General features: G+C 41.9%; 1 protein-coding gene across 1 annotated transcript; it reads right to left on the bottom strand.

Annotated features, from left to right (window-relative positions):
- Window positions 1-23,983: 23,983 nt before the first annotated feature.
- Window positions 23,984-69,780, bottom strand: TRPA1 (transient receptor potential cation channel subfamily A member 1; the record flags this gene model as incomplete). The annotated part of the gene is made up of 27 exons (XM_081111764.1): window positions 69,628-69,780; window positions 63,695-63,854; window positions 61,303-61,478; window positions 56,900-57,007; window positions 53,311-53,419; window positions 52,025-52,170; window positions 51,426-51,562; window positions 49,097-49,145; window positions 47,978-48,077; window positions 47,266-47,366; window positions 46,127-46,296; window positions 45,877-46,041; window positions 43,831-43,948; window positions 42,685-42,851; window positions 40,238-40,331; window positions 38,991-39,050; window positions 38,426-38,518; window positions 37,044-37,114; window positions 36,340-36,502; window positions 35,464-35,553; window positions 33,864-34,033; window positions 31,284-31,413; window positions 30,683-30,865; window positions 27,877-27,945; window positions 27,314-27,427; window positions 24,783-24,880; window positions 23,984-24,188 (listed from the first exon to the last, which is right to left on the bottom strand). The coding sequence occupies exons 1-27, from the start codon at window positions 69,736-69,738 to the stop codon at window positions 23,984-23,986; spliced, it is 3,357 nt and encodes a 1,118-aa protein (XP_080967890.1). The 5' UTR covers window positions 69,739-69,780.
- Window positions 69,781-144,179: the final 74,399 nt, after the last annotated feature.

A 144,179-nucleotide genomic window follows, 5' to 3' on the forward strand; every position in this document is an offset into this window, starting at 1 on the left:
GCAGACCTGTTGGGCTGCCCTGTGTCTCCCTGCCTCCAGGACCCCCATTTTGCCCAGGGGGACTTCATTCAGACGCGCTGTGTTTGTTTCAAAGGACAGCGCACACAGGAAGGGCCATCTCTGGAGTGAGTGGACACGGACCACCCTTTCGCTTTTGCCAGTGAACAAAAGGACAAGCTTTCTGGTGCTAACGGTTTGGGCTAATACAGTGTGAACAACTAAATATAGAATACTTTTGTTAAAATCAGATTAGACTAATTCTATATGAAGTGCTTTAATGAAAAATGTTTAATGGTGGAAATACTATACCACTGGCGTTAAAGTGCAGGTGCAAGAATGATATTCTATACTCCCCGGAGAACCAACGAGAACACACTGTGAAATAGCAATTAAAGTTTATAGTTGCCTGCGTTGGCTAAATGTCTTTTTCATGGGAAATTTTCATTGTCTTATGCAATGATCATTTTGGGTTAAAATATGTGCTGAATTATGTGGGCATTCCAAGTTATTAAGAAATGGATTTACTTTACAAGCAAACTGTAAGCATTCTTTGCTGTTTTTATGAGGTCATCGCCATGACTTCTAAATGGGGCTGTAGGCCAACTCTGATTCTCACATCAGTTCATTAATTCACACAGCTGTCTCTGAAAACTACAAGCATAATATATACTGCAGACAGAGGGCCAGGGAGGGGGTGGGGTGAGATTTCAAGGCCGTATTTCAGTCCGGAGATCCTGCTGACATCATAAACTATGAGAAGACAGCTTAAGCTGTTTGGGGAACCGCAGTAGCCCCCCTGAAGGAAATATGGCCAGTTTAATTGATTCTTTTGCGTTTCAGAATATACAGAGTAGGGACACCCAGTCGTTTTTATTCTGAGCAAAGTCAGAACATGAAAGGCGGGCACCGCGGGAATGCATTAGCAGGGAAACCCAAGCAGCAGCCCAAGGTGCGGGGACGGATTTGATTGTGCTGATGATATATGAGCAGCCGCGCTGACATGTGAAGGGCATTGGCAGGGTTTACTGCACAGTGATCGTGTTTTATAGGTGATTGTGAACTCACCCTCCCAATGAAGACTTTTCCAAATGCGATGTGACAGGGATGATAGGACTGTGGTGTGTGTGAGGGGCCGGGAGAACTCTAAAGACGGTTCCCCGCCGCCTCTCCACTTCCTGATTGTAACAAACATGGACTGTGAAGGGCTGAAACCTGTGGCGGGACCTCTGACAGCTTTTCCCGCTTGGTCGGGAAGAGGCACTGCTAATGTCTGTATTAAAAATGCACTCTGCTGTGTGTGAGCCCACAGACTGAATTTGGAGGCAGCTTAGGCAAACCTAATGTTTATGAGAATGTCCCGGTTCCCAATGCCTCCCTCCATGTCCATATGATCTTTTTAAAGAGGATATCGGCAGTTTCATATCCTTTAAATTCCAAGTTTGTTTTGGTTGCCATGGGAAGGTGAGCTAAGTCTCTCTGAGAGTAATTTCAGTTTTACAAATAAAACCAGCCACACTTTTACGGTTTTGGATGGAGGAAAGTTTCGTGAAATGTGACATTTTAAGTGTGCTCTTCAGTGACTCTCCATTAAAACACTGACACCTGTGTCCATGTGGGTGTTGAGATTTGCTTACCCTTATCTCATTTGTATACACAAATGTCCTTTTGTACATGTGACCTGAAGTTTTGCATGAGAAACAGATGTGTCCTTAAGGACTATGCGTAAGACTGTTAACCCAGAAGACACAGTGAGAAAAGTCAAATTCACTTAAGAGTTTGGGGCTGACTCTCCTCTAGGCTCTCCCTACATGCTTTTCATCCCCCTCCTATGCTTAATTATTCCCTGGATAAATGCTATGGACTTTTCTCTTAGAATCATGAAAAGATGTAAAACTTGGCATGTTGAACAGGATTGTCTTAGTCTGGTCGGGCTGCTATAACAAAATCCCGGGGACTAGGCGGCTTAAAAACAACAGGCATTTATTTCTCACTGTCCTGAAGACTGGGATCATGATTCCCAGAGGTTCTGTGCCTGCTGACAGACCACTTCCTCATACAAGGCCTTCTTGCTGTAACATCACAAGGGGCGAGGGATCTCTCTGGGGTCCCTTTTATAAGGGCACTAACTGTATTCGTGAGAGCTCCACCCTCAGGACCTAGTCACCCCCAACAGCTCCTCTGCTGATACCATCGCCTTGGAGATAAGGATTTCAACATATGAATTTGAGGGAGACACAAACATTCGATCTATAGATGAAGCCTGGACTAACAGGTGGCAGTCCCAAGCATTATCTGAGAGATTTCCCATCTCTGAGTCACACCAGCTTGGCCATATTATTTCTTATTATATAAAAAAGTGACACTTGCCCTGACCGGTTTGGCTCACTGGATAGAGCATCGGCCTGTGGACTCAGGGGTCCCGGGTTCGATTCCGGTCAAGGGCATGTACCTTGGTTGCAGGCACATTCCCAGTGGGGAGTGTGCAGGAGGCAGCTGATCCATGTTCCTCTCTCATCGGTGTGTCTAACTCTCTATCCCTCTCCCTTCCTCTCTGTAAAAAATCAATAAAATATATATATAAAAAAAGTGACACTAAAAATATGTGATTTGTGATTTGTTATGACATTTACCAAATTAAATTAGGATGATAAGTTTTTACTTTTCGTTAGTACACTAACATATTTTCCAGGTTAACCTTAAAACCTTTACTAACATGTCTCTGTGAAACTGTATTGTCAGAAATTGTTCAGTAAGTCCAGGAAATATGTATTTCAGCATTAGAGTCTAACCCAGCCGTGGGCAAACTATGGCCTGCCGGCCGAATCCGGCCCGGTTTGAAATGAATAAAACTAAAAAAAGAAAAGACCGTACCCTTTTATGTAATGATGTTTACTTTGAATTTATATTAGTTCACACAAACACTCCATCCATGCTTTTGTTCCGGCCCTCCGGTCAAGTTTAAGAACCCATTGTGGCCCTCGAGTCAAAAAGTTTGCCCACCCCTGGTCTAACCAGTGGTTCTCAACCTTCCTAATGCCGCGACCCTTTAATACAGTTCCTCATGTTGTGGTGACCCCCAACCATAAAATTATTTTCGTTGCTACTTCATAACTGTAATTTTGCTACTGTTATGAACCATAATGTAAATATCTGTTATGCAGGATGTATTTTCATTGTTCGTGACCCACAGGTTAAGAACTGATACAGAAACCACGGGACCTCTTTTTCTGGAAGGCTTCAAATCACAATGATTCAGAGTCCTTCCAAATATATTTCTTTCCTAGAATTATTTGTTCTGTCTACTTTTACCTAAATTCTATGAGTAACATTTCAAAACTTCTGATGGGTATATGGAAAGTTTTCATTTTATTTGCATTCTGTGCTGGGCACTCAATTCTTCTTCCTCTTCATTTACAAAAAGGTAAACTACAAGTAAAGCCTATAGTAATGAAATTTAACTTTTATTGAGACATGCCGATTGATTTCCTAAAAACTAAAGTCGAGTTTCCAACCTTCTTCATTGTGTTGGGCTGGAACTTTGCTAGTGTTACACTTTCCCTTTCAATTTGTTATACTTACAAAAGGACGACACAAAACTGGGAACTGGGGGCAAAATTTCAAATCTATTTCCACATGTCCACATGTTCTGACTTTAGCCTAGCAGGTTGTGATTAAATATTAATCTTATTCTTAATATTTAGTTACTGCCTAACACCATTAGTTTTTATTAATGACTACATAAAACATAGTATGATGAAATGCATTACATTTCTTTCACAATAGAAGAGATTTTTTTATCTCATTATTATGAGGAATTGATAATTTTTATAATATTCAAGTTGATTTTTTTAAAAATGCCAATGTATGAAAATATTTTTATATGGTTATTTTCACAACTAGAATGTTTTCTAACTGGGATTATTTATAGCATAGCACACACAAATAAATGAATTTGAATTAGTTTATATAAACACTCATTAAGTTAGTTTCAGTTCATTTATGGTTCTATGTAGTGCTGTTACTTTTCTCCTCACTTTTTAAAATGAAATACTTACAGTAAAAATGTTATTATGATATAACAAAGAAGAATCCAAATGAAAGTCACTTTATATGAAATTTGCCCCTCGCCTTATAAAATTAGTGACTATAAATTTTATGGTGCTGACGGTATACGAGGTGTTGGCTGTGGAAATGGCTGGGTGTTTTCACAGGTAGACGAATGTATGTATAGAATGAGTGTAATTTGATCTAGATGGAATTTCACACTGAAAGAAGTAATTTATTGCATATTTGGCCCTTTAGATCTGATAGAGGAAAAGTATTCCAGAAAAAAAAAGTAGTACCTCCTATGAAGAATTTCTTAGATGAATGTTCTGTGCTATTTTGACTTTGAACACACTGTTTTTTCTTAGGTCCTTGTGAAATAAACTAATTCTCCGTCTGACTAAAGTGAAATGGCATATTTTAAAGTTTAACTGAAGATGAACTTACTTTGATCAAAGATGGAAGCTTATTTTGGAATGTACATGCAAGTTATATACTTGAATGTGAACAATGGTGTCTATGATCAAAATTCTCTTTCAAAATTAACTCAGATTGTGGAGTTTGACACAAATCCTCCTCCATATTGTTGGATTGACTTCTTGAATTGGCTCAGTTGTCATTCATTTGAAAGGAAACTTTAAAGGGTCTCAGGGAAAACTGTCTGCCAAATCCGTCTCCCATTCTAGCTGCCACAGCAATGGGGTCTGTCATGATAGGTCTTTCTCGTTACTTTAGGTGATGCCTTAGTGCAGTGGTTCTCAACCTTGGCTGCACATTAGAATCACCTGGGAATCTTTTCAAAATCCTGATTTCTGGGCCTCATTCCGGAGGATTTTAAAAAGATTCCCAGGTGATTCTAATGTGTTGCCAAGGTTGAGAACCACTACCTTAGTGAAACGGGCGACTTCCTTTCTAGCCTCCCTCGCTAGAAATTTCTATAGCTTCCTCTCCTCTCTCTTCCTTACCCTCTTCACACTCACCTGATCACAAATACCTTTCCCAAAGTCTGTCCTTCTCTACTCTTCTGGCCCTTTTCTGGGGCCTCTGAGAATCACATCTCCACCCCAGGCTCTCCTTCACCTCCTTTGTCACTGGTTACATGTCTTTTGCTTCAGGCACACTCAGTTTTTACTTTTCCTGGAACACCTCTGGCCCTTTTACAACCCAAGACACCCTCTTTCTGTCTGTGCTTTTATTTTACTTTGCCTAGATAAAAATAAACAAACAAGCAAAAAAAAAAATGACTCACCAGTCAGTGTTCAGCTCAAATGCCACCACCTCTGTGAAGCCTTCCCTGGCTGGCCCTTCTGTGTCCCGGCAGCATATTTCTTAGAGCATGTAGCATGTTGTACTACAATATATTATTAACGACACCCTCCGTCCACTAGGCCAAGCTGCCTGCGAGCATTGATGATGGGTCACTGACGAGCTGCATTATGCGTCCCTGTGCCTTAGCACACATGTACCTCGCGTGCAGTAGGTGCTCAAGACATGTTTGCCAAATAAATGGTAGAACCAAAACTTCAACATTTGGGAGTAAAACATCAAGCCACTATCTCCTGTGTTTACCAGGTCCATTTCTCTAGCCCTAAATAGCAAGCGAACATGGGGAATTTGGGGACCCTGAAGGGGCTGAGGAGGCCATCAGCCACACTTCACCTGGCTCACAGTGGGGCCAAGGCCAGCCTGGCCAATGAGATCAATACCAGGAGCTTCAAATAGTGGAAAATGGCCAAAGGAAAGGGGAAGGGAAAAGGAAGGGAAGGATGGCCATTGCTGGATACTCCGATCACTTAGATGACTACTCTGTGGAGAAATACATTTTAAAACAATCATCTGTTGAGATGAAATTCACATAATATAAAGCAACCGTTTTAAAGTGAAAAATCCCAGGCATTTAGTGCATTCACAGTGTTGCACAGCCAGGAGTGATGGAGATGTTCGAGAACTAGATAAGTACCTAGTTTTAATCCATCACCCTGGCCACCATTTCACAGTGTCCGGCAGTTAATGAAGACATGCATGGCTATCCTCACTCTCAATCTTGAAGCAAATGTGCAACCCCAGTGTGAGAAACACATCCAACGCCTGCATGATTTGAATTCCACCTGGACTCATCCTGGTGTCATTGTGTGATGCAGAGAGAGGAGTGGGAAATGCAGACCACAAGGCAACACTAGACCCAGACCGAGGCCCACACTTCTGCTGTGAAGTTGGGACAAGAAAGACATTTATTGAGGCTCTTCTCTGGTTTCAGTTAAGATGACGCACAAGGAAATTCCCTTATTTAAGTGAGCACACAGCATAGGAATAGTGTAACATTGTGCCAGGTTAACCTCCGCCTGCCCTAGGCAAGCGAGTGTGTGTGTGTGTGTGTGTGTGTGTGTGTGTGTGTGTGTCAATGTATAGCAATGTGCCCCCTTCAGAAGGCTGGCAGATGTTGGTAAGTCTAGATATTTGTAAACATGTAGTTATGATTCTTCCTCCTCCATGTTTTCTAATTGTTCAAATACCCCATATAGTGCCATGATGAGTAACATTAGCTAGGGCGAATATAAACATACACAATTACAGTCTAGAAATCGAACTGCTGAAATGTGATCAGCACAATTGAAGACTATGTTTCTCTACAAACTATTGAGACCACGTGACTGTGGGTCTGTATGTTGGTGAGTTATGAGTGCAGTGAATGGTGTAATAGGAGGCATGTCAAATCTGCATAGTACAACTGGCTGCCTGTGCCAATGCATCTTATTATTTGGGATTTCTTAGCTTTAGTTTTAGATTATACTTCTCCTACAGGAAATTTCTTTCTTGGCCATTGTGCATTCTGACACATGGAAATAGCTCTCAAACTACTACGACCATCCTGTCACCAAGCTAAGACTGTCCTCCCATTGCTCACAAATGCTTGGCTCAGAATAATTTCAAGTGACAACAGGGAATAGGCTGCAGTCACCCTCGTAGACAGCGCTCTGCTGCGATGCAACTAATGGGCTGTGGGGAGATTTATCCTGATCCCCAATATGTGGTTTCCTTCCAGTAATACCGTTTGGCACTTGCCCATTCAGAGGCCTGACTTCAACGATGCCGAGAAACCGAACCACACACTCCAGCTCCTGGAAGAATTCAGTGCCTCTGAGTATTAGCTTTGTTTTCACAGTGGCATCAGTTTGCTCGAACATTCCCATCAGGGATTCTGTTGTGCGAGGAGACGTAAATTAGGCCTTACCTTATTTATTCTGAGTTTCTCATGAGCAGAATTTTGATGATAATCACCTTTGAAAATCCAAAAGGCCCTATGCACCATGGTGGCACAATCCAGCTTCTCCCTCACTATCCCATCTGACATCCTTCTGAAAAAAATTAAAAAGGAAAGGCTATTTTAGGCAGGAGACAAAAAAAGGGAAAGAAGGGGTGTGGGGGTGAAATTGGGGACAGATGAGAACCCCAGAGCTGCGGGGAACTGGATCTGCTCGCTCGCTCGGTGCGCGGACCGAATCTCAGTCTTCGGTTTCCTCCGCTTTTCCACCCCATTTGCCTCCCCCTCCAGCAAGGTCAGCTGCTCCAAGGAGCCATTTATAAACTTGCAGTTCATATTGTGGTTGCAGTTCCCGGACTGACATGAAATTAAATCAGTCTTGAGTGCTATAGGATGCACACGCTACCTTCCGAGCTTACTAGGCCTCCGGGCTCCTCATAAATCTTGGGGAGGTAGCATTCCACCAGCGACGGCCCGTTTCTCCCCTCACGAAAGGACCTCGACGTGGAAAAAGGACGTTTTCTTCAAGGCCACGTTTCATCCCTGGGAGAGACGTGCAGGGGAGGCACATTTTTAAGCCCCTTTTCCAGCTCTGGGGCAGGCGCTTGTGAGACTGTGTTAAAGGAGCCAGAACTGACTCCTCCTCCATCCCAGGCCTGGCCATGTGGCGTGAAGACACCCAGAGAAGTTGACTGCACCCCAAAGTGTTTCTATTGTTTTTAAGAGTCTAGAAACTTCCCTTTGCTCCCAGTGACCCAGAGGCTTATTGGTGGAGGCTTCCCAGTGTGGCTGAGAAGGAATCGGAAGGCGTTGCCGACAGATGTTTAACCCCGAATTAAACCCGATGGTGGCTCATGTTTTCTGCTGTTTCACAATTTAATCTTAAATCTTTAGTCGAATCTGTGTAAAACCTTGGGACACAAAGCCAGTGATGCGGTCCTGTGCAAAGTGTTTCATGGGCATGAACATCTAATGTTCCCCGAACCCCTCCGAGCCAGGCATCACGATGGTCCCCGTGATGGTTCATGTCCTGTGTCAGTTCAGTTAGGGCCTCGCGAGCCACATGCGGCTCTTTGGCCCCTTCAGTGTGGCTCTTCCACAAAATACCACCTGTGGGCGTGCACATACAGTGCGATTGAAACTTCATGGCCCATGCGCAGAAGTCACTATTTTGTGGAAGAGCCTAACTGAAGGGGCCAAAGAGCCGCATGTGGCTCGCAAGCTGTGGTTTGCCGAGCCGCAGTTTGCCGACTACTGGGTTAGGCCATGGTATTCAGGGGACCCAGTTTCGGCCAAACACCACTCTAGACGTTGCTGGGAAGGTATGTTTTCGATGGGATGAAACTTTAAATCAGTTGACTTTTGAGTAAAGCAGCTTACCTTCCACAATGGGGCGGGCCTCACCCCATCAGCTGAGGCCTTAATAAATAATTTTTGAGGAAGAAGGAATGCTGACTCCAGACTGCTTTTGGCCTTGGGGCTCCAGCATCAGCTCTTCACCTGGGTCTCCACCCTCAGGGCTGTTCTGCCGATTTCAGACTGGCTGGCCCCCCTGATCACACCTAACAACTCCTGAAAATCAGTCGCTCTCTCCCCACCGACCCTCAAGATTTCCCCAGACAAGCCTGACTAGTACCTCTCCATTTTATGGCTGGCGAAGCAGTCTCGGAGAGAGAAGATAACCGGCCACAGGCCAGGCAGCTAGTTAGTGGCAGGGCAGGTTGCAGGCTGCTCTTCCCCGCAGCGCCATCCCCTTCCAGTCAAAGTCGCGTCCCTGTTCCTTCCCAGCCTGTGGCCAGCAACCACACGAGGGGCACGTGAGGAGTGGGTCGAGTTTAATCCTGTCATCGGTTTATTGCAAAGCTTTGCACTGCAGCCCGCGTGAAGGAAACCGATTTGCTGGGACGAATGTGGCCACCAATGTGTTATTTCCCTTCATCTAAACAGAGCCTCAGGCACACTTCATTGATCATGCCTCTGAGCTGAAAGGTTGCCTTAGTGCTGGCCAGCAAATATTATGTTTCTCAGGCAGCCCTGTGCTGTCAGCCACGTTTCCTGATGTACTCTGATTAGATATATAAACAGCTTCAGTCAAACAGAGCCGCGCTTTGCTGTTAGAAATATAAGATAAGGCCTCCATAAAGATTCATCAACAGCAGTGATGCTGTCCAAGTTAGGCCTGCGCCCTCGGAGCTTACAGCCTTTTTTTTTTTTTTTTTTTTTTTTTTTTTGATGTGTAAGAAGGGTCAGTAAGCAAAGAACCATGATTTATAATCATGTTTTAATAGTGGCTGGTGCGTGGCTAGGGGACACCTTGGGGAGAAGAAGGGGTTAAGAGGATTGAGCAGAGTCACAAGGCGGCCTTGCATGAAGAACCCAGCATGTGGTGGCATAAAAGTAACAGTTTGTATCTGCTATCAAGTGCCACCTGTCCCAGCTGAGAACAGGGAAGTGGGCTGCTGCCTGCCAGGTGCAGAGGCTTAGGAAGGTAGAACCCAGACTCCCCTGAAATGCAAATGAGTGAGTCAGTGAGAAAAATGAAGCCATCCAAAGCAAACATGTTATACCTGCATACCTTCATACCTTCCATGTGCCTGTTTCCCATACATCTTGTACTATAAACAAGTACAAGGTGGGAAAAGTTTAGGAATTTTATTTTAGCCCTGTGTTTAATTGGCATACATTTCAAAATACTCCTCTAACATTTGTGCCAAGGATGGACTAAGTGACCTAAAGGATTTTCCCAGCTCCAGGTTTCTTTGAACAAGAACATATGCCTTTTTTTTCTTTTTCTTTTTTTAATATATTTTTATTGATTTCAGAGAGGAAGGGAGAGAGATAGAAACATCAATGATGAGAGAGAATCATTAATCAGCTGCATCCTACAGGCCCCACTGGGGATCTAGCCCACAACCCAAGCATGTGCCCTGACAGGGAATCAAACCCTGATCTCCTGGTTCATAGGTCAATGCTCAACCACTGAGCCACACAGGCCAGGCAGCCTTTTCTAGATAATTTTAGGTATTTTTTCTCAGAAAGATAAAAAGGGTTGTCAACATCAGTGTTAAGGAAGGAAAAATGAGGTGAGTAAGAGGACTATCCACAGTTGCCTGGTGGGGAAATGTAAGAAGTTAACATCCTGGATGAAGTTTTAATGTGCTTTGCTATGTAAACACTGAGTGGCCAGATTTTTATGACCACCTGACATTTGTAGGCAAATTAGCCATACATTGCATCGTATGAAATATGGAAGCCGAAGGCCTGTTCGAACACCTTTGCTGTCTGCAGTTATCAAGATAAAACGTCTCCAATTCGCACAGGAACACAAGGATTGGACAGTTGAGCATTGGAAAAAAGTCATGTGATCCGATGAGTCACGTTTCCAGTTGCATCATGCAGATGGCAGAGTGAGAATTTGGCGGAAACAGCATGAAAGCATGCACCCCACATGAATGAGTGCAGCCCTTCAAGTTGGTGGGGGCAGTGTTATGGTTTGGGGCATGTTTTCCTGGCATGATTTGGGCCCTTTAATTCGTGTGGAACAATGTCTGAATAGCACAACATACCTAAGTATCACTGCTGATCAAGTTCATACTATCATGTTGATGGCGTATCCCAATGGAGACGCCTTCTTCCAACAAGACAATGTGCCATGCCACGGTGCTCGTATTGTGCAGGAGTGGTTTCAAGAACATGAGGGAGACTTTACCTTGCTTAGGTGGCCCCCACAATCACCAGATCTCAATCCAATTGAGCATTTGTGGGACGAAGTTAAAAGAGCCATCAGGCAGCTGGTTCCACAACCATCAAATCTCACAGAACTGGACAGTGCTACTCATCAGGCATGGTGTCAGATTCCTCGCATCACCTTTCAACATCTCGTGGAGTCAATGCCAAGAAGAATCATCACAGTATTGAAGGCAAAAGGTGGCCCAACGAAGTACTGATGGAATGGTCATAATAATCTGGCCACTCCGTGTGTGTGTGTGTGTGTGTGTGTGTGTGTGTGTATTTCCCATGTTCAAAGGCTGTTAAATCGCGTTGTTTACCCATATCTTCAGAAAAAATCACTTCTACTGTCATGGTAAACAACCTGCTTCCCTATTTATAATGGTCTGGCCCTCTAGCAACTTCAGCACGAAATTATAGCTAATTTGCCTACAAACGTCAGGTGGTCATAATAATCTGGCCATTCAGTGTATGTAATTTCTAAAGGATATTTTGCTTGCATACAGAGTGGATTACTCCCACTTTAATGATCATTTATGAATTTCCTAAATTAACCAATACAATTTCTACTCAATACTAAAAGTAATCGCTAACATTTGTTGAGCATTTACTGTGTACCCAGCACTGTTCCAAGCACTTTATAAAAATTAGCTAAGAACACTTTTTTCAGCAACCAAAGAGCTTGCTGCTCCCCCCGCCACCCCGCCTTAATCTTAGCCCATAGAATTATACATGCTAAATGCAAACCTTTCTTGAATTAAAATAATATTCTCCCAGGTTAACACCTGGTTTGGATTAACATTAAATATAAATATCTTTTATTCTTCAGAGATGATAGCTTTATTTTCTTGGAATTATTGTAACTAGTGGTTTCTATGTCTCTGAGCATGAAAATCAGGTGAAGAACTTTCCCAAACTGCCAGTTCCTGGACCAGACACCCCACTGCTGATTCTCTGAGGGTGGGACTAGGAGTCTGTGTTCTAACAAGGAAGATGCTATTTTTAATCCCCATCTCAGAAGTAACTGAGTCACAGTTAAGTAACAGCCTGAAGTTGCACTAGCAGTAAGTGATATTTCTGAATGCGAACACTGGATGATTGTAGGTTTTTAAAAAATTGTTCTTTAGTTGGTCTTTGTGCCATTTGTACTTCTATTACAAGCAGCATCTTTTCTTTGTACAAGGAACTCATACTAAAAGTGAAAGTGATATGAGGCTGCACTGAAGATACATTGGGGAGCATGGGCCACCTCTCAGGCTTCCAGAGAAATGCATGCCTATGGACTGTCTTCCGTTCTTTCCTTCAGATCAAATACCCTTAGGCTTGGTTTACACATGCAAATGGGTTTCTATGATTGGAATGACTGAGAGAGCCCCTCAGACTGAGGTGGGTCCATGTGGGTCTAGGACAGGGGTGGACAAACTTTTTGACTCGAGGGCCACAATGGGTTCTTAAACTGGACTGGAGGGCCGGAACAAAGGCATGGATGGAGTGTTTGTGTGAACTAATATAAATTCAAAGTAAACATCATTACATAAAAGGGTACGGTCTTTTTTTTTTTTAGTTTTATTCATTTCAAACGGGCCGTAGTTTGCCCAGGGCTGGTCTAGGAACTCGGCTGTAGACTGTAGAGAGGTCTGGGACCAATCGTGTTAGGGGAGGAAAGACAAGCCCGAAGCTAGAATCAGAAGCCCAGGGTGCCAGTCCTGTCCCAGTCATGGGTCGCTTCCTATCTGCACAGCCCTGAGCAAATCTCAAGGCCTCTCTGATATGACTTCTAGCTGTTGCCTTTGACATTTCAGGACCCCCCCCCCCCACCACCACCTCCTCCCACCCCCCTACCCCCACCTCCCCCTGTGAAGGACAGTGCCCTGGGCCTTGTCTGATGAGGTCCACAGCTTCCCCAAATGAAGGCTCTGAGCAGAGGTTTGGGGCAAGGATTTCATGAGCCCATTTGGGAATAAATGCTAATTTGTCAAGAGGGACAAAAAGTGAGTCTCTGATAAAAACCCAGGAATGGAGAGCCTTGGAAAAGGCTCATCTTCCGTTCCAATCAGCTTGTTTGACATGGCACTACCGCTCCGAGCCGCGGGTGTTAGGGAAGGACAGTGCACTGCAGAACCAACACTTGGTTCTGCGTGTCATTTTTAAAGTTCCAACAACATAGTTTCCCACATTTTCTCAGGAAAGGAATTTCATTTTATAAACATTATGCTCAAGGCCTTTACTGTAACAGTAAGTCATTTCCTTAATTTTGTCTTAATTCCCAAGTACACAATGCAGCGATAAACAGGTCTGACCTTTAACCATTTGAAGCTCTGAAGTATTTCTGTACAAATCCAGGAACACTGCAGGCAGAGTGCACAGGGCAAAAGAGATCAGGCTCCTGCCTGTTACAGCATGTTCTTCGGTGGCAATCTCCTGTTTATTCAAGGTAAAGAAGGGTCTTGCTACCACAGACTGGAATCAGACATAGCCGCTTGCACCCACAAGAGCTGAAGTTAAAGGACCATCTCTGTTTTTCAAACAAGCTGTGTTTACTCTGACCTCTCCAGGGTCTAGCCCAGCCCATTTCCTCGTCATGTTTATGCAGCATTCTCTGTTTACATATTTCTTCCCAAACCCTGATGGCAGCTCCACATATGGTGACTTTTCACCTCCATGAGGTAGCACCTTTCCCTTGTATGTCACATGGCACATTGATGAAAGAGCATAGTAATTGCCAAATGCATTCTCTTCTGCTGCTCACTGTCCGTTGATTACCTAGTACCATCTGAAATAGAAGTGAAATAGGCAACAGTTTCATTCATAACGAAATAGGACAATTTTTTTGCATCCCCACCTTTACAAAATTTAATTCATCCCACACTCCTGGTTAGGTTTAGGCCAGCGGTTCTCAACCTGTGGGTCGCGACTCCTTTGGTGGTCGAACAACCCTTTCACAGGGGTCGCCTAAGACCATCCTGCATATCAGATATTTACATGATGATTCATAACAGTAGCAACATTACAGTTATGAAGTAGCAACGAAAATAATTTTATGGTTGGGTCACAACATGAGGAACTGTATTTAAAGGGCCAGAAGGTTGAGAACCACTGGTATAGGCCTTTGCGCCCCACTTCTTACTATGATGTCTTTCAAAATGCAACTGCAACTGGTGAGTAAGCCTTTTGCCCTCAAATCAAGTACCTAGGAAATGCTCATTTTTGGTTTCTGACTCATCTTCCTATTTTCAGATGCAGTGCTAGGTGGACTTACAGAAATGCAAAGTAAGGAGGTAGTTCAAGAATTAGCACAAGTTCCTTAATGAGAAAATTGATCTAGGCTTGAGGGACATCCATGGGGGTAGCTCGAACACATTTTGTGAGGGTATCTTATAATTTTGTGACTAGACCTGTGAATGAGCCCATGCACAGTAACAGGAGATAAGTAGACCAGGTCTTCTGGAAATTCTAGAGAACAGTTAAGCAATGACCATTTTCGGTTTCTGTTTCTCTTCTGATGCAGTTTTAATTCCTGTAGAGTCTTATAGACTTTTATATAGCCCTGAATATTGCTCCTCTTCTCCAGGCTTATCAACCTTGGGCTATGACATCGGGGGAACAATTCTTTGTGGTGGGAGCTGTCCTGTACATCGTAGGATGTTGAGCACTATACTCATCAGATGTAAATAGCATTTCACCACCAAAATGTCCCTGTCCCCCATTCTCTGCCCTCCACTTTAATCTTACACTTCTCAAGTCCTGGGGTGCAGAGTAGGGAGCAGGCTGCATCTCCACCAAATGGGTAAAGGTAGGTACTTCCTATTGGCCACATGTGGACCTTAGAGAAGGAATTCAGTCACTACCCATTTTGTAGAGAACCCCTTCCTGGAGAATGAGGCACCTCGGCCAGAAATAGCTGGATATAGAACTTTGCATATAGAAAGTAAGGGGTGAGAGACAGCAGCCAGCCGGAGAGGAGACATAATCCACACCAGGGAACTTCAGTGAGAGGTCCCCAGTAGATGTTCAGGAACTCACAGTAGCATTCCATGGAAGCGTCCACTTTGGATGTCTACCATACCCACAGGAAACAGATGTTTGTGCTGCACTAATCAGTGAAAACTTTCCCCCTCCCCTCCCTGCAGGAGCCAGAGGCAGCAGACTGAACGTGGGAGGAGAGGTTGATGATAAAAGAGAGGAGGGGCCGAGGATGACACATCCTCTCCACACTGCAGGCTTCTCAGGCCAGCCCGGCTAGGCCAGGGCAATCAGGTTAAATTAGGTGAGAGCCTTTGGTTTTCAGAGTGAACTTTTTATTAGCTAACAGTGACTGGATGGAGGCAAAAGAAATGAGTCCTCAGTGTGCATTTGTGGGGTCAGACTTAGAGTGAATTACCTGCAGTTTGTAATTTGCCTGGTCTTCAGCACTGTCACAGGCATATTCCCAACTCTGAGATCCTCAAAGTACGTGGAAACAACGCACATCCTGCATTAAATTGTCATTATGAGGTGGAGCAGACATTCAATAGGAAAATAAAATGCCCTAAAGAAGAAAAATATTGGCTTCTGTTCACAGGTGGCCTGAAGGTTGTCCCGGCCCCACCCTTTTTGGTTTCTTCTCCTGTAAACCATTGACTTTCCCAGGTATGTTCTTGCTCCTTACAGTTCCTTTAATGTCTCCATCCTGTAGCCTATGGTGATGAGACACATCACTGTCCAGTGTTCTTTTTAGACTCGGTGGGAAGGGAACAGCCACAAAGCTACTGTATCACCACCACCATCATCATCATCATTATCATCATCATCATCCCCCTGGTGTAACGAGGTAATTTTAAGTGGTTTTCAGATAAGACATTAAGTAATGTCAAACCACCCACTGATGAAGTTATTTCCTTTTCATTTGATGGCCTCCTGGATGTTGCCGGGTGGCACCGGTCATACCTGTTGACATTTCATCTGTGAGCAGATCTCAAGCTCAGAGGTGGCATTCAATAGCATTGTTCTGTTTTCATTGCATTATTTTTATGATCGCTTTCTATTTATTACAAACAATATTGCCTTTATTAATGGTAGCATTTAAAGTAGCCTTTAGAGCAGCGGTTCTCAACCTGTGGGTCGCAACCCCTTTGGGGGTCAAACGACCCTTTCACAGGGGTCACCTAAGACCATCGGAAAACACATATATAATTACATATTGTTTTTGTGATTAATCACTATGCTTTAATTATGTTCAATTTGTAACAATGAAAATACATCCTGCATATCAGATATTTACATTATGATTCATAAGCCCTAACCGGTTTGGCTCAGTGGATAGAGTGTCGGCCTTCGGACTCAAGGGTCCCAGGTTCGATTCCAGTCAAGGGCATGTACCTTGGTTGCGGGCACATACCCAGTAGGGAGTGTGCAGGAGGCAAACCTCAATAAGCCAAATGTTTCTAACCTCAATAAGCTCCAGAAGAATGCTCTGCCGCCTGTGGGACCCCACGACCACTGGCTGGCAACCTGATTGGCACAGGTGGCCAGGCAAGTAATCCTTCCCACATCGGATGGAGAGGAGGAAGTGACACCCACTGGTGCGTCCACTACCCTGGTATCAAATGCCCTGGCTCCCTCCCTGGCCTCACAGCCCAGCTAGTCATTGGCTATACCCATTGCATCCTGCTCAGCAACCAGGAGGGGCGCCTCCATGGGACATGCTGGTCTCCAGTGGTGCAGTGGCTAACAGCAGGGGCTCTTGTCAATGGCCTAACACTCCCACCATGGCTGATTTTGAAATGGCAGTGTCTGAAACGGGGCTGGCACATTCCTGAGGATGGGGCACTTACTCCTGGAGCCAGTAGCAGCAGGCTCCAGCACCCTCTGCAAGTCATCCCCACTGCAAGAATGTTACTAGCCCTTCCCTAGTCTGTTTTCTTCTAAATTTTAAGCTCCAGAGAGAAGAAACCACATCTGTTTTATTCACCACTAGGGGCCCAGTGTATGAATTTGTGCACCTTGAAAGGAACTGTGGGTCCTGAGACTGCAGTGGGCACAGGGGCAGGTCTTGGCCCATCCTCCAAGCCCCCACCCAGCCCCTCCCGCCATGACCCCAGGTCCCCTGTCTGCCAGCAGCCCCACTCTCACTGCCGCCACTCCCAGGTGCTGATGGTGTCGGCCCCACTCTCACCCACTGAAGGTGTGGAGAGATTGGGGCTGGTGCCAGCAGCAGGTGCAAGCAGGGCCAGCGTCATCAGTGGGTGCAAGCAGCAGCTGCTACCACAATTGCCCCTCAGGAGCAGAGGGAGGTGGAGAAGCCCTGAGGGGCAATCGGGGCCAGCAGCCGCTGCTCGCACCTGCTGATGGCACCAAGCAATTGGGGCCAGAGCTGGGCACCGGTGGGAGCAAAGAATTTTCAGTAACCACTAGAGGCTCACCCCGATAACAGCAACCAGCACTCTGCCTTAGTCTGGTGCCCTCGCTCACCTGCTCCGCCATCCCGCCGCGGCTGACGCCGGCCATGTTCCACACTCTGCCATCTGCTGTGGATGCCGGCCATGTTCCACCCGTGCCCCATGGTGGTCAGTGCACATCATAGCGACCGGTTGTTTGGTTGTTCCACCATTCGGTCTATTTGCATAGTAGCTTTTTATTATATAGGATGGTAACACCTAGCTGATGCCCCACAGAGTTATTGGCTACTATGTATTGGTGAGGATCTGAGGTTAAAAGGAATCTCCTCAAGGGCCCCAGTTCTTCAGATTTTAAAGACTTGGAAAAAAAAAAATTTATATATATATATATATATCTCCAGTTGCAGGCTCCATCTGTTGCAGAAGACCAAAGAAATACCAAGCATGCTTCCTAGAGTAAGGGAGGGACCCCGTTTATTAACACTAGTGGACTCCGGGAATAATTTCCAAACCAGAGTGAGTAACACGCAGAGGCTTCGCTTTTTATAACCTTCAGGGGTCTTTATCTTGCAGATGTGGTTCTGCCCCCTTTCGTGGGCTTACAGGAAGGCCCCCAGGTGTTGGGGTCCCCAGGCCATATCCGATTATCTGTCCTAAGGCAAGCGATAATGACCTCCCCGCCCTGCCCCCAGGGCAGTGCATTGTTCAGTTTTTATGGCCTGACACACCTTGCAAGACCAGTTTCCTCCTCACATCCCCAGTGTGGGGTGTGCAGGAGGCAGCCAATCCATGATTATCACTTGCTCACTCCCACCTGTGTACTCCCTGTCTCTCTAAATTTGTCTCTCTCTCCAGTCCCTCACGTGGGGTTGAACAAGCCTCTCTGACATGAGCTGCAGTTTCATGGTCTAGCACAGAGGGAGACCAATAGACAGAGAGGAAGTCAGGCCTTCAATTCAGTCCCGACATCGCCTTGCGTGAGCTCAGATCCTGACAGATGTTGCCTCAGCTGAGACCACAGCCCATGTCCTGAGAGACAATGTCCTGGCAGAAGCACCCAGCTGAGGCGGGCTGGATTCCTCACAGCCAGAAAGTGGGAGAAAGTGTGTGCTTGTTGGTTAAACCACTGACATTGGGGTAATGTTGTCACGTAGCCGTAGATCACTAATGCAGTTGTCTCCACACCGGGCCTTGAGCCTGACCTCTCCTTCCGTATCTCTTCTTACAAAACCTTTGTGGATATTTGTCCATTTCAGAGACCAGATCGAACAAAGCTGTCTCTGCCGTGAGGCTAAGACTTACCCTCAGTAGCTACAACTGGAGATGAACAAGACATTGAATCTTTTATGAAAATTTGGTTTAGCTACCTTAGGGGTTGGCACCTGACTTAAAGCACCGTCAAGTCTCACAAGTTCATTTATTACAGGTCTTATCCGAGCCTTTACTAAGCCGGTGTGCATTGTGAGCCAGGAGTGGGGGTGTTAGAGTAGGTAGCATTTCCATATTTGACCAGAGGTTTTTTTATTATTTATTTATTTCTTTAAATATATTTTTTATTGATTTCAGAGATTAAGGGAGAATGAGAGAGAGATAGAAACATCAATGAGAGAATCATTGATTGGCTGCACACCCCACCATAGGGGTCAAGTCCACAATCTGGGCATGTGCCCTGACCGGAATCAAACAATGACCTCCTGGTTCATAGGTCAGTGCTCAACCACTGAGCTATGCCGGCCAGGCAGACTAGAGGTTAAGTTATGGATCCAGTGGTAACAGTGTGAAGTCTTCACAAGAGCAGTGTGCTCAGCCTGTGATGTGCATGGAAACCACCAGGCCATCTGGGTCGCATCAGGTACTGCTTTTCTGAGATTCTGCATTTCTAACAAGCCCTGGGGATGCTCGTGCTGCTGGCCCACTATGCAGAGTAAGGCACTAGGACATACTAGGGTCGAGAAGAAATATTCGCCACCCAGCAAGAGGGCAAATGACTCCACTGAAGCACATCTCACTCCCGGTGAGGACCACTGTTTAAACAGGGAGGCTGCCCAGAGGGGACAGGAGAATGTGGGGCAAACCCACACGAAGAGCAAGCTCTGGAGGGAGCAAAGGGCAAGAGGAAATGTGAAGGACGAGCTTATGCAGGGCAGGTCTCATTCAGCTGACGTTCAGGTGGTGAGTTTGTTGGGGAAGGGACATGGGGTGGTCAAATAGCCCCTCTATTGGCATATGGACTAAGGTGACTTCATTTTTTGTCATTAAAACCTAGGTAAGGGGGAAAGAAAGCCAGACCCAGTACTGGTTCAGATCTAGTTACTCTTGTCTCTCTTTACCCACAAACTCAAGTTGCATGGGTTACTCTTTAATTTATTGTTCAGAACGGGATATTAATGTCAGACATTGGAAGGGGAAAAGCTGGCAGACATAAAAATAGGTTAAGCTGGGTCAGGTAAGGAGCTCACACCAGGCAACAATCAGGGAGTTAAAGGTTCATAAACTCTTCCCTCTCCTGCAGACATACCCTCTTTCTGACCAGGCTCTATTCTTGCCTGGGAACCTCGGCTTGGCACCCGTGTTGCTGCAGCTGCAGCGGCTGCTGCTCTCTGCTGGCTGCCTTGCCTAGGAGGCTCTCCTCTCCGGTCCCTTGGCAACTGCGTTTTAATAAACTGTGGGTCACACGATTCATAAATGTAGAGCTAGGATTAGCCTAATGGAGGTGTGTTAAGGTTCTCCCACAGCGTCTACCAATGATTCATTTCTACCAGTTATAGCTTGACATATTTTGATAACTTATTTGAAACAAAAACTTTAGTAACTCACAACTTCCTAACAGATCAAAACCTCAATCTGGGTAAAGCACTATTTTTGCCTATGTTTCATTTTCCTTGAGTTATTTCTATTAAGTTCATTTTGTCACTCCTGTTTTTACATTTTATATTTTTCTTTGCTCATCTTTCTGTAATGCTAATTTAGATTATTCTCTAGGAATTAAAATTTTTTTTTAAAATATATTTTATTGATTTTTTACAGAGAGGAAGGGAGAGAGATAGAGAGCTAGAAACATCGATGAGAGAGAAACATCGATCAGCTGCCTCCTGCACATCTCCCACTGGGGATATGCCCGCAACCCAGGTACATGCCCTTGACCGGAATCGAACCTGGGACCTTTCAGTCCGCAGGCCGACGCTCTATCCACTGAGCCAAACCGGTTTCTGCTAGGAATTAAAATTTTAAACCCAAATGGAGAGTATTTTGCCTTCAGTGATTTTTATGTTTGTGATCAGGATTTATAGGTTTTATTTGTATAGTCTTGTTTATGCTTTTGGATTTTTGTGGGTCTTGATGCTTTTCCTTTTTTAAAGCTTTTTTTATATCATTTGTTTATTTTCTTCTTTTAGTGTACTGATAGATAGTTATTCTATTTAAATTGTGTTTATGGTTACAATTTTTAAAAGGAATTATCCAACCTAGGCTTCAAATGTCAGGTATGAAACAGTGTCTTTAACTTTGATTTGAATAGAATGGACTCCTTGCTGAGAATGGGTGATTTAGAATGTTTACCATCCCCTGCTCACTCCCTCCCCCCCCCCAACACACACACCTCCCACCTTTGAAATGCAAACACTTGGTTTTTGTAGTTGTAAGAGCCTTTGTTGCTCAATGCTGAAGGCATACTCTGCAGTTACACAGAGCTTGGTCTTTGAAATGTGCGGGTTAGTCATCTCCCCATAAACGTGTGTGCTGTGTCATGCATATCACGCCAGTGTTCCACCTCTGGGAACTTTTGTTAATTAGTGAGAATTCATAGGGGTCTCTTCTTCCAAAGGTTAGGCTCAGGTATGATCAGTTAAAAATAAGTTTTAAAATATCACAAAACAGCCATCCAATGCCCAGCATTGGAGGGAAACATTCTTTCACATTTCTGCCCTGCGTTTTATTGCTCTTGTCTTATCTGGTGGAATTGTCACATGTCAAATGGTGCTCCTCATTATGGTGAAAAATGAAATGAAAGGTGCTTTCCCCCCATTACCTTCTGTCCTGAAGCAGCCAAAATATACACACAGGGCAGCAGCAGGACAGTTTGCCTTTCTCGAACTTGTTTGAAAAGCACAGCGCAGGCAGGCTCAGTCCAGCTGGGAATTCCCTGAGTCCCCGGTGTCATTAGCAGTGCAGGGCCGAGGCCACCCCGAGCTGACTTTTTGGAATATTTACATGGTAAGGTTAAGTTGGAGGTGTATTTTTGTTCGTGTTGCCTTAAGTCTTCTCCTTTTAAGGTTATGATAGCTGCTTCGAGACTAAGTGGTTGTTTTTCTTTATCAGTGACACATTTTTTCTTTCATTCGAAAGCATCTGATACTTCTTGCCTTTAATCAAAAATTGTAATTACACATATAAAACTATGTATATTAATATAACTGTTAGTGGAGAATTGCGTGGATTTCCCTTCTCCTTTGCTAGTGGAGTGGGGTTTGGGGTTGCCGCTAGAGTAAGAATTTCCGGAGGCCCCCAAGGGAGGATGAGATGTAGTAGAAAGCTTTGTTTACATAGAATTACATCCCTGGGTTGCAGAAGTCCCATTTCCCTTAAACCAGTCCTGGAAAACATGCAGCCGGTGATCCAGCAGAGCTTAAAAGCAAAGCCAGTGTCCAGTGTTTCCGTTCCAGGGTGGAGTTGAATCCGGCACAGCATCAGGCTAGTAGTCCATCAGTCCATGGGGTCCACATGATTGTGGGCCATGTGGGCAAGTGTGAGCACTGCACAAGCCAAGAGTCAGCAAAAGCAGTGAGAGAGCAAGAGAGAGAGAGAGCCAAGAGAAGGGAAGGGACTCCTTTGTTCAGGAGCGTGTGTGTGGTGCACACAATGATAGTGAGCAGTTGTTGGAAGCCCTGTACTAGATGGACAGAAGGTGACATGGTCATATCTTGTAGACAGAATGCCCATTGTAAAGAGGTAAGATAGAGAGCAAGAACCAGCATGATAGCACCTCTATAAATAAAAGCACACCCCAAACAACACTGTTCAGCATAACACAAGGATACATACATGGCCAAAGAGATTCACCAAAGTGGGTGTCTCCTGGGGAATAAAAAAGAGAATTGGTGCAAAGAGGAAAATAAATTAGGAGCAGTACCTTGAGTGGGATGAATGCAGTTACACCACTTCCAGCCCCTTATTCATGGATCAGAGTTCTATCTGCCTTTTGTGTAAAATCAGTTTCATATATTTTGTCCAATAGTTTTTGGATGGGGAGGGAAGTTAGTCCAAAGTCCATTATTTATCATAGCTAGAGAAAGAAATGCCTCTTAACCTTTTAAAATTACTTTAGTACGTTTGCATTTCTATTTTCTTCTTCTCTTTCTATTGCAATGTTTTAGTTGTATCATTTCTACACATGGCTTATAAATGGCAGACAAGGGTCATGATCACAGACAATGGTAAATACCTTTTTCAAATAATTTATATCTTATTTGTCATTTACTGCAGCCTGGATGTTTGTGTTCCCCCAAATTCATATGTTAAAATCCTAACCCCCGAAGGTGATTGTATTGAGAGGAGGGGTGTTTGGGAGGTAATTAGGTCAGGAAGGCAGAGCCCTCCCGGGTGAGATTAATGCTCTTATCCAAGAGGTTCCAGAGAGATCCTTCCTTCTTTTCATCATTTGAGAATAAAACAAGTCTGTGACCCTGATGAGGGCCCTCACCCAACCATGCTGACACCCTCATCTAGGACTCCTAGCCTCCAGAACAGTTGTTTATTTTAATTTTTTTTTAAAAAAGAGAGAAGCACCTTGAAAAGATGAATGAAGAGGCATGTGACTGACACTGGACATCAAAAGAGAAAAGGGCGTATGCGATGGAGGCATTTTTACAAATCTCAAAAAAACTAAATGCAAAGAACGTCTCTCAATAATCACTGAGGTGGCTATATAGGTTTTACATTTATTATGATCACTAAGAAACAAAAAATACAGAAATAACACATGCTATCTGTAGTAAAGTCATGCATATCACAAGGCCTGTGGATTTGAGCCTCAGAGTGGCATCAGGTGTGCTGGGAGCAGAAGGGTGGGGTCATTTATTACCGTCAGAACAGAGCACACAGGGTTCCACCCACAGGATCTTCCAACACAAAAGAGTATGCCAGATGGAAGCAGCTGAGGCGACTCTGCACTGTCCAATGCATTACACGTTATATAATTATCATCATTATCCAGCAAGACTCTAGTATTGACATTTGCATTCTAGCTCACCCGTTACATTTATTACTCCTTATCATCAAAAATGTATGTGCTAGCAAATCACTTTCCACCCATTCAAATAGTGAGGTAAAGTCCAACTTGAACATATCAGCAAGGATATTCCCAATGCAGAGTGACTGGCAGAAAATGTGATTAGAAAGAGATAGTTTACTTCTACACGGGATTTGGCTTCAGAGGGAGGGAAACAGAATCAGCTTACTGCCTTTTCCTCACTCTCTCCACACTGGCGATCAGACCCCAAGTATATATTGTGCATGTGTGTTAATATGCAGGAGATGCACGCGCAGGAAGCCCACTGCTAAAGGGTGACTCCTGCTAAGGGTTCTGCGTTTGGGCCCTTACTGCTTTCAGCACGGAATTCCACTTGCTATTCCTTTGCTCCTGCTGCTCTCTCTTATAGCGGTCTTGGAAAGAACTATGGTTATCTTCGTCCTCTGTCTCCGAGATGATTTCCATCTTCTGAATGATGAGTTTAATAAGCTCATGCTGTTTTTCCAGAAGAGAAGTCACGTCCTTCAGCCTAAAGGGACATACAGGTTTCATGAGTTTATTTCAGCCCTCCACGTGCACAAGGCCTGGGGACCAGGAGTGCTAACAGGTATCGGGTTACCTGTGCTCAGGTTACAGCCTCCGGACAGTCAGAATCCTGGTCAGGAACACATATTTTCAAAGTATAAGCGATTTTCCTACGGTTATACTATTGGTTCACAGCTGGTTTATTTAGGTTTCCATTTTAAAGATTAAAATACCGTTGCACAGAAAGGTTAAGTGCCTTGAACTCAGGTAAATGAACCCTAAAGCCCTTGCATTTAACCACTGTACACTATGCATCTGCTCCTGGGATCCTCACAATCTTTCAGAGCTTTGATGTATGACTGGAGATGGCTCATGAGGGATGCAAGCAGCTCAGGATAGTGTTGGGTGAGTAGCAGCAAATAAGTTGTTGGAGGTTCTAGAAACTCTCTCATGATTCCCAAGCCCCTGGCAGCATCATTGAGTTAAAGCATGCCTTAATACAGAAGATAAACACAAATATACAGTGTAACCCTTTACTATGCATCATTATTTAAGACTTTTGAGTTTCTCAAATATGGATAAAAGAAGAAATACATACCGGTATTTCTGCTTCAATATTTCTACTTCTAAAGCTGTATCCGCATTTGGTATTTCTTGTCTTACTTCTTGGGTGCAAAATAATTGGTGAAATATGCACTGTGGGATAAAAGATTAATAGTTACTCACATTAAACTCAGTTCGGAAACTATTTCCTGAACACGTGCCATAACTCAGCTTCTGAACCAGGGCGTGCTAGCACAGGTATCTAACGAGAGCCATGCCCTCAAGGAGCTCACAGTCTGTTGAGAGAAATAGACATGCAAAGAGCTGTATAACAAAATTATACACATAACAGAGCAAAGTACAGGATATATAAATAATACAAACGGAGGGGTAAACTGGAGTGGAGGACTGTTTAGGAAAAGGTTTAAGTGAATCATTTTCATGAGGAAATTCTCATGAAAAATATCCATCGTAAGTGGCGGTATTTCATCCTGACCTGTGTTGCTCAGTGATTGGAGCGCTGTGTGCACTGAAGGGTATTGGGTTCAATTCCAGGTCGAGGGCACAGCCTGGGTTGCAGGTTACATCAGAGCTACCAGGGTATGTGCAGGAGGCTACAGGGCTATTTATGTGTCTCTCTCAAATTGGTGTTTCTCTCTCTCTCTTTCTCTCTACCTCCCTCCCACTCCCTCTGAAAAGCAATGGAGAAAGTATCCTCAGGTGAGATTAACAACAAAATAAGTGGTGGTATTTCACACAATATAAGCTATTTCTCTCAAACTGCTCAGCATCGTATGCAACACAACTGAATTTCACATGGGGACATTTCTGAAATGCTATTTTAATATTTTTAAAATTTAGGATCTTTAAATGATTGGTGAACTAGAGAGGATCGAAGGCAGATGTGAAATGACCAGGAGTGAGGTAATTCTAGGAGTCTAGGCAAGAGGAGATCACCCAGCAAGTCTGATGGCTTAAACCTGTGATTGACTGACGCGAGAGGATAAGAAGAGGGAGGGGCAATGTCAAGGCTGCCATCTGCACAGGCAAATGGTGTGGATGTCGATTGACATAAGCAACTTTGGAGAAGGATGAGCTTTTCCACCCTTTCTCTGTAGGGGATGTTGGGAGGGAGTGATTTGTGGGAAGAGTGAAAGGCATGAGCTTGTTTTGCAAGAGTTTGTTTTAAACATTCTGAATTTCAGGGACCTCAGACACACCAGGGAAGATGTCAAGTCAACAGCTGGATACAGGGGCCAGAATGCACAGAAGAGCTGTAGGCCAGAGACATTAATCGCTGAGCTCCTGTGTTAGGTGGTAATTGCAACCATGGATGTTAGTGAAATCAGATAGGGCGATAGTGTAAAGTCAGAGTAAAGCATAGGCTAACACTTAGGTTCCCTTTATCATGTTATGACTACACAATGGAAACTTATCCTACAAAGAACTCAGAAAAAATATTCATAGAGAGGGGGCCCAGGCATGGTTAAGATTAGCATCCAGTACTTCTGACTCTTAGTATTCTTTCCCATTATAATACAGCTAGAGGCCCGGTGCACGAAATTCGAGCACAGGGGTGGGGGAGGATCCCTCACCCCTGCCTGCACCCTCTCCAATCTAGGACCCCTCGGGGGATGTCCGACTGCCGGTTTAAACCAACAGTCAGACATCCCTCTCGCAATCTGGGACTGCTGGCTCCTAACTGCTCATCTGCCTGCCAGCCTGATCGCCCCTAACCACCTCTGCCTGCTGGCCTGATTGCCCCCTAATTGCTCCACTGCCTGCCTGATCGCCCCTAATTGCCTCTGCCTCAGCCTCTGCCACTATGGCTTTGTACAGAAGGATGTCTGAAATGATGATTGAAAGGTCTTTTGGTCTAATTAGCATATTACCCTTTTATTAGTATAGATGGCCTGGCTTAATCTCTGTGTATTTTCTATATGTATTCTCCATGGGTGTGTATCTGTGAATATGTACACATGTGTTCTATATAGGCACACAGACACAGACATACATACATCTGCACATATAAGTAAGTGATATGTGATTAGGAAAAACAGCACACCTGCAATGTAAAAAAGATACTTAAATGGTACACCCACCAAGTGTTCTCACAGGGACGTGGCACATGTTTAACACTGAAGCTGTAGCTGAGCCACATGGAGAAAGGCCACTGCACTGCCCATCACTTTCTCATCCTGCACTGTTTTTTTTTTCAAACAAGCTTATTTGTTTCCCACAAGCAGAGTGACTCAGGGTGTGTAGAAAGGCACCCGTTGGGCCTGGCTAATATGGTTCAGTGGTTGAGTGTAGACCTATGAACCAGGTCACGGTTTGATTCCCAGCCAGGGCACATGCCCAGGTTGTGGGCTCAGTCTCCAGTAGAGGGTGTGCAGGAGGCAGCCGATGGATGATTCTCTCTCATCATTGACATTTCTCTTTCTCCCTCCCTCTCCCTTCCTCTCTGAAATAAGTAAAAAATATATTAAAACAAGTAAATAAATAAATAAAAATGAAAAGGCACCTTTGGGGTACACAATGAAGCAGTGTCGCACTGTCTATGCCATGTCTGTTCCATGTACTTACTAGTAACCCTCGGCTGTATCTGGCTCTGTTGGGATAGACGATGATGGATTTCTGATCCACTTTGCGTAGGAACCAGAGCGGCAGCTTCTTCTCTAAGTTGGTATGGAGTTCCACCTAAAGCGCGTATTGGGTTTATTGATAAGGATCATTCATTAGTAGCTGGAATTCTCACACTGCACAGACGAAAGCGTTAGCACAGCAACTGAACACTGACTGCTGTGTCACTGACGGCTGGGCAGCCCGTTTCCTGGGCCCCTGGCAGCCGATCACCTGCCCCTGCCTTTCACCACATCCACCAGCGCCACAGCGGCTAGCTGCTTGGTTGGCCCCATGTTGACCTCGAAAGAGGCTTAGGCAGTGTCTCAATTCCTCTGCCAACATTGTTGTAGGATTTTTTTTTTTTCATTTTTGATTCTCTGACGACCACAGGTGCACCAGAGAACATGCATTGCAGGCACGGTGGCGAGAACATGCCCAGGCTCAGCAGCTTGTTCTCAGGACTCAGCCACGCCCGCATTCGAACGGTTCAGGTGGTGCTGATTCGAAACAAACACGACACTCACCTGCATGGCGATCCTCTTCAGCAGGGCGTGCTTCTGGACTTCGGCAATGTCCCCAACGGCCAAACCGATCTGAAGCACAACACGGCATTGCATCACGACCAGTGTAACAGCTCACGCCAAAATGCACTTACGGTCTCCCCACAGCCCATGGGGAGCTGCAAAGCCTGTATAACTCCTAACAGCGGTGGCCCTGGCGGTGGGTCCAGTAATGGCAAGTGTTATCATGAAAAGTTAAGACATAAAAATAAATCTGAAATTCATTTTAAGTTCAAGTAAAAATATATTCTTTTGGGGGAGGACGGGAGTGATGTGATAACAAATGCTGTTGGCAATAGCCATGCACCATGCCTGGAAACTGCAGGAGTTTAGCATCTAAGGTGGACAACATGGAAAAGTTAAAACATTAAAATGAGGGAATGAAGAGATTTATATATTATGTATGTTTGGCTGTAAATGGTACACTTTAGGGGTGGGTTAGGCTCTGGTAATACAAATCCTCCAGAAATCCATGGCTGGGCAGAATTAGGTGAGGGGAAGCTGTCAGCTCAGTTCTACTGAGTCCAGATTAACTCACTCTTCCACTGGGAGACAGTCAGGGTCTGTGTCTGCTGACCCCAACCCCTGCTTGCTGAGGCCCGAGAGGCTCACAGTCAAGTGAACTCCAGCTCTGTAAACAAGGGCTCTGTCAGCCCCTCCAGGTTACCACCACATGCCCAGTGCTTAGAGTAGTGCGGGACACATAGCAGGCACACAGAAAAGCTGCTGAATGAATGAGCAGGAAAGCCTATTCCAGGGTGTACAAATATAGTCGGCAAGTGGCTTTTATCTGGCAGGATAATGTTTTCTGTTATTAATTTGCAAGTCCCGCGATGGGCAGCCTCTCTGGTTTAGATCTTACATCAGAGGTGCTTGCCTGGCTCTGAAGACATTTGAGTCTGCTGAGCTGTGCGTCCCATAATTTATTAATACAAGTTATAAGCTTGTAAGCCTTGTCATTTACTAATTAAAATAAGCAATACATTAATATTAAATGTTAATCAAATACTATTAATATTTAATAGTAGCTAACATTTGAATGCATATATGTTTTAAATTCTTCATATTAGCTCATTTCATCCTCACAATAACTTAGGAAGTAGGTTTTATTATTGTCTTTCTCTGATTTGTGTCCTCAAAACTATGATAACAGACTCCGGAGATTGGGGTGGGGTAGAAAGTCTGCCCAGCAGAGATGATGCCTGGCCTGAATGTTGAAAGCTGAGAAAGAGTTAACCAAGGTGGGGGGTTCCAGGAAATGGAGAGCAGAGCCCAGGAGGCAGGAGGAAAGCCTGGCACACCCAGTGACCGCGTGTGCTGCTGCGTGTCTGGGTAAAAGCTGCGGACAGTGGGGAGTTGGATGAAATCTGGGTCGGATCCGGATCATGAGGACCCTGTGTGCAGTGCTCAAGCACTGAAGCTTTAGAAGAGTCACAGAAAAACCTTTGAAAGAGACACTGGCCCATTTTTCATGATCAGGGCATCACTGTGGTGATAATTTGTAGGAAGGATTAGACAGAGAAATGAGATGAGATGGAGGAACTCTTCAGCCTTCTGCAGCAGTGGGGATGAGGCACCACGAGGTGCGAGCTAAGAGGAAGTAGGTGGAGAGGCAAATGTTTATTGGCAGAAATGAGGAAAAGGGGGCCGGGTGGGTGGAGAATATCGAGTCCGTCTGAGGAAGGAGAACAGTGTCAGTCTTGGCCCTGGTGGGTCTGATTTTGCTCTGGGACAAGCAGGTGGTGAAGCTCACTGGGTGCTGGCCGTACAGATCTGCGGGTGGCACTGACCTGTACTACTGCTAACCCAGGTTCTCCTCTGGAGAATGGGCTTCCAAATGCAAGTGAGTCTCAGAGACGAATGTGGGCTTCATGTCATTCTTTATTATTCTTAGTTGCCATCTTTTACTTTTCTATGTCACCAAAATAAAACTGGAGTTGTATCAAGTCAGTGAATCAAAACATTGCATAGTCTGTACTATTACTTTTTCTTTCTGGAAACACTGCCCAGCACGGTCCCTGGTGCATAGTCAGGCTCCAAAAAAGTGTGTGGACTATGTGCACATTCGAGTAAATGAATAAGGAAAAAATGTGCCCTGTAATGCCAGCTAGGACTCTCCATGGACTTGGGATGCATTCCTGCCTGCATCAGCCAGGATGCTCAGGGCTGGACAGGTTCTCCGTGGAAGGGCAAGGACATGTCCATATCTGCTGAGGGTAGCCAGCCTCTAACTTTTTAGAGGGGGCATCTGAATGCCACAAATACCTCTCACCCTCGCTCCCCACTTAAATCTCTGGTCCATGAGAGATTCAAGAGATGAGTTCTTCCTCCTTCACTCCATGAAGGTCTCTGCCTAATCTTTGCCTTCCCCTGCTCCCGGAAACCCTAACTTAGCACACACCATTCATCTTTATATCCTTATAGCATTTACCACCCCCACGACATCATGCTGCATACTTATCTGTTTACTGCTTAACTTCATGACTAGTTTATAATCATGTAGGGATTGGGTATTGATCTGTCTGTGTCCCGGCATCTGGGTCAGTTTCTGGGTCACTTAGGAGATTCTTGATAAGCATTTGCCAAGTGAATGCATCTTTGCATCCCCTGGGCCCCACGTTGTGCCTGGCACACTCAGGCCTCAGTGAAAGAATGGATTTCACAGGTGTCCCTTTTCCCTTCTTGGAGGGAGATAGGGGAGGCTCTGAATAATGATTGTGAAATGCCTCAAATGATCAGCAAATGGGAAATACAAGGATAAATTACTTACAAGTAAATTCATGAGGACGATTGGGACAAACATTGTGAAGGTAATGAGTTGTATAAAGGACAGAAGTGGATATGCCAGTTCATTTCTCAGAAACGGCTCTAGGAAGGCATCGCGATAATTAATGTCTCCTAGCATCATGCTGAAGGTCTGGACTATGGAAAGCAATGGAGTGCTGAAAGCATCCTGAGGAGAGACGGGAAGGGAACCATGAAATGCAGAATGCATATAATGAAAAATGGTTCCTGGAGAGTAAAATGATAAAAATCGTATTTAAAATATTTTTAAAGTCATAGGACTACAGCTACTAAAATACAGGGATAAAAACTACCAATAAACTGGTGGTAAAGTCATCAAAATAATCTTTTCTGCACACAAATCATCGTGCATTATACATAAACATTTTGACAATGGAAAAAAATCATGTAATAAGGCTATATTTCTCCTGCAGTGAATATCATTTGAATGCCAACATATCAGATAAAATGAAAGTATCCAAATATTGTTGTGTTATTATTGATATTATACACCATTGAGACTTCAGTATAAATATATATTCCCAATATTTACAGCAAGGAAATGAACCACAGGCACAACTCCTCACCTGTATACTCAGGAGGACGTAAAAGCTGAGTCCAAAGGCCAAAAGAAGGAAGACAAACACGACTGTGGACCTCAACAAAGTCTTCATAATTACCTCCAACATAACGATGAAAATCCCACAGTTCTCAAATCTAGGAAGATTTGAAAAATTAAAATATTTATTCACTTTATTTTTTTTCAAATGGGACTCGCATTTGACCCAATAATCCCACTTCTAGGAATATATCCCAAGAAATCAGAAACATCAATCAGAAGGATATATGCACCCCTATGTTCATAGCAGTACAATTTATAATAGCTAAGATTTGGAAACAGACTAAATGCCCATCAGCAGATGAGTGGATTAAAAAACTGTGGTATATCTACACAATGGAATACTATGCTGCTGTAAAAAAGAAGGAACTCCTACCATTCCCAACAGTCTGGATGGACCTGGAGAGCATTATGCTAAGCAAAATAAGCCAGTCAGAGAAAGATAAATATTGCATTATCTCACTCATTTGTGGAATATAATGAACAACATAAACTGATGAACAAAAACAGATCCAGAGACAGAGAAGCATCGATCAGACTGTCAAACCTCAGAGGGAAGGCGGGGAGGGTTGGGGGAGGGGTAGAGGTCAACCAAAGGACTTATATGCATGCATATAAGCATAACCAATGGACAGAGACACAAGAGGGTGAGGGCATGTGCTGGGGGGGGGGGCGGTAATGGGGTATTGCACAGACATATTAATACCTTTATCAATAAAGAAAAAATAAAACTAAAAAACCTTGCAGGAAAATAATGCATTTATTCAGTTTTCTGGCCCAGTGTATTTCATTCAGGGTCAGTATTTACCATGCACTAGGCACTAGTTTCCACAGATGAGATAACTGAGGCCAGTTACTTTCCAAAATGAGACATGAGAATTCATGAAGCATCAAGTCTTATTTTCAATCCACTCACACTATCTGCCTTTCTCCTTTTCCTTTTCTCTTCTTCTTAATGTTTATCTTTCATTGTGTTACCACTTGACCAAAGTAGGAGAGAGAAATCATAGCTTCCCAGTATCCAAGATGCTGCTACCAGAGGATGAGGGGATGAGAGAGACGAGTTGTGTGGTGCCTTGGTGGGGAGTGACGAAATGAGCTCATGCTCCTGGGGCATCTGTCGCAGGCACATACCCATGCTTCACTCCCCCATCCTTACAGCTCCCTCCACTTTCCTGTGTCTCCCCAGCAACCTACACTGTGAAATGTCTGGGTAGATGATGGGTGTCTTCTGACCACTAACTTGTATTTTCCCTTTGACAAGATGCCCTGTTAAAAGGGGAGTCATAAGATTTTAAAGCTGAAAGAGACATCAGAGGACTTAGAAGCTCAGTTCCCAGAGACATCCAGGACCTTGCTCAGGTCACTAATAGTGACAAAGCCAACAGAGTGGCACTGCCTGGACCTATCTTGATGCCTCTTGCCTTCCAGGTCAGAGCTCTTCCCACCAGATCCTGTCCTTTTGGGGGTCGGGAATCAGCCCCCCTGCACTGTGCTCAGGACAGCAATGCAGACCTACGGTGGGGAAAGCGCTCTCCCAGGGTTGGACCGACTTTGGTAAAATGCCAACATCTGACTTACCAGCTGAGATCTTGGTCTAGTTACTAACTCAGTGCCTCAGCTTCTTCTTTTATAGACTGTGAGTAATAACATTTACCTCTTGTTATTGTAAAGATTGTGTGAAATAACATTTTTAAAAATCCTCACCTGAGGATATGTTTAGAGAGAGAGAGACAGAGACAGAAAGAAAGAGAGAGATAAACATTGATGTGAGAGAGAAACATATATGGGATCAAACCAGAAACGTAGGCATGTGCCCTGTCTGGGAATCAAACCAGCAACCTTTTGGGGTACAAGACGATGCTACAAAGAACTGAGCCACCGGCCAGGGCTGAAATAACACATGTAACTCACCAGCAGCAAGTGTGGGAGGCAGGGGAACCTGGTCCTCCTTTCCTCTCTAGAATTAGAGTTTGGGGGTTGACATTTTTCCCTCCTATCACTATTACTCACCATACCTAACACTTCCTTTTAATTGTTTTAATCTAAAGTAAGTAATTATCAAATAATACCAGGCAAAACAAGAATAGCCAATACTTTTATGCCCATTTACTCCCACATTTAATCTAGATTTGACTAGACTGGTGGGTCTGGATTTGAGGTGATTTTTCCACCCAGAGAATAACTGGCAATTATCTAGGGAAATTTTTTATTGTCACACGGGTGGGGGAAGGTTACTACTGGTATCTAGCGGAGAGGCCAGGGATGCTACTAAACATCCTACAGTGCACAGGACAGAGCCCCACAAGAAAAATTATCGGGTCCCAAATTTCAGTAGTGCCAAGGTTGAGAGAAACCTGGTCTACACTCTGAACTCCAAACCTCCCTCCCCTTTTCCTTAATAATATAAAAGATATCCTCACAGTTTACAACATTGGAAAAGGAAGAAGCCAGTTACATATTTATGGGATTTAAAATAGCTCTTTTTTATATTAAACATGCCTAAAGGATGTTTAAAGGATATAGAGATCATTGAAGCCAGTTTTACCTCTGAAGATACATTAAGAAGTTCATCCAATAGAAGTAAATGGCAATTGCTCCACATTGCCACTGCACGTGAGCTGGTATACTGATGAACAAGGGGGACACGAAAATGATGCTCGTTGTGTAGATAACCCATTCAGTTCCATTGCTCTGATCCAATAAGTAATTCCTTTTCTGGGGTTAAAAAAAATGAAGAATTACCCCATGTAGAGATCAAGACCTGACATCTTATGGATGAATATATATTTGTAATGAGTCACAAGAGTTTTTCGTTGTTGCAGCTGGGGATTTAGGACCAAGGAGCCAGCTCCTGCCATCCTGGACTGAACTGCGCTCTTGGTTCATATCACTGTTGGAGGTAGCCCAGCCTCTTCTATTGACCTGGCACCTAGGCAGTCTGATGCCTCTACAAGTTTCTGGGCTTTCCCCATAGAGTCCACTTCATCTTAAGGAAAAATCTGGGGATGGAGGACTGCAGGTTGGCTTCGTAATTCCTTTCTGCCTGTATATAGACATGCATGTGGAATTCCCAGGATACAAAGCAACTCATTCTGCTTCTAAGGAGGTTTGAGACCTGTGCTAAGACTAAATTACCATACCGATTTGGTGTATTTTCTATTCTTAAAGGTGTCATGTAGAATAGGCCATTATCAATAAGAAAATGTGGAGACCAAATCCATAGTTCTCATGTTTGAAAATGACAAGAGATATTATATAATATGCCCTAAATCATTTAACATAACATACAATAGAACAATACAATCTAACTCTCAGAAATGTGACAGTTTACTGAAACTATGTACATATAAAAGTACTTGGCAATGTATATGTAAAACAAATGTAAAGCACTATTATCATCATGCAAATACCCATGTGCTCATATGATGTAGAGAGGTACATTTCCATAGAAAATGAGGTATTGTGTAAAAGATATAAAACATAAGACAGTAACATGCACAAAAAGTATACTCCAAAAGTGAATAATAAAAGACTGATGCCATTTATCAACCCAAGCAAGGACCTACAGGCAATTTACATAATCCTGTGTCTGATCTGAACTTGGTTCATCCATTTTAAGAAGTAAAGTAGAAAGTAAAAAGTAGGATAAAAAGTTCCCCAATTTTATTATAACTTGACATTTTATGCAATAAATAAAGTATTCCTTTTAGAAGAGGAATAAAAAAAAAACACACATTTGCAATGGAGTCTTGGCCCAAGTAAGTTCTTTATAAACAGTTACATTCAAAATTAGAAAATTCAAAATCTAACTTTTATGTCAGCAAAATATTAAGTCGCTATCAGAGAAAACACAGAAAAAGTCATGTGTAGCCAGACAGACCCACATGGACTTGTCATTCTGGACCAACTTGGCTTCAGGTGTGTCAATAGGCACCGTCCAGGGCAGAGAGTGTATCTAACATCCCATGATTTCTACAGCTGGAGAAGTTTATGCTTGGTATTTCCAATCTATACATTTTTCCAGGTATGTGATTTTATTCTGAAATTAAAATATTTATTCTGCATATTAAAATATTTGCTAAATTAATTTGCATTCTGCATATTAAAATATTTCCAATTTTAGAGATACAAAATGTATTGTTTACCTGTTGGAAAATCTGGACCAGTTCTTTGCAATATCCAAGTAAGCTTGATAAAAAAACTAAAATCATACAAACTTTTATAGAATATGAATCCTGAAACAAAAAAATAATGTAAGCACTTACAAAGGTATACATTAAAACAACACAAATTTCTTAATTTCCACTATTACATATTTATTTTGTTATTCTTTTGCTTCATTTCTATGTACTGTCCATATTTGCTTTAAACAGAAAATTACTGTGATGCCAATATAAAGAAGACACATATTCATTTTATAATGTCCTAAGACAGGTTCAGAAATTGCCAATGGAATTCCAAAGGAATATGAACCTATGCAAAAAATTATTTTACTCTGGTAAAATGTGCATAATATAAAATTTATCATTTTGAGAGTTTTACATTTTATCTGTACATTTACATTTTAAAATGTACACTTCTGTGGCATTCAGTACATTCACAGTGTTACACACCATCATCACCATCTAGTTCCATAACTTTCTCATCACCCCAAAGGGAAACCCTGTACCCACTAAGCATCACTCCCCTCTCCCTACAATCCCTGGCAGCCACAAACTTGCTTTCTTGGACACCAATTTTAAAGTTTTCTATTTCAGCATTCAAGCTAGCATCTCATACATGTCAATTTCTTTATATTAATTACGAACTCATTTACTGACCCATTTATTTAAATTCCCTCTCACTTCACAAAGGACTTTAGGAGAAATTGTTAGCATATATGAATCCTATAGGCTATTTATAATAATAAAAGTCCTGGTATTTCAAACTTATGATAGGGCTAATATTATTAGGGAAAAAACACACTTTTTAATAACCTTTTCTTTTAAAAGGTTGAAATATGAAAATAAGTGGAAAAATACCTTGGTGTCTAATATTTCTAAACGATCACTAGTTTCATTGATGATTCCAGTTGAGTTGAAAGCCATACCTGGCTTTATATTGACAACAAGAAAGGTCATAGGCAGGAGACCAAGGCAATAAGATCCTAGGTTCATAATATGGGCTCTAAACCCATAAGCCAACCTACAAAAGAAAATAAGTAAACCATAATTGAGGAATTTCAACAAAAATATTTCCTTGAGATACCGTGGAAAAAGTAGTTATGATCTCTCTCAGAAATCTATTTGGTAAATCAACTGAACTTTAGAACCAAGAAGACCTTCGAATTCATTTTTTTTCATTTTCAAAAAAGGAATCACAACTTCCCAGTAAGTCACGAGTTACTTAAAAATCTCTCACCAATTAATGGAAGAGCCGAGACATTAGCTCATATCTACTAATTCCATGTTGGCTCTTCCCAGGAACACACCTCTCACTTCATTCATGTTCACTAAACTTCAGGGCCCAGGAGTGCCTCTCATTGTCTTATGTAGTGACTTCCCCTCACCCCAAAATATGTCATTTAATGTAAAAAATAAACATCATCATCATTTTAATACCAAAATATGCCTTCAACACATTTCTTTTTCAAACATGAAAATACCATTTAAACATAATTATTTAGAAGACTTTTAATAAAATTAATGGAGATATTATTAAAAAAGAAATACTACCTAATACCCACCATTTCATAAGTAAATATTCTTTGCACACAGGATGGTTGAGAAGCTCTATGCGGTTATGGTGTACCATTGTCTGAGAAATAAAAATAGATCCATAAAAATACAACCATATGAAGCAATCAAGTATAAATTAAGCTTCTTGTTTGCTGGTTTTATAAATTTATCTGATATTACAAAAGTAACAACTGTTTGTTTTAGAAAATTTGAGAAACCAAAGTTCTATCAAGAATATATTTAAAACACACACACACACACACACACACACACACACACACACACACGAGCTAGAGAGAACCATTTTATACAGGTGCAAGTATTTGATTCAGTTTCATTTTCTATTTCATTGTCTATTTCATTTTCTCACTAGTTAAAGAAATCAGCTTTTCAATCTTATACAAATTACAACTGGAAAGGACATTTAAGATAAATAAGCAAAAGCTACACCCTTGGTCTTTCCTTGAAGAAACCCAGGCTTATCTCTCTGGAAGCATTTTAAATAGTAAAGTACACATAACGGTGGTTAAATTAGCCTGTATTTTATAAGTTGTCATGAGTTATTGGAGCTACTAATATCTATCTCAAAATTAATTTTTAATTGTTCAATAAATTCATAGAGGAAGTGATGTTAGCAAGATGATGGACGAGGAAGCCCCACAGCCTCCTTCATCCACTGAGACAACAGTGAGTAGCCATGTCCTTTCACACCAGGAGCTCATCACATACCTGTCACCTGCTTCCTGTGCAGTACTTATCTTAGTCTGAAACCCTGGTTTAGACAGAAGTAGATCAGCCTCATGGCTTTTATTGCCTCATCTGCTAGGAATGTGCAAGAACTCTTTGGACTAAGAACTGGTTTAGAACAAGTCTCTTGGGAAATTTGGGTCCATACTGAGCATGTAGGGCTTGCTCTCTGATTGCATTTACTCTTCCAGAAGGATCTAAGAGCTTCTGAAAGTCAGAGTTTACCGTGGGGCCAGTGGTCAGCTGAACTTGGAAGCTATGACTGTTAAATATCAAGCCCCGCATTTTCCTCTGATTTACACTGGAGCAAACTCTTAAATATGTGTGTCTGTATTTAGATGGACAGTCCATGTTGTCCCTGGTGTATTGGATTCTGGGTTGGGACAGGTTTAACATGACCATGAGGACGAAAATGATCAAGAATCAAGAGTGTGGAACTTTAAGGAGACCAAATTATAGCAATTGTGGAAAATTATTGCTTTTTTTTTTTTTTTTTTACTAAAAATAAAGGTTGGGGCCACATGACAGACAGACATAAAACTATAAATCTGGAATTCTCTCCAGGTCCCTTCCTGAACTGTAATACCAAAACACTGCAGAGCCCATGTAGAAATTACCTGGATAATGAAAACACTAGACTTACATTGATGGTTGTGAGAGGCTCATATGTAACATCCTGTGCATTTTTTTTCGTGAATTCTAATGGACATTGAAGATATCTGAAATTATACTCGATCTATAGGAGATATAATTTTTAAAGTCTTAGTTTGTATAGACCCACAACTGTCCTTGACAAATCACAAACACAAGCCTACAATTCTGTTGAAAATTAAATGATTCAAATAAAAGTTGAGTCATCTCATCTGAACTAAAGTAAATTAACTTATTGCATATTACTTAAAAAAAATAAATATCCTAGGAAGCTGTTATTCGATTGATTTTTAACTCATAATCATTGATTTTTAACTCATAGTCATAGTCACTTACACCCAATTTAATTCTTCAGGCAATACTATACAAAACAATTATTAGGAGGAAACTGAGGATCTAAGAAGTAAATTATCTCATAAGTAGGAAATAGAGTAATCTTACAAATGAAGAGAATATTTACCACCTTTTGAGACTGGGGAACTCTACTAATACCTTTAATATACTTTAAAGAATTATAATAAAATAAACTTCAAATTGTTATGGTAAAATAAGCTTACATGGTAGTCTCGGCAGGACTTGTCTTCCGTGGAGGGTGTCATGCAGCAATCTAAAAGCACCTTTAGGAGGAAAAGTGGCTATTGGACAGGAGAGTGGAGAGGAGACAGGATTTGATCCCATCTCTAAAACAATACCTGAGACATCCCTTCCCTTCTTTTGCTTCTTGCACCTCCAAGGTAAACTATAACCCATGTCATTCAGGAACGAAGTTTAAAAAATAAAATATTAACCACTGCACACAGAAATAAATGTGATTCCGTAAAATACCATCCACTTTGAGAAACAAAGTACATTTGCTAAAATGTAAGAAATCTTCCACTGGTTTTGCCCAAGATTTGGCATCTTTCTGGGCTTCTAGAGAATATGTAGATACTTAAGGATTCCTTTGCCCAGCGCCTTGTAGTGATCATTTCTTGTCCCTAATCCGCTTCCAGGGGAGCCCTGGGGTCTTTGGCCTAGTTCCTATCTGCATTTCTCGAACCTGATACTGTGTTTGCTTCTGTACCTCGCTTGCTGAGCACTGGGACTGACACCGTCTTCATCTAGAGCAGCATGGCCAAGGCAGCGGGGGATAATGTTACAAGGAGAAATTCTGCAGGCCCTCCAAATGCTTCTTCTTAATCTTCACAGTTTGGATACAGGCATATATAGAGAAACATCACTCTACTACCAGGGGAGCAATTGCACAAGGAGGACAATACATGGCAACTAACACTGGGCATTAGAGCTGAATGTACAAAAGGAGGAGGCAGGAGAGGTGGGAGGGTGCCCCACCCAAAGGAGCAGCTGCTACACTGGCGCAGCGATCCTGCCTTGTGTGCAGGGAGGCCCAGTCACCAGATCTTCTGATTTTTACAGGAAGCCAGATAGATATCTAGATCTTTAAGGGGGGGCCTCCTACTTTTAAATGTTAGCTACTAATGCAAATTTGAAACAATAACATGCATTCCATTAAAAACAACTAGAGGATTTGTTCAGCCAGCAATTGCCATTAGTAATCTCTGCTCTAGACTTGGATTATTTGAATAAAAAAAAAATTGGTTGCCCATATTTTCTGTATTCCACATAACAATTGGATTCTTTAATTCAAATAGGTCCTTCCTAAATATTTGTTGGCTTGTGGGAAACTAGAAACTTTTTAAAGATGGAAATTGCTACTATTTAGGTTGTGATTACAACAGTAAATCCTCACATTATATTATATACCAAGCATATACCCAGAAGGAGTTTTGTTTGGAGAGCTTACTTTCATGCATTCGGGGAGGTATTCTACCATTTCCATGACTGGACATTTGTTGCTTGGAGAATTATGACTAAAAGCCTTAAAACATTCTTCCCATCTGTAAAACAAAATAATTTTTAAAAAAACCATGAGTCTTAATTCTTTTGTTCGGCACAACCACAAAGCTACCAACTGATACTCAAGATTGTATCTTTATGAGAAACCTGAATTGATTACAATGGAACCAATATTTGAACCAAGATGAATCCATGAATAAGGGTCCTTGTCCATTAATGGGAATTAGAAATGTGGGCAAATTCCAGGATGGTTGTTATCATCGCCTTTCTCTTTCTCTAAATGCCTTCTAGAAAAGGTAGGCTTTTGCCTTCTTTTTTTTCCTGAGATTGTAAATTGGTCATGTTGGGTAGATATTCACACATTCACATACATGGGATAGCAACAAGAATACAGGATATTTTGCATCTAATCCATTTATTCATCATGTATTGAATTAAACTACAAAGTAGCATGGGTCAAGTATGTTAACAAGCACGGGTCCTGCCAGAACATTGCAGAGTCTGCCCCTTTCTTCATTTCCATCCAGGAAGACGGGATAAGATACTTACGATACCATAAAGGAAATAGATCTACAACAGGAAGTAAAGAAGAGCCCATATGTTACCCCCCAGAGCCAATCTATGTCATAGGAGACTAGTTCTAAAAACTACTCAGACAGATTTTCTGTTAACCCTATCAGCAACTCCATCTAGAGCAGCGGTTCTCAACCTGTGGGTCGCGACCCCTTTGGGGGTTGAACGACCCTTTCACAGGGGTTGCCTAAGACCATCGGAAAACACATATTGAATATATAATTACATATTGTTTTTGTGATTAATTACTATGCTTTAATTATGTTCAATTTGTAACAATGAAAATACATCCTGCATCTCAGATATTTACATTATGATTCATAACAGTAGCAACATTACAGTTATGAAGTAGCAACGAAAATAATTTTATGGTTGGGGGTCACCACAACATGAGGAACTGTATTAAAGGGTCGCGGCATTAGGAAGGTTGAGAACCACTGATCTAGAGCAGTGGTCATCAAACTGCGGCTTGGCAAACTGCAGCTCGCGAGCCACATGCGGCTCTTTGGCCCCTTGAGTGTGGCTCTTCCACAAAATACCGGCTATTCCACAAAATACTGACTTCTGAGCATGGGCCACGAAGTTTCAATTGCACTGTACTTGTGTGCCCGCACGTGGCATTTTGTGGAAGAGCCACGCTCAAGGGGCCAAGGAGCTGCATGTAGCTCGCGAGCTGCGGTTTGCCGACCATGTATTTAGAGTATCTGCACAGTCAGTAGAAAACTTACGGTTGCACACTTGCATTGATGGGTGCTTCAAAAGAATGATCAGCCAGGGATCCTGAGATGTCCCATGTTCATGAACACAGGCCTTATCTGCCTGGAACATGAGATGGTTCACTTCTGTGTGCACTACTGGGTGACACTGGGCCCTTGTGATTATATAGAAAAACTTCGGCACCAGAAGTGGAAAAACCACCCTCCAACTTCATCATAAAAACTCCTGGGAATCTGGTTCAAAAACCCACCGCCACAAAAGACCATGAGTTAAGGAAGATTCCATTAGATGGCACTAATCACAATAACTTGGAGAATATTTTCAGCAACATCCAGTTTTGGGGGTTCTGTTGGCAGGAGAATGTCGGGGAAGCTCAGATAGGGCAGGGCACAGCCTGCTTGACAATGACCATGGTGCCAGACCCAACAATGCCCGAACCCCCGAGTCTCCCAAGTCAGCCACGAAGGCGGTCCAAGCTCCCATGATGTAGAAATTGAAACTGAAGATCAGAGTTCAAACAAAATGTCTGCTGTCACCCAAAGAGTTCATTAAACATTTTCTGTAAGTGGGTGGTATTCTCAGTGGTTAGAGCAGAGGGTCTGCAGGGCATATAAGGCCCACAAAATCATTTTGTCTGGCCCTGCCAAGATATTAGCAGTGAGTTAATTAATTGTTGGATAATTTTGTATGGCCTGAGAATGATATGATAAATATCCAAATGACCATTAGCAGAGAAAAGGTTCCCCACCCCTGAGTTAGAGCGTCAGCCCAAGCACCAAAGAGTTATGGGTTCAATTTCTGATCAAGGGCACGTACCTGGATTGCAAGTTTGATACCCCCAGGCTGGTCAGGACTCTCATGCGGGAGGCAACCAATCAACGTATCTCTCTCACATCTATGTTTCTTTCTCTCTTCTCCCCTTCCCTCCCTCCCTTCCACTCTCTCTAAAAATCAATGGGAAAATATCCTCAGGTAAGGATTAACAACAACAACAACAAAATGTTGACTAACAGCTGAAACTTATTCTCTTTCTGTTTCCTCTCAGGCTGTGAACTATCCCTCATGCCCGGGATACTCAAGGCCATGGACAGGAAGACAGCGCACCTTCTGTTCCTGATGGTCATAAGAACCACCTCCTTCCTCTTGTTGTGAATGGCCAGGTGCAGAAAGGAGGCCTGCTGCCGGTTCAGGAGGATGTCAGCGTCGTAGCTCAGGAGGAGGGCGGCAGCCTTGGCGTGGCCTTCCCTTGCAGCCAAGTGCAGCGCTGTGTTCTTTTAGAGGAAAAAGAAAGGAAATGCAATGACAATGGCTCATCGTCCCTTGGCTATTTTACTGCCATGTTTCAATGTTGAACAGTTTAAAAGAAATGAGTAATAAAACTAACCATTCAATACCAAAAATACATACAATTTAAAACTGGTGGTCAGAATCCAGCTTCAAAATAATGAGTTTATAGTTCAAGCATGGTGTGTGTGTGGGGAGACGGGGGGGGGGGGCGGGGGAGGGCTGCGGGGGGGGGGGCGGGAGTCGAATGTGTGTATGTGAATTCCAACTGGTTGTTTTGCCTTGTTTTTTTGCAGTGGAATGACTCCAGGAGGACAAAGGACAAGCTATCCGGGTAAGGATACTGCAATGAACACAGAAGAAAATGCTTCTGGGAGATTTATCATTTCGTAGAGCAGCGGTTCCCAGATTTTGGGCTTTCACAGGCTTGTAATTTTTTTTTTTTAAGTCAGATCTTCTATAAGGCTACCAATCTTTTGTTTTGCTACATAAAGGCATTTTTAGAAAGCAATGACAATTTTCTATCATTTCATGAAAGAGTTTAGATCCAATACTTGCCCCCACAAAAAGGAGGAAGAACATCATAGTAGAATAAAGTATAGTCCTTCAAGTCAAATACACTTGGTTTTAGGAAGACTTACCCCTCACCTCTTCATTTTTATGAGTTCACCAGAGTGGTGGAAATTTTATCATCAGTCCACACAGACCCTGAGCCAGTTTCTGCGAGACTGAAGAGGTGTCCTCAACGCACACCCCCCCCTTAGCATTCTCCATACTCTGTTCCCTTTCACACGTTCCTCTCTAAGGGTCAGCATAGTAAGAGCCCAATAAAAGGCTATGAACAGGGCAAGGAAAGGAACAGGGTGGCTAAGCAGACTTATAAGATAAGTTTCTTATATGATAAGTTAACTTATAAGTTTCTTATATGCCAAGATTTGGGGTGGGAATGAAGAACACAATACGTACCCCATCTTCATCAACCTGATCGGTTGTGCACCTCAAATTAGTGTCAAGAATGACCTTCATGGTCTGAGTGTACCCACCCAAGGAAGCGTGATGCAAAGCAGTCCAGCCACTGTGGTCACTGTTAAAGAGATAAGAAAAGACGCGTGCATTCCCCTTACAGCTGAAACGTGGGACGGCACGCCGCCCATTTGAAAGGTAGGTCTTATCAGACCAAAAAAAAAAGCAATCTAAGTTCTAGGAACTAAATATTTATTACATATAACAAATGAGTTCACTTCAAGCCTAATGAATGGTCTTAAATGATCTACCTATAATGTGATTCACATATTTTTTAATTTAGCCAATTAAAATATAAAAGTATATAAATATAATATCAGAAACTTGGGGGGGGGGCGGTTTGAAACTAAAGTTAGCATGTCTTTATCAGACATATTTTTCCCAAGGCTGTAATGTACTTATACACATGATTTTAAATCTTGTTTCTTCTTTCATTGAGCATTATATCAAAAATCTCCAGGATGGCCCTAACCGGTTTGGCTCAGTGGATTGAGCGTCGGCCTGCGGACTCAAGGGTCCCAGGTTCGATTCCAGTCAAGGGCATGTTGCGGGCACATCCCCAGTGGGGAGTGTGCAGGAGGCAGCTGATCGATGTTTCTCTCTCATCGATGTTTCTAACTCTCTATCCCTCTCCTTTCCTCTCTGTAAAAAATCAATAAAATATATTTAAAAAAATAAATCTCCATGATGGTGGTATTAGTCTTCATGACCACTAGATATTACTACTACTAATGATAATAATAATAGTATCATCTTGTAATACATGACTGTAAGATAACCTAGTGCCACTTAGTTTACTAAGCGTTCAGGTTCAAAGGTATGTTTCCTCTGTGCTCTTAAAGATGCTTACTTAATCCCTTTGTTGTTTTTTATGTGTGTGTGTTTTTAAATTTATTTTTATTGATTACAGAGAGAGGAATGAAGAGGGAAAGACAGACCTCCTGGTTCATAGGTCAACGCTCAACCATTGAGCCACGCTGCCCGGGCCTTATTTAATCCCTTTAGAAAATGTTTGTCTTTTCTCACAGAAATTTAGTATTAACTACAATGAAGGCTTGACATTTTTCCAAATTATATATAGAAAAAAGTGTGAGATCCTGACACAATTTAATTTCAATGCCAGTGAACAACTGTGTGAGGGTGCGAGAGCCACTTCGCTATCTCAGTGATGATGTCATTAAGTAACCACTCTCTGGCCTGGCCCACTGGGGTCCCCTCTGCAGGTCGCTGCCTGGTGTTCCCATGGAAGCAGGTAGGAACGAGCAGAGCATGCAGTTCCCAGCTGCATCATGATGTTGCTGGGACTGACAGTCTGATAAAGAAATGGGGTTTTGAACATTAGCTTAATGAGCTCTTTGCTCATTCACCTGGGTGACATTAGCAGCTAGCTCATCATACGTCTATAAAACTTTTCTGGGGTTTTATTTTCCTTTTACAAAGATGTCATTTAATTATGCTACTTTTTATTATGCGTAATTATTTTAATTTGGTTTTGCACCTTGTGTGAGAGTTAAGTATAATGAAATTCAGGGGTATTTTATATCTCATGTTGTGGTTTAAAGGCCACTTTTTATGTGTACCATTCATCAGATGGAATGAAAAGTAGTCTTTGCATTTGTATGGGGTGTGCATACATGTACACACACAGTTTTATACCTGCATTAAAAGACGGTAGCGTGATGATGAAATAAAATATGAGGAACTGTATTTCAAAGCTCCTGGGAGCTACTATGCACAAAGCCATTTATTCTGTGACCCTGAACTTCAACTCTGTAAATCTCAGTATCTTCATTCATCAGTTAGCAATAACATTGACTTCTCTTTCAATATTTCAGAGGTCACAAATGTTTCAAGGAGTAAATTAGATAAAAGTACATAGGAAGATAGAAAGTTAGGTACCATAATTAAAAATAAAATAGAAAAATAGCCTGGAAATGGCTAACTAGTTAAAAAGAATACTATGTAAATATTCTAATCATATATCCTCACCTGAGAAATAAGGCACCTTTTTTCAAAAGAAGTTGGACAACTTTATCATGACCATTTTTTGCAGCCAGGTGGAGAGGAGTCATTCCATGAAGGTCACCTTCATTCAAAAGCCTTGTATCACTCATGTCTCGCAGGAGCCTCTGACAGGTATTGATACGCCCATAACTTGAAAAAATTAGGTTTCATATGTTCAAAGTAAATATCAAACAGAAAGATGACAGGCTCATATGTCACATCAACTGACCCTTACCTGGCTGCAAAATGTAGGGGTGATTGTTTATCTTTGCTTTTGGAATGAATGGACACATTAAAGCCAAGTAGGTTATTTACAGAGACAGGGACCCCCTGTCTACAAGCGTAATGTAGAGGAGTACACCCATCGTTGTCTTCATCCATTACCAGCTCTTTAATGTGTTGCATCTATGGGAAAAAATTAATATCCTAAACATAACTCTGCTATCATGCTAATTCCAGTGTTTTCCAAACTATTCTATAGCATAGTATTTTCCAACAAGGGCCAATATGTATCCCTTGAGGACCAAAAAGATTAATAACCTGAAGGGTGACAGAGTAAGATAAATGTGGATGACGGTGCATGCTGTCTCCCCCCAGTGCTCATTACTGTGATGTACAAAGGCCCTGGAAATCCTCAGAGTGAGAAATGTACTCAACAGTTTCAACCTAACATTTTCCAAACATATCAGACCACAGACCATCCTCCACACCCTTCCCTTGCCTCTCTCTCACCCCCAAATAACAATTTGAGAACTTAATATTAAAGTGCTCTTTTAGGAGAAAGGGATGAAATATTAAAATGAGGTTTACTTTATCTTTTGTATGAATGTTAAATTTAAAACCAATCAATAACAAACATTTTTATTTAGAATATTCAAATACATTTTTATTCATCATTAAAGATATTGGCAATACTGAAAAATATAATGTACTTCAGATACACCTAATAGTCACTCAATAAATATTAGTCAGTAAATATAAATGTGGAGATAATGTTTTCACCATGCCATCAAGTCAAGTATGATGAGCAATTTTTCTGAATTGATGATAGAGTACTGCTAACCCACACATGAACTTGGCCTTTTTATGATACCCAATTCATAATGGTCAAAAAATGAAGGAAAGCTGACTCAATATAGATAGGTGGGAACCCTCTGTAATTTGAAAAATTCAGTCCCAGTGTAATTTATTATCATCATCATAATAATCACCACTATGTTGTAAATAAATATTAAATACAGAATTTTTATTTTAAAGTAATTTTAAAATTCCAGAATCAGCCTTCATAATAATAAAAATCATAATAAGCAAAATCAGTTTACTCTCTGCCAAACACAACTATTTCTGGGAATCCACACATAAAAGATATATTACCTGCATAAAGTTAGGTTGCAAATTGCTTAATCCATAAGGTTGCTGTACAGTCAAATGCAAAAAATTACGTCCAAGATGATCTTTTATGTCTACTTGGGCACCTGAAAAAGCACAATATAAATATAACTTCTGTTCATTTATTTAAATCATGGTCTATGGTGTTTAAATTGAACAAAAAAATTTTTTTATTTAAATCTCTTCCAACCTTGAACTTAAACTAAATATAGTTAAAAATGGGTTTACCTGACTGTGCGTACTGTGTGTAAAGGGGGGAGAGAATATATGATTTATTACATTAATTAATATATGAGGTCTTACCTTTGAAAGCATAAACTACAACGATGGAGAGATTAAAGATCAAGAAAGACCAGGGGACGATACCTGTTCTTTGTTATCATCACATCAGATTAGTATTTAAAATGGGGACAGTTACAGTACTTCAATTGCATAAAACTTAACCATTGAGAGAATGTAGATAAAATGTTCAGCAAAATGCCTGGGACATGATAATTGCTGTATAACTATTATCTATGAGTGTTCTGAAATAATCTTTTTAAGTACTGATCCCTGACTGCACTGAATATTATTCTAGACATGGGAAATATTCTATTTATCTTTGTATTCAAGCATCTGGCCCAATGCCTGGCCCACAGTAAACATTTAACCAAAGTGTGTGGCAGTTCTAAAGGTTTGGCTGGGTCCCTCGTGGTACCTTTCGAGAGGAGCAGATTTACAATATTCCAAGATGCAGAAGCCGTGGCTAGTAACAGGGGAGAGCGTCCTTCAGAATCAGTGCTATTAATATCTGCTCCCTAAAATAAGACAAGTCATTCAACAAAAAGCTTATGCACAGACAAGTCAGCTTACATTACAACCTGTAAGTAATACTCATTCATCAGGTTAGAGTGTCCACAATATGGCCAGCACCCAAGCATGTACCTGACTACAAAACTGTTTGAAATTTCCCTATAATTCATATGGTGTAACATCAGAAATCAAGGCATTCTTTTATCGTTTCAGCAACAAAAATTACCCTCACATGTTAATCTATTAACTGATGTCTGTGTTAGATCTATGTTACTACCTACACCGCAAAAATAAAATCCTTTGACCTTTAGCAATAGTTGAGTTCTCACTTTAAGATTTTTAAATGTCCTCAACAAAAACATCTTCCGCATTTAGTGCATACTTGATTTAAAAACACTCACAAGAAAGTGTTCACTTTTTAAAAAGTCTCCTTCATCTGAAATAGATGTAACTATCACCATATCTAGAGTTGCTATTGACAACAAATACATGTTAAATACTACAAAGGAAACTATATTCGTTGCTGATATGGTAGGACTTAAGTAAATACATCATATATTCATCGGTTAAAATTTAACCCACAGTTAATTCCCCAGTTTTTCATTACCTGAAAGGCAGCACTGAGGCAGCTGGGGTGGAAGCTTACAGCGAGTGGTGAAGTGGCCAGTGCTGCCCCCCTCCCCGCAACCCCCCAAAGCCTCCCAACCTGGAGAAGGGTCAGCGAAGTGCCCAAGCCTGGCACTCAGGAGCTTTTCTTGCCATGTACCCACCCACTCCCCACACCAAACACACTGACACTGGCATCAGAACACCCTTGGGTTCTTCTGACTTCATGGTAGTGACATCTGGCTGTTATGTATTCATGCATAATACACTCTAACTGCACATGTGTCAATCATCTTTTTGTAAACTTTTTTGCTGATAAGCAAGAAATTAACATTTGGTTTATTTTTTAAAATTCATACTATGTACTTATATGATTTTCAACTGTAAATAGTAATACAAACATCAACTGAGTACTTACCACTGAAATTAAGTACTCTGCTAGTTCATGGTGATCAAATAATGAGGCCCTGCAAAAGGAGAATTATAAGCTTATCACACTACTAGTGATACAAAATAAAGCTACTATATCCAGAAAGTTATTGTAAATGATAATTTTATACATGGTAAAATGCTAGAAAGTTGAAGAAACTTTCAAAATCTATAATTCTGATTAGGATAATATTTTCAACGTAATAGTAATAGAGGCACATCAAATACATCACAAGATTTTCTTCCTCATCTTTTCATAAACCCGTGTTCTCCATGTAAAATCATGAAGGTGTTCTGGAGTGAGTGGTAATATCTGTCCTAAGAGCTTAAAGTAAAAGAACTGGTTGTTACCACTGTTGACCCTGGAGAATAACAAGAGTTCATGCACCTAAAATTCATCTGCAGGATTCAAAATGCCCCCTCTTCGGCAAAAGTTAACAAGGCAGGGTTAGCTGTCCTGAGGTTTTATGAAGCCAAAATAATTACGGCGAGAACTGAAATCATTTTGGTATTGTAAGGATAATATTAATAAGGCAAATAAAAATTTTCAATCTATATCAAAGCATCAGAACAAATGTTAATGACTTAAAACTTTGTTTCCTATGGCAAAGCTTATTTCCTTGTCCCTGTTCAAGATTGCCTTAGCAATACTTAGCCCGTTGTATATAAATATCAGAATCTGCTTGCTAATTTTAACCCAAAATTTACAAGAGGTTGTATTATATCTAAATTATATTAAATGCATTTAGTAATTTTTATAAATAATTAATGACATCAAAGCCCCATTTTGCAGCATTGCTATTCAAAGTGTGGGCTGCAGACCAGCAATATTGGGTGCACCTGGAGTCCATTAGAAATGAAAATTCTCACTAGATCTGGATGCTGAGGCTTGAAGAGGTCAAACGACTTGCCAAAAGTTACATAGCCAGGTGGGCTAGAACCCCATTCCCCTGACTCCAACGCTCTCTGTTTCAGCCAGAGCAATGCGCTGTCTGCGCACCATAGAAGTAATAAAATGCTAAAAAAAAATTTAAGAATCTTTCAAAATCTATAATTGGTTCTGATTAGGGCATTTTCTGTTTTAATCTATTTATTTTGACATAACTGATTATTCCTTCCTTTAAATTTCTGAAAGTATTAAATAACATTATCTTCAGATTGCCATATAATTTCTATTTCCTTGGAAGTAGTCTTTTGTTGCCTTTTATAAGTTTCCTTTTATGCTGTGGAATTTTAGTTAACAAACTCATCCTAAGTGAGAGTTCCTTGGAGTTCCTTTCTATCCAGACCGACCCCACTGTGCCTATGTTTTGCTAATGTACATTCATCCCCCTGCCCAGTGTAGAACCAAATCTTACATTGGTAGGTAAGGTTTCTATTTCCCTGAGAGGTATTGTAGATTTACAATATGTATAGCTCAGCTTTCTTCTGCCATTCCGGGCTTCCAGCATATTCACACTTGTGTGTGTGTGTGTGTGTGTGTGTGTGTGTGAGAGAGAGAGAGAGAGAGAGAGAGAGAGAGAGAGGCAGAGAGAGACACAGAGACAGACAAGGCTCATCTCAACCACCGCTTGCACTCACTAGGAAGCATTAAGTCCTTGTCTTCCTGAAGGAATTGAACTCCAGCCTACACAGCCTGTTCCCTGTCCTAACATCTAGTACACCTATAGCTTTAGATGCGTTTCTCTGATGTGTATTTCTATTTAAACTCTACAGAAATATTTATCTTGTTTGCAGCTTGGCTATCATTTCCTAAGATGATGTTTTGAAAACTATCATTTTGGGTGTGGGAGAAAAGGGGAACAGGGAGGAAAAATGGAACACCTATATGTACCTGCTCCATTATTTTCACTAAAAATGAGGATAAGACATTGGTGGAGCCAGAATGGATTATAAAGTATGTGCAAAGCCACAGATGTTGACCTTCTGAGCATATAGAAAATTAGTCTTGAATTTATATCCACTAGATTAAGAAGTGATTCAGAATATGCCACTGGTGATTTTTATTCTTCCAAAATCTATTTAAGGTTCTACTTTGATTCCAGAGGAGTGTGTAGTTTCCAGTTGAAGCCCAGGATTTTTTTTTTTTTTTTAATATGGAACGCTTCACAAATTTGCGTGTCATCTTTGTGCAGGGGCCATACTAATCTTCTCTGTATCGTTCCAATTTTAGTATATGTCCTGCAGAAGCGAGCACGAAGCCGAGGATTTTTGAACTATGGACTCTCCGATGTGTGAGTGCTTACTTCTCCCTGCAGGGTATAACTTCGCACCTGAAGACTGGGAGTCTGTACACAGAATGTGAGTAGGAAACTTGCCTGTGCAGCAGCGTCTCCTGGTTTCCATCCACTGCGTTGACAATATCGCTGCTACCAGAGTAGGAGTTTATCATCAGTTTTACAATCTCAGTGGCCCCCTGGGTGGCAGCAAAATGAAGGGCTGTGCACTTCCCGTTCTGTAAGGAGTTGTGACATCAGAATCAATGTCTAAGTCCCAGTTGAAGGATATAACCTAAATTCAGCCGGGAGGTTGTTCATTTTTTCTTCCCAGGTCAACAAAATCATGGAATTTGGAATTTAAGAGGATGAGTAGTAATCAGTTTCATCTGTTGAAAAGTATAGTATAAAAATCATAGCTATCAATTTTGCTTCCTTGCAACCTGACAACTCGAACAATACTTCTATCAACAGTATCATTATCGTTACTGGATCTGTATTTGTGTTTGCAGTTGTTTTGGGTAGCTCTCAAAATTCATTACATAGGTTGAAATTTGGGAGATTCTCTTGTGCTGCTTCTACACAAACAGCAGGAAATACCTGTAACAATCTAGTCAACTGTCCAAGAGCTAGGAAGCATTTTGGAAAATAACGTATGACAGTTCTAAAAGAAGAGTCTCATGTAGAATATGAACAGTTACCTCCATCAGCTCTACTTGGGCACCGTTGTCTAGGCACATTTTAATCATGCCCAAGTCACCACTCTGAACGGCCATGTGGAGAGGGCTGGCTTTCCCGTTATTCACAAAGTTAATATGGAACTGTCTGTCATATCCATTTTCTTCGCCTTTAGAAGAAAATAAAATTCAAGATAACAAATCCTATATAATAAAAGGGTAATATGCAAATCAACCGAACAGTCGAATGACCAGTTGCTATGATGCACATTGACCACCAAGGGGCAGACACTCAATGCAGGAGCTGTCCCCTGGTGGTCAGAGCACTCCCACAGTGGGAGCGCTGCTCAGCCAGAAGCTGGGCTCATGGCTGGCGAGTTCAGCGGCGATGGCAGGAGCCTCTCCTGCCTCCACAGCAGCGCTAAGGATGTCCAACCCTGAGGGCTCCTGGGCTGCAAGAAGGCAGGGACTGGGTTGAGGCCCCCCCCCCAAGTGCACTAATCTCATGCACTGGGCCTCTAGTACTATAAATAAACTAGTGGCCTGGTGCACGGATTCGTGCACATTGAAAGGAAATTAATTAGAAGAAATACTTTAATATCGCTATTCGCCCTTTCTCTATAATAGAAGTGTCAACCAAATTCATGATTGACAATGACAGATCAAAACACACACATGTGATTGGCACCAGCAGGACAGTGCATGTCATATGTATTGGCCAGTCAGCCAGTCGGCCGGACAGATGGTTACTCACTTAGCCTTTTATATATATAGATTAGAGGCCCAGTGCACGAGATTCATGCACTTGGGGGGATCCCTCAGCCCGGCCTGCGCCATCTCAAAGTCCAGGACCCCTTGAGGGGATGTCAGCCTGCTGGCTTAGGCCCGATTCCCCCGCTAAGCCAGCAGTCAGACATCCCTCTTGCATTCTGCGACCCCTCGCTCCTTACTGCCCACCTGCAGAGGAGGCAGGAGAGGCTCCTGCCACTGCCACTGCGCTCACCAGCCATGAGCCTGGCTTCTGGCTGAGCAGCGCTCCCCCTGTGGGAGTGCACTGACTACCAGGGAGCAGCTCCTGCGTTGAGCATCTGCCCCCTGGTGGTCAGTGCGTGCCATAGTGACCGGTCATTCCGCCATTTGGTCAATTTGCATATTAAGCTTTTATTATATAGGATAAAAGCAATTTTTAAAAAGACATTAAGTACTTAAAAGCCCATGTGTAGATTCTATTAAATATTTTTCAAGTTATTAGCATCCACCAATATAGGCTTCTTTGTAATAGTATATAATGTAGGAAAGCCTCTACTCACCAAACTTTAAAATTATTTCCATGCATTTTTTGGCTCCTGAAAAGGCAGCCTGGTGAATAGGAAAACATCCCCATTTGTTTGATTTACATGGTTTAGCTCCATGTCTTAACTGGAGGAAAAGAAAGAATAACAGCAAAAAAGTCAAAGACACAACTTAGACCCCACATGGCAAGGATGAATAAGGAGTTACATCACTTTCCAAAACTATTTCATTATTCTGTAACTATGTAAAACTATACAGAAGAGCTTCAAATGATATGAAATCTAGATAGGAAGGTAACTTTGGAACTAGGCTAAGATTCTGAAATAGAGACACTACATTTTCCAAAGATGAGGTGACAATGTAGACACAAACCATCAATCTCAATAGCCCAGAAAACTAAAGTGAACACATTTTTCAATTGGATTATTGAGATATTTTTAAACATTAACATGACTCTTCCTACACCCTTCTCAATTCCTTATACAAATAGAGTGATATATTTTCCAGATTCTTCCCCTTTGTTATTTATGTAAAATTAAATAATTAGACCAGCATTCTTGTTAACTATAAAAATCAGGTATTTTCACTAATGGAAATTCTTCCCTAAAAAATATATCAGAAGTAGTGAATCATATATTACCTTGACATTAGAGTCAATAATTTTCAGTGGTAATTTTCTATAGATCATTGGACTTTGGTTGCATTGTAAGTACCTTTTATTTTCATAAAAGAAAAGATTTTGAAAAAGCAGTAAAGTGTGACAAAGCAAATATTTATCTGTAATCTCATCTTCTAGGGACAGCATTGGGTTATATTTTAGAGACAATATACTTTTTTGTCTTATTTGCAAAGGTAATTTTTATATATATACTTTGTAGTTATACTGTTCAGAAAAGATTTGCTTACTAATATTATTTAAAAATTAAATTCTATTTTGGGGCACACAAAACTTTATACAATGAGTCCTATTAATTGAACTTCGATTTTTTTCAGTTTTCTCCATCTGATATGCACTGAGTGGCCAGATTATTATGACCACCTGACATTTGTAGGCAAAATAGCTATAATTTCACACTGAAGTTGCTAGAGGGCCAGATCATTACAAACATCTGAATAGCACAACATACCTAAGTATCATTGCTGATCAGGTTCATCCTATCATGTTGATGGCGTATCCCAATGGAGATGGCTTCTTCCAACGAGACAATGCGTCATGCCATGGTGCTCGTATTGTGCAGGAGTGCTTTCAAGAACATGAGGGAGACTTTACCTTGCTTAGGTGGCCCCCCCAATCACCAGATCTCAATCCAATTGAGCATTTGTGGGACGAAGTTAAAAGAGCCATCAGGCAGCTGGTTCCACAACCATCAAATCTCACAGAACTGGACAGCGCTATTCATCGGGCATGGTGTCAGATGCCTTGCATCACCTTTCAACATCTGGTAGAGTCAGTGCCAAGAAGAATCACCACAGTATTGAAGGCAAAAGGTGGCCCAATGAAGTATTGATGAGGTCGTCATAATAATCTGGCCACTCAGTGTATGTAACACTGATGTTAACATCAGTGATAGCTTTAATTATCTCTGGGATGTATTCCCAGAATTGAAACGGGCGAGTCAAAAAGTATTCACACCCACAGTGAATGTAATTCCCCAACTCATGAAAATTTCTCTAGCTCTGTATATCAACAAAGTTTTTTTCATCTTTGATTATTAGAGAAATTAATTAAACTTTATGTGACCCTTGCCAGTTTCCCATGGAGTGTTGCTTTTTTCCTTATGGATTTGTAAGAATACTTTATAGGTTAATATATGTCCATTTAAAATTAAACATATAGATATAATCATATGCTTTGTCTGCTCAGGGCAATTGATGTGTTATAATCCAGCACTGAACTATCCATACATGCTCTGCCTAAGGCCAACATGTATTTCCTGTTACTCTTAAATATTCTGATGAATTCATTGCTAGTACTTTTAAGATTTTACATCTACATTTACTTTTATGGTGCAATTCATAAAAGCCTTATCTGGGATTGGCCTACTAGAGGACTTTTCTCTTGCAGCAAGACTATGATAAAACTAAAATGTACTTCAAATTAAGTTGTTTAAAAAGAATTTATTAAAACAAGCTGTTTCCTAAATACCTTGATTCTTTTTAAAAAGCACACAACCTCCTACCAGAGTCTCCTGTTAATAGAATGTGTGCTGACGTGTCAGCAAATGAATTAAGCTTACTAAATTATTGCCCAAAGCAAATGAAACAGATTTTAATTCATAAGAACATATAGAGAAATTACTGATGGATGAAGGAAAAAGAGACCACAAGCTTCACTTGATGGACTTAGGCACTTCCCTAGCAAATGGTAGAGCAAATGGTAATAGCTCGCTCCAGAGCTTATATTGTAATGCACTTTTTAAAAATGGTTTATAGGTCCCTACAGGTCTTTACTTTTTTAGTTAATGTTGAAATATTAATTATTTTCAGCTATTAATCCATTAAAAGGGGATTATAAATTTTTTTTAGAATTATGCATACTGATCTTTTGTCATTTAAAAATTACTATCGGATCCAGGTAAAATCCTTTCTTATTTCTAATTTTATGTATTTATTTGTGCTTTATCTTCTCCTGTTTAAGTTAGACTCGTCAATCTCTCTCTATTTGATTATCTTTTTCAAAGAAATGACTCTTGATTTATCAAATAATTTCAAAATCATTATTGTGTTCAAATTTACTATTTAGTCCAATTTTCTTTTGGTTTTTTGAGGCTCTTTTCTAAAGCCTTGGTTTGAGTGTTATGTAATTTATTTTTTATTGTCTTTTTGTCCTAATCATGACAGCTTAAAAGAATATGAATTTTTCTCCAAGACATACAGTAAATATGTTACAGCATATTTACGGAATTAAATATTAGAAAGATATTTTTAAATTATTTTTTAAATAACGATTAAGGAATCTTGGGAAGAAAGCTCTTTGCTGGAATTGTAGCGCCACACTGGAAGGGGCACTGGCAGAAGCAAGAGTCTGTCAGATGGGGCCCAGTTTCCATGGGCCCCAGAGGGAAGGCGGCTCCCTTCAGGGCTGTGGCCGAGGGTTAGCCGTTGCTGTCACACAGGGCTCCCTTTGTGAGAACCCACGGCAGCAATTTTTCTCGTCTTGGTAACATGAAGGGCTATGTCTCTCTTGGCTTTTATTTCATGGGCCCAACAATAAGTCTGCAATGACTATATTTACCTTTCCTTTGACTGTTCAGAAGTTCAGAATCAACAGTAGGAGCCACTTTAATTAACACACAGGCTATTATACTTTGTGTTTCATATTCTAGCCTGACCACCAGCTTCCTCTTAATTTTTCCTGTCTCTACTTTCCTTCACTTTGATCGTCTCACGTTTCCTTTAATGCTTTCCTGTTCGTCTTTGGAATCCATTTGAGATCTAAGGTGGGTGTTCATACATAAAAACCCACAGAACTATTTTTATGACATATTTTCTGTACTTCATATTTTGCCTAAAAAGAGAAACTGGGAGCTGTTGTAAATAACAATAATTCATATTGTACTAATGAAAAGGGAAAGATAACAGAAAAAATAAGGTCAAAATACAAACCAAAATCTGCAGAGCCTCACTGTTATCTCTGGAGCATGCGATGATCACAGCCGTGTTTCCATTTTCTCCTTCCAAATTAATATTCGTACCACTGTGCTCGATCAAGACCTGTGTAAGAGAGGGAACAACTGTCAAGATTTAGCCTGCAGTTTCCAAACAGGGTATTAGAGTATAAACTCTGATGCCTGGGACCATGTCCTTGTTCAGTTTTTCATCCCTCTCCCACACAATCGGGCACAAAACCTTGCACATAGTGGGTGCTATATAGATTTTTTTAAAAAAAAAATTTTTAAAGATATTTTTATTGATTTCAGAGAGGAAGGGAGAGAGATAGAAACATCAATGATGAGAGAGAATCATTGATTGGCTATCTCCTTCACGCCCTCTACTCGGGACTGAACCCGCAACCCAGGTATGTGCCCTTGACCGGAATCAAACCCAGGACCCTTCAGTCTGCAGGCTGTCGCTCTATCCATGGAACCAAATCATGTAGGGCTTAAATTTAATTTTTCCATCAACATATATCCCCTCTATGCCCTCTTCCACCTCCACCCATCCCTCCCTGGCCCCGCAGTCACCATACCGTGGTCCATGTCTGAGTTCTCTCATTTCCTTTTTTGCTCAATTCCTTCACCCTCCCACCCCCACCCCCACCCAGAGCTGTCTGCCTATTCTCTATCTGTGAGTCTGTCTCTATTTTGCTTCCTATTCAGTTTGTTCATTAGCTACATAGATTTCTCAATCAGATGAATGGTGGCAATCTCTACATCATATCCATTGAAGCAATTGTGAAACTGGACATACAGTAAGAATTGTAGTTATTCGTTAACACAGTTCACTTCATATTTCTCACTTGTATTAAGTGAACTATGTTAACTAAAGTCTTCAAGAAAGTAAACGTATGGATTGGAATGTATGGATTGGGGAGGAGGAAAAGAAAGATGCAGGAGGGATGGCAGGAGAGGGAAGGAGAAGAAATGTGTGTTTTTTCCCTCTAGTCGTATTTCTTTTACAGAGATTGCAAGTCTTTTGGGAAATGTCAGTTAAAACTCCATTGTCTTCAATAGGGAAAAGAAAGTTTCATATAACGCTCTATAGCTTAACTCAATTAATTCAGAGTTAGCCTGGAATAGAAACTTTCTCTATGATGTAAGAAATTAGCATTCCTGACAAAATGGTTAAGCAGTTTTTCTAATGGAATTTGTCTGAAGAGCTGTTACCCCCTCACCTGGTTGGCTTCCAGCTGATCATAACCAGTCTTTATATTATATTAAACCTAACAATACTTATCTCACATAAATGGGTCTCCCAAGAGAGAAGTCTGGGATTGGCCTACTAGAGGACGTTTCTCTTGTGGCGAGACTGTAAAACTATAATGTACTTCAAATTAAATTGTTCAAAAAGGATTTATTAAAACAAGCTGTTTCCTAAATACCTTGACTCTTTTTTAAAAGCACACACAGCCCCCTGTTAGTAGAATGTGTGCTGCCAAATGAATTAAGCTTACTAAATTGTTCCCCAAAGCAAATGAAACAGATCTTAGTTCATAAAAACATATAGAGAAATTACTGATGGATGAAGGAAAATGAGAACACAAGCTACATTTAGGTATTTTCCTAGTAAATGGTAAAGTCACATGCAAACCTACCCAAGTCTCTAAGAGGAGATTTCCCCCTCTACCGTCTTAGACCCATTGGTCATTGACTTGCGGCATATATTAGGGTGTTCTTGTATTGCCATAAGCACAATCTTTCATAAAGCTGGGTCTAATTATATATGCAGGGGCCCAGGGAGAGCAACTAAACTGTGCACCCACTTCAGATTCACTCATGTCCAGGCACGTCTGGAGGTTCTCAGGTGAGGCCTCCAGGTGTCCGGCCCTTTGATGAGAAAACAAGAAGCCTCGTGGGAGCGTCAAGCCACTGGATACTTTGAAGTTAAGCCCCAAGGACAAAGGCCTGCAAGCAACTGAGAAACAAGGCCCCCAGGCACACTATGCACTGGGCCAGTGTGCCCAGGGAAGCACTATGCATGCCAACAGAGTCTGCATGAACTAGAGGTGACCGTGGGTAACAATTTTTCAGTTAACAACCATATGGGCCATGGTGGCAGGTTTGGGGAAAGGCTGGCAGACCAGACAGTGGAAGAGCATTCTAAACTGGCCAGAACCGGTGTGGCCCAGGCCTGCCCCTGGGAGTAACGGGGAGAAAAAGGGTGAAGACCATTTGCCAACACGAGACACTTTAAAATTCCTCCTCCTTCTTTTATTCTCTTCATCTTAGGTGAAACACAGGGGTTTGAAGGTAGTATTTAGAGGAAATTATGGCTGGCAAAGGCAAGTAAAGGAGAGTTGATGTCTTTCTCTTATAACCCCACTTCTCTTCTTGTCCTGGTGTATCCCAGGAAAATTTGTTATAGCCGCCATTCTAATTTATAAATCACTTATGGGCTTATTTCTAAACTTTCTTTTCCATTTCTGTGTGATATCCACTTTCTGTATTTGTTGGCCAGAAGAGTTCTGATTTCTATTTGTCAATAGCCTTTCAACTGTTACTGCCTTTGAATTCCCAATTCACACTTTGAGCCCAGACTAATTAAGTCAATGGGCATTTGTTTCTGACAAGAGCCTTCAGAGGAAGCCCAGGAGTTCCTTGGGGAAACACTAAGAGACAACTCTGGGGGTGGCAGGTGGGGTTCCTACAGTCACTAGCAGCTCAATTCAGATGGTTCATGAATGATGCAGACATTTAAAGAACAAACAGGCCACTGGCAGAGGCCTTTCCAATAACTTCCTCAAGGGACCGCCCTGACTCCCCTTCTTAGGTGCAGATACCTAAATTCTCCCCTTTTTTCCTTCAGCCAGAACCCCGATTTACTCATTCATCCATCCATGCATTCATTTAAGAGTCATCCTTATCAGCAGTGCCAGTGCTGAGGACTATTAAGATGAGTCACACACAGCCCCTCCTTCGAGAATAACCAGCCAGAGGCGGGGAGAAAGCCATAAACCTGTGATTACAATACCCTGCGCTAGGAATCAGGACAGACAACGGGAAAGTGGAAAGGGGGCTCCCCTCATGCCCTCTCTGCCTGGAGTACAGGGATCCGGGACTCAGGGGGCCGAGAGGACAGTGTTAGGGCTAAAGGGAGCATAGAGCTCATAGACACCCATGTTTTCTGTCTTAACTGAGTTGTGTTTGGTGATTTATAGACAAAGTAAGTTGTGGGGTGGTGTGATGGGCCAAATGTTTTTGTTCCTCAAAACTGAAATCCCATTTCCCAACGTGATAGTCTTAGGAGGTGGGGCCTTTGGTAGCTGATTAAGTCCTGGGAGCAGAGCTCTCATGAAGGGGATTCGTGTCCCTGTAAAGAGACCCAGAGAGCTCCCTTGCCCCCTCTAATATGTGAGGACACAGCAAGACAACAGCCATCTATGAACCAGGAAGGGATCCTCACAGGATATAGAATCAGTCTGACCCTGGCTCTTGGGACTTGCAGCCTCAGGAACTGTAAGAGATGACTGTTTGCTGTGTAAGCCACCCAGCCCATGGTACTGTGTCACAGCAGCTCAGCACTGACCAAACTGGCTTAGCACAATAGCCAAGTCACTTGAAATATTGTTTCTACAGGAAAATGTATTATAAGTTCCAAATTGCCTACCTTAAAAACAAAGTTCTGAAATATGTTCCACTTGTAAATTGCATTCCTCTTTAAGTAAGCATGTGAGTTTCCCAGCATATCTGTGAGACTCAGATGTGTTTGAAAGCCAGGGCCCAAACCTTATCCTTTAGGCACTTACCAGGGTTTCCTCCATTTGACCTAACTTACTTTCAAAAAAGAGAGAAAACCTTGAAAACTATTAATTTCCCTATAGTATCGAATGTCTTCTGCTAAGATGATCACATGCCATCCACTTGGACCAAATTAGTAAATGATCTTATGTTTTCTGTCTTCACTGAGGCACTTGTCACCTTCTGCCTTCGTATCATTAAATCAGTCAGGAAAAAGCGGTAAAGAATCAACTTGCCAACATGAAGATCAGAAGAGAATTCCTAATTCTTGCTTTCACCAGTTATCTGACATTAGGCAAGTGATTTAATTCTCCTTGCCTCAGTCTCCCCAGCTATGAAATGGGAGTAAGTCTTACTTCATAGTTTGTTAAAATGAGGATTTAAAGAACTGAAACACATAAAGTCCTTAGAAAAATGCTTGGTAAATGCTTTATTTGATAAAGACCGTGTCATCATCATCTTCTTCTTTACCGTCATCATCACCACTAGCAAGGTCATTAGTAGGTCAGAAGTAAAGCCAGCCGTATAATAGGTACATTTGCCCTGGCAGCTGAGGTGGGCCATTCTGGCCCAGGCAGAGACAGCTGGCCAAGGGTCCCGGCCCAGGCTTACCTGCACCACCTCGTTGTGCATGCCCTGCACAGCCAGGTGGAGGGGTGCCATCATGCTGTTGTTTTGGAGGTTTGGGTTAGCTCCTTTGCTGAGAAGAAATCTAACACTTTCCACCTGGTTTTTTTCTGCAGCCCAGTGCAGAGGGGTGTTTCCATCATTGTCCATCACACTCAGCACTAGGAAAAGAAACCAATATATGGGTTAGGTTTTGCTTGGACGGGATTGAATGCCTACTGCATCCCTATTCACTTCAAAGCTCAGTGCCAGGTGCCACTGTGACAGGCTTCACCTTCGTTATACAAAATAAAAATATAGCTTCTGGTCTCAAGAAACAGCTGATGGACACCTCGAGGGGATGCATAGAACTAGGACACTGACTTTGTCAAATGAGTGATATCCATCTATGACATCGATACGAAAAACAGATCTTCCAATTGCTACATGTGTTTATCTGTGGTATGAATTTGGAAACTGTTATGACATATTGTGCTCAATAAAAGCAATAATTATATGCCAGGCACTCTACTGGGTTCCATACAACCATTATTTCACTGAACCCTCCAACAGCCCGCAAGGAACCGTGACTGTTTTTCATAAAGATGAAGATGCTGAGGCATAGAGTGGCTCAATGTCTTGGCAACATTACACCGCTAGTAAAGAGAGTTCGGTAAGTTGCCTTACTTCTTTTAACCTGTTTTCTCATATTCAAATTTGATTACAAAAAAGAAATATATTTATTTGTGATGTCTTCATGCACAGTGTTTGGCCTATAGCAATGCTGAGAGACCACAGGACTGGAATTAGAGCTTGAGCCTCCAGTACCACACATGGCTACAATATGACATTTCACACTGTTTATTCTGTGAGCACAGCACAGGAATGGGTAGCATCTTATATCTGTTCTAAAATAGACATGACTGTCTGCTTTATCAACCATTTTAATTCGTGGCAGTATATCTTTCTTTCTGAGGAGGGAAAAATACTCACTTTTGAAAATGACTTGGGAACCATCTATAATGCTTAGACCCATGTTGCAGCCATGTCTGTTTTTTTTTTTTTTTTAATTATCCTTTCACTCATCCAAAAGCCTCATTCTTAATTATACACACACACACACACACACACACACACACACACACACACACACACCCCTCTTAACCATTCTGTCTGATCAAGATTGAGCACTTTATTGAGCACTTCAATCAGCACCAAACTTGATTAAACAGGAGCCTAAACTTACACACTTCCAATCACTAATTAAATAACTTGAATTTGGCTTTTGTCTCCGCCACTTTTCAGAAATCATTTCCACAAAGGTCCTGATTCTTTCTAATGTGAGGGTGTGCTGTGATCTTCCTCCCTTGTTGGGTGTATCTTCAATCCCTTTCCCATCACTCTCTTCACCATCCTGCTCCTGGCTTTTCCTCTGCCATCTGACCCTTAATATTGGTGCTCTCCCCTTAGCTACCTTGATCGGCAATTCTCTGGTCTCCTAAAGGACCTCTGGGCATCCCCACAGTCCCAACTACTTTCTTTCCAACAGTGGCTTTGTAGGGCTGGCGCCTTTCCTTCTATATTTCTAGTTGTCTACTGGATATTTCCAAGTGCATATCCCCTGGGCCTTTTAAACTCAGTAGGACCAAACCAAAGTCATTATCCCATCACACGTCAGACACACTTTTCCTGTATTTTCTTCTATGCTTCCTTTTCTTTGTGGTCATATTATCAGCCTCATCTCTTTTCAGAGTCACTTCTTGCCACTTCCTCCTTACATCCAATCTTTTATCACACACTGTTGACTCCATGTGCAAAATAGCTTTCGAATCTCTTCCTTTCTCCTATTTCAACTTCAAAGCCCTGGTCGACTCTTTACATTAAAATAGCTCTCTAATTGGGATTCCACTTCCATGCCTCTTCCACAATATTGACAGAATTATCTCAACTTATAAAAGCCTTATCCTTCCACCTCACTGCTGACGTCTCTGTGGCATCCACCTTCCTTGACTACAGTTGAAACAAGGCTGGTGTATGAAGCGGGGTTGTGGGAATATGTTACCTCTTCTTAGAGTGCTAGTTTTATTCACTGATGAGCAATATAAGTGTAGAATAACCTCAATAGAAATAGTATAGAGGGATACAATGTGTATGAATTTTTATGACCCATCAGAAAGACTTGAAGTGCTTGCCATGCAGTGTCCCCGGTCTCTGCACTGTACTTGGCAGTGTTTCAGTGGAGAAAATTGAGGACCACTGGCCTATAGGGAAAGTCACACTCTGAGTGAGCTACTCAGGCCCTTTAAACTAGTCCACCTTCAGAGTAACTTCTCAGCACTTTTTTCAATGAACCTAATGGGATAATGGATAGGGAGCAGGCACTGTAACATTTTGTTACCTTCACAAGAGGAGTCATTGATGATCATCTCCATCAGCCCAATGTCACCTTCTTCTGCGGCATAATGCAAAGGGGAGGCGTTCACATCATCATATTTGTGTGGCTTCTTTGGTTTCTTCAGACAGCTTTGTAATTCATTTGCGTTTCCTTCAAAAACCACCTAGAAGGATATTAAAAAAATTTCACTTCAAACAAGCATATGTAAACTTTATTAATATAAGTTTATCGTTAAAAGTTATTATCACCCAAAACTATTTATTATGCTTACAATAGATAAATTTTTTGAAGAACACAAAATGTTCACAGAGATAAAGAAAGTGCAAGCAAATGCCTAAACATTGATAAGTACCTTAAGAAACTGATTTTATTTTCAGATTATAAATGTGTATATATCATAGAAATAAAGGTTTCGAGAAAAAGTTTTGAAGCAAATGTAAGGGGTGTGATCTGAGAAATAAGAAGGATAGCGACGCTATAGAGGAATTCTCCCTGCCAGGTGAAAATGTAAACTACAGCAAAAGGGGTTTTGGTGAGATAAATTTTTTTTCATGAATGCAAGAATGAAGTCCAGGAATCTAAATTGCTATCCTGTCATTGGCCTTCACGCCTACAGCCAATTCCCATCCAATGTTTCCCTTCTTACATACCAGAGCTAGAGTCCTGGAGCATTGCCATGTCACTCACGTGGTCAGTAGTCTAGAATGGCTTCCACTCGCACCTGGGAACGAGCATTCCTACCACTGGGGTCCTATTGCGGCCAAATCATGTCAGGCTCACCTCCTTGGCGCTCTCTGCACCCGGGAAGAGTTAGTGTTATTTGCATTTACGTAGGACTCGATATCAGGGCATTGCGAGGACACGTCACTTGCCCAGAGGCACAGAAAGTGGCAAATGCAGAACTTGAACAGGAGATGCCTGGAATATATATTTTGGCTGAATGATGGATGCTAAAAATCAACATACACTAGAAGCTGAGGTCAAAACCACCCTCGTACAATGGATATAATAATATCCATTATATAATAAGATATTATGGAGCCTCAGAGGGGACTTTGTAGAGTAGGCTCAGGACGTTCTGGCATCATTGGCTGCTGACCCTGGCCTGTGAATGTGGAATTCCAAACACATGTTCACGTCCAATGATGTCCGGGGAAGAGCAAGAGCTTTTTTGAATATGTCATTTTTTTCTAACACTTATTTTTCGTCATGCTTTTTATATTCTTTATTATGACTGGACTAAAAATGATTTATCACAGGTGACTTTGTTTCCTCCTTGTGAAATTTTAAGGCAACAGTGTGGACATTCTGAGTTTGATTCATTCTCACAAGATGTGAAGAAAAATTCCCAGATAGGTCTTTTTCTTGAAAAGCTCATGACATGCATAGAATTAGCTTACTAAAAAGTAAATAAATCCTTAAAAATCATTGTATTCAATGTTAGTAATGTTCCTATAGCAATTACAATTTTAAAACAGCTTTCATATCATAAACTTACTTCTATGAGGCTACCTTGCATTATAATTTAAATTTATAAATATGATCAAAGAGCATGTAATGTTCTTCCTAAAATTAATGCATCCCTTATTAATATCTACATTAACAGACAATCTATTTCTCTATTTAACTCTTTGAAAATTCTTAATATCTGTTTTGGTTCTGAGGCCAAAAAAATGTTTGAAAAAACTCTAGTTCTTTTCTAATACTGTCTATGCTAAAGGTATACTACACATTTGTATACTTATTTTCCATGTTGTAAATAATTTGTATACTTATTTTCATATGTAAATAATTTTTCCAGAAAAAGGGAGGAAGGAAAGAAAACACATTAGGTGATGCAATGTGGACTATTAGACACATTAGAACTTCCCTTAGACTACTTGGTGAATTTCAATTCCCTAGAGACTTAAAAAAAAACAATTGGAAAAATTAATTGAACCTCCTTCCTGTCCTGTGACAATATAGAAACTAAGATTTTTTTTCTCAGTGTTCCTTCAAGCTTTGGAAATATGTGCCCAAGCAATACATTTGATTGATTTTTTCCAAAGCTATTTCTTAGCAAATATTTCATCATATGAACCAGAAATAAAATGTTCTACAAGACAGTAGCTTTTCATGGAACCCACTACAAAATGACTATTTTCTAAAAATGCAGAAACCTCCCCAAATGATCCAGGCAGGCACTTGCTTTAATTCTACTTTTGGCTATGACAGGTCACATTTGACACATGGCAATATAGGGTCAAAACCCGTGATTCGTTTCTAACAGATGACCAGAACATTTCCCACTATTAAAATTAAAAACTATCATGAACTAAAATAAAGTCTTAATGTGCTTAATGTATTTTTAATACAGTTAATAAAGACTTGAGCACTTTGAATTCATATAATAAATATCAGGTTGAAATAAATAAAATAAAATCTTGCCCGGCTGGTGTTGCTCAGTGGTTGAGCATTGACCTCTGAATCAGGAGATTAGGGTTCGATTCCCGGTCAGGGCACATGCCCAGATTGTGGGCTTGATCCCCAGTGTAGGGTGTGCAGGAGGCAACCAATCAATGATTATCTCTCATCATTGATGTTTCTATCTCTCCCTCCCTCTCCCTTCCCCTCTAAAATCAATCCATATATATAAAAGGCTAAGCAACTGTCTGACTGGCCAGTAGCTATGACGTGCACTGACCACCAGGGGCAAATGCTCAACGCAGGAGCTGCTGAGCTGCAGTCAGTTGGCAGCAGTGGTTCTTGGATGATGCACCCCAGAACTAGAGAGGAGGGAGCCCGATTCTGGGGTACATTACTGGAGAACCACCCTCTCCCAATCTGGGACCCCTCAGGGGATGTCGGACAGCCGGTTTGGGCCAGGCCAGGCCGAGGGACCCCATCTGCCGAAGGGATCCCACTCACTCTTCAGATGCCCTTCGAGCTGCGTGCCACCCCAGGTGTGGCCAGCCAGAAAGGGACTGCAGGAGGTTGGCTCCAGGGTGTGTCTGGCCCATCTAACCCAGTCCCACCCTGCCGGCCACCTTCTAAGTAATTGCCTTTCAATGTGCACGAATCCATGCACTGGGGCACTAGTAAAAATATATTTTAAAAAATAAAATAAAAATCTCTTAAAATTTTGATCTTTGATTTTTGCTCCATTAACACAGAGTAGTACCTAAGGAGTCACTCTTCGATGGTAGGCCCTTAAATGGAGATGTGTCACTGAATTTTCAATTACACAATTCTACATAAGCTTCATATACCTTTAGTGGATGCATATGACAAGGGGTATCCAACCATGTCCACATATTCAGAACTAAGTTTAAAAATGGGCTTCTTACAGAAATAAGTATTCTCAAGGTCTTACCCTATCAAACAAGTGTTTACCTAAGTCCGTCTGGAAGTATTTTAGCACCTGAGTTTGATATGTCCTTTCACTGATAATAAAGGGACCACATTTCCCACCCCACAGAGCCAGGAAGAGCCATTTATAGGTCTGTTTAGCGATCAACCCAGTTAAACACTCTTGGGAACAAGTATGTGGTTCAGATGCTGCCAAGGAACTGCTGAGTTCACAATGGCACAAGCACATCAAAATACTTTATACATGCTCATCAGAGGCGCTGAATGGTCAGTCTGAACAGTACATGACAAGTCAGCCTTGGAAGGATTTCTTAAAGAAAGTTCTGGAATAAGCCAAAATTGTGATTTAGACCAATGATTATATATCCATTCTGTGTAGTTTTGTATGTCACATTATATAACTACACACAGAACATAATAGACTAGATCACCTTTAAAGAAGCAAATTCTTTAAAACAGATCAAAGACATCTGTTTTAGGTTACTTTAATGGAGTGCACATAAGTGGGACAAAAATAGGGAAGCTAAGGTGAGAGATTATAACAAATGGACAGTCAAATGCTAAAATATTAACTCTTTTTAAAAATATATATTTTATTGATTTCAGAGAGGAAGGGAGAGGGAGAGAGAGAGATATAAATATCAATGATGAGAGAGAATCATTGATTGGCTGCCTCCTGCATGCCCCCTACTGGGCATCATGTGCCCTTGACCAGACAGAATAGAACCGCAGACCCTGCAGCTAGGGCTCTATGTACTGAGCCAAACCAGCTAGGGCAAATATTAATTCTTGAAGAAAAGTCATCGGGAAAGGACAAAGGTATAAGCCAGATGGTCTTATCCACATTTCTCATCTTGTGAGGTTTCTGCCCTCCTTCAGTTTTGTTAGTATTCCTGAGATAGTGTGTGCGCTAGAGAAAATATGGTACACAGTATCTTTTTAATCAGGAAATCCTTAGAGTTCAGATCTATGACGAGTGTTATATGTATTGATCTCTAATTCTTCTCACCATTAAGATTTCTACGGAATGATCTGGAATTGCTACAGGTCATAAAATAAAATATATAAAGCCCTCCCTCCCTCTGTAAGTTTTAATGTGGCTTCCAACACAACACAAATGGCACTACTTGACTTAGGTACGCCAAGGAAGTATTTCTGGTGTGATTTTTCCAATTTTTTTGTAATTTTTCCCTGTCCCATAAAATTAGTTCCAGATACACTATTCTAATGCTGGAAATTTGCTCATGACCTCCGTAGTAGGGATGAAGCCAAAAGGCCATGAAGCAAAAATCACAAGATCAAAATTTTAGAAGATTTTGTTTTACTTATTTCAACCTAACGTTTATTACATGAATCCTAAATGCTCAACTCTTCATTAACTATATTAAATACATTAAGACCTGTTACTATTGAGGAGGAAGATAGTATTCCGTGTGGATGTGCCAATAGACTCAGCTTGGGAGGCCTGGTTTGTGGGGTTATGTGATTTACTCTACATGTCTGGCTCTCACACACGTGAGTATCAATTGGTAAGTATCAATTCCTGGCTCTCACACACGTGAGTATCAATTGGTAAGTATTAATTCCTGGCTCACACACACGTATCAATTCCTGCCGCCTGTTTAGAGGGATTTTTTGTCAATTTAATTTATACCAAAATGAAAGTTATACATACCTCTTGATCCTGCTAGGACTTTAACATACAAACATGCCCACTATGGTACCAGTAGACAGACAGACAAAGCCACATCTCCCTTCGCAGATACATTCAATCATCATATGAAATAACAAAACAAAACAAAACCAGACACAGCCCAAGTGTCTACGGGATGCAGAACTGGCTAAATACATCGTGATGCATCCAGAGAAGGGAATACTACAACGCTGCTAAAAATTGTGAGGCGCCTCTCCAGGTGCTGATGTGAAAAGCATTCTGAAATGTATTTTGTGAGTAAATAAAAGTGCAAGCCTCTGTGACATCCCACTTTTGTAAAGTGTGTATCTGAATAAGCACCCTCCCCCCAAATGCACAGGAACTGTTAATATGATTCCATTGCGGAAAGGGGTTTGTGTGTATGTGTGTGTGGGGGGGGGGGGCGGGAGGGTTTGAGAGGCATTTGTAAAGATGTATTAACGTCTGAAAAGAGACCCTTCCCCCTGCTGACAAGCTGAGGAAACTCAGGGGTGGGTCTCTGAGCGCTTGAGCCTCCACCCTCAGACTGCACGATCGGAGGGTGGCGGTAGCTCATGCTGCCTTCAGAGCAGAAGCCACGGAACAGCTTAAGCAACAGAAGCCCCACCCAGTCCTTGGGACCCCGTGGACCACCTACCCATCTTCAAAGGGCCTTCCTCCCCGCAGAGCCTATCCTGCCCCCCCCCCCCCCGGATTCTCTATGAGTCCTGTAATGCTTCCCTCAGGTGCTGGTTTCTCCGTTTTACTGCGCGGGACAAGAATGCTTCCCACCGCCAAGGCACTTCGGGAAATCCGACTTCCAGGTACAGCCATTTAGCTCTTCAGTCTGAAATAAAACCTACAAAGCACGGTCTGGCGACACCGCACACGCCCGCCCGCCGATCGCCCAGGGTACCTTAAAGGAGTCCTTGGAGTCGTCCATGTCGTCCTCCACGCCCTGGTAGACCACGCCCTGGGGCTCCTTCTTCGCCCCCGTGCGCAGCATCCTCCTCAGGTTGCGCCTCATGGTCCCCACCCCGGACGCCACCTGCTGCAGCTGCTGCGCGCGGGCACCTGGGGCGACAGAGCGCGGTGAGCCGCCGGCGCCGGGAGGCGGGTCCGCCGGGCAGTCCCGGGACGTGGAAAACTTGCTCCGCGCGAGGCCGGGAGCTTCTGCGAGGAGCGCTCGGGCCTCAGCTACTTGTAGTGCAGGAAGGAGAAGGGGTGTGGGGTGACCTCCTGGCCCCGCGCGCGGAGATGGGGGGTGCGGGGGCGGCGCACCGAGTATCCCCAGGGCTCACTCACCACTTTAGGCGGAAAGCGCCTATTTCCTGTCCCTCCCCTCCCCACCTCCACCCCCACCCTAGTCTAGGTGTCAGGTCAGGGTGGATCTAGCTAGTAAAAACACTAAGCCCCCACCCCACACACGCCCTACCCAACAACCTTGGGGTTGGGGGAGAATGAGATAATAACTGGGGACATTGGGAAGATTTCTATTTTTTAGAATTTATTGTTTCTAAAAGCCATTGGGCCTGTTTTTCCCTTGTCTGTTTCATTTTAAAAGCCTCTTTGGAGGTGCAGTTTTTAGAACAATTCCTATTTTCTAATAGAAGGTCCCACTTCCTCTGGGTACATTTCCTGTGGATAACAATACTAATACACTTCAGGTTTGGTTTTTCAGAATGGCTAATAAAATGACTGTGGGGTTAAAGAAGTCAAGTTGAGGGCTGTTTACCATCAGCTCTGTTGGAAAGGCCTATCTCCATGGGCCTGCGCTGCCTGTATAATCAACAGCATAGGTGCCGGTGTAGAGTGGAAGGTGTGTCCTCTCCTTTGAGAGGCTAGTTCTTCATTGAGGTGCAGACAGTGGGACCTCTAAAACTGTTGCCACTGTGTTTAGGTCACAAGGTTAGGAAGCAACAGACTTCCTTCCAGAGCTGTTGCACCTTGCACAGGAGAAAACTTGGCCCCGTCTTTTATTTGGACACACTGCACCCCTTTGAGACCCTGGGTGGTCATATCCAGGTGGTGGTCTCCAGCACCTGACACATGTCTGCATGGATGCAGGCTCTGGCATAGAGCCAGCACTAAATACAAGTATGTGGACTGCCTGACTTAGGGGCTACCCTGGGCTGAACTCAAGGGTGGTAGGGTGGTCATGATGCTATTGAGGCAGTGGGAAGGTTCCCTCAACTCTTCCAATAGAGATGACAGGCTGCCGTCAATTCCACCCCCTGGACTGGAATTCTTTAGAAGGTGAATATTGAGGTTCCCTCCAGTCATCAGCCCATGTGTCCTGCTGGAAGGCTGGTGGAGGATACAGCATGCAGCTTGACCACCTGCAGTTCCCATCACATCTGTACCCAGGGAGTACAGACCAGGCATCAGCTGTTACCAGGCTGGAGTGGGTAATGTATTTAGAAAAAAAATCTAAAAAAAAGGATTCAGAGAGGGATGGGGAAAGAATAACATTGAGTCACTATTGTCTGCTGGCATTTTACATCTATTAGTTCCTCATTTTAAAAAGGAAATGCCTCAGAGGAATATTAAGGTTTTCTATTTGTTATCGTCCATTTACTTTGATCGATTGCTTTTCTCCTAACACTTAGCTGAAAAGGGTCACCAGGGCAAAAAGAGAATGAAGAGGGTTCTGAAAGGGGTCATTCTGGAAGCCTGGCAGAGGGTGTGCCCTAATGGCAAGCATCATTTAGCTTTGAGAGAGGACCTTGAGGGCCAGGGAACTTCAGCCTTAGAGGGGTGCAGGTAGGAGGGTCCCAGGACACCTACTCCGCCCTTCCTCCTAGCCTCTCTGTTGCTGCTCCTCAGTTAACACTTGCAGACCACCTCTGTGTCCTGTGGTCACTGGTTCCCCCATCATTCTTCCCATCTCAGCATTGCTTTGCCTGTATTTAACTGGAGTTTTCCTTTATTTTTATATCTCTGTAGATCTGGTCCTGTCTGCCTTCCAGTTTTTCCAGAAGTCTTTAACATTTCTAGACTGCTGGTGGAATTATTTTGTTTACCCACCTTAGTTTGACTTTACTCTTAACTACAAAAACTTATATATATATATATTCTTTGCCATTTCGTAGGATTGCCGATGGGAAGGAAAATAGGTGTGTGTACTCAGACAACGATCTTAATCAGATCGCTTTATCTTATTTCCTAGGTGATTTTTTAAAATTCTACCCTGTTTCTGCTAAATTGTATGGAAAGGGAATTTTTTTATATACAGCACGTCTTAACATATTTAAGTTACATTACAACAGGATTGAGTCAAGAGGAAGGGAGGAAACTGATGTTCACGAGGCTCTACTGCTCACCAGGCCACGTTGCTAGTTTGGTGACACTTAGTCCCACATGGAACGTTCTGGTTAATACGGACAAATTGTGAGATAATTACACACATACACACACACATTTTACTGTGAAATGCTTTTTTCCTACCAGGGAACCAGAGAAATGCAGCGTACTTTGTTACAGAGAAACCTGAAGCAGACTGTCCTGTCTGCCTCCCACAAGACCAGCTGATATACAGCACCATTCCCAGGGCCCTTGGCAACCATGGTCTATAGAGAGATTATCAGAGCCATTAATAAAATGCAAATCTGATAAGATTATTTAAAATGTCAGATGGTTAAAAAGCTAATTAAGCTGGCCTCCTGGGTAAGGAAAACCTTGCTAAGAGTTCATTATGTCATGGCGAACATAATTCCAAATTTTAGGATAAAGTAAGGTATATATACTTATTTTATTTGTATTATGTTCTTATAAAACAGTACATATTTTATGCCTTAATCAGATGATGGAATTAACCTTTATGTTGTAAATTTCTATTTCTAACTATTTTACCTGAAGCAACAGCCAAAATTTTATGATAGAATTAATTTTTACATTGAGAATTTTTTTATTTCTAATTATTTAACTAGAAGCAATAGCCAAAATTTTAAATTTGTTTCTATGCTATCTGCCAAGCCTCTCGGTGAATTCTGAACAACCATAGCTCAAACAGTTCAAACAGAATCAGATGTGAAATAAAGTTTTGTTTCATCCAATTCATGATGAGATTAAGTTACACTAAAACTCAATCACATCAAATATAAAATGACAATCTACATTCCTTACAGTGGTTACCCAAACTGGCAATTCAGATATATAATTTTTATTATAATTAAACTAATTCCTTATGTCAGAAACCTTGACTCATCTAACCTCTGAAATATGTGTATTATTCCTTAAAATATGAAAGTTACAGGATATTGAATAAAAATTATGCTTACCTTCATTCATGGAATTTGACATCCTGTTTCAGAAGTTACACAGGCAAAAATACCCAAGCACAGAACTGTTCCTTTTCTCACTGGCAAGGTGGCACCCACTTTTATAGTCCCATATAATTATACAAGGGGCGTGTCATTCTAAGAGTCAATATTATGCTTTTTTATTACATTACCTAATATAATTGATGGATGAGCATTAAGTTTTCATAACTTGAGCTTTAAAAGTTGATTACTGGCTACTGAAAAGGAATCACCTAATTTAATTATTGCTTACAAGTTTATCTCAGTTGCATGGCTTCTTGATGATCCAGTGCCACAAATCAAAATAGTTAATAGGTAACCTTAAGACAATTATCTAGCTTTTGCAGAAAACTAAGTACTGTACCATTCTTCTACTGAATAAAAGGCAGAATACCAAGAAAAGTAAATGAAGGATTGCAACATTGTCATTTACTTGTTTAAATCTGTTATATACCAGTAAATTGGAGACAAAATTGAGTTACCCAATAGAAAATTATCATGACAAATGTCTCATACCATAAGCATGTATCTGTGTCTACCATAGATAAGATGGAAGAGGAAAAAGCCCGGAGCAGCTGGATGGGTATTGTTTGGGGCCTGCAAGGGGGGCCGGGAAATGTAGTGCTTAGGAGGAAGAGGCGGCGTGTTTATTGATAGTCCCTTCTGCAGGTGCTGTGGGCCCACAACTATGGGTCCGGGGAGGCTCCCTGAAGGAAGCAAAGCTCATCTTATTTGATGAGTAGCAGCTAACCAGGAGAAAATTGGGGCGGTGAAGGAAGATGCATGCGAACAAGATCATCACAGACAGAAGGAAGAGCATGGGCAAATCATGAAGTGAGAGAGGATGGTGACGTTAAGGAATTGCAACAACATGGGTTATCCGAGGGAGCAGAAGGAAAGAACTGTGGATGCTTTTATAATTGGGTAGTCCATATTATAGGGTTTAAACTCCTTTTTTTTTTTTTTTCAGCTCCCTCCAACAGCACTGTAGGGGATGAACCAAGTAGGCCAAGAGTGGGGTCAATAATATCAATAAAGATGGCATAATGATCATGAAGTCAGAAAGGAGAAAGTCCTGAACCGTGGCAGTGGAAATAAAGAGGGATGGAGGATTTAGTGGACCTCCAGGACATAGGCACCACAAAAGTTGGAGGACAATTCGAGGGTGAGGTGAGTAAAAGCAGTGTCTGTAGAATGACTTCCAGGTTCCTGATTTCCTGGGGAGGAGAGAAGAGAATGATAAAGGTGGGGTGTGTTCAGATAGGAAGGAAGGAGAAAAGATTCCATCACCCAGAAAGCCATGAAATGAGAGTGTTTCAAAATTTTAGAAATTTTAACTTTTCTGCAAAATCTGCAAAAATGATAAAGAAAATGGGGACCAAAAATACCCTTTCAATATGGAAACTAGAATCTCACTAGTGACCTTGCTAGGAGCAGTGTGAGAATTTAAATCTATAATAATAAGCGTTTCAATATGAATATCATGTTTATTATGATAAATAATAGTACAGTTTAGTGTTTAAGTGATTTAATTATAGATAGAAGGGATTTTAATGGTTGTCATAATGATATTGGGCAAAGTTTAAAATCTGACTACATTCTGAATACAACAAAAAGATCTCTAGTTCATAACTACTGAAGCTCCAACCCTGATATTTCTCCATGTGAAGACTTTCATCTCTGCCTAAATTTGTTCAGAAATTTGTTGATGATAATGCACATGATTTGTTGTAGTTTGCCATGTTTTCAATAATTCAATGTCAAAATGATAGAAAATGATGCTACAAATGAGATGACATGGAGTTTATAACAACAAAGTTTCAAGGTCTGCTGAATATGAAAGGATTTTTCAAACCCTCATCCTGAGTAATAATATGCTAAGTTATTATTTAGTTGTCAAAAATGAACATTTTAATAACATTTCATGTGCAGGGCAATATCCCTGAAGGAAAAGGAACAGCTTACAGAAAATTAGCAAAACTGGAAATGGTAGAATAGAAAATTGTGGTTTTACTAAGAAAATAAACTCATAAAAATTAAAGTGTAATACTATACTATCTGCAATAACAAAATTCCAAAGAAATAAAAGTGATTCTGAAATTCAACTAAGAAAGATATTTGGTTATACAATCATTTGTATACTTAAAAACTGAAATGGTGTTCTTTTTGCACAAAACATTCTATGAGAAGCTTAAGTGGAGAATGACCTGCATTTATTTTAAATGTATACTATGGTGGGCTATTACAAAGAAAAAGAAAAGAAGTAACCTGTCTTTTACCTTTGTTTGTTTTTTGTGTGTGGTGTGTGTTTTTTTTTGGGGGGGGGGGGCGGGGGGGAGGGGATTCGCCAGGGATGAAGTAAATACAATAGCCCCTTATTACAAAACAAATATAGAGAACGCTCCAAAAGCTGGTCCACTGGCCCAGTAAGGAATCCGCAAAACCACTTCCAAGTTACCATTTAGCCACAGAAGATTTCACAAATGCTCTGCTGAACCAGATTTTTCCAAACTAAGAGACCAGAAAGTCAGACAATGACGGGGAACTTGAAATAAGAGGACCAACATTTGAGTCCCTACCTGCCATCTGGCAATTTTGTAACCTTAGGTTGGTCATTTAATTACTGCAAATTTCTGATCACTTGGACACGAATTAGAAATAATAAACTAGCCTCATTAGGGTGACATTAGGAACAAAGTAGACAACGTAAGGAAAAAAATGCTATTAAACTGTAAAGCATGTCATCAGGGTTTTACCAGCAGCGTTATTTATTATGCAGGCGACCATTTCAGTAATAGGAGAAGCATTAGGCGCGCAAACAACACAGAACGTTCTGGGGCCGGCCTTTCAGGTGGCGGAACATCGCATCTCGGGCTCTTCTGAAGCCAAAGGTCTTCATTGTGGTTCTTGGGAATCAGACAGACCCTCGGGGAAGAACCATGGAGTCATTTTTTAATCGAGTCACTGTAATAAAAGGCAAAGAATGCCTTCTGCTTCCGCCTCATTCCAGAGTCACCACGATGCTTACAGTAATTACTGGACACTGTTTGTTACATCGATGGCCAACACTCACTCATCACCACAGGAGCCAGGTTTCGAGCTTGTTCTCTCATTTCAGCGCTTCACAGTGATTATCCCATTGCATTTACATGGCAACTTACGAAGCGGGCCCTTCATTTCCCGCATGTGTAGGACGAGGACGTTCAGGCCACATGGGTAGGAAACGCCCCGAGGTCGGTGTGCGACAGTCCGCCGGCGGCGGCCTCGCTTTCGGTGGCTGCAGTCACTCGCAGGCAACCGCAGGCTGAAAACACGGACGGAAAACTCCAGAAAGAAACAGCTGCAAGTGTCCCCGGGCAGGCTCTTCCGAGAGGGGGGTAAAGTCTCGCGATATCTTGCTTCCCCGCTCCCCCCCCACGTGACCCGTCCCTTCAGCCTGCGGGTCCACGCGGCGGGCGCTCCGCCATCTTGGTTACTGGACGGCCTGTGGGGTCGCGTCCAGGTGTTCGTGTGCAAGTCCCCCCGCTGACCCGAAGGCTCCGTCGCGATGCCTGGTCACCCACCTCCTTCCCCTCCTCACGCCGGCATGTTACCCTCCGGCTTCGCCACGGAAAGGGTGAGTGCAGCCTAAGGAGGTGCTTTGAGGGGCTGAGGCCATGCTCGTCACTTTTCTTGCAGTGTATTATGTTTTATTAGCTGTCCTTCTTAATCTCTTACTGTGCCTAATTTAGCAATTACAGTGGGACCTTGAGTTACGAGTTTAATTCGTTCGAGACCAAGCTTGTTAAGGAGCTCGTTAACTCTATCAACTCAATGGAAAAAATCGGCCGAGAGACAGCTGGTATCTCAAAAAACTCATTAGTGGGGACACGCCTAAGTCAAGGCCCCACTGTACACTTTATCATAGGTGGGTAGGTGTGGAAGAGAACATGGTGTATATGGGGTTTGGTACTGTCTGGTTTCAGGCATCCATGGGGTGTCAATGGGGTATCCATGGGGCATCCGCGGGGCATCCATGGGGCATCCATGGGGCATCTGCGGGGCATCCATGAGGTATCTGCGGGGTATCCATGGGCTATCCATGGGGCATCCATGGGGCATCCGCGAGGATGAGGGTCGACGACTGTGAGCAGCTTTCAAGGACTGTTGAGAGATTCCCTAGCATCTTGGTGTCAGTTCTAACATTTCCTAATCTCCGTGCATCAAGTTGCTCACCTCCTCCTTTCATTGCTCTGCCCACGCGATTATTCTCCTCTTCTGTCAACACGGAGACTTCATAGTGTGATTCATCCTGACTGTGCTCAACAGATACTTCCTGACAAATTTCCTGCCCGAGAGGAGTCCTTCAGATATAAATCTCCTGTGTTGTAAGAGAAAACAAAAACAAATTATAATTGCTCGATTGCTCAGTACGGTACAAAATTCATCCAAATCATGGTGGATATTGGACAGATCTGTTATCATGCCTATTGGGAGGTGACCCAAACAAAGGGGGACAGCCAGTTCATCTTTAATGAAGGCCGAAGTGAGAGCCTGGGAACATAATCACCCTTTCTTTAAAATGTGTTTCCCTGCTTCGGAAAACATCAGGGAAATATCAGGGTGTGTGTGTGTGTGTGTGTTTATATCTAACAACATTTAAAATAAATCTTAATGTACATTTTGAAATAAAATTGAACATTTGACCCAGTATAGCAGGCTAATTTTTAAGTTGATAATTTTGTGTGGCCTTTGGACGGTGTTATGAATATCCAAATGTCCCTTGGCAGGAAAAAGGCCCCTTACCCCTGTTTTACAGGGAAAAACCCTTACGTGTGATTTCAGGAGTTGAGAGATGTGGAGAAGGCATTTGAGGCAGTAAAAAAAGCAGAAAGGGCTTAAGGGCCTAGAAATCTGACAAAGCTTTTCGATGCCCTCATGGCATCAAATTGATGAGGCAAGTGAGTGGCTGCATAGTAGGGAAGTGAGATCATCAAAGGCTTTACTTATCTCTTCTCTTGTAGGTTGGGTGAGACACCAGAAAAGTGGAGCAGCATTCAGTTTGCTGCTTAGAAAAATTAGTCTGGTGCTGGTGTGAGGAATGGGCTGAAGGCACAAAACCCTAAAAACAAGGAGACGATTAGGCAGGTGATGATCAGGGTCTGAGTGGGGGTGGCCCCTTACAGGGATAAAAGCCTGGTGAAAGGAGTCAGAAGCAGCAGGAACTGGGAGGGATTCCTGTGGGTACATGAGTGGGGAATTCTGTCTGAGATGACTATTTCTGGGTGGTGGGTAGTTCAAAAGGGAGGTCTGAACTTTAAGTCCTGTTGAGACCACTAGAGTAATAAAATGAACCAAAATGAGTAAGTAGAGCAAAGATTGCAAGGCAGACCACAGTCATAAATGACTAGGGCTTGGTGGGGAAAGGAAAAGTACTGTGCAGGTAACACGAGTGGCCCACCCGTGGCCCATGTCCTGTCCAAAGCCTGCTCAGAGTGTGGCCCACGATTGTCAACATGGATATTCCCTGAAAGCTTGTTGGAAATGCAGAACTTCAGGCCCAGCCTCAGAGCTGCTGTAGCCAAATAGGTATTTTAACACTAAAGTTTGGGAAGTTTGGGTTTAAAAGATGTAATTGATTTTCGGCTCTAGGTAATGGTTTTAATGTGGGAACATGGGCCTTGTATTGTCAAGTCTTCTGATTTTTCAAGAGGCAATTTCCCAATTTTAGGAATCTTCCACTATGATCAACATATTAGGTGTCTATAATTGCCAAATGTCTGATTTTCTATCAGGTTGCCTCATCATTATTTGAGTGTTGTTTCCTAGTCAGAAGGGTGGGTAGCCGTATGAAAAATTTAAAACATCAGGAAATCTGTCTTAGCAAAAGCAATAAATATTTGGGGAAAAGATAAACTCAGATGTGATTGTTCCGGAATAGTAATCACCATATAATCTCCATCTTCATCTGTTGATTTTACATTCTTTTGGTGGACTTTTGTGCTATCTTTTGGAATGCTTTGATACATTTCACAGTGTTAATTTGGTTTGAGGAAAATCACTTGGTGATCTGGTATATAAAGATGAAATAGCATTAGAGTGCATATGCTTTTAATGATTTTTGTGTCATGGCGATGAACTTGCATTCAATTGTTCACAGTCCTTTCTACTGATTCCTTATAGCGTTATTACAGGATTGAAAATACCTGCTCAAATATTATCCTCATTTCAACTTATTAATTAGCTGGAGCAAGTTTAGTAAAGTGACCTGATTTATGAGCCTTCTGTTAAAAATAGATATTTAATATATGTATGTATATATGTATATAGGACATGTCTATGCCCCAGAAGTACTAAGAAATAAATTATTTTTCTTGCTTTTCATGTTGATATCTGTTGACCTACATCTGGCCAGCTTCCATATAACACATTAGAGAATGCAGTTTTGGAAAACTCATGTGAGGACTTTTGTTGAAAATGGTGGGTAGCAGACAACCACTGTGAAAACCAGGACAGATGTCTTTCCTTATCTACCTGACACCTGTTCCATTGTTTTCTTGGATAACATCAGTTTTGCCTGATAAGCCCCAGGAACTAAGCCATTGTAGGTAAACTAATCATGGTTATCCTATTCCACTTTGCCAGTGATTGGTTTGGATGTGAATACCTAGAATTTGAGACATTGGGGACTTTGGGGAGCAGTGGGCTTCTGAGAATAATTTTTATCCTTGATTGAAGGAGAAAACCATCTGATAAAAGGCCTTTTTCTACCTGTATACCTCCTTTTTTATTTTTTTTTAACTTAAATTCTATTGTTGAAAGTATTACATATGTCCTCTTTTTTCTCCATTGATCCCTTCTAGCCTGCCCCCACCGCTAGCCTCAGGCCTTCCCCACCCTATTGTCAGTGTCTGTGGGTTATGTATACTATATGCATACAAGTTCTTTGATCTCTTCCCACCCAACTACCCTCCTCCACCTTCCCTCCAAGATTTGGTAGTCTGTTCTCTGCTTTTGTCTCTGGATCTATTTTGTTCATCAGTCAATTTTGTTCATTAGATTCCACGTATGAGATCATGTGATACTTACCTTTCTCTGACTGGCTTATTTTGCTTAGCATAATGCTCAATTAAATTTTTTAATTTGAGAGAGAGAGAGAGAGAGAGAGAGAGAGAGAGAGAGAGAGAGAGAGAGAGAGAGAGAGAGAGAGAGAGAGAGAGAGAGAGAGAGAGAGAGAGAAATTGATTTGTTGTAACTATTCATTTATTTGGTTGCTTCTTGTATGTGCCGACTGCAAATGGGACCTGCAACCTTGGTGTATTGGGATGATGCTCTAACCAACTGAGCTACCCGGCCAGGGCTCTGCATACTTTTTTTCATTTTTGGACATGTCAAGTGAAGATGTAATGCCTGGATCTGCAGCAACTATTTTGTGACAAGAGGCAAGCAGCATGAAAATGGGAGCTGGTATGCTAAGAGTGGCACAGAACGGGGAGAGAATCTGTCTGTGACACTGCTGTTGAGCTTTTGAACCAGCTCTGGAACAACTTTACTCTGTACTTTTTGTTAATAAAACAATTAAGGCTTTTGTTTCCTTTGCAGTTAAAAACATTCCTTCTCTTTAGGGCCTGGGACGTAATAGTAATGTGTGTGTTGGAGGAGGTTTCCCACTACCAATAAACAAGTCTCATTTCTGACGGAGAGATAGCATCAGATTCCACTGATTAAGGCAGTGGTTCTCAACCTTCTGGCCCTTTAAATACAGTTCCTCATGTTGTGACCCAACCATAAAATTATTTTCGTTGCTACTTCATAACTGTAATGTTGCTACTGTTATGAATTGTAACGCAAATATCTGATATGCAGGATGGTCTTAGGCGACCCCTGTGAAAGGGTCGTTCGACCGCCAAAGGGGTCGCGACCCACAGGTTGAGAACCGCTGGATTAAAGGCTCAGTCCCACAAGACTGCCCCCTCCCTCTTCAGACATCAGTAGAAAGTCCAAGCTGTTACCCATACTTCAGACCAATTGGCTATAAATCAGAGGTGTCTACCACCTCCTCCTTGGGTTTAATTAATTTGCTAGAGTGGCTCAGCTCTCAGGGAAACATTTGCCTCACTAGACTACCAGTTCATTCTAAAAGAATAGAACTGAGGAACATAGGGCAAGGTATGGAGGAAGGGCACCAAGCTTCCATGCACAGGCCCATCAATCTCCTCTAAATTGCCATATGTTCACTAACCTAGAAGCTCTCTAAACCCAGTTCTTTTTTAATTAATTTATTTATTTTTTTACGAAGGCTTTATTACAGAGTCATGAATGATCAAATCATTGGCCATTGGAAATTGAACTCAATCACTGAACCTTCAGCCCCTCTGCCCTCTGAGGAGGTCAGGGAGTGAGACTGAAAGCTTCAATCCTCTAATCACAAAGTTGGCTCCACAGGCAAAGAGCCTCGATCTTTAGGTGAACACAACATCACCTGACATTAACATTTCATTAACATATCATTATTGTTATGATAACAATGTGAACATTATGTTAAATCAATATAAACAAAGATAACTTTAAAGCTCTCTCCACTTAAGAAATTTCAGTGGTTTTAGGAGCTCTGTGACAGAAAGGGGGATGAGGACCAAACTTAAATTTCTTACTGTAAATCATATCATCACATCTTATGATGCATAGCCTCTCCCAATTTCTCATTGGAATGCCAGTGATGACACAGGGAAAGTACTATTAACTCATTCTAAAAATGAAACAACTGCAACAAAAAGCCTTTACCTCTACCCTTTTTCCTTTATTTCAAATGGCACAAATTTGGAAGATGTCTCTTGGGAGTTGGAAGAAGGGGAAATCAATCAAAATCAAGCAGAGATGAGCTCCCCAGTTTTAGCTTTACTGGGCACAGTACCACTCATTAACCATATTTTCAAGCCTAAACAATTAGCTGGAGTTTCTTCCATGTCCTGCTTATCTGTTGCTGAGATCACTTAAGGTGCAGGAAGGATCAGTATTGGTAGCCTTGCCATCACCATAAATGTTTATTCATGGAAATTTTTCCAGAAAAACACCATCCTACTGCAAGTGCTTAGGCCAACTTCCTCAGTGATGACTCAAGGTTCCTAACATCAACACATGTTGAGTAAATATAGGTCAGGGTGATGTAAATTCCTTTTGCCAGCATAAAAGAGTGTATCCTGGGTTTAAACATCCTGTGCTCAAGAAGCACCATAATTCCTTCATATAAATATCCAAACCGCATCGATAAACATGGCCAGTGTATTATTATATGTCACTGGAATCCACAAAGCTGTAATTTATTGCAGAAAGCTAAATTTCCATTTTCTGCCACTTGAATTATCTTAAGAGCCTTCTTATAATTGTAAATTAAAGTATAAAATTTTAAAATCAATTTTATCAACTATATTTACTCATATGCATCATTCCAAAAATAGGATATAGTAAAAAAAAATTTTTAACAAAACTAGATCATAGACATTCATAAGAAAGGAGGACATTTTATACATAGATTTAAGAGTGTGATTGTGTGTGTGTGTGTGTGTGTACGTACCAATAACATTCAGGGAATATTGTCATTTATTCATTAAACAAACCATTAGTAACTAAGTAAACTTGCTTATAGATGTTTAACAGATGAAAAAATAAGTCAGGAAAACAATAAAAACAATACAGGAATTAGATCCCATATTGAATAAACTTCTCTTGCATTAAAAACTGTGTAGATGCTCTGTTTGGAAACTTGAAGGCTAACTGCACTTTTAAAATATAAATGAAGGGATTGTTACCAATTTTTTGGATAATGTTATTGTGGCTATGTTCTTAAAAGAGGCTTTATAATTTAGAGATTCTGACTAAAATATTTACACATGAAATGAGTGATATGTCTGGAATTTGCTTCAAAACAATATGGTGAGTCATAAACTGATCATTGTAGGTGAGTATTGTTACATGGATATATTGTGGTTCATTTTAGTATTTTGTGTATATTTTAAACAACTTTGTAATGGAAATCTCAGCTACGTTTTACAAATAGAACATACATGTGTAAATGGCACCCAGATGAAAACAAAATATTACTAGAACCTCAGAAGTCCTACTTGTGCTTCTTGTCGTAATACCCGTACTTTCCCGAGGATGGTCACCATCCTGGCTTCTCACATCAGATCTTTGCCTATTTATGTAATTTATATAGATGTAACACTCCTTTGTAGCTAGGATTTTCATTCATTATTAGGATGAGATATTTTGGAATTGGTTTATGTAATTGTAAATCATTCATTCTCACTGATGCATATATTCCAATGTGTGAATCTACCACCATTCACCTGCCCTTTCCACTATTGATTGACATTTGGAATTCTCAGGTGTTTTGCTTTACAAACAGTGCCACTGTGAAAATTCTCTTTCATGTCCATTGGTAAATGTATGTTCATGGGTTTTTTCGTTGTTGTTGTTGCTGTTGTTGAGTATATACCTAGAATTATTGGATCATAGGGTAAGTATATGTGCAATTACAATAGATGCTACTAAACTAATTTCCAAATGGGTTATACCAATTTATATTCACACCTGCATTGTATAAGTGTTCCAGTTTATCCATATCTTGGCCAACACTTGGCATTTTCCATCTTTTTTTTTATGTTTTATTTCTGGCAGGAGTATTGGGGTATCATGTTGTGGTTTAAATGTACAATTCCCTGATAACAATGAGCACTTATTACAGGTTTACTTACTATTTGACTATCCTCTTTGGTGATGTATATGTTAAAATATTTTATCAAAATATTTCAGATGTCTATGTTTTTCAATGGATTGGTAAAAGTTCTTTATATCTCCTAGAGAAGAGTCTTTTTTCAGTATATGTAAGAGAATGCCTTTCATTCTGAGTTTTTTTTTTATTCTCTCTCAGTGGCATCTTTTTAAAAAAAATTTATTGTTGAAAGTATTACATATGTCTCTTATTTCCCTCATTAACCCCTCCATCCCACCCCAGGCTTTCACCACCTAATTGTCCTTGTCCATGGGTTATGCATATATAGTGGCATCTTTTGATATACAGATGTTCTTAATTTTAACATACTCTTCTTTGTCAACTGTTTTCTTTATTTCAGTGCATCCTGAGTTAAATATTTTAAGCAGTCTCTGCCTATTTCAAGTCACAAAGATGACTTCTTACATTTCTTACTAAAAGCTTTGATATTTCATCAGTCACATATAGACCTACAGCCTATCTGGAATTGATTTTTATATGTGTTGTGAAGTGGGAAGTCAAAGTACACTTGTCCCTCATATGAACATGTAATTAATAACCCAGCACCGTTATTAGAAAGCTGTTTCATCTAGTGTACTTTCCAGGTCAGCTTGGTCATAATGCAGGTGTCAAAACATCTGTAGGTTTGTTTCTGGAGTATAGATTCAATACCTATGCTCAGTTTGCTTACTGTTGCACTGGTGAAACACTATCTTACTGCTGTTGATGGATTTTTAATAACCTTGTCTGTTAACCCCAATATCTAGATCACTCACGGGTCTGTTCTCTATCTAGAAATTGTTGATTATGTGCGGGACAAAAATACTGTAAAGAACCATACAGACTCTAGTTGAAAGAACCATAAAGACTGTAGTTGATGTAATTTCTCACCAGAGAGGTTTTCATATTTCCTTTCTTAGGAAGAGAGGGAGAAAAAAATGAACAATTCAGTCAAGGATTGTGCTGAGTCAGGGGCTGGGTTGAAGTTTTAATGGGGTTTATTCTAGGTCTGATTCAGATGTATTTTAATGGGAACTTTCATTGAGATGTTTTGGTGCTTGCCTGCGTAGTCTTGAAACATTGTAAATTTTTTTGCCTTTGGAGTTTCTCAGGTAATCTTTTTAGATGCTACTAAACTAATTGCCAAATAGGTTATACATAGCTTTACATCCTGGCAAGGATCTTGAGGAATACTGACTGTGTTTTTAGGCAGTGAAACTGCCCAGGATCCCACTCTTCCTTTTAGAAGTGTTTTATATTCTTCCTCAGCTTCCTCTGCAGACCTGGGACTCAGAAAATGGCCCATGGCGAAATTTACCATGCACTGAAACCCCTTAAGTCTCCAATTTATTATTCTAGCCCCATATAACCACTAAAACCTTTGCCTGTCTCTCCTTTCTCCTGTAAGATCCCTCTGTGTCTTCTAAAATCTATCCTCAGCCATGCTCAGAATTTTCAGATACTCCCAGAGGAAAAACATCTGACTGTTATCAGTTTACTTTAGAAGGGTGCCACCTCTCTATAACTTCCTGTCCTACTGCCTCCATTATTTACAATTTGAGGAGTTAATGCCCCATGGATTCATGGGACCAAAATAGATGTCAGGAAGTCTGGAAATCAACAAAAATTGTATTGTTTTATTCATGTGTATATAATTTTTCCCTTGGGGAATACAAATTTTATCAGGTTCTCAGAGGAGTTCATGACTCAAGTGAAATTCAAAATTACCACGTTAGCCATTGTTCAGTAAATGTCTTTGGTATATTTTGAGGTGGACATTTGTGATTATCTTTCTGACCATCCGCCCTCCCCCTTTTCAGGAATAGCCACAATTTTTATTTGAGGATCAAGTTCCCACTATTCTTCATGCGTGAAACAACTTCAACTTTGGTGAGAGCCAGTATATTGCCTTTTTGCTTAAGAGAATTTAGGTTGGAATTTCTGCAACCAAAACCCTCCAATGACTAACTCACTTTATCATACATTCTTTATCCTCAACTACTTGACTTTGTTTTTGCAGACAAGACCACATGTTGGCTGTAGACAAAACTCAAGGTTGGCCAATAGAAGTTGCTGTCATTTGCTGGAACAGATTATGATATGGGGAAACACCAACCTTGTGCTAGTTTTGAGTCGCCATCAGTTGATTTTGTTATCAGCACTTCCCCTATTTTTGCTATTATCATAACTGTTAACCTTTCCTGCCACTGCTTCCTGCCCTCAGTGGTCATGCTTGCTTACATGACATTGCAAACTTAACATTCCTCCTTCCTGGAGAGTAGGAGAGATCACTTTTTGTCTTCCTTTAATAGTATATTCTTCTAAGTACTCATTGTTTTATTTTCTGGCTTTTTGCCCTATGAAGGGAAGATTCTTAAATAAGGATTATGAAATTCAACTTCTGCTCTACAGACTGTTGTGTTTTTCCAATTACTGCAAACATACAATATTAATTTCAGGTGTACAGCATAGTAATTAGACATTTATATATACCTTATGAAGCAGACTGGTTCTTTGTTAATGCTTCTTGGGAGATGCAGAGAAGGTCGGAACTATATACTGAAGCACTAGATAATAACTCTCAACCACATTATTTAAACCCCCACTATGAGAATACTCCTAACCTAGATGGAATCAGTCCTATTCTTCTGTAGACACTTTTTTTCTTTTTATACTTCATAATGGGAAGTTGTACATACTGAAAAGTAGATGGACAAAGCATGTGGTTATATAGCATAACAGCACTTACCCTCCTACTGAAACAACCAGAAAAAGTCAGATAAATTATGCAAACTAGATTTTTAAAGGTAGCAATGAGGATATTTCTTTTAACTTTTCAATGCTCATATTTCTTTTAGGCAGTGCTGGATTTCAGTTACAGATTGATAGCTAAACATAGTTGAAATGAAGATTTCTAATTTTGCTGAGCTGGTTATTTAACTCCCTTAGAACTGCACATGAAGAGGTAGAGTGGAATGTTATAAATGGGTTGAAGCCAATTTGGTATTGCATAAATCTTAGGTCCTCTTTGGTGGACAGCAGTCATAGAAAAGACTGCAAAGGTTTGGCCACTCCTCCATGATCTTTTTATCAGGTATAATACAAACAAGTATCAGACCAAGTTCTGTCTACAGATGCTCATCAACAAATTGTTTAATCTCTATAAAATCTAGCTCTGTCCACCATCCTTCTAATGAATGGTTGGCCATGGGGCCATTTAAGGATCAGTCCTTGAAAGTTCTCACTCAGAGTGCAGGGCACAGGCCTTGCTAGATTCTCTTCTCCTGTTCATGCAAGTACAGAAAATACTTCTCAATCACTTTAGTCAAGCCACATACTTTGGATACTTTATACCAATGAGCTGTTATTTATAATATGCAAGCCACAGATTTCACCAGTAAAAACTTTCTGGTGTTTCCTAAACTACCTAATAAAGCCTCAGATGTTGTTTAAGATGCAGGCAATTGAAGTGCTTATCAAAGCCACTGGTGAGGTGTGGCTTTTTTTATGTGACCCAGTTTAACTCTGATAAGATATCTTGTCAGTGCAGAGGGAAGTGATGCCACTCTCTCCCTTGTTCTGAAAACAAGGAAAAGCACCTGCACTACCTTTAATGTGGTAAATGGGTCCGTATGCATTTGATGTTCAACAGATGGAAAGGTACGAACAAAACTGAGGTTGTTCATTGGGGATTCCCTGCCCCTCCTTCCACGAAGCCTGTGTAGCATCCAATTGTACATTTACGACACTTAGAGAGGTAACGTAACAACCTAACACCCTTAAACACATCCCTTTCTGCTTAAATTAGGTTGAATGAATTCTGTTGTCTGCAACTGAGAACACGTACAGATACAAGGTCCAAGGGCAGTATTCTGCAGCACTCTGCTAAGATCTTCATCAGCCCATGTATGTGCCTTCACAGGGCACATGTCACAAATCAGTTCCTAGTGCACTTAACCAATAAAATATGTGATATTATAATATACCAAAACCACATTGATCTTGTATTTTGGGGATACCATAGTGTAGGGAGGAAGGATTAACCCCAGTGAACTGTCATGGAGTCCCCAGGATGTGCCTTGAATTGGTGGTGGGCTGAGTCATTCCCTGAGGTTCCAAGGTGTCAACCTTGACCTGCGACTGGAAACATAGGAATCTGGAACTGGGTGGCAGGGACCTGAGGGGCCTTAGAAGTTTGAACCAGGAGAGTTTGATTATTTTGTTTTATTGGATTTGAGCTCTAAATGGGGATTTTTTAACAATATCCAAGAAAAGGACAAGATGGAAAGAAAACAAAATCCCATTAAGTGGCAAAATAATGATACAAATAAGAACGATTCTGGGAACCAGGAATCCAAAGTGAGGATTCCATGTTGGTTATGCTTGCCTTGGCCTTGCATAGAAATTTCTCACGCAAAGATATATTTTCTTAAATATGCCTTTCTCCCCAGCCTCTTTTAAGTAATATTCTTTGTGAAAAGGTTAGACTCCTTTGGAGGGGGGGTGGGGGGGGCGGGCGGGGGAAGGATTTGGTATTCTGGGGCCTAGTACTTTAAAGAAGGGACAGGGAATTTTAAGAAGCCAGGCCAGGAGATAGTCTCTTGGGCTGGGTATAAAAAAGACAAAGGCCATGAGGCCGGGTCTGCAGCTCTGACTGTCACATTTCAGGGATCTCTCCAGTGACTGGGCCTGTTCGCACTACAGGAGTCATTGTATTTCACCTGCATAAGGAACGTCCTTATTCTAAACCATTGGAGAGTGCTTTTTCATTAAAGTAAATATGCTTTCTTTTAAACATTGGAAGATAATTTAATATATCAAAAAGGTACTTTTGCTTTTAGGGTCTTAGAAGACCCGATTTGCTTCAAATGACATAATGTACCAACAGCAGCTCACAGTGCCATAATTGCTGCTGTTCTTGGGATTAGTCACACAACTTCTGAGGATCCCCTTCTCGACTCAGCTGCCCTTGAGAAATCTCTTCTCCCTCCTAAATTATTGCTGTGGAACTCTGTAAGGTGAACCCTTTCCTTTGTCTCTGTGTTGTCAGCTTCCAATTACAGTTGCTGCCCCCACTCCAGGTTTCACATTATTCTAACTCAACAGGGCTGAGGTTTCTTCAGCACTTTTCTGAACAAGAAACTTCAAGTCATTGTGAGAAGCTTAATAATATTAAAATTGTACTCTCAGAGAGCACTTTCCATCTTCCAGCTGCTTAATGCTGCCCATATCCACTGGATGAAGATGATGAGGCTTTTAAAACCCATTAGCTTTCCGAGAGCATCCCCCTTCCTTCCTTGGATCCCAATCATTTTCAGGCTGTTTTCTTCTGGGAATGTGGCACCAGGAACAATTAAGCCCATTAGAAAGTTTTCTCTAAGTCCACCTTGATCTCAGGTCCAACTCTTCATAGAAATCTCAACTTAAGCTTTTCTCAGATACAATTTCTTATTACATTTTAGCTAGAAAGACTCCTCATCCAGACATCCAGTCATATAAATTAGATTACATTAGACAAGATTGAGAATAAAAGGTCCCCCCCCCCTTTTTTGCAGAAGTTTAAAGCTATGTTCTTAGGACAGAGTTCAGGAATATCATAATTAAGAAAATAGGTTATTTTTAAAGATCATAACTTAAAATCTTTATAAAATCTGACTTACAAATGTCTTTCATATTCATGCATTATGCTGCTACTTGTGTAGAGCGGTCATAGTGTCATGCTAAATAACTGAGGGAGTGATACATATTAAATAGACCAGGAAGGTGCTCTAGGAAAATGAACCATACCCAGGTCACATGATCATATATAAAGAATTCTAAGATTCTTTTTTTTAAGATTTCCAACTTTAATGCCCAAGTAAGAATATTAATCAAAACAACTATCAGCATGTCTTCATGAAACAATTTTTAGTACCAAAATTGTAGATAATAGAATGGAATAGATTTTGTTTTATAATATACTAGAGGCCCGGTGCACAAAAATTTGTGCACTCAGGGGGGAGGGGGGATCCCTCAGCCCGGCCTGTGCCCTCTCCCAGTCTGGGACCCCTCGGGAGATAACGACCTGCTGGCTTAGGCCTGCTCCCAGGTGGCAGAGGGCAGGCCCAATCCCTAGGTGCAGCCCCTGGTCGGGCTTAGAGCAGGGCTGATTGGGGAGTTGGGGCGCCTTCCCCTGTCATGCACAGAGCAGGGCAGATTGGGAGGTTGAGATGCCACCCTCAGTCATGCTCAGGGTAGGGCCAATTTGGGGGTTGGGGCACCGCCCCCTGTCACACTCAGGGCAGGGCGGATCAGGGGGTTGGGGCGCCGCCCTCTATCACCCACAGAGCAGGGCCGATCAGGTGGTTGGGGCGCTGCCACTCTCACACTCAGGGCAGAGCTGATGGGGAGGTTATGGCTCTACCCCGTCACACACAGAGCAGGGCCCGTGGGGGGCGGGGGGGTTGGGGTGTCGCACCCTGTCACACACAGAGCTGCAGGGCGATCAGGGGGTTTGGGCGCTGCCCCCTGTCACTCTGATCCCGGTGCCGGGTGGCCTCTCAGCTCCGCTGATCCCGGTGCTGGGAGGCCTCGTGGCTCCGCTGATCCCGGTGCTGGGAGGCATATTACCCTTTTACTATATAGGATAGAGGCCTGGTGCATGGGTGGGGCTGGCTAGTTTGCGCTGAAGGGTGTCCTGGATCAGGGTGGGCGTCCCCACTGGGGTGCCTGGCCTGCCTGGGTGAGGGGATGATGGCTGTTTGCAGCTGGTCACACACCCTTCAGGGTGGGGGTCCTCACTGGGGTGCCTGGCCAGTCTGGGTGAGGGGCTGAGGGCTGTTTTCAGGCCAACTGAAGTTCCCAACTGCTCCTTTTTTTCTTTTTTCTTTTTTTCCTGGGCCAGCTTTAGCTCTGGCTCCAGCTCTGAGGCCTCTGCTGCTGAAAGAAGGTATCTGGTTTGTTTAGGTTCTATAATCGAAACTCTGTATCATCTCCAGCTCTGAGATCCCGGGCTTGCTGAAAGGAGGTTTCTGGGGTTTTGTTTAGCTTCTATATTTGTTACAGTGTTTCTTAAACTGCAAGCTCAGAGGCCGGCAAGGCAGGCGGGGAACGTTGGAGTCCTCCGTAACTGAAGCAAGCAAGCCTCATGTTAGTTTCAAGCTGCCTGGCTGCCGACCACCATCTTGGCTGGCAGTTAATTTGCATATCTTGCTGATTAGCCATGGGAAGGGTAGTGGTCGTATGCCAATTACCATGTTTCTCTTTTATTAGATAGGATTTAATCCTCACCCTAGGACATGCTTAGATATAGAAGGGGAGAGAAAGAGAGAGAAAGCATTGATGTGAGAAATAGTAATCAGTTGCCTTCTGTACATGCCCTGACTGGGGATCGAACCTGCAATCCAGATATGTGCCCTGACTAGGGATCGAACCTGGAACCTCTCAGTACACATGACAGTGCTTAACCAACTGAGCCGCACTGGTCAGGGCTGTTTTATTATTTTTTTAATACCCTGATTATAGGATCATTTTTTCGTTTTGCTGAGGATGGATAAAAACTTCATTACAGCCCGTCAGGGTTGTTGTTTAGAATCAACTGAGCTTTTGTGGTCATTACTATCTGTTTTGAAACTGAGCTCCATAAAAGCTACAGAGAAATTGTGAGGAGAGAATGGAGAAGAAAGAGAAATATTCAACAAAACACTGATGAGAAGAAATTTAGAGACCTTTGAAGAAGGTTCTGAGCAAAAGCAGAATTAATTGAAAAGGATTATATTGTACACCCATGTTTATGTCCATAGCAGCATTATTCACAATAGCCAAGAGGTGAAAGCAACCCAAGTGTTTATTGACAGATGACTGTATAATCAAAAGTGGTTATACATACAATGCAGTATTATTAAACCTTCAAAAACAAGGACATTCTGACACATCCTATATAATAAAAGCTTAATATGCAAATTTTCCCCTAGACCAGGAGTTTGACAGGGAGTTTGACTGCTTACTATGATGTGTGCTGACCACTAGGGGGCAGCATGGAACATGGTGGGTGTCAGCGACACAGCGCTAGCAGTGGGCGGCAGTGGAGGTACTGCTGACCCCAATGGGCCCCAATGAGAACGGCACTGCAGTGGGATGGTGGAGCAGGTGATCAAGGGCACTAAGCTTAGGCGGGTGCGAGCGGGGCCCGATCGCTCTGCCAATCACTTTGAAGATGGCGACCAGTGGCGGTGGCTGGGGGCAGGGCTGCTGCCTGGCTCCCAGGCACTGAGGGACTCAGGCATAGGGGGGTGCACAGGGGCCCAGGGGCCCAGGTGCTGCCCAGGGCCCAGAGGTCAGCTGGGATCTGCCCTTTCATGCCAGACGCTCTCACTTTGATTGCCAGCCAGGCCTAGGGACTGCACCCTTGCACAAATTATGTGCACCAGGCCTCTAGTCTATAATATTGATTAACCTTGCAGACATGATATTAACTGAAATGAGCCAGTCACAAAGAGACCAATTGTATAATTCCACATATATGAGTTACCTAGAGTAATCAAATTCATAGAGCTAGAAAGTAGAATGGTGGGCTGAGGGAGGAGGTTTGGGCAGTTGTTTCATGGGTGCACAGTTTCAGTTTTGCAAAATAAAAAGAGTTCAGGAGATTGGTTGCACCACAGCGTGAATGTACTTATTACTGAGCTGTAAATGTAAAAATGGTTAAGGTGGGAAATTTTATGTAATGTGTATTTTATAACAATTTTTTAAAGTGAAAGAAATGGATTATAATATTAAGAAAACCTTAGGTATGAAACAATGTTTTGTTTGTTATTTTTAATATTAGTTCCTCTAGAGCAGTGGTTGTCAAACTGCGGCTTGGCAAACCATGGCTCGCGAGCCACATGCTTCTCTTTGGCCCCCTGAGTGTGGCTCTTCCACAAAATACCGGCTCTTCCACAAAATACCAACTTCTGCACATGGGCCACGAAGTTTCAATCACATTGTACGTGCGCGCCTGCACGTGGTATTTTGTGGAAGAGCTACACTCAAGGGCCGCATGTGGCTTGCGAGCCGCAGTTTGCCGACCATGGCTCTAGAGTACTAAAGGTTTATGTAATCTATATAATAAAGAGCCAGGGTTGTAAGGACCAATTACAACCGAAGGCTCTACCAGACTGGGAGTCAGACTGGGGCGTTTCGGGCACCCAAACCCAGCACTGACTGCCTAGGGGGCTGCGGATCAGGTCCGGAGAGAGGCCTGCAGAGAGAGAGGAAGGGTCTGATCCATAGCCTTTGTGGCAGCTGTTGATCAGAACTTGCCTCTCTTTCTCTCCCTGCCTGGTCAACAGGCGCACATCCATTTCCCTCCAGACCTCCACTGGGGCTGCTAATCAGCCCTGCCTTTTTGATCAGGCCCTGTTGATAGGCCCAGAATGCTGACTGGCATAGAAACTGACCAATCAGAACCAAATCTGGGTCAACTATGAGGAGCCAATGGCTGCCTAGGGGCGGAGTTTTTGACGCTGACTGGCATAGAAACTGACCAATCAGAACCAGATTGGCCGGCAGAGGAGGGCAGTTGGGAGCGAGATCAGACCTGCAGGGGAGGGCAGTTAGGGGAGGTCAGGCAGGTAGGCAGAGGCAGTTAGGGGCAATCAGGCAGCCAGAGGCAGTTAGGGGCGATCAGACAGGCTGGCAGAGAGGTTAGGGGCTATCAGGCAGGCAGACAGAGGGATTAGGGGCAATCAGGCAGGCAGGCAGGCAGGTGAGTGGTTAGGAGCTAGCAGTCCCAGATTGTGAAAGGGGTTCCTGATTGTAGTAGGTGCAGGCTGGGCTGGGAACCCCCCCTCCTCCATGAACGAATTTCGTGCACTGGGCCTCTAGTATCATATAGCAGGGCAGGAGCCAGATGACTTGACACTTCTGTCCTGGATGAGTATATAAACAGGTTGTTTATTTTGGCCCCTGAGAAATATTAAATGTTCTCTTGGCTTGATCATGGCATTTACTCTTTAAGGCTCTCTAGTGGGTAATTGTATTACTCCACAAGCCCTCCAGCATGCATACAGAGTCCATCAGCTGTTTATTGCTCTACTTTTCTATATCAGTGTATAGCCAAGAACCACCAAGCATTTAAGAAAATATTCTAAATTGAAAGCTAGAAGGAAAAGGAACAAGTAGGAAAAAAAGTAAGGCATAGAGATAAGAGAGAGGGAAGAAAATATTTTTTTTAAAGAAAAGGATTAACATTAATATCATAAAGAGAGAAGGGAAGATATCACATCCTTGGAAAAAAAGGATATTTAGAGAAAAAAAATCTTAGAATAATATATAAAAGATAATTTCAGAAATTTTCAAAATTAAATAAAAATTTAGAAAATAAGATTGAAAAAATCTTACAGGAAGTAGGGCAAACAGAGGAGTAGACAGAAAATAGCAAGAAGATAAGGTAACTAGAGGACATCCAGATATTTGGACTTATATATAAAGAAACAGAGACAATGCAAAGGAGAAAATAATTCAAGAAAACTTCAAGATATGGGTTTGCAGATAAAAGGATTTACTAGGTACCAAGCATAATATGTAAAAGGGCAGTAACATTGCAGAAAAACAAACTTCTAAATGAGAAAAGAAATCAAAATGATGTTTATAAAAAGAAAGAGAAATGATTTTTAAAAATTAATAGAGACTGCTCAACAGCAACATTGGAAGATATAAGATAATGGATTAACATCTCCAAAATTATGAAAGTTTACCACCAAACCAAAATTTTATACCTGGAACAACTATCTAAGAAGTGTTCAAATGGTATTAATAGAAAGCTCTTAACCCCCATGTTTTCTTTTTAACGAAGCTAAAAGAGGATGTGTCACATATCAAGGGACTAGAGAGAAAAAGACGGCATGGAACTCAGGATGCAAGAGATTCAGGTCAGGAGAGATGACAGTAACCACCAAGGTGATGGTGGAAGATTTCTTTCTTGCTGTAAGACCAAGGAAAAACCATCCAGACTTAAAGCAGGTCAGAAGCCTCTGAGAGAGTCTTATTCATGAAGATAAAAGTGGTAGATTCTCTATAAGTGTTTGAACATACTGAGAGGAGATTTACATAACTAAAGGGGGTTAAATAAGTAATAAATACATATAAAAGTTAGCAAACAAAAAAATAGACAGTTGTTAATTCCAATGAAAATAAAGCATATAGAACAGGAAAAATAATTACTATATATTAAAATGTTTAGCTTTCAAGAGCATTTACATCATAACACTAATGTAAAATAATGACAAAGTTTTAGGAAGTATGCTTGTGTGTGCCATGATAGTAAGAAAGTGAAAAACAGCCCTGGCCGGTTTGGCTCAGTGGATGGAGCATCAGCCTGAGGACTAAAGGTCCCAGGTTTGATTCCGGTCAAGGGCATGTACCTTGGTTGTGGGCACATCCCCAGTAGGAGGTGTGCAAGAGGCAGCTAATCGATGTTTCTCTTGCATCGATGCTTCTAACTCTCTATCCTCTCCCTTCCTCTCTGTAAAATATCAATAAAATATATACCAAAAAAAAAAAGAAAAAAGAAAAAAAGAAAGTGAAAAACAGCTGATGCCTGTCTTCTATTTTCAGTGGAGGACTAAAATTGAAATGTTAATAATACAACCAAGAACAATATTTTTTGAGATATAGAGATAACTATCAAAATAATTAGATTAAACTTGTTGCCTTTCTGGGATAGAAAATAATGGTAGTATGTATAAGACTATTTTAAATATCTTATTACTTATTTCAGAGAGAGAGGAAGGGAAAGCGAGAAAGAGAAATGTCGATATGAGAGGGATACATCAATCAGTTGCCTCCTGTTGAACTCACAACCTGGGCATGTGCCCTGACCAGGAATTGAACCAGTGTTCTTTTGGTGCATGGACAGTGCCCAACCAAATGAGCCATACTGGCCAGGGCAAGACTTTTTTAAGGCGTTCAAAACTATTTTGTTTCAAGCATGTACATTTTGATAATTTTTTTTAAATGTTAGGATATTATATTAGAACTAGAGGCCTGGTGCACAAAAAATTGTGCACTGGCGGCGGGGGGGGGGGGGGGGGGATCCCTCGGGGGGGGTCTCTCACCCCAACTTGTGCCCTCTCACAGTCTGGGACCCCTCAGGAGATAACGACCTGCTGGCTTAGGCCCGCTCCCGGGTGGCAGAGGGCAGGCCCAATCCCTAGGTGCCTGCCCCGCAGCCCCTGGTCGGGCTCAGAGCAGGGCCGATTGGGGAGTTGGGGCATCACCCCCTGTCATGCGCAGAGCAGGGCGGATCAGGAGGTTGCGTTGCCACCCCCAGTCATGCTCAGGGTAGGGCCGATTGGGGGGTTGGGGCGCTGCCCCCTGTCACGCACAGAGCAGGGCCCATCAGGGGGGTTGGGGCTCCATACCCTGTCACACACAGAGCAGGGCCCATCAGGGGGGTTGGGGCTCCGTACCCTGTCACACACAGAGCAGGGCCGATCAGGGGGTTAGGGAGCTCCCCCCGTCACACACAGAGTTGGGCCAATAGGGGAGTTGGGGCACCGCCTCCTGTCACACACAGAGCAGGGCGGATCAGGGGGTTGGGGCACTCCCCCCTGTCACACTCAGGGCAGGGCTGATGGGGAGGTTGCGGCTCTACCCCGTCACACACCGAGCAGGGCCCATAGGGGGGTTGGGGCACTGCACCCTGTCACACAGAGCAAGGCGGGTCAGGGGGTTGGGGAGCTTCCCCCATCAGGCACAGAGCAGGGCCGATCAGGGGATTGGGGCACCTTCCCCTGTCACGAACAGAGCAGGGCGGATAGGGAGGTTGTGGCCCTCCCCCTGTCACAGAGGCGCAGGGCGATCAGGGGGTTTGGGCGCTGCCCCCTGTCATGCTGCTCCAGGGGCCAGGAGGCCTCGCGTCTCCGCTGATCCCAGTGCTGGGAGGCCTAGCGGCTCCGCTTGACACCAGGGCAGTGAGGCCTCGCTGCTCAGCTGATCCCGGTGCTGGGAGACCTCACTGCTCTGCTGATCCCAGGCCAGGAGGCCTCCTGGCTCTGCTGATCCCAGGCCGGGAGGCCTCGCTGCTCCGCTGATCCCGGGTTTGGGAGGCCTTGCGGCTCCGCTGATCCTGGTGCTGGGAGGCATATTACCCTTTTACTATATAGGATAGAGGCCTGGTGCACGGGTGGGGGCCGGCTGGTTTGCCCTGAAGGGTGTCCCGGATCAGGGTGGGGGTCCCACTTGGGTGCCTGGCCAGTCTGGGTGAGGGGCTGAGGGCCGTTTTCAGGCTGGTGGGCGACTGAAGCTCCCAACCTCTCCTTTTTTTCTTTTCTTTTTTTATTCTGCAATTTATTTACCTTCTGTAGCTGTCACTGGAGCTGAGAGCCCGCTCCAGCTCTGAGACCTCGGCTGCTGAAAGCAAATATCTGTGTTTGTTTACCTTCTGTATTTGAAACTTTGTTGCGACTCTAGCTCTAAGATCCTGGCTGGCAGAAAGCAGGTTTCTGGGGTTTGTTTAGCTTCTATAATTGCAACATAGTTGCTTAGAGTGCAGCTCAGAGCTGGGTGGCGGCAGGCGGGGACTTGGCTTCCTCCGTCACTGGAGCAAGCAAGCCTCCTGTTCGCTTCAGCTGCCTGGCTGCGGGCCGCCATCTTGGTTGGCAGTTAATTTGCATATCTCGCTGATTAGCCAATGGGAAGGGTAGCTAAGTTACGGTTAATTACCATGTTTGTCTATTATTAGATAGGATACACTATTGACCTCTGCCAAAATGGCAGCCCTCTTAAAGTAATTAATGTGGTTCTTATTTCCCATGTGAAAACAAATGTCTCCACCAACTTCTGGAGCCAGTGGTGGTTGCTACCCAACTGACTTCCAAATCCTCTCTCTTCATAGCAAATTTTTTTTAAAAATATATTTTATTGATTTTTTACAGAGAGGAAGGGAGAGAGATAGAGAGTTAGAAACATCGATGAGAGAGAAACATCGATCAGCTGCCTCCTGCACATCTCCCACTGGGGATATGCCCGCAACCCAGGCACATGCCCTTGACCGGAATCGAACCTGGGACCCTTCAGTCCGCAGGCCGACGCTGTATCCACTGAGCCAAACCGGTTTTGGCGCAATTTTTTTTTTTTTTTTATGTAAGAAGACAGGAAATAGTAAACATGGATAATTGAAATAGAAGTAATATAAAAACCTTTATATACCAAGGGTAATCACCAAGTGCCAGCTGACATTTCCCAAGAAATTTAAACACCCAAGAACATACATCACAGATCTTGTCCTGACAAATTGAGAAAATTCAATCAACACTCCGAATATTGTTAAATTTTCACATCAAACATTTCCATTACATAGGAAGGGAAAGAGGAATAAAAGAAATAATAGCCAAGCCTTGAGCTGTGCATAGTGATGTTTTATGCCTGCATAAACTGATATTTACAAATGTGAAGAAAATAGAGCTATAAGGAACCTGAGAAATAACCTAGTATTAAAGCATTGTGGATTTTTAGCTTTGATGTATGGAAGTATTCTAAAACACAGAGTAATTAGTTGACTGGCCTGCATTGATTAAAGACTAATTTTAAAATAAGGCACATTTATTACCTTATAGTGGGTTATTTATACAGACATACATGTTACAGAGTATGTATGAAACTACAAGTAAGCTTTTATTTTGGCTCCTGGCCTCCCAGAACCCAATTGTAGGAAGAGGGAGAATTCCTGGATAAAGGGGAAGAAGTGGATTCTCAGCCAGTTTCACTGCAACCCAGTAGAGGAGAAAGGGATGGTAGTAGTTATAGGGAAGCCAAATTTCCCCCCAAAATATAGGTTCTTGAAGCATCAGTTATTTTATCTGCCCAGAAGGACTGAACTTTCTTAGAGGGACAGGGCAAGGGGAACAGCTGCATGAGCCTCTGAGTCACAGTGATCTGGCTCTTGGACCCCTCTTATAGGCCCACCAGACCATCGTCCTGCCTCCTACCTGCAGTGCCTGGCCACAAGAGGACCAGGTTTAAGGGAAAGACTACCCAACAACATAAAGGGAGACCAGACAAAGTCTCGAGCACTCCTAGGAAAAAAAATTCTTTAAAGCAAAAATGTGAAATCAACCACAACACATATATTAAACATACATCAAGAGCTAAAAGTTCACAGTGCTCTATTGTGACATTTCATCAGTTAACTAGGAATCTCAAACTTAAAGTCTCAGAATCAGCCAAAGAATGTTTTCTTGCAAAGTGATTTTGGCGTGGAAGGGCAAATGACTCTGAAGGGTTGTATCCCAGAAACTCCACTCCAAGACATTGCCAGAAGTCAGTCGTCAGGATTCAAATCCAGACCTTCTGATTCCTGATTATTTGTCCTTTTCACTTGATCAATTTATGTGTTCTTTACAGAAAACATTTGCATATCCCAGAACTATGAAACAGACTCAAGTCCTGGTGATGGTATAGTTCCTATACCACCTGTAACATTTATCACAGATACCTAGCATACGGGGCCACAAACCCTGTTTCTGTCCTTTCAGATGAGGTGGTTACTGGTTGATTCACATGTCTTTTAACCCCAACCTGTCTCTCCAGCCACAGCTTCCATTTCTCACCACTCTCCTTGTCCGCCAATCACAGAGAACCACTTCTACATCCTTTGGCTTCTCTCCACCTCGGGTACACCTGTGTCCCTTTCCATGTCTGGCCACCCCCAATTGTCACTCAGGATAAGGTGGATCATCCTCCTGAAGCCTTCCTTTCCCAACTCCACCCATCCTTTCCCCTCTCCAAGCCCACTCAGTCTAAAGATTCTTTGTGTCCATAGAATTCTGCCTCTATTATCTCACTTTATTCAAGGATTGTAACCCCTTTGAGAGCATGGAATAGATAATCTTTCAACACAATGCAGAATGAGTGTCAGGCCTTGATGTCATAAGCCAGTACCCATAGTCTATACTAAGCCCACGAAAATGTGTGGTTCAACTTGCATAGGTGTACAATTTAACCTCTGTAGGGAGCGGCTATAGGGTTAAGCCTCGGATTGACCTGTTGGCAAAACCACAAACAAGTCCCAGCTTAGAGGGCATAGCCCTCTTAGCATAATTAGGCTTGACCTTATGACTGTCCCTAGATCAGTGATGGCGAACCTATGACACGTGTGTCAGAGGTGACATGCGAACTCATTTTTTTGGTTGATTTTTCTTTGTTAAATGGCATTTAAATATATAAAATAAATATAAAAAATATAAGTCTTTGTTTTACTATGGTTGTAAATATCAAAAAAGTTCTATATGTGATATGGCACCAGAGTTAAGTTAGGGTTTTTCAAAATGCTGACAGGCAGAGCTCAAAAGGTTCACCATCGCTGCCCTAGATCTTATCTGGGAAGCTAATGGGCTGAGGGAGGTGCAGCAAGGGCTACCAAAACAAGTGAAACTCACAAGAACATTGTAACTATGGTGACTACTACCTGTTTACCTCTGGCTATAAAATAAAGGCTCAGCTTGACCTCTGGATCTCTCTCTGTGGCCTCAGCCAGGCACAGAAAGATCCACCTAGACCCAGCTTATTCTCTTTGTCTGTCTTTTCTACATCCTTCGCCCTCCCCCCTCAAGCTCACTAAACCCTTGGCTGTGCTGGCACGCCACAAACATCAAAATCAGGACACCCACCTGGGCCAGCATTCCTGCATGGTGATGACTCCAAGCCACAGGCAGCTAGCTGTAGAGTCTGCAGCTCACCACAGTCCTCACACTCTCCTGGTTTCCAGTGCTCCCTGTTGGTTAGCATGTTTCTTTGACTTACCTGTCCACCATCTTTTCTGGCTGTAAGATTTACTGGCTGTTATGGGCATTTGACTTGAATCCATGCTAAATGAGCAATAAATGTGTTTGGAATGAATAAAGACATTTATAGATGAAAATATATGACTGGAGTGGAAAACAACGTTCTGCTTGGACCCAGTACTATCTGGGTAGTCTTAGCATAGGCTTAAATTGCTGTCCAGATTATTAGATCTCTTAGCTATGCAGTTACAAGGACATTTACTATGTTGCTCTTGTGGTTTTTAACCTAGCGTATCTAGGTGTTTATAGCAGGAGAATTTTTTGGTTACTCTAATTTGCCAAAACAGATTCCAATCACAATTTTTTTTATTGACAATCAAATTAGACCTTTTAACCTCTACCTTCCCAGTTCTTACCTTAGGGAGCATTTTATGCAGTTTTAAATTCCTGAAAATAGGCTCATGTTTTTGAGATGAATTTTTATTGAAAACCTAGAACAAACTATGGCATAAATTCTAAAACAGCTGCCCAGACAACTGTAACACCAAATTATAAGCCTAAAATGTTTTAATAATGATCATATGTCCTAATTTCAGAAACAAGCCTTATTTTAATAATTGACAGAGAAAGCACAATTTTAAAATACAGCTGCAAAAACTTATTGTATTGATAGACACTGTTAGGGCTGAATTATGTCCTCCCAAAATGTGTATGTTGTAGTCCTAACCCCCCAGTACCTCCGAATGTAACTGTATTTGGAGATAGAGTCTTAAAGAACCAATTAAGTTAAAATGAGATCATTAGGGTGGGGCCTACCCCAATATGAATGGTATCCTTAGAAAAAAGAAAATATATATATATATATATGACTGAAAAAGAGGGCTCTACATAAGAGAAGAGGATTTGTGCCCTTTAATGGGAAGAGGATGGGATAAAGTGGATTTTTAAAATTCTAATTACTACATCCCAAGCCAAGTCAATTATTTTCATGACTTCAAATGTCTCCAAGTGGTTCTCTACTTTTTTCAAGGCAGCATTAGTCCCTGTGTTCTTATGAGTCATTCCATGTTCATCTCAAATCTGTCCCATGAATGTATAGTAACTAAATTTATCCTGTTGAAGAAATCAGAACTGTCACTTACAGGTGCTAAGATTATGTTGTAAAGTTTATACAAAGCAAATTCCAGATACCTCCCAATAAGAGGCTCTCGTTAACTTGAAAAGATTCTATGGTAACCCATTTATAACAAAACCCTGTATTCTCAAGAAAGGACTCAGACTTAATAGTAACCTTTTCATCAGAATCTTAGTTATATTAGCTCATGACTGCTATTTGGCATCTCTTCCCATCCTGTCCACAAAGCAAATTATTTCCTGAAGTAGTTTTTGTTGGCATATACGTCAGGAAGCCACTTCTAATTGCAGTGAAACAATGCTGTTTAAAAAAGCCACCATCTTGGCCCTGGCTGGAGTGGCTCAACTGGTTGAGCATTATCCCATGCACTGAAGGGTTGCAGGTTCGATTCCCGGTTGGGCCACATACCCAGGTTGCGTGCGGTTCCATCCCCAGTAGGTAGGCAACCTGCCGTGTCTCTCTCTCTCTCCCTCTCTCTCTCTCTCTCTCTCTCTCTCTCTCTCTCTCTCTCTCCCTCCCTCCCTCCCTCCCTCCCTCTCTCTCTCTCCCCCTCTACATTCCACTCTAAAAAAAATCATTAAAAACATACTTAAAATAATAATAATAAAACCACCATCTTCACCTGGAACAGAGAGGTAAGTCCCTTTTTCCCCAACAAGGTCCAAGCAGCACATGGGGGAAATTTTTATGCTCCATTTGCTTCTTGAACATAAGAGAATGGATATGGCATTTAAAGTGTTTAGTAAAATATATTTCAGAAAGTCACTATTTACAAATAAAATTATCCCAAAATACATAAATATTTTTCCACAACACATGTAGTGGTAAGCAGTACAGTAGCCCCCCCCCCCCCCATTTACAAGGGATATGCTCCAAGACCTCTAATAAATGCTTGAAACCAAGGATAGCATTGAACCCCATATAATGTTTTTACTATACATACGTACACTTTCCGTCTTCACTTTGGCATATCTGAATTGGCAGTGAAGGGATGGAACGGAACTGATAGCTGTGTCCCTAACGAAAGGACAGAACGGAACTGATAGTAAAAGAACAGAACGGAACTGATAGCTGTGTCCCTAACTCCTCTCCCAGGAAAGCCACAGAATGTATCAGTTACTCAGCCTGCCCTTATCTCAGCCAATGGGAAAGCAAGGGAAACTATCCCCTGGCCCTCACTCAACCAACCGGAATCGACCAAGTGCCTCCACCCCTCTCCCCAAGCCCTATCAATTCTTTGTTCTCTTGGGACTCAGGGCTCTCTCTAGCATCCAGTAATGGAGGCAGAGGCGGACCAAGCCCGGGCTTGAATAAAAGACTCTATGCTTTTGCATCGGACTCGGCTCCCTGGTGGTCTGTCTGTCTAGGGGGATCTTGAAATCTGGGCATAACAGCAGCATCACTATTCTTGCTCTTTGGGGCCATTGTTAAAGTAAGGATGAACTGAACACAAGCCTTGGGTGACCAGGAGAGTTGATCTGATGACTGAGCGGCTACTAAGTGACTAGCGGTAGGGGAGCATCTATAGTATGGAGACGCTGGACAAAGGGATGAGTTACATCTGAGGTGGGACAGAGTAGTTTGGCTCAAGATTTCATCAAGCGACTCGGAACAGCATGCAATTTTAAACTCATGTTTATTTCTGGAATTTCTCATTTAGTATTTTCAGACCTTAGTTAACCTCAGCTAACTAAAACCTCAGGCAGGGAAACTGTGGTAAGGGGGGAGGGCACTGTACATATTTGAGAGTATGAGAAAATTAACCCTTAGAAATCAAAAAAGTATATGTAAATGATTTATTGTAATCAGACAGTGATAAATATATTTGACTTTAGTGACCATCGTGTTTCTAGGTGACAGGACTTCATTATGTGAATGTCTAGGAGTAGGGCCTCTGTACGAGGAGGCAGGAACCTGGCATTAGGCTCTGACAGACCTTGAGGCATGACACCCAGCATACATTCAAGGGAGTCCTGTGATTTGGCTCTACAATCAGGGTCTTTTTTCTGTCCAGGATATTATTAATGAAAAGCTACAAACTTATGTTGACATATGTATTCCTGTTAGTTGTTAATGTTATTATTCATGTTATTAGTTAATTATTTCTGTATAGTCCCCAAATGTCTCACACTGAGCCCTGTACAAAGTTGTTGCTCAAGAAAGAATTATGTCCTGAATCTGACTGTGGCGCCCCCTGCAGCAGTGTGACTGAAGTGCTGCTTCTTGAGAGGCACCATTTAATTGGTCTGGAATGCCAGTCTCTCTAATAGTGCTTAGAACTTGCTACAGAAACAGCAACAAGCTGAGAATGACTGGCCCCGCTGCATGGAATAAGATTGATGGGCAGTTTTCTGTGTAGTTAACCAATTATAGAGGGAGACCAGGTACTTAGGCACATATGTGTAGAAATAAAACAACTAGAATTAATTAAAACCTATGTATTTATTTTTCCTTCTCCCCATCTATTCATCTGTTATGTGAATATAATTATAAATGCTGTATATACAGTGGTTTTCTTATAGTTCGTTTTTTATTCTTCCCAAGGAACTGATTTAATAGGTCTAGGGCTGCCATAATGAAGTGCCACAAACTGGGCAGTTTAGATAACACAATTTTATTTTATCTCAGTTTTGCAGTCTGAAGTCCAAGATCAAGGTATCAGCAGAACTGGTTCCCTCTGAAGGTTGTGAGGGAGAGTCTTCCCATGCCTCTCCCCTGGATTCTGGTGGTTTGCTGGCCATCTTTGGCATTCCTTAGCTTGTAGATAACCTCACCGTGACCTCTGCCTTCCTTGTCACCTGGTCGTCTCTGGGTGTGCATCTGTCTCTGGTTCTAAATTTCCCCCTTCTTATGAAGACAGTCATTGAATTAGAGATTCACCCTACTCCAGTGTGACCTCATCTTGACTATGTCTGCAGTGACTCTACTTCCAAATAAGGCCACATTCTGAGGTGTGGAGGTTGAGACTTAAACATATGAGGTTTTTTAGGGGAGGGGTGAAGAAGGAGGGGATGCAATTCAAACCCTAACACCAGGGATGCTTAAGAGAAGTGTCTGTGTTCTCCTTTCCTGTGCTTCCAGATCCTATCCACCCATCTCTATTTGTCCACTATTCTTGTTTTGTGTAAAAGGTCCCTTGCATGGTTGCTGCTCTGTGTCAGATGTCAGAGACCTTGCTGCACATGGCAATTCTTAGCCAGGTTTTAAGAGCAATCTTTGTAGGCTCTGGGTACAGCTGGCTGTTCCTCAGCCGCGAGGTCTCAGCTGTGTGTTGGGTGGGCTGGCTGCTCTGGGTGGTCTTGCGCTTTAGAACCTGCTCGCTCACCGTCTGCCTCCACTCCGCTGCCTAATGTCCAGCAGGTAGTGCCCTACCCAGAGAGTCAGTGCCACACTGAGCTGGCAGGGCTCGTTAGCTGCCCAGAAACACGCTGACAGGCGTCCCGCCTACAATCATTGTTCTGCCCCCATGGACTTTATCACCTGACAACTCCACACCCACAACCATATGGTCTGCATGGATGTTACTCAGTGAAACTTCCAGGTTTAGCTATTCAAAAATAAGTGTCTCATTCACTGCCCAGAGGTTCCATCTTTGCCAGCTGGTCTCTATGAATGCAAATAGAAAGAGAAGTCAGGAGATTTTACCAAAATGGGGTTAAAATATGTCACTAGATTTCCTGTTATTTTTGCAGTCTATATCCTGTCACAATTAAAGGTAAAATTTCTTCTATTGCACCTTTTTCCATAAAGGTTAGAGTAGCTAACCCTAGCTGATTTGGTTCAGTGGCTAGCGTCAGCCTATGGACTGAAGGGTTCTGGGTTCGATTCTGGTCAAGGGCATGGATCTTGGTTGCAGGCCTGACCAGGGCCAGGGTTTGTGTGGGAGGCAACCAGTCGATGTCCATCGATGTTTCTCTCTTTGCCTCTCCCCCTTCCTTCCACTCTCTCTAAAAATTTTCTTTTTTTAAAAAAAGCAACCTCACACTGAGGCCTTGCTACATGCTAATGTTAGACTAGCTAGAGGCAGTGGCAGTTTATTTTACATTAGTCATTTAGGTACTAATCCACTGAGCATTATTAAGTTCACACTGAGTAAGTTAATCATTAGACAGCAGAATTTCAGTTATCTAGAACCCTTGGAGGTTAAATCAATTTAAAGAGCCGAATTTTTCCCCTCGCTAAAATCTATGATTTGCTTCTTACCTTAAAAGCTGTTTACCTTGGAATTCTGTTAAAAAATGTTAATTAGTTTGGAAATAAATTACTGTTCTGAAATTTATTATAGCCATTACCCCAGAATCAATAGAAAAATAGACGACTATTTGTTTCTACACTAAAACACCCAAAATTGGTCTTTGAAATCTTACATTAGCTTTTGACTCTTTTTCTGCCCTTGCTTTAGATAATGGGCCTTTGTGTATAGCGTTATTAATGCTCTTGATTCGTATCTACTTTTATAATCCTTTTATTGCTTCTCTTCTACAGAGGAAACCAAGTCCTGTTAGATTTCTACGCAAAGAAAACAGAAATGCATTTGAATTAGGTACCACATGAAGCATTTATGAACATTAGTGTTTCCATACTATGATAGATAGCAGGGAGAGAAGCCAGTAGGAACAAAAGCACAGAAAGGAGAAAAGGCTTGGCATGTGGTGGGAACAACTGCATTTCGGGGCTTCTGGAGTGTCATGTCTGAGGCATTGCTAGTGAAGGCCAGTCAGGGAGGGCCCTGTGCCTCCTATGCCCAATCAGGAACTGAACTCTATCCTAAGTGACAGAGGTCTCACCATAGAAGAGATGGTACGATTTGAGGTTGGGAAGATTTCCCTTTTGGCTGTCCAGAGGATGTATTTGAGACACAAGAATGAGAAATAGATTAGGCTGGGTTGAAGAGTGCATGAAAGATGAAAAAGTAGAAATAAGAAAGTATTGCCCTGGCCGGTATGGCTCAGTTGGATGAGCATTGTCCCATGTACCAAGTGGTCACTGGTTCTATTCTAGGTCAGGGCATACAGGCTTCATCCATAGTAGTCGAGGACTGGGTGCCCAGCAGGGGTGTGCAGGAGGCAGCTGAGTGATGTTTCTCCCTTCTTCTCTCTCTAAAATAAACTAAAAAACATTTTAATTTTTAAAAAAGGAAGTATTGGTAGTGATTTCAAGAAGTTTGGATTGTGAGGAGTAAAAAATGGGTGGTGGCCATTGGTAGCAAAGGTGGAGAGAGGTTTGGAGCTTTTTGCTTTTTAGGATGGAAACATATTTCTCTTTTTACCTGCTGATAGAAAAGGGAGCTTTAAGAGAAAGGGAAGCCAGGGGATGAGTTTGAACAAGGTCCTTCCTGGAAGAGGCCAAAGGTTTGGAGTCAAGGTCATGGGTGGAGTCAAAGGCAAAGGTGGAAGGGTTGGGCTTGGACAAGAGTAGAGGCCTCTCATTTGCTGAGCCTGAGTGGGGGGGGGGGAGGGGGGGAGGAGGGAGGGAGAAAGGGAGTGCCAGAATCTTCCTCCATACATTGTCAGCTCTCTGAGGGCTGAGGCTCTGAATCACTGCAGCTGGTAAACTGCATTTCTTGTTGATGAATGAATGGAGTGGGATGAAGGTAAACAATGCAGGTAGGGGGTAATGAAAATTGAGGGTGACCACCAGCCTCAATCCTTAATATAAAAGTATGTGGGTTCCTCCCAGCCAAGGGCATTTGTATACATTAATTTTGTTCAACATCCCTTATTTCGTTAGTGGAAGCATCTTGAACTTTCTTTACCCTGGGACTCCACACTTTCACTGCAGCCTTCTGCTCATTCTTTTTTTTTTTTTTAAATTAAATCTTTATTGTTCAGATTATTACAGTTGTTCCTCTTTTTCCCCCCATAGCTCCCCTCCACCCGGTTCCCACCCCACCCTCTGCCATTACCCGCCCTCCCCACACTGTCTTCATCCATAGGTGTATGATTTTTGTCTAGTCTCTTCCCAAACCCCCTCACCCCTTTCCCCCCTGAGAATAGTCAGTCCACTCCCTTTCTATGCCCCTAATTCTATTATAATCACCAGTTTATGCTGTTCATCAGATTATTTATTCACTTCATTTTTAGATTCACTTGTTGATAGATGTGTATTTGTTGCTCATAATTTGTATCTTTACCTTTTTCTTCTTCTTCCTCTTCTTAAAGGATACCTTTCAGCATTTCATATAATACTGGTTTGGTGGTGATGAACTCCTTTAGCCTTTTCTTATCTGTGAAGCTCTTTATCTGACCTTCAATTCTGAATGATAGCTTTGCTGGGTAAAGTAATCTTGGTTGTAGGCTCTTGCTATTCATCACTTTGAATATTTCTTGCCACTCCCTTCTGGCCTGCATAGTTTCTGTTGAGAAATCAGCTGACAGTCGTATGGGTACTCCCTTCTAGGTAACTGACTGTTTTTCTCTTGCTGCTTTTAAGATTCTCTCTTTGTCTTTTGTCCTTGCCATAATTTTAATTATGATGTGTCTTGGTGTGGTCCTCTTGGGATTCCTCTTGTTTGGGGTTCTCTGTTCTTCCTGGACTTGTAAGTCTATTTCTTTCACCAGGTAGGGGAAGTTTTCTGTCATTATTTCTTCAAATAGGCTTTCAATATCTTGCTCTCTCTCTTCTTCTGGCACCCCCATAATGTTGGTACACTTGAAGTTGTCCCAGAGGCTCCTTACACTATCTTCATATTTTTGGATTCTTTTTTCTTTTTGTTTTTCTGGTTGGGTGTTTTTTGCTTCTTTGTATTTCAAATCTTTGACTTGATTCTTGTGATCCTCTAGTCCAGGGGTCCTCAAACTTTTTAAATGGGGCCAGTTCACTGTCCCTCAGACCGTTGGAGGACCGGACTATAGTTTAAAAAAAAACTATGAACAAATTCTTAGGCACACTGCACATATCTTATTTTGAAGTAAAAAAACAAAACAGGAACAAATACAATATTTGTATTTGCATGTGGTCCACGGGCCGTAGTTTGAGGACCCCTGCTCTAGTGTTCTGTTGGAACTCGGTATAATATTCTTTATTTCAGTCAGTGTATGCTTAATTTCTAATTGGTCCTTTTTCATATCCTCGAGGGTCTCACTAGATTTCTTGTGGGTATCACTAAATTTATCGGCAGTTTCTAGAAAATTCTTGAAAAACCTTATAACCGTAGTTTTGAACTCTATATCCATTAATTTGCTTTCCTCCATTTCTGTCATTTGTGACCTGTTTCTTTGTCTCTGCATTTTTTATGCTTTCCTGTGTTGACAGAGTGGCTTTCTGTGCTAGGTGTCCTATAGGGCCCAGTGGCTCAGCCTCCCCAATTACCTGAGGTGGACACTCTTGGTGCACCCTTTTGTGGGCTTTGTGCCCAGTCTTGTAGTTAAGCCTTGATTGTTGTAGGTATCACTGGGAGGAATTGACCTCCCGGCCAATTGGCTGTGAGAACCAGCTGTGTCTGCAGTGGGAGAACTTCTGTGCTGGAGACACCCTTCTGGGGCAAGACTTGCTTTAGTGGGGCTTTGGTGCTCACTGAGTTGCCCCCTGAGTTTGTCCCTTATGGATCTGAGGAGTTGTAATCTGGATGGTCCCACTCTGACCACTGGGTATACTGGCTCTTGGATCTCTAAGGAATGCTAATTTAGCCTCTGCCTGAGGCTACCCAGCAGGAGCTATGGTGAGATCTGCAGATTCCTCTTCTTTGTTTGGGGTTTGGAGGTGCCCAGATGAGGCCCAGCTGTGAAGCAGTGCAAGCTGCTGTGAGGCCTTGGGCCTTCTTTTGGAAGTTCTGGGTCTCTCTGACTCAGCTGCAGTTTGTTAGGTAATTTTCAGATTGCAAAGGGCCAGGCCTTTCATATGCAAAAGCCTCTATGCACAGCTTGGGTGGGGCGGGGTCTCAGGGGATCAACAGAGCGGAGTAAGCAGCTATGGCTGCTCCTCAGTCCTACCCTAAGAGGCCCTGCGTCTCAGTGCCCCTGTAATCGCTGCAAGCACCTCTGAGAGAAAGCTGCCCTCAAGTTCCGACTGAAGCCAGACAGTCCAGTTTCTCCCTGTGTGAGTCTGGGTCCCCAGACACTCGCCCGGAACTGGAGTTCAGAGCAGTCTGGAGCTTGAGACTCCCTCCTGATTGAAAAAGACAACCGTGTCCTCAGTTGCCAGCCCTTTCCAGGTGTGCCTCCGTACCTCTGCACTTTACTTCTGCACCTCCTCTGAGTCTCAGTGTGCTTTTCTCTTTCCTTCTAGTTGTAGAATTTCCACTCATTCAGCCTTCCTGTGGTTCTGGATGATGTCCGTTTTGTCTTTAGTTGTAATTTTGAAGTGGTTGTGGGAGGCAGCAATTTCTGGTGTTTACCTATGCCACCATCTTGGTTTCTCCTTCTGCTCATTCTTGTCTGTGAACCAGGTGTTTATCAGAACCTGGTCCTTCTTCTCCAAAGTGTGGCCTGGGAGTCCCATCCCTCATGACCAGCTGAGAATGCCCTGGGCAGGGGGTGCTCATGAAATCTTAAATAACCTCACCCCACTTAAATAACCTTCATATCATTTAATCTCCAGGATAAAATCAACGTTAGTGTGTCTACAATGCTCAGAACTGGCCTTGATCCCCATTCAAACTCCTCACCTGCACAGCAATGCTCAGAAATTTACAAGGTCTGGCTCTGCAGCTGCTGATTGTCAGGCCTAAGTCTTATTTACTTGTTTTCACTCAATGCTTAAAGCAGTGCTGGGCATGAGGTAACTGAATCAATCAGTAATTGAATGAATGAATAATCAACCTTATTTTAAAAAATACCTCCCCCAAATACCACCTGAGCAACCTGAATGCTCCTACCCGCTTCCTGTCTGGCCCCAGGCCTCCTTCCAACTATTTCTTCGATTTTCACCCAAGCCACTGTTTCTTAACCTTGTCTACACTTTGGTATCACCTGGTGATTTAAAAACATGGTCCTACTTCTAGAGCAGTGGTTCTCAACCTTGGCTGCACATTAGAATCACCTGGAAATCTTTTTAAAATCCTGATCTCTGGGCCTCATCCTCCAGAAATTCTGTTTCTTTGTTACTAATGTTGTGGCCCCACCCCATAACAACACCCCATAGTGTTCATCTCCGATCCTCTAGCACTTGCCAGTCTGGCCTCACAGCAGGCCTAAGGTAAGCGCCCATGTGTGCATTAGCGACATGCACCAATAGCGAAGGGTTCACTTGGGTTCACTCCCATTGGCTGAGATACAGCTTCCAAATCGCAGCTTATAGGGTTTCATGAAGCCACAGAAACAGGGAGCTGTTCTTTTTTTTTGCTTTTTTTAAGGAGCATATTAGAATGTGCATATTTGGGTAATGAGCATACTTAGTTTTCTCATTCCTTTTATGCAGTTTATTAAATGCATTTTAAAATGAACTAATCCTGCAATAATTTGATTTATATGGGATAAAATAAAGGTTTTTTTAAATGTACAATTTTTATTCCACAAAGTCACATGTTGCTCTTTGAACAGGGAGCTGCTCTCCCCAGATGTCCTCTGCTTGAGTGAAAAGTACCATCTACTTATCTCATGTTTAGATTGTTCTTATCTGGTCCCCACCCCACACCATGTTCAACACTTTTGAAGCTGATGCTACAAAGAAGCTTTCTGTAAATTATGTTTAAAATCAGTCATTCCCAGGATGAAAACAGATTTCTCCTGAAGACAGAGATATTTAGGTTGTGCTTCTGGCTTGCTGTCATAAAGAGAAAGAGTTAAGATTGATCACAAATGACTCTTGAGTTGGATTTACTAGTATAACAAGCATGGAGCATGCCCAGGTTAGCTGCAGCACTGCTGCCACCTGCTGGACATCCTCAGAATCAGGCTTTTAGCACCACCTTTTCCCTCCGTATTTCTTAGGCAACAAGACTAATTATTTGGTCTCTGGCTCTCTCTCTCTCTCTCTCTCTCTCTCTCTCTCCCCCCCCCCTCTCTCTATGTCTTCTCTCCCCCCTCCTTATATCTCAAAAGGACAATTGGCCATTTTTACTTTTCTGTCTGATAAGCAGGCCTTCAGTATCTATGGCAGGGGTGGGCAAACTTTTTGACTCGAGGGCCACAATGGGTTCTTAAACTGGACCGGAGGGCCGGAACAAAAGCATGGATGGAGTGTTTGTGTGAACTAATATAAATTCAAAGTAAACATCATTACATAAAAGGGTACGGTCTTTTTTTTCAATAGTTTTATTCATTTCAAACGGGCCGAATCCGGCCCGCGGGCCGTAGTTTGCCCACGGCTGATCTATGGGCAATGTACCACACAGTCAACCAGATGGACCAGCATCCTCCACTTGGCCAGTATCTCCTGGGTAACCATGTTTAATTATTAAAAACAGTACTATAGCAAGTGACCTATTTAGTGAATTTCTGCCTTTATCCTCTAAGTCATTTCCATGGTAGATATTAATTTCAATGTTTTGCTATTACTGATTGCTTACCAGTAGAGGCTAGCATTACTATTCTCCAATATGAAGAATACTTTACTATAAGGAAACACACATTTTAGGAAATATGTTAACTTTTTAACTTACGTTTTCCAAGTAAAGCAATATTGTAAGGCCCTTTGACTCTCACTTTATAACATTGAATAATTTGAGTAGTTTACACCATTGGTTTGAATTATAGATGGTGAAAGATTTTTTCCCCTAAAAGCAAAGTGTCTCTGGATACACAAAAGGCATCTGCTGTTTATGTCATTGGGCAGGTTTGGGGAAAGTAGATGCAAACTTCAAATGCTTGGACTTAGTTCCATTTTCCTAATTGCCCAGATGATGGCAGCATTTCCAAATTTTATTGAATCTGAACACATAAAAGAATTCACCTCTACTCATTCAGTACTGCTAAATACTACTTTCCTATAATTAGCTGCATGTAACAGTGCCATCTTCAAAAAATTCTAATACCAATAGTGCAATGTTTTATATTTTGAACTGTTGTAGGACTGCATAATTACTGTGACTACATCTATAATTTTCCTACTGATGAACTGCATTTTGGTTAGCTCATGGCTCTTTTGTTGGACAATGACAGGCCAATCAGTTATTTTGTAGATAAATACAGCCCAATAGAGCTTTCTTCTGGTAGTGCTATTATATCTGTGCTATCCAATAGTAGCCACTAGCCACATGCAACATGGCTACTATTGTACGTAGTGCTACTAGAACATCTAGGGCTGCTGAGGAACAGAGTTCTTACCTTTATTAACTTCGAGTCAATGTACCTGTCCACAGCTGTGTGTGGTAGTAGTTACTAGAGCAGGGAATACAGTTCTGGATAGTACATGTGACTGGCTGACAGGTGAGAATGTTTCTCATACTAGACTGACTATTGTTGCCTTGTGGGTTAAAGCTCACTCAGCTACTTCAAGTTTATCTGCTCAGAGAAGGCTGTCTCAGAATTAAACTTTTAATAGGAGTGCCCAGTCTCTTTCCTGGTCAAACTCTCTATCAGATTCTCTCTAATCACTCTGGTTCTTTATAAAGCTCCCCTTCCCTCAGCTGACTTCCACTCCCAACCCTACCCTTCCTTTTTACCAGCGATTCTTTTTTTGTTCTTTATGAGCTGCTTGTTCATTTGCTGCTTCTGACCATTGAACTCTGTATTCTTTACATTCTCCCATTCATTCCATGGTTTGAATTCCTATTTATATTGGTGATTTCCTAATCTGTAGCAGCAGCCCTGACTTTGGCTATGCCCCTCAGCACATATCCAATGCCTAGTGGGTATCTCCACCGAGGGAGCTCCACATAAAATGTCCATAACTAAAGTTTCTCTACGTCTGCTCCTCTGATAAGCTATGTTTCCATTACAACTAGTCAGTTACCCGCCACGCCTTGAACTTCACCATTTCAACTTTCCTCCTTCACCCAACCCATGTAATCAGTCACCACGTTCTACTACTTATAGCTCCTGATAGTTCTGGAAGGAGGAACAGGATGCACTTTGCTCAGCTTCACCCTTGTTCCTGTGGGAGCACAGGGGTGTCAGTCCCTCTCATTCCCCTGTGCTCTCCCAATGGTCAGCATTGCCCTTGAACCTGGCTTCCCTTCGCCATACATTTGGCCCCAAACTAAGCTACATTCTTCAACTCGACTGACCTTTGTTGTAACATTTTATGTCTTACCTAGTGTGTTATTTCTCAGCTTATTCAGCTCTTGAGCTGAGATAAAGTGTGTTTTATTGTGGGTCCCATCAGTTACTCCCAATACCTGGTACGTGAAACAAAAAATATTGAAACCTGTAAAACAAGAGGCAAATCTGGAAAGAAAGGTTGTTAGAGGAGGAGGGGTTTTATGGCTTTGGACTTCAGCCGGCAGTGCTGAAATAGGTATTTGACCTTCACATTTCCTACGGGCTCACGTCAGGCCAGATGGGCTTTTAGAACTGTGCAGTTGACTGTGGAGAAGTTTGATCATACTGGGACCTCCATTTATGACAGCATTATGTGAAAAAGCAAATATTTATATAGAAGTAGGACTGCACTTTGTGGATTCAAGAAAATGGTGCTCAGACCTTGCTGCCCTGGCAGAAGCTGGGGAGGGGGATGGACTTGGCTGGGGCTCCAGCTTCATCACAAGCCTCCGCAGGTGCAGGAACTCAGGGTATCGGTCATATCATCTCACTGTGCAGGGGAGTCTCTGAAGAAGTCACTGCCCCGGTGAAGGTGCAACTAGAGAGAAAAGAAGCTTTCTCTATTCGGGACATTTCAGGCTGGGGAGAGAATACTTCGTACTGGTTTCACTGTCTTCTTAGCTGGGTCCATTGAGGCAGTTCAGTGATACACGTGCCATAGATGCAAGCTTAACCTGGTCAGCACTGGGCACCTAGGTGGAAAGGGCTAAACTAGGTGCCTCAAATCCCGTCTGCAAGCAGGGCCGATTTGAAAACTAGGAAGACTATCTTAGAATTCAGTTACCTTATTCACAGACTCCAGAGTTTAGAAATGTCAATCCCTGGCCAGGTGGCTCATTTGGTTGAAGCGTCATCCCATACACACACACACACACACACACACACAAAAAAAGGAAAAAAAAACACGAAAGAAAGAATAAAAGATTGCGGGTTTGATTTCTGATCAGGGCATGAATAAGAGACAGCCGATGGATATTTCTTTTACATAGATGTTTCTCTCTTCCCTTCTCTCTCAATCTCCCTCTCTCCCTCCCTCCCTTCTTCCTTCCTTTCCTCTCTCTCTTAAAATCAGTGAACATATGAGGATTTGCATTCTTAAGAAATATAGTTTATATTTCCTGTTTTTAAAATTTTTAGAAAGTGACTTATCCTTTAAAAATGCTTTACATTTTTAAAAAAATATATTTTATTGATTTTTTACAGAGAGGAAGGGAGAGGGATAGAGTTAGAAACACTGATGAGAGAGAAACATTGATCAGCTGCCTCCTACTGGGGATGTGCCCGCAACTAAGGTACATGCCCTTGACCAGAATCGAACCTGGGACCTTTCAGTCTGCAGGCCGAAGCTCTAGCCACTGAGCCAAACCGGTTAGGGCAAAAGTGCTTTAAGTTTTGTTTCTTTTGTTCAACATTGCCATAATAGTCATTTATGAGGTGGCATGAAGCTGCAGTTTATTTATTTTCTTTGCTATTTAGTACTTTATTGTATAAATATTTCATAATTTATCCATTTTGTTTTCTATGATTTTTGATGTTCCTAACGAGCAGATATATAGCAGGGGAATAATATGATAAAAGTCAACAGTGTGTCCGATGGGTTGGAGAGAAGACAAAGACCACAAACATTAATTGAGTTCTTTCATGTGCTGGGCACAGTGCGAGGCGCTGTCACTTATGAGCAGGGGTAGATTCAAAGGCTGGGCTCTGCTGATAGTGCAGTGGACTCTGTCCAGGGCTTGGACTTGAGTTTATTTTGCACTACTATACCTCACAGGTGCAGACCCAGAGACTGCTGTCACAGAGCCCTGGGTTCCAGGACTCGCTCTGCCACTTTCTGTGGCACTTAACATCAAATGAGATAGGTGATAGCACCCTTTCTGGGTTGTTGTGGCAATAAATGAGACCAGGTTTTCAGGAGTTGGTTATTTCATCTGCATTCTGTAAGTGAGAGAACTTGGAAAAATTAAGCACTTTTATTTAGTGTCTTCTCTGGGCGCACTATCACCATTCCTCCGTCCAATTATAATTTCTGAGATTCCTAACCTTGAAATAACAAAAGAACCAAATTTTGTGCAAAATTATGGCAGAGCACAAGATAGATAAAGCTCCTGACACAACTTTAAAGAAAACCATGTCATTGCAAATTATATATCTTTATAGTTGTTACTTCCTACTATATACACACATTTAGGATTACCAGGTTGTAGACTGTATATACCTCTCCATCTCTCTTTGAGCTCTGAATGCATAGTTTGGCTAAAGATACAAATTATCTTTTTTGACTTTAAAGTTTTTCTCCAAGATGACAACCCATTAACGTACAGGGTGGGCAAAAATAGGATTTCAGTTGTGAATACTTCAAAACAGAGTTTATTCTTGTACTACCATTTATTTACTAACTAGAGGCCTGATGCATGAAATTCATGTAAGAATAAGCCTTCGCAGCCCCAACTGCCTTGGCTCTCGCAGCTCTGGCTTCGTCAGGAAGGTTGTCCAGACGGTTGTTTGGTTGATTTGCATATTATGCTTTTATTGTAGATTATTATATTTTTATTTTTATTACTAGTGGCCCAGTGCATGAAATTTGTGCATGGGGGTGGGGAGTGTTCCTCAACTCAGCCTGCACCCTCTCAAATCTGGGACCCCTTGGGGGATGTGTGACTGCCGGTCGGACATCCCTCTCGCAAACTGGGACTGCTAGCTCCTAACCACTCACCTGCCTGCCTGTCTGATGGCTCCTAACCACTCTGCTTGCCAGCCTGCTCACCCCCAACTGCCCCCCCACCAGCCTTCTCACCCCCAACTGCCCACCCCTGCCGGCCTGATCACCCCCAACTGCCCTCCCTCCTGGCCTGATCGCCCCTAACCAACTCTGCCTCAGCCCTGCCACTATGGCTTTGTCTGGGTGGCGGCCATGGAGGGGCGACCAAGGAAGCCAAGCCTCCTGCCCACTCCGGCCATCTCCATAGCTCCAGCTGGTGCTGCCATCTTTGTCACGTCAATTTGCATATTCCCTCTTCATTGACTGTGGGCATCGCCATCTTTATTGCAAAGTGACGGTTAATTTGCCCATTATTCTTTTACTAGAGGCCCGGTGCACAAAAATTTTTGCACTTGGGGGTGAGGGGTGTCCCTCAGCCTGGCCTGTGCCCTCTCGCAGTCTGGGACCCCTTGGGGGATGTCCATCCGCTGGCTTAGGCCTGCTCCCCGGGGGATCGGGCCTAAGCTGGCAGTCAGACATCCCGTTGGCAGCCCAGGAGCCCTCGGAGGATGTCCACTTGCCAGTGGGGACCAGGCCTAAGCTGCAGTCGGACATCCTTAGCGCTGCTGAGGAGGCGGGAGAGGCTCCCACCATCACTGCTGTGCTGGCAGCCGTCAGCCGGGCTTGTGGCTGAGCAGAGCTCCCCCGGTGGGAGCGCACTGACCACCAGGGGCAGCTCCTGCATTGAGCTTCTGCCCCCTGGTGGTCAGTGTGTGTCATAGTGACCAGTCATTCCCAGTCATTCTGCTGTTAGGGTTAATTTGCATATTACCCTTTTATTATATGCCTGGTGCATGGAAGGGGCTGGCTGGTTTGCCCTGAAGGGTGTCCCGGATCAGGGTGGGAGTCCTGCTGGGGTGCCTGGCCAGCCTGGGTGAGGGGCTGAGGGCTGTTTTCAGGTTGGCCACACCCCCTTCAGGGAGGGGGATCCTGCTGGGGTGCCTGGCCAGCCTGGGTGAGGGGCTGAGGGCTGTTTGCAGGCTGGTCAAGCCCCCCAGCAGGGATCCTCATCCCTTGAGGGTGTGGCCAGCCTGGGTGAGGGACTGATGGCTGTTTGCAGGCTGGCCACGGCACCCAGACACCCAAGCTCCCAGTGGAGGCTGGCTGGAAGCAGGTATCTGGGATTTATTATCTTCTATAATTAAACTTTGTTGCCTTTAGCGGAGACCACAGCCGACAGGGCAGGCAGGAAGCTTGGCTTCCTCCATTGCCAGGGCAACCAAGCCTCCTGCTTGCTCCAGCTCCGTGGCTGCTGGCTACCATCTTGGTTGGGTTAATTTGCATATAGTCGCTCTGCTTGGCTGGTGGGTGTCGCTTGAGGTGTAGCAAAGGTATGGTCAATTTGCATGTTTCTCTTTTATTAGATTAGATTAGATAGGATTAGTCTACATTTGCCCACCCTTGTACAATAAAATCAATTGAAATGCCACCGAATAACTTTGAACCATTGAGCAATGCTCTTTAAATGTAATGTACTATCACTGGACTCTCCAATATTTAAATTAGGACCAAGTCACAGAAATGGTGGCCTTTTTAGAAGGTAGATAGCATGGGAATTCCAGCTAGAGGTTGTAAATAAATTTTGCCAGTCACCTTCAGCAATTTTTTTTGACAAGTATAGGCTTGGCCCATTTCTAATTAGAAGAAACCTTGACTTGGTAAGCAATGCGTTCATCTCAGTATGACCATGTTCATTTATAATGTTCACATATTTGTTAGATAGTCTTAGGTCAGTGAATAGACCAGAATGCTAGGAAGATGGCTCCAATGCTTAGTGCTACCTATAAATTTAGTTATGAACCCAGTAGGGGGGAGACCCCGTGCCTATTTTGATATGATAACATTTACATGCTATAACATGGCTGTTCAAAATCTAAAGTTCTTGGATGCATTTTGCCTGACCCAAACAAAATCGTCAGTCTTACAGAAAAATTTAGCATTCTAGGCTTTACCCTTTCAATCTTAAAAAGTTAATACATCATACTAGATTACCTAGTTTATAAGAGAATAAGGTTTTCAGAAACTATGTTTTATCCTGTACAACAAGAAATAAATGTGTGAGTCCTAGACCAGTCCTTTTCATATGCAGGAATATCAAAGGAAGGAAAAAAATGGATAACGTAACATTTTGCTTAAATTAGGACTGATTTCTAAATCATAGCAGATGGTAAACTAAGGAGAAGAGATGACTCACCGTATCTATTTAGAGGAAACCAGTGAACAGACTGTTATCCATCCTCTTAGGAGTTTTTTTGCCTGTGAACTAGCCTAAGACATTTACTAAATTTATTAAATCGTCCCATTGTAAAATTGGCTTTATACAAAAAAGTGCAGGAAATCATGGTTGACCAGTCTTTATAGAATAGAGAAACATGCACCCACCAAACTAAGGCCCAAGAAGCAACATGTTCCCAAGTTGGTTCTTTTCCATGGTACCAGTTGCCCACGTGAGCTTACGTGACTCAGTTGTCTGTAGTGCCCTCATGCACAAAGGCTGATGACTTCAGCCCCATGACAAGCAACATAAACTCCACCTCTATCAGTTTCTATGACAACTCAAGCAACTAAGCATTTTGTGAGATTTGTAAGTCAGACTGCAGAGTCTGCTGCCTCAAAATTCCTTAGATCTCTCTCTCTCTCTCTCTCTCTCTCTCTCTCTCTCTCTCTATTCCCCACTTTTTGTGCAGTTTGTACCATAGCTCATCTCCCTCTGGGTGGGTTCTAGTCTACATTGCATTCCTCCTTCCCTCCTCACAGTGCTCAGGCAGTTACTTTGCAAAGCAATTCATCTGTCCCAAGTTCTACTTCAAACCTATGAGCCATTACCCACCAAGGCAGTTAGTACTCAGAGTTTTCCAGAAATCATGCACATTTTAAATTCCAAAATATTGTTTAAAATCCCAAAACATTTTGATGATGTTTACTCCAAAGGAGTTCTAGTTGTAGAATGTTGAAAAATTGTTACTTGGAATACAAGAAATGATTTTCTGTTTTCCCCTGTTTTCCTATACCCAAGAGAAGTCTGAAATACGTATTCTCTATTCTATGCTAACTAGAATATAAGAGAATAAATCTCAACCCAGTCTCCTCCAATTGCCTTGTATTTTATTTTTATAGTTCTGTTGATTATAAGTCAGAACTTAAAAGAGGGAGAGAGAAGCTGAACAAGGTTGTATGTCAATTAAAAGTTGTTTTTGTTCTGCATTTGCAACTCCCTTGGCACCACTATCTTTATATCTATGTTCTTGACGCAACAGAGGCTGATCTCAGCCCTCTTTACAGCTTCAGTGTCTGCTGGCACACAGTAGGTGCTCAATAATGGTTTTTGACTGCAGTACAGTTGGTTTTTTAACATGGGAGTTAAAGGCACCGACCCCCCACACAGTTAGAAATCTACATGTAACTTTTGATTCCCCCACAGCTTAACTGCTATAGCCTGCTGTTGATCAGAAGCCTTACCAATAATATACAGTCAATTTACACATATTTTGTACGTTGTAGATGTTATGCAATATATTCTTATAACAAAGTAAGCTAGAGAAAAGAAGATGTTACTAAGAAAATCATACAGGAAAGAAAATACATTTAGAGCAGTGGTTCTCAACCTTCCTGATGCCATGACCCTTTAATACAGTTCCTCATGTTGTGGTGACCCCCCAACCATAAAATTATTTTCATTGCTACTTCATAACTGTAATTTTCTGTTATGAATCGTAATGTAAATATCTGATATACAGGATGTATTTTCATTGTTACAAATTGAACATAATTAAAGCATAGTGATTAATCACAAAAACAATATGTAATTATATATGTGTTTTCCGATGGTCTTAGGCGACCCCTGTGAAAGGGTCGTTCGACCCCCAAAGGGGTCACGACTCGCAGGTTGAGAACTGCTGATTTAGATTATTTACTGAAAAAAAATTGTTTATGAGTGTACCCATGCTGGACAAAATTATTGTTGTCCAAGGGTAAGCTATAATTTTTAGTTTAATAATAAGAATTACACTTGTCAGTGCTTTATAAAAATGAAAACAATCAAACATGGGTATAGACTTGACTTGCCTGCCACTATTACGCTATTTTGAATCGTTCTTGTTTTGTGTCTGTGGGCTTCAGTGGGTTTTGTTTGTGTGTTTGCCGAGAAGGTATACACTCTCTCACCCCCAGTTTGCCCCAGCTACCCAGATAGTTGTGTTTTTACACTGATGTTCCCATCTCATTGGGAGGCATTGAGTTTACTTGCCAGTGTGTGGGCTCATCCACATGACACCCGTGCAGAAAAAGATGAAGCAGGTGGTTCTGTTTTTGACAGTTTTTGAGATGAGCTTATCTTTCTCTTCTCTTTTTCAGTTCCTTGAACATTTCCATTAATCCTGAATTAGCATTCTATGTAATATACAATTTCCAAGATCTCAATGGTAGTTCTGTTCCCCTTAGGGCCTCTGTCTCAGCTTCTTTACTTGAGTGTGGGGACCCGTGAGTGCGGGGACCCATAGGGCTCCTTCCTAAAGTTGATCCAGTGGAATCATCAGCTTGAGCAGGTGAGTGTTTTCTGTGTCTACAGTTTAGAGAGTAAATACATTATAAAGAAATTTGAAAGATATTTAGATTGAAGAATGGAATGTGAAAGATAACTTTTATCATTGTGAAATTTCTTTTTTATTTTATCTTATTTTTCCATCACCATTTATCCCCTCTAGGCTCTCTTTCACCTCCACCCACTTGCCTCTCCCCAGCAATCACCACGAGAATTTTGAGCTAGGTACTGTAACAATCAAAGATCAGGGAGCAGAGAACATATTGACTTAAGAAAGATGAAAACCATAGAAAAATATCACAGAGAGAGCCAACATAAAGAAGATACTTACACAATTCTTACCAAAGACGCTCTCTGTAAAAGTGAAAGGTATGTTTCTAATTATGCTGGTCAACACTCACCACCATTCAGTAATTAGATAAACATTATTTCTGTTCACTTATAAATCTTGATCCTGTCAGGTGCTACGTCATTGATGACTATGCATAAAAATTATATACATTGTGGGTATTTATTTGTCTAATATTTTTCAAATAAACTCATATCTATAGCACATCAGGTAGTTCAAACTTAAGTAGCACTTATAAGAATTGCATTTGCACCCAAGCATTTATTCATCCACAGAGTGTTAAGAACTGTAGAAATGGCTGAAGCTTGGGTTATAATTCTGGGGAAACACAGAAGAGAGACTAATGAGACTTTGCAGATATTGGTCCTGAGCAGCAGGACCAAAATGAGCCGGCAAGAACTCTCTGGATCTTCCCTAGAGAACCTGAAGAAAAGATGAATACTTGGAAATAGGAAGAGTAAATGTAATAATACAGAATTTCCAGTTAAGAATAATCATCTAACTGTAATAAATATGGACGAATATAAAAGTAACACATTATGCAGCCATGAGTACAGCAATGGAAGTGTGAAATACATCAACCTAGCGGGTAGGTCCTAGCCAGTTATAATACCTGTATACATGGATCAAGATTAGTACAATAGTAATGTTTTAAATGACTTAATCTTTATTTAATTATTATAAAGGATTTCATTTTGATGGTTTGTAATTACAAAATATTTGATTATGTGTATAACACTAGTTATTGGGGAGAATGGTCTTCCTTCTATTGAATGAAATGCCATATTCTCCCAGCTGATGGCAACCATGGTTCAAAACCAAAGGAGTATTGAAAAGAGTGCCTTCCAGTGTCAAAGTCTCAAAGGACAAGTACAAAGCAAGCACTGAACAGATAACTAACTACCAACCTACAGCAAACTGGTTTTGTAACCTGTGATACCAAATGTGTCATTTCATGAAACTATATAGTATGTAGAAATGAGGAATAAAATATTGGTTTTGTCTTATCTTTTATTGATAATACTGATTATTGTTTCTTAAGTTAGAGTGAAAAAAAACCTTTAAAATAGTATCATACAAATGGATTAACTGCCATCAAATATGCAAATAAGGAACAAGAAGATTCCAAGGCATTTTCTCTGGAGCCAAATTTTAAATTAATAATTTGTTTTGAACTACTTTAAAATAAGAATAATGTCATATTCATCTTGGTATACCCTATCCCCCAAACATTGGCTGGTACATATAGCTATTCAGTTAGTATTTACTCAACCAAAACAAACAAGATATATTCAGTTTTATGTGGACATGCAAATTATGTAAAATTCCAATCATCTCTGTCTTTCCAACTTTGCAATTGTGTTAAAGGAATGTTAGCATCTATTCACTCAATAAGACTATTAAGGACACTGCTGTGGGAGAAGAGAAAAGGGAACAATAAATTCTAACAAGGGGCAGGTGTTAAAGAGTTTTTCATAAAAAAAAGACTACTGAGCTATTTTGCAACCTGTTTACCTAACCATCAAAATACATGAATCTCTCAGCAACTTGAAATGTCAGAACCATGGCACACAGCAGGGAAAATATTGAATTAGAGGTCATCTAGCTCCTGTTAAAATCCAGACTAACAAAAGTGAGATTCAAAGAAGAGATTCTAAGTGTGTGGAAGACATTATCTGTTTACTCTGAACTGGCACAGGTGTGTGGCAGGTGCAGCATGTGTTTCTGCCTCACACACCCCTCTAAACCCTGCTGAGGAGCTCCATGAGTAGGGTGTCCGTCATCCCACAAGGGTCCTTAAGAAGAGTCCCGCCCCCCGCCCCCCGCCCCCCCAGCCCTTGTGGAAGCTGTTCCTCTGCAGGGGTCATCTGCTTCCAGTCCCCCCTCCATCCCTCCTGAATCAAGGCTTCTGCTGAAGAGCTCTTACAGGGCATCCCATCCTGTCATCACTCCTGGCTCTAGGAGACTCCCAGTCTCTCAGTTCCCCTCTGTGGTGTTTACATAGAGTTGATGGGATGGAGAGTTAGGGATGGTCTCTCTAAGCCAGAGTTCAGTTCTCTGACACAGATTTCCATGGCTTGATGTCTGTGAATGCAGCCTTCTGTCCGACACTTCCTTTGTTTATTTAGTTTTGTTGGTAAATACTGGAGCACACTCTCACAGTCATTCCCCCAGACTTAGAAATGTCAGCTACTGGAAGCTAAAAATAAGACAGCCTTGCAGGCATTTAAACAAATGCTTGACATTTAAACAGAATCTCTCTTCTTTTATTCTAAAAATTCAAAAATAAGGTCCAGGCAATTATTTTTCACACAGTTAAGTATATACTTCAGCTAAAAATAGTATGATGTTTTAATATCTGTAACTTAGGGTTCTCATCCCAGCAAAAATGTTCTGACTTCTTGTGGCCCCAGTGTGATAAACATCCCTTAGGAAGATTGATCCATAGATATGTCAGAACTTTATTTTAAATGTGGATCCTCCTAATGCAAAACATATTTTTATTGGCCAATAAAATTCTCTCACGCCCTCAATGATTTACCCTCTCCAGTGTAAGTCCTTATTAGGAAACGTGGAAGGGAACGGACATTATTTGTTCTCTGTTACATTATGGCTGCCTGACAAACAATTTCCACACACTTCCTCCTCCAGGCCTTATAACAAACATCTTAGAGAGACTATTAATTATCTCGATTTCCCTGAGGAGAAAACAGACTTGGGGGTCTAGAAAATATTTCAGATATCCCATAGCTGGAAAAGTGTCAGTGCTGGGATTTGAGCCCTGGCTGATCTAATTTTAAAGCTCAACTTCTAGATTTGTAAAATTCATTCTTGATATGTGTATGGAACAGTGACTTCCTCTCGCCCTGATTTGACAGAAAGGGTTGGAGTAAGGAGGTAATTTTCTACAGTGTGCAAGACCATGTATGCACAATATCACATCAATAATGAAATGTTTTGGTGTAGGTGAGACTCACAATTCAATAGCCAGCCACATTGAGAATGAATCCGTATTTAAATGATAAATTCTGGCTTGTACACCTTATCTTCTTCATTTTCGCCAAATATTCAGAAATAAAAGCACTGCTGTGTAAAGTGGCTTAATGGTGAACTGAAGGAATGTTTTATAGTTCTCGTGTGTGTTTGGGTTTTCCTGGTATTCCAATTTTGTTCTAAACCAGATGATTACACTCACCCCAAAACCCAGCAGGCAGATGTTAATTTTTCCCTTCTCTCATCTTTTAAATTACCTGCCAGTCAAGAAGATGGGCAATGGCCTTTTTTCTTCAGATAAGAGGGTAGAACTTTCCTGGCCTTTTTTTGGTTCAATAACTTCTCTGTGATGACATTGAGGCTTTGATGTCTCTGTGTCACATATTAAGGATGTTGTTGTGGCTTAAGGTCATCATCCTTTGATGTGCAAGAACCACTCACTGGTGAGTGGAAGGGACCTGCCATGATTGACTTAGGCCAGCCACCTGGCTGGAGTGAACATTAGGGAATCAACTTCATAGTTACATCTGGTAAATTTTCCCCAAACATGTTATGGATAATGATAATGCTAGTGTACTCTTTTGTTGTGTGCATATTGTCTTGATGTTAGAGTCTGTTGAAAACAAATATTTTATCTATCTATATAAAAGCCTAAACGACCATAACAACCGAACGGACGACTGAACAGGCTGTGTGGGGCAACCAGGCCGGCAGGGGGTTTAGTGAGGGGCAACCAAATGACCAAGTAGCAGGCTGCATGGGGTGACCAGGCCGGCAGGGGGTTAGTGAGGGACAACCAAATGACTGAACAGCAGGCTGCGTGGGGGCGACCCGGCCAGCAGGGGGGCAGTTGGGGGCAACCAGGCCGGTTGGGGGGGACAGTTGGGGGAGATCAGGCTGGCAGGCAGAGGTAGTTAAGGGTGATCAGGCTTGCAGGGGGAGGGGGCAGTTAGGGTCAATCAGGCAAGCAGGCAGGTGAGCGGTTAGGAGCCAGCGGTCCAGGATTGTGAGAGAGATGTCTGACTGCTGGTTGAGGCTCGATCCCTGGGTTCGGGCCTAAACCAGCAGTCAGACATCCCCCGAGGGGTTCTGGATTGGAGAGGATGCAGGCTGGGCTGAGGGGACCCTCCCCCCCATGCACGAATTTCATGCACCGGGCCTCTAGTACAGTATAATATTATCAAAACTGTACAGTATGTTTAGTGCAATGTTCCTGTTACCTTTCCAGGTCCTTCCATGGGCTGGAGCTCTCTGATAATAAGACAAGAAATGTACTCAAAGCTAAAATCTGAATGAATTGTATTATATATGTGACCCTCATAGGACAAAAATGCATCCTTAAAAAATGTGAAGAATTTGTGGTTCTTCTTACTGCTGCCTAATTTTAGCAGAGGCCCTAGGGGCTGAAAAAATATTTAGGCATCAGTCTGGCTCTGCGGGACTTGCTGACACTGTGATACTGATTTTCCCAGCAAAGGTGAATCCTGCACCTCCATAACACCTAAAAGAAGGAATTTGAAGAAACTAGGAGATTTATTTGATAAGGGTTGTCATTGAGTGTGTGTTCCCTTCCCTTGCTGTGGGTGAGTAGAGATGGGTGCATACTCCAGTGAAAGGATATGCAGTATTACCGTTCAGAGAGCTTGGCATACGCCCACTAGTATTCAGAGAAGGTAGAGACTGATACCTGATGTACACCTGAAAAGTATAAGGCAAAGCACTCTGAATGCAGAGCAAGAGGAGATTAATACAATAAGAGGGGACGACTTCCCCACCAGAGCAAGGGTGAGATGTGTGTGTCCCATGATGACCAAAGCCCACAGGACAAAGATGGTCTTGAATCCTCTTCAGAGTGATCTGAGTAGCCTTAAGCTATAAGATTGTGAAGAAAATCAGCCAAGTACAATAGAGTAGAAGCCAAAGAAAGAGCATGATCAGCAATAGCAAACATTTCTAAGATATTGAGTGACCATTGGATTTCACATAAAGCTCATTGGCACTTTTGGTGGTGAAGGAACAAGCCAGGCTATAGCAGGTTGCATTTTCATGGTGGTCAGAGGTTTGGTGGAGAGGAATTGGGGGAATTTCCATCTGCATTTGTTACTTATTGCTGCATTAATAAATTACTACAAATTTAGAAACTTTACATGATACCAATTTATTCCTTCTCAGTCTATAGATCATAATCCAGAGGGCTTGACTCTTTGTTTTAGGCCTCCAAGGCTATCATCAAGGTATCATCCATGCTGGGCACTTGTTTGGAATATTTGATAGAAAATCCATTTTCAAGCTCATTCGGGTTGTTGGAAGAATTCAGTTCCTTGTGGTTGTAGGACGGGGGGAAGGGGGATCTATATTTCCTTGCCAACCATCAGTTAGAGGCTGGTCTTTGCTCTTAGAAGCTGCCTGGATTCCTCATCATGTGGTCCCTTCTATCCACAAAGCCAGCAATGGCATGGTGAATCCTTCCCATGCTTCAAGTCTCTCTTACTTTTTGTTTTTGCCACCAGCCAGAGAAAGCTCATTGCGCCTTAAGGATTTATGTAATTAGATTAGGCCCATCCAGATAATCTCTATCTTGAGCTTAACAGTGGCATATAATGTAACAAAATCATGAGTGATATTTTCTTATAGTCATAGGTTCTGGGGATTAAAGCATAACATCTTTGGTGGTCCCACTTAGAAATTCTGCCTATCTCAGGCACTTTCATTCATCAAGAGTGTAGCTGAGAAAGCAGGACAGCTTGCCAGCAAGATGCTGGTCACAATGCCATTCTTCGCAAGATTTTCTGATGGGCAATCATGGGCCCAAGGAGATTTTTCTACCCGAGGTCCACAGATTCACATTCACATGCATGTTTGTTTTAGGGGAAAATAACCAAAAAGTTAGTTAATATGATAATGCAATTAATATGTAAAATTACTACTAAAAAATTCAAGGCATAATCAGATAAATGTTTAGGCTTAAAACTATTCAGCTAATATTGAGTTGACAACTTGTAATCTGATTTCAAAGTTCTTGTTAGGATTCTCCAGCCTTGAACAATTTGAACAACTGTGTACAGAGCAAAACTATTGAAAGAAAATAGCATTCAATAAGCAGATGAATACTATGTGATTTTATAACTGTTATGTACATTGCTAGGCAACAGGATATTGTTCTGACCATAGACAAGTTTTTTAACCTCTCTGAGCCCTAGGTCCTTTGTTTAAAATATATTTTTATTGATTTCAGAGAGAGGAGGGGCGATGGAAAGACAGATAAAAACATCAATGAGAATCATTCATCGGCTGCCTCCTGCACGCCCCCTACTGGGGATTGAGCCCACAACCCAAACATATGCCCAGACCAGGAATCGTACTGTGACCTCTTGGTTCATGCGTTGACATTCAACCACTGAGCCACACTGGCTGTGAGCTCTAGTTTCTTTATCTGAAAAATTGGAATAATAATATATCTCTCACAGACTAATTATAATGAGACAACATATGTATTAAGTACACAGTAAGCAATATATACATATTTGTTACAAATGCATTTTTAATAACTCAATTTACTCTAAAAAGAATTATTAATCTAAATGTTGTTATTCTAACCTAAATCATTGTAAAATCAAATCAATACCCAAGGTCTATTCTAGACCCAATAACTGAAATCAGAATCTTGGATTTTTTTCTAGTTGGGAGGGGAGCCTAAAAACAACTGCAAAACATTTTTTATTATAGACACTTTATCTTAATTTTCCACTTGTTCAAAAGGCTGATTTACAATCACTTATTGTGTTCTGATGTTGGCAAAGAACCCAATTATTTCTCTAATGGAATTGACCTATAAATGTTCATACTTCGAAAGCCTTAGTAAATAAATATTAATCAAAGAATCTCACAAACTATGAATGAAAAATGTACATATGAGTTCAACTAAGAAATGAATACAATCAGATTGCTATTCAATTTTGATATTAGAGAACAAAGAAAGTAAATGGCTAATTTAATAGCAAATGGGAATTTACCTGTTGCCAAAGTATAATGGATGGTTTGTTGTAGTCTCAAAACAATATGTATGATATTAATTGCATTTTAATTATATTGGCCTTTCCAGTGGCCTTTTTAGTTCACATAAAACTTAAATTTGTAATTCAGAACTGGAATTTGAAAAGAAGTGGTGTATTGTAATTTAATATCTTTGGGTTTTAGTACATTAGTCCATCACTGATAATAAAGGAATATATGCTTCTAGATCAGCCGTGGGCAAACTACGGCCCGCGGGCCGGATTCGGCCCGCTTGAAATGAATAAAACTAAAAAAAAAAAAAGACCGTACCCTTTTATGTAATGATGTCTACTTTGAATTTATATTAGTTCACACAAACACTCCATCCATGCTTTTGTTCCGGCCCTCCGGTCCAGTTTAAGAACCCATTGTGGCCCTCGAGTCAAAAAGTTTGCCCACCCCTGTTCTAGATACTTACATTGCAAGCCATATTTATTGCCTCAAACTACTTTAACAATACATATACAAAAATTAAAGGCTGAAGTATTCATTTAAAATTTTCAATCACTTTTGATAGCTTGATCCTATTTGTTTAGAAAGGCCTGGCCAGCGTGGCTCAGTGGTTGAGCATCGACCTATGAACCAGGAGATTCCAGTTCAATTCCCAGTCAGGGCACATGCCTGGGTTGGAGACTTGATCCCCAGAGTGGGGCATGCAGGAGGCAGCTGCTCAATGATTCTTTCTCATCATTAATGTTTCTATCTCCCTCTCCCTTCCTCTCTGAAATAAAATAAAATATTTTTTTAAAAAGATAGCAACATTTACTTTCAGCTTCAGTTCTCACAATGTGATTTATTTGGATGAATTAGAACCGTTAGATATAACATGGAACTATCAAGGCCAATAGCAAACACAAAATCACACACACACACACACACACACACACACACACACACACACACCCCTTTTGCGGTGGTATGTGTGTTTAGTGCCTATATACTACTCATTCATTAATTCAATGAGCAAACATAATGGTGACAGTCATGTTCTGTAGATATAGTATTAAGCATGATTTGGTCACTACCCTTAAAAAAAAAAGCTCACAGGTCAGAGAATAAAACAGGCAATCATCATACCCTGTCATAAGTGTTCCAAATAGTAAAAACTATTATGGGTTCTTACAGGAAGTCCAACTTCTATTCCCTTATCCCAACCAGTGGACCTCTTCCAAGTAACACTCTTCAGGGAGAGATAAAAAAAATATGGATGACTTTGTACATAGGCACAGGTGCCCCTAGATAATCTAGTCAATGAGCCCCACTGACTGTGGGCTTCTAGTCATCACACTTTTTGTTCAGATATTTAGTTTGCTGTAGGAATATCCAGTTTCACCCATATCCTATCACTTCAATTTTTTCCCAGAGAGCATCATGGCTATACTTATATGAATAATATATAAATAAAATGCAACTAGAAGAATTTACATTAACTCTTAATTTCTCCCTTGGTGTTGAAAGTTAAGGGAATGTTACCTTGCTCATCATATATTACTGTATCTTTGAATTTGTAAATATACATGTATTCCATGATCAGAAAACAATAAGGATAAACATATTCACTGTTTTCCTGACCTCAAGGACTTTCCTGGTTATACCTTCTTTCTCTTTCACTTCACGTACTTAAAGAATATTCTATAACCTTTTCAGTGAGCAAACTTTTCAGTTCTTCACTCCAATTCTACCACAAACCAGTGAAGTCTTTCTTATCCTACTTTCACTCGCCCTTTGGTGAGAACAACTACGAAAGAATATTTCACCTCTTTTATTTTTGATGTAAAATCAAATGAACACTTTACAGGCTTTATCTTAACTCTCTTCTGTCTTGAGCCAATGCACCCAATTATTTTATTTTCATTTCTTCTGCCACGTCCTCTTTCCTTTCTTGACTCCTTTTCTGCTTTGATGTTTTGGGAGATAGTGAAAACATGTGTGCTTGTTCCCACTTTGTATTTTAAAGTCTACTTTGTCTGTTGACAAGCCATACAAACTGTCTTATGATTGCCATTTATCTTCTTCCACCCTTTCAATCTATATGTATCTTTGAAGCTAAACTGTCTCCTGTAGACTAAATTTTTAAAAATTCCTCACTCAAGGACATGTTTATTGATTTTAAAGAAGGAAGGAGGGAGAGAGGGAGGGAATGAGGGAGGGAGGGAGAGAGGGAGGGAATGAGGGAGGGAGGGAGCGAGGGAGCGAGAGAGAGAGAGGAACATCAATGTGAGAGAGAAACATTGATCAGCTGTCTCCTGCACCTGCTTCGACTGGGCATTAAACCTGTAACCTAGGTATGTGCCCTGACTAGGAATCAAACCCACAACCTTTTGTGTGCTACTATTGTTATATATACTGCATCTATGTTAAAAGATCAACAACCCATTGCTATAATTTTTTTATATTCTTAATTTTAAAGAAGCTGGGGGAAGAAAAGAGAAAAGTATATATTTATAAAGTTTATTTTATTAAATGTTTTATTTACCATTTCTGTGTGTCCTGGATCAGGGTGGGGGTCCCCACTGGGGTGCCTGGCCAGTCTGGGTGAGGGGCTGAGGGCTGTTTTCAGGCTGGGAGTGACTGAAGCTCCCAGCCGCTCCTTTTTTTCTTTTTTTTTATTCTGGGCCAGCTTTACCTTGAGGCTTGGCTCCAGCTCTTAGGCCTCCGCAGCTGAAAGTAGGTTTCTGGCCTTTGCTTACAATATTGCGAATCTGCTGGCTGAAGTCCGGCGGTATTTGTTACAATGTTTCTTAAACTGCCCGCTCAGAGGCCTGTAGCCGCAGGCGGGGAACGTTGGTTTCCTCCAACGATCCTCCTTCACTGAGGCAAGCAAGCCTCATGTTAGTTTCAAGCTGCCTGGCTGCTGGCCGCCATCTTGGCTGACAGTTAATTTGCATATCTCGCTGATTAGCCAATGAAAAGGGTAGCGGTCATACGCCAATTACCATGTTTCTCTTTTATTAGTGTAGATTGTTTTTTCCCTCTTTATCTCCTCTGCCTCTAGAACTCTCATTATGTGTTTATTGGTGTGCTTAAAGGTGGCCCACATTTCTCTGAGGTTCTGCTCACTTTTTTTCATTCTTTGTTCTCTTTCTCCTTTAGGTTGCATACTCTTATTAATGTATCTTCAAGTTCATTGATTCTCCTGACAGCTCAAATCTGCTGAGCCCCTCTAGTGAATTTTTTCATTTGATTATTATACTTTTCAATACTATAATTTCCATTTGGTCCTTTTAAATAATTTATATATTTTTATTGACATTCTCCATTTAATGAGATGTCATCATGCATTCCTTTTCAGCGGTTCTCAACCTGTGGGTCGCGACCATTGGAAAACACATATAGCATATCAGATATTTACATTATGATTCATAACAGTAGGAAAATTACAGTTATGAAGTAGCAACGAAAATAATTTTATGTTTGGGGGTCACCACCACATGAGGAACTGTATTAAAGGGTTGCGGCATTAGGAATGTTGAAAACCACTGCTTTAAATCTTTACACATGATTTCCTTTAGTTCTTTGAACACACTTATAATGGCTGCTATAAAGTCCTTGTTAAGTTTACATTTTGAGTTCTTCCAAAGCAATTTCTATTGCCTGTTTTTTTTCCTGAATATGATTTACTAGTACACTTTCCTGCTTCTTTGAATCTTTTGTAATGCCTTATTGAAAAATGGGCATTTTAGATAATATGTGTAGCAAGGCTAGATACGAATTCCTCCCCTACCTATCTTTGAATTTTAAATCTTATAAATAGTTTATCAAATAATTCAAATAGTAAACATTATTGACTAACCCAGTTCATAAATTCAAAAATCCTCTCATTTATTATTGTGTTTTTATTTATTTATTTATTTTTTAAAATATATTTTATTGATTTTTCACAGAGAGGAAGGGAGAGAGATAGATAGTTAGAAACATCGATGAGAGAGAAACATCGATCAGCCGCCTCCTGCACACCTCCCACTGGGGATATGCCCGCAACCCAGGTACATGCTCCTGACCGGAATCGAACCCGGGACCCCTCAGTCCGCAGGCCGACGCTCCATCCACTGAGCCAAACCGGTTTCGGCTATTATTGTGTTTTTAGATATAGCCTCATGTCAAGGAACAAGCAGGAACTCAATAATATTTGTGAATAAATGAATTCTAGGCACTGGCTAAGAGGTGCACAAGGATCTATTGTGGATGGTGGTGGCAAGCAGAGCCATAGGACCTAAGTGAAATTGACAACAAGATAACTTACATATTCTTAATACAGTAGCCTTTACAACTAGATCATTTCTGTCACTCTTCTTCCCAAAGCCCTGAAGTAGCTTCCCATCATACCCAGATGAAAGGCTCCCACTGTCTCTCTGCTTTATCTCCTACTATTCCTTCCTGCCTTACTCTGTTTTGTCCCCACTGTCTCCTTCTGAGATTCTATTGCATGGCTCATTTTCTTTATTTTTAAAATTTTTTATTGATTTTTAGAGAGCTGGATGGAGGGAGACAGACAGACAGACAGACAGACATTGATTTGTTTCACTTATATGCATTCATTGGTTGATTCTTGTATGTGCCCTGACCAGGGATTGAACCTGCAATTGTGGAGTATTGGGATGATGCTTTAACCAACTGAGTTAACCAGCCAGGGCTGTGTTGCTCATTTTCATGTTAGACTTTGTCTGCCTTTATTTTTTTTTAAATTTTTTGTTAATTCTCACCCAAGGATTTTTTAAAATTGATTTTTAGAGAGAATGAAAAGGAAGGATAGAGATAGAAACATAGATGCAATAGAGACACGTTGACTGGTTGCTCTTGCACATACCCCGGCTGGTGCCAGGGATCAAGCCCATAGCCGAAGTATGTGCCCTTGATTGGAATTGAACCCCAGACCCTCTGGTCTGGGGGCTGACACTCCAACCACTGAGCCAAACCGGCCAGTGTGACTTTGTCTGCCTTTAGTGTTCTTCCTATCAAATCCACATGATTCTCACTTATAATATCAATTCAAATGTCACTCTATCCACAATTTTTCTTATCTCCCGACTTTGTTTTTCTCCTACACATTTATCCCTAATCTATATATATAAACCCTGAATATGCAAATAGACTGATCGGTGGAATAACCAAACAACTGGTCCCTATGACATGCGCTGACCACCAGGGGGCACGTGGGGAACATGGAGGGCATTGGCTGTGGCAGGATGGTGGAGCAGATGAGTGGGGGGCACCAGACCAAGGCAGGGTGCCGGTTGCTGTCATTGGGATGAGACTCTGCTAGTTACTGAAAATTCTTTGCTTCTGCATGCCATGGTCCTGTCCAGTGCTCATACCTGCTGCTGGCACTGGGCCCACTTGCACCCACTGCCTGGTGCTGGCCCGGATCACCCCTCAGGGCTTCTCCACCTCCCCCTGCTCCCTCGCACCCACAGTTGGCACCAGAGCCACCATTCACACCCACTGCTGGTGCCGGCCCCAATTGTTCTGTACCATCAGCGAGTGAGAGTAGGGCCAGCAACATCAATCTGTGGGAGTGGCCGTGGCAGGAGCAGGGCTGTGGCAGATAGGGGACTGGGGGCGTGGCAGGAGGCGCGGGGGGGTGGGCACAGAGGATAGGCCAAGACACCTCCCCCCCCCCCTCCTGTGCCCACTGCAGCCTCACGGCCCACAATTCCTTTCAAGGTGCACGAATTCGTGCACTGGGCCCTAGTATATACATAATTTACTTTTTTTTTTTTTACCTTATTATCTTTTACCTTCACTAGAATATGAGTTCTTAGAGGGCATATTTGCCTCTTTGGTTCCTGCTTAACCCCTGCTCATAGAAAAGTACCTGGCACATGGCAAACACTCCACAAAAATGTATAAATGTGTAAGCATGGCAGTATGCATGTTTGATAAATAATACTTCATTCATTTAACTAGTATACATTGAGCATCAACAGCATGTCAGGACCTCTTCCAGGCACTCAGGACACACTGGGATGCCCAGACAGAAGTCCCTGTCCTCCTGTCGCTATAGTGAACAACTAAACAGAAAATACCATTTTTGATGTTTAAACATAACCTGAAGAAACTTAAGGTAGGTTAAGGGGTAAAAAAGGGGCGGGGGAGAAGATAAACAGTAATAACAAAGAGAATTAGTTCATAAAAGTCCTCTTTACCAAGGTGACAGTTGATGTGATGATGGTGGTGATAACGAAGATAGTAATAATGTGATGACAGCGACGAGGAAGACAAGTGTTAAGACAAGTGGCTAAAGGTTAAGCAAAAAGTTGCTGGGCACTAAATGCAGCTTTTTACCATTTCTAGTACATAGTAATGATTCCCCAGAACAAGTTGTCTCTGTAGCTAATTTGTGAAATGCTTCAATGAAAGATTGTGTAAAAAATGTGAGAAGAGCACCATTAGTACTGTTCCTAGTTTTGTTACATTTTGTTCTTTCTTAAAGTGTTTGTTTAGTCTTTTAAAAAATACCATTTATACTTTCTAGAATGTATCACAATGTATTTTAAATGAGTTTATAGCCATCACTATTTTTTAAAATATATTTTTATTGATTTCAGAGAGGAAGGGAGTGGGAGACACAGATAGAAACATCAGTGATGAGAGAGAATCTTTGATTGGCTGCCTCCTGCATGCCCCACACTGGGGATTGAGGCTGTAACCCGGGCATGTGCCCTTGACCTGAATCGAGCCCTGGACCCTTCATTCCATTGGTTGACGCTCTATCCACTGAGCCAAACCGGCCAGGGCCATCACTATTTCTTATTGAATTTAAAATTTCCTAATTCTCAAGGAAAGTAAACAACAAATTCTCATTTTAATGAAGATTAAAGCAAATTGCACATATATAATCTACTTTCAGCAATCAATTAAAATTTCCAGCAGGAGACCAACCAAAGAAGTTTCAAGTAATGTTTGTCCTTGACATTATCATTATTATTCCTTGTCCCTACCCTCATCCCTACCTCCACCCCCCAAAAAGGGCTTAGTGGTATGACTCCTTTTAAATATATCCTTGAAACTTCCAGGAATAGAGCAGAGTACATATCTGAAGTAAGAAATCTTCTTGCTTACCTCAAGAGTAATATACTTTTCACTTCTACTGTAAGTAGCATTATTCACCAAGATTTAAAATAAAATTGCAAACCTGTTCAATTTTTCTTTCTAAATTCTGTCTACATCCAATAATTTCAGTCATATATCTTCTCTTTAGTTTTACCCAAAGTAGAGCCACTAATAAGAATTTTCCAACTAATATTCTATTACATAAGACTCAAAAATTCACATTTATTTTAAAAGGCAAACTTTCTAGGGTTAAATTAACTATTTACTGACCTATATCAATATTTTTTTTAGAATTAAAATTGTGGTATTTTTCTGGATAAGGACAAAAACATATACAGATAATGAATTTCAACTTTATTGTGTGATGCCATGGGCTGGGCATTGAGGAACCACATAAAAGACTTTTGTTTTCCACTTGCTTTTGTATGTCTGAGTATCTGAAGGTAACAAGTACATGATCAAAAAATAAACAAGTAGCCCTGCCACCAAAAGGTTGCTGGTTCAATTCCAGGTCAGAGCACATGTCCGGGTTTTGGACTTGATCCCCAGTAGGGGGTATGCAGGAGGCATAGTGATGTCCTTCTTAAAACACAAATATTAGCCTTAGCTGGTTTGGCTCAGTAGATGGATCATTGTCCTGTGGACTGAAGGGTCCCAGGTTCGATTCTAGTTGGGGGCACATGCCCAGGTTGCAGGCTCAATCCCCTGTGTGGGGCGTGTGGGAGGCAGCCGATCAGTGATTCTCATCATTGATGTTTCTCTCCCTCTCTCTTCTTCTATAAAATCAATTAAAAAATATTTTTAATAAACAAATATTAAAAAACCTCCCAAACATTAACATACATCCTAATGCACTCTCATTTGTTTTTAATAATCAGAGATGATATCTTGAAATATTAATTTGTTGTTCTCTTCTGCAGTTATTTAAAAGTCATTTCTTCCATTAATAGTTAGTAGTGTGCAACTTCCTAGAAAATACATAAAATTTTTAGGGACTGAAAAACAAAGAGTCAATGTTAATTTTGAAAAAAATAAACTTATATGTTTATTGGAATGAAGGGGAGGAGGGCAGACGAAGGACTCTCAGAGGCTGGTGGTGGCTGCAGGGAGCACTTCCTGACGTATGAAAATGTCCAGGTCCAGGTTGGGATCTTCCAAATCCAGTTTCAGAAACTTATCTACTAATGTCTGGCAATTTTCCATTTGCTTCTCCTTCAGCAGCTCCTTGAGAGGCTTGATGGGCTTACCACTGCAGATCAAGTCCGAGACCTCCTTGCCACGAGTTATGAGCTTGTCAGGAAGCCTGGCTTGGGCAGCTGTGTGGGAGGCATGGCTGGCGTTGGCCACACCTTCGCAAACCCAATAGAAGAAGACAAGGTCATTCCCATCCTCACAGGTCTCCATGGTCAAATACTGCACAAGGGGCCCCTGTGGCAACAAGGGTACCTGAACGAGGCTCGGAAAGTTGGTGGCCACAAAGATGTGGGGGCATGTGGGTCCGAGAGCCAGCCAGTGTCGGAGGACAGCAGCCAGCAGTGCGAGCCCATCTATCTACCTGGTTGAGGTCGATCATGAAAGTGGAGAGGCCAAGGGAGATGGATTCGCAGCTATGAATATGGGTATCAATGATACCTATTCTCTTGAAGAGAAAAAATCCTTGAAAATATATGTTCACAAATCTATCAGATTTCCATTGCCTAAATGGAATTAGTACTATTAAGCAAGTATTGGGATTTGTATAATAAAATAATTTTTATTTGGCGTAACTTAACTCGTTTAAAAGCAAGGCTTCTTTACAAACAGGGGTTTCCATCCCTTTGGAAACACGGTCTCACACCAGTGTCTTTCTTTGACTGTGAAAGATTTCTCGGTGACAGTCTTGCCCAGGAACAGCATCCTGAACTGCCTTTGCATGTGTTGGGGTGAGAGTTGAGGGATTAATTGGTATGGGGGGCGTTGATAATCAAGAGTGACCCTTCTTGACAAGAGAGGGATGTTCAGATGAAGGAAGAAAGCTTCACAATATCCACACAGGCAGAAGAGTTATTTTCTACAAGAAGCTACCACCTATCCCATAAATGGCCCAGGAATGGACACATGGTGGTGCCTCTAGAGGCAGAAATACCCATGTCAAAGCATCTGGGACTTACAGTGATCACCACCATCTCCTCAGCAGGAAGGTGGGCTAGGTGCTAGGCTAGTATCTTCGTTAACCTGTAGCCCATGCTTTGTCTTCCTTGTCTCGCCACATTGACAGCCAACAGTTAGGATGAGACCCATTTAAACTGTAGGCTTTCGTGAAGGGTTTTCCCAGAGATGCTGTTGCTCTCCCTTGGCCTTTGGTGTGGGGTGAATTGTGTCCCTCAAGAAGGTATGTTAAAGTCCTAAGTCTTAGTAGCTGTGAATGTGGCCTTATTTGGAAATAGGGTCTTTGTGTATTTATTTAATCAAGTTAAGATGAGATCATTAGGGTGAGGCTTACTCCTTTATAATGAGTGTCCCTATAAAAAGAAAGCCAGGTGAAGAGACACGGAAAGGAAGGGTGCCATGTGGTGATGGAGGCAAAGATTGGAGTGATGCAACTCTAAGCCAAGGAACACCAAGTATTGTAGGCACCACCAGGAGCTATGAAGAGGCCTAGGACGCATTCTCCCTCAGAGCCCTCAGAAGGAGTCAGCCTGCTGACACCTTAATTTTCAACTTCTGGCCTCCAGAACAATCTATATATATAAAAGCCTAAGCAACCATTATGACCAAATTACCAGAACAACAAGTCGACCAGTCACTACAATGCGCACTGACTACCAGGGGGCAGACACTCAATGCAGGAGCTGCCCCCTGGTGGTCAGTCAGTGTGCTCCCACAGGGGGAGCGCTGCTCAGCTAGAAGCTTACCTCATGGCTGGCAAGCGCAACTGTGGTGATGGGAGCCTCTCTCAACTCCGCAGCAGCACTACGAAGTGGTGGCAGCAGGCACAGTGGGCCGGGATGAGCGCTAGCAGCGCGGCGCCCAGCCCTGGCTCGGGCTCTCACCACTTGGCGCACTGCTACATCCCCTGAGGGGTCCCAGATTGTGAGAGGATACAGGACTCTTCTCCCCCACCCCCCACCCCTGCATGAATTCGAGCACTGGGCCTCTAGTGAGAAAATAAATTTCTGCTGTTTTAAGCCGTCCAGTTGATGGTACTTCATACTATAGAAGCCCTAGGAAGTTAACATAGCCTTAGAAACCACCTCACCACACATTCACTCCCCTCACCTTCAAACCTCAAGGGGCTCATGGTCCTCAGTCATAATATATTACAGTTCCTAAATCCATAGATAAACTCTGCGTTTAGAGTAACTGAGAGATGTCTCCTAAGTTTGAATTCTGTAGATATATCATTTGGGAGGAGAGTGGGTCATTGTAATTCATTTCACATCTAATTCATGGCACATCTTTCTGACCATATTGTGGTTGGTCCCCTTGATATTTACTCTAATTCTTCCCTGGCTAACTTCAGTCAGCATTACAGGAGCAGAATACCATCTTGTCGTCTTGATTCTGACTGCATTATACTTACTCTAGGCCCATGGTCGGCAAACTGTGGCTCCTGAGCCACATGCAGCTCTTTGGCCCCTTGAGTGTGGTTCTTCCTAAGCCTTAGGAGTACCCTAATTAAGTTAATAACAACGTACCTACCTATATAGTTTAAGTTTAAAAAATTTGGCTCTCAAAAGAAATTTCAATCGTTGTACTATTCATATTTGGCTCTGTTGGCTAATGAGTTTGCCGACCACTGCTCTAGGTCATAACATGACACTTTCTGTCATTTCTCTTTAACGAAACAACTTCCTCACCAAGTCTTATGTCAATCTTTCATTACCTTATTCTTTTAGAAGGCAAAGATACCTTCAAAATGTGATTATCAGCTTCCAAAATATTTGTTGAGTCTATAAAGAAAAACAAAGTCACCTGTGTCCAGAGAGAAAAATTATCCATTAGATTAATATTATATATTTTAATCCTGCCCTTTGGCATTGATTTTCTGTGCAACTTGAGCCAAATAATTTAATATTTCTGTACCTTGTTTAATAACACTGACTTTTCCTACAGGGATGTCTTGAAGATTAAGTAAGGTTGAATTGAATGACCCTTGAGAACTATAGGATAAATGTAAAGGTTAAAAAAGAATGACCCTTCTTGACCAGAGAGGGAAGTTAAGGTCCTGATTAATTTACATTACTATTCAGCCACATACCATTCTCAAGGGATTCTTCTTATAAAAACAAAACAAAACACAACAAAACAAAAACAGGCTTTTCATTAAATTTGGAGCAATAGAAAGTCACCTTGCAAGGTAGGATTGATATATTTGTTGCTGATTTCAAGTTATTTGTATTTCAGTCACTAGATTAATGATAATAGCAAGATAAAACAATGTTTCTGCTTCCATGCATTGCATATTTACATTACTTTTTCCTGCAGTATTTCATAGAGGAAGAATTGCCTGACTTCATCATGGTCCTCAGTCATAATATATTACAGCTCCTAAATCCATAGATAAACTCTATGTTTAGAGTGACTAAGATATCTCCTAAGTTTGAATTCTGTAGATACATCATTTGGGAGGAGAGTGGGTCATTCTAATTCATTCCACATCCTAATTTACATGGCTTAAAATAATTTACCTTCAGGAGTATGCAGGATGGGCCATGGAGATCCTGCCCAGATAGTGGAAGATATTATTCATGTTCTTTTGATATTTCACTTTATATGTACCATATTTTCCATGTATAAGATACTATATTTTTCTAAAATCGTTAGACTAAAAATTCAAGGGGCATCTTACACACGGAAGTCAGCTGAGAAGGGAGCTGTGTGGGTGAGTAGCTGCGCATACCTTGTCAAACAGGCTTCCTCCAGTCAGGAGCCTTATTGTTACTGACATCAGCTGATGCCGTAATTAGAGGTGAAGGTGGTGAGTGCACAGATGCAACAGGTACTGGAGCGTTCTGAGCCCATAAAGATGTCAGAAAATAAAAAGATAAATACCAGTAAATGATTGTCTTACTCTGCAAAATTCAAACTGAATGTAATCAGCTATGCAAAAGAGCATGGAAATAGAGCTGCAGAGAGACAATTTGGATCTCCTCCCACTAAACGTATGATCAGACAGTGGAGAAAACAGGAAGAACAACTCCTTAAGATGCCAAAAAAGAAGGCCTTAAGAGGAAAACCAGCAAGATGTTTAAAGTATTGAGTTCTTAATTTTGGGTTGGAAAAGTGAGGGGCGTCTTATACATGAAAAAATATGGTAGTCGGTTCACTGTTGTTTCATTCTGTGCCCTGGTTGACCTCTTTAGCTTTATTTCATTTAAACCCTGAGAGCAGTTTTTGCTCATTTATATCATTGTATTCTGGGCAGATTTCTCTTTCAAGGAAGTGGGACCCAGAACCTTGAGGAGAAAATGGCACCTTGCTAGACCCGATGTTGCATCCTCCCAGTCATTGGAAGAGTGAGGGCTGTACTGCCTGCTCTTCATAGTGTTGAGAAAGAATAGTACTGAGTCTGCATTCGTGATAGGTGCAGAATGAATCTGTGAAACCCAGCTTTCTGGTTGCTCCTTTGACTGGGTGTCCATGCTTCCTGTTGGCTTAAAGGCAGTCTCTAGATTCCCATGTCCTTTTCCAGGTTGCCCCTTAGAGGCTGTAGTGAGCTAAGTTCTGGACCTCCTGTCCCCTACCTGTAGGAAATGAGCACGTGTGATTATCTGTCAGGACTCAGAAACTTTCCTGGAAGCAATCTGATCGGAGGTGGAAGACCAGCCTGCCCCAACCTTGGAGCTCTGAATGGACTCTCCACTTCACACCAACTTCTACCCTCATCCATTTCCTACCTCAGAAGGGGTACCCTGTGAGACTGCTTTGTCATGCTGTTCCCTGAAAAATATTCCCCTTTCTTTCTTACACATTCTAAACTTTGCTGACATAGAATTTGAGACTTCTTTCAGGTCTCTAATCAATAAATAGCCCCCAAATTCAGTTATTTTAATAGAGAGTGGTTACACTTTCTCTTCAGTAATGTGCATCTATACTGCCTATTGCAACAGCATTGTGGATCTAAACCCATAAGTAGAATCTTCTCTTTTCTTTAAATGCACAGTAGAAGCTGAAACCGGTTTGGCTCAGTGGATAGAGCATTGGCCTGCGGACTGAAAGGTCCCGGGTTCGATTCCGGTCAAGGGCATGTACCTGGGTTGCGGGCACATCCCCAGCAGGAGATGTGCAGGAGGCAGCTGATCGATGTTTCTCTCTCATCAATGTTTCTAACTCTCTATCTCTCTCCCTTCCTCTCTGTAAAAAATCAATAAAATATATTTAAAAAATAAATAAATAAATAAATAAATGCATAGTAGAAAATTTTAAATGAAATCCAACCAGTACCAGGAGTAAAAGTAAAAGCATTACTTTGCTGAGTTCTCAGCTTAAGGCTCACAGGCTATAATCATGGTGTTGGCCAGCGTTTGCTCTCATATGCAGCTCACCTGGGGAAGGCTCTGCTTCCAGGTTGACTCAGGCTGTTGGCAGAATTTAGTTCCCTGTCACTGTAGGACTGAAGTCTTCAGGTTCTAGCAGTCTTTTTATTGGAAGCCATTGTCAGCTCCTAAAGGCTGTTCACAGGTCTTTGCCACATGGGTTTCCCTATGTGACAGCTTGCTTCTTCAGATCTGGCGTGGGAATGAGAAAAACTTCAGCAAGACAGGTGCTACAATCAGGTTCATAATCATCCTATATAATAAAAGGCTAATATGCAAATTGACCAAAATGGTAGAATGACTGGTTGCTATGATGTGCACTAACCACCAGGGGGCAGACACTCAATGAAGGAGCTGCCCTGGTGGTCAGTGTGCTCCCACAGGGGGAGTGCTGCTCAGCCAGAAGCCCTGAGCTGGGCTCAAGCTGGTGAGTGCAGCGGCAGTGGCAGGAGCGGGCCTAAGCTGTCAGTTGGACATCCCCTGAGGGTTCCCGGACTGGGAGAGAGTGCAGGCCAGGCTGAGGGAATTTTTCTCCCCACTCCACCCTGCCCCCCCCTTGAGTGCATGAATTTCATGCACCTGGCCTCTAGTGTACACATAATCAGGTAAATCCTATCACCTTTGCCATATTCTATTAGTTAGAAAGCAAGTCACAGGTGCCCCGGAGGAGGGGACTATCTCTGGGCATGAGCATCAAGAGGAAGCAATCACATGGGGGCCACACTACAGTCTGAGAATCCTGGAGGGGAATACAGCCCAGCAGACCATGGCAGGTAACTTTCATTTTAATACGTATTAGATGTCCCTTTGCTTTGGTTGGACTGCCACTAGAACTTTTTATTGGCCACCCCTCTCTCCTTGGCTCTCACGTATCCTGTCATAGCTAGGTCTTGTGATGTCCACTCCGTAGGCCTCACCTCTTCTCTCTGGACTGTTACTAAAAGTTGGCTTTTCTTATGTAAACAATTTTGTTTTCTTTGCTTCCAGCTTTCATTTTCATGACTATTCCATAGGGCCTATTTGCCACATACTCCCACCCCCAATTAAATGGCTGAGTAAAGTATTTTGCTAAAAACAAAACAAAACAAAATATATTTCTAATTTCCAGTCTTTATTTACATGAGCAACACACTATAGTTATGCTATTTACCATAAGTTTCTGCAGGATTCCATATACTTTCAGAAGCTGAAACATAAAGAATGCCATGGATAGGTAGCTGCTACCCAGGGTCTTTCCCATGCTTGGTCAGGGTGGGGGCTACATGCTATTCTAGTTGAAGTTCTTAGGAACTCTAAAACGTCCCTGTGTATGAGTGAGAAATCAACTCATTGAATCAGAACTACTCTGTTGATAACAACTGTGAGTTTTTAACAGATTTTAGTCTTTTAATCCAGTTAGTCTAATCAAACAGGTGCCTTATAGAATAAGATGAAAAATAAGAAAGTCCTAACTCATTGATAAATGAAAGTTTTTGGTCCAAGAGTGGAAAATGGCTACTTCCCCAAGAGGTATTTTCAATACAGTGATTTTCAAAATTGAGTGGGCATTAGAATCACCTGGAGGCTTGTAAAAATACAGGGTGCTAGGTGCCACCTCAAGATTTTTATTCAGTATGTCTGCAGTGAGTGATGCCCAGTAATTTTCATTTCTAACAAATTGCCAGGCGGTGCTGATGCTGCTGGTTTGGGGATGACACTTTGAGAACCATAGCTCTAGTCAATTGCCCAAAATACTTCACAAAACAGCAAAATGAGGAAGGATAAAGTGGAGAAATAGCCTTCAAATTCTGAAGGTTATGCAGCCTTAGAAATAGCCATGCCAAGGAAAGAAGACCAAAATCCAGGTAATTATAGGTCCAACATCAGTTGCTACTGCATTTCCCAGTGTAATCCTAATGTTCAGAGAGCCATACAGCTACAAGATCTGAGAGAGCATGTAAATTGTTACTTTTTAAGAGTATCTGAAAGCAAAGAATCAAGATATTGATGAGTATGACTAAAGCTCTTTAGATTCAATATAGCATTGTGAGAAAAGTTGAATGTGACATTATAATCAATTGTTAATTAGTCACTGGCAATGACAAATTTTAATTAGAGGACAATCATTAAGTTGTTTTTTGTAACTT

Source organism: Myotis nattereri (genome assembly GCF_964212035.1).
Source record: "Myotis nattereri genome assembly, chromosome: 17".
NCBI classification, from domain to species: Eukaryota; Metazoa; Chordata; class Mammalia; order Chiroptera; family Vespertilionidae; genus Myotis; species Myotis nattereri.